At 33.2% G+C, this 143,765-nt stretch overlaps 12 protein-coding genes, 3 long non-coding RNA genes, 1 other non-coding gene and 2 pseudogenes across 30 annotated transcripts in view; 12 read left to right on the top strand and 6 right to left on the bottom strand.

Annotated features, from left to right (window-relative positions):
* Positions 1–18: 18 nt before the first annotated feature.
* On the top strand, positions 19–1,303 carry LOC146932888 (uncharacterized). The gene is made up of 3 exons (XR_015007280.1): positions 19–332; positions 851–961; positions 1,104–1,303. It is a non-coding gene; the product is annotated as an uncharacterized LOC146932888 (long non-coding RNA).
* A 1,263-nt stretch (positions 1,304–2,566) lies between these two features.
* LOC146932887 (UDP-N-acetylglucosamine diphosphorylase 1-like) lies at positions 2,567–10,920 on the top strand. The gene is made up of 15 exons (XM_085704575.1): positions 2,567–2,784; positions 2,870–2,924; positions 3,021–3,172; positions 5,062–5,101; positions 5,741–5,833; positions 5,910–6,022; positions 6,119–6,193; positions 6,937–6,976; positions 7,067–7,149; positions 7,258–7,335; positions 8,587–8,730; positions 9,614–9,681; positions 10,062–10,176; positions 10,285–10,441; positions 10,536–10,920. Exons 1-15 carry the CDS (start codon positions 2,617–2,619, stop codon positions 10,631–10,633), a joined length of 1,479 nt encoding a protein of 492 aa, XP_085560701.1. The 5' UTR covers positions 2,567–2,616; the 3' UTR covers positions 10,634–10,920.
* A 2,659-nt stretch (positions 10,921–13,579) lies between these two features.
* On the top strand, positions 13,580–16,855 carry LOC146932886 (ATP-dependent zinc metalloprotease FTSH 2, chloroplastic). Its single transcript, XM_085704595.1, has 5 exons — positions 13,580–13,648; positions 13,938–15,125; positions 15,202–15,515; positions 15,686–15,926; positions 16,340–16,855. Exons 2-5 carry the CDS (start codon positions 13,938–13,940, stop codon positions 16,679–16,681), a joined length of 2,085 nt encoding a protein of 694 aa, XP_085560721.1. The 5' UTR covers positions 13,580–13,648; the 3' UTR covers positions 16,682–16,855.
* Positions 16,856–23,216: 6,361 nt separating this feature from the next.
* Positions 23,217–25,815, bottom strand: LOC146932885 (uncharacterized). The gene is made up of 3 exons (XR_015007279.1): positions 25,540–25,815; positions 25,094–25,168; positions 23,217–23,591 (listed from the first exon to the last, which is right to left on the bottom strand). It is a non-coding gene; the product is annotated as an uncharacterized LOC146932885 (long non-coding RNA).
* A 4,657-nt stretch (positions 25,816–30,472) lies between these two features.
* On the top strand, positions 30,473–36,015 carry LOC146932884 (potassium transporter 10-like). Its single transcript, XM_085704590.1, has 10 exons — positions 30,473–30,603; positions 30,726–30,775; positions 31,280–31,455; positions 31,718–31,943; positions 32,660–32,905; positions 33,022–33,072; positions 33,200–33,460; positions 33,871–34,038; positions 34,416–34,670; positions 34,761–36,015. Exons 3-10 carry the CDS (start codon positions 31,330–31,332, stop codon positions 35,792–35,794), a joined length of 2,367 nt encoding a protein of 788 aa, XP_085560716.1. The 5' UTR covers positions 30,473–30,603; positions 30,726–30,775; positions 31,280–31,329; the 3' UTR covers positions 35,795–36,015.
* A 3,894-nt stretch (positions 36,016–39,909) lies between these two features.
* Positions 39,910–42,168, top strand: LOC146932883 (pentatricopeptide repeat-containing protein At2g41080 pseudogene; annotated as a pseudogene).
* Positions 42,169–49,276: 7,108 nt separating this feature from the next.
* On the top strand, positions 49,277–51,069 carry LOC146932882 (uncharacterized). 3 transcript variants are annotated; one of them, XM_085704591.1, is made up of 4 exons: positions 49,277–49,424; positions 49,858–49,995; positions 50,087–50,179; positions 50,277–51,069. In XM_085704591.1, exons 2-4 carry the CDS (start codon positions 49,897–49,899, stop codon positions 50,448–50,450), a joined length of 366 nt encoding a protein of 121 aa, XP_085560717.1. In that variant the 5' UTR covers positions 49,277–49,424; positions 49,858–49,896; the 3' UTR covers positions 50,451–51,069. The 3 variants fall into 3 exon arrangements, with proteins under 3 accessions (XP_085560717.1, XP_085560718.1, XP_085560719.1); XM_085704592.1 differs by having other exon boundaries at positions 49,283–49,424; positions 49,834–49,995; positions 50,277–50,635; XM_085704593.1 differs by having other exon boundaries at positions 49,305–49,428; positions 50,277–50,635.
* A 6,935-nt stretch (positions 51,070–58,004) lies between these two features.
* Positions 58,005–59,227, top strand: LOC146932881 (uncharacterized). The gene is made up of 4 exons (XM_085704594.1): positions 58,005–58,140; positions 58,447–58,581; positions 58,673–58,768; positions 58,869–59,227. Exons 2-4 carry the CDS (start codon positions 58,486–58,488, stop codon positions 59,040–59,042), a joined length of 366 nt encoding a protein of 121 aa, XP_085560720.1. The 5' UTR covers positions 58,005–58,140; positions 58,447–58,485; the 3' UTR covers positions 59,043–59,227.
* Positions 59,228–61,151: 1,924 nt separating this feature from the next.
* LOC146932880 (potassium transporter 11 pseudogene) lies at positions 61,152–62,427 on the top strand (annotated as a pseudogene). The gene has a single exon (XR_015008023.1). The product of XR_015008023.1 is annotated as a potassium transporter 11 pseudogene (transcript).
* Positions 62,428–64,880: 2,453 nt separating this feature from the next.
* LOC146932879 (PKS-NRPS hybrid synthetase cheA-like) lies at positions 64,881–68,221 on the bottom strand. The gene has a single exon (XM_085707790.1). It carries the CDS (start codon positions 67,848–67,850, stop codon positions 64,881–64,883), a length of 2,970 nt encoding a protein of 989 aa, XP_085563916.1. The 5' UTR covers positions 67,851–68,221.
* Positions 68,222–70,520: 2,299 nt separating this feature from the next.
* On the top strand, positions 70,521–75,243 carry LOC146932878 (pentatricopeptide repeat-containing protein At2g41080-like). 4 transcript variants are annotated; one of them, XM_085704588.1, is made up of 5 exons: positions 70,521–72,862; positions 72,973–73,210; positions 73,348–73,570; positions 74,039–74,101; positions 74,942–75,243. In XM_085704588.1, exon 1 carries the CDS (start codon positions 70,532–70,534, stop codon positions 72,581–72,583), a length of 2,052 nt encoding a protein of 683 aa, XP_085560714.1. In that variant the 5' UTR covers positions 70,521–70,531; the 3' UTR covers positions 72,584–72,862; positions 72,973–73,210; positions 73,348–73,570; positions 74,039–74,101; positions 74,942–75,243. The 4 variants fall into 4 exon arrangements, with proteins under 4 accessions (XP_085560714.1, XP_085560712.1, XP_085560711.1 ...); XM_085704586.1 differs by having other exon boundaries at positions 70,521–73,210; XM_085704585.1 differs by having other exon boundaries at positions 70,521–73,210; positions 74,938–75,243.
* Positions 75,244–86,967: 11,724 nt separating this feature from the next.
* LOC146932877 (uncharacterized) lies at positions 86,968–88,189 on the bottom strand. The gene is made up of 2 exons (XR_015008406.1): positions 87,424–88,189; positions 86,968–87,280 (listed from the first exon to the last, which is right to left on the bottom strand). It is a non-coding gene; the product is annotated as an uncharacterized LOC146932877 (long non-coding RNA).
* A 4,735-nt stretch (positions 88,190–92,924) lies between these two features.
* On the top strand, positions 92,925–93,568 carry LOC146932876 (uncharacterized). Its single transcript, XM_085708380.1, has one exon. The coding sequence runs from the start codon at positions 92,981–92,983 to the stop codon at positions 93,332–93,334; it is 354 nt and encodes a 117-aa protein (XP_085564506.1). The 5' UTR covers positions 92,925–92,980; the 3' UTR covers positions 93,335–93,568.
* A 4,429-nt stretch (positions 93,569–97,997) lies between these two features.
* On the bottom strand, positions 97,998–114,704 carry CHR4 (chromatin remodeling 4). Of its 6 annotated transcripts, none has more exons than XM_085704580.1 (11): positions 114,524–114,704; positions 112,424–112,734; positions 109,974–110,075; positions 109,098–109,862; positions 108,013–108,120; positions 105,168–107,915; positions 103,878–104,035; positions 102,741–102,855; positions 101,937–102,013; positions 100,475–101,132; positions 97,998–100,379 (listed from the first exon to the last, which is right to left on the bottom strand). In XM_085704580.1, exons 2-11 carry the CDS (start codon positions 112,658–112,660, stop codon positions 98,355–98,357), a joined length of 6,993 nt encoding a protein of 2,330 aa, XP_085560706.1. In that variant the 5' UTR covers positions 112,661–112,734; positions 114,524–114,704; the 3' UTR covers positions 97,998–98,354. The 6 variants fall into 6 exon arrangements, with proteins under 6 accessions (XP_085560706.1, XP_085560709.1, XP_085560707.1 ...); XM_085704583.1 differs by having other exon boundaries at positions 108,013–108,117; XM_085704581.1 differs by having other exon boundaries at positions 112,424–112,689.
* A 3,896-nt stretch (positions 114,705–118,600) lies between these two features.
* LOC146932874 (aspartate carbamoyltransferase 3, chloroplastic) lies at positions 118,601–122,394 on the bottom strand. Of its 4 annotated transcripts, none has more exons than XM_085704573.1 (7): positions 122,197–122,394; positions 121,081–121,272; positions 120,485–121,012; positions 120,255–120,394; positions 119,516–119,689; positions 119,054–119,290; positions 118,601–118,952 (listed from the first exon to the last, which is right to left on the bottom strand). In XM_085704573.1, the coding sequence occupies exons 3-7, from the start codon at positions 120,993–120,995 to the stop codon at positions 118,845–118,847; spliced, it is 1,170 nt and encodes a 389-aa protein (XP_085560699.1). In that variant the 5' UTR covers positions 120,996–121,012; positions 121,081–121,272; positions 122,197–122,394; the 3' UTR covers positions 118,601–118,844. The 4 variants fall into 4 exon arrangements, with proteins under 4 accessions (XP_085560699.1, XP_085560700.1, XP_085560698.1 ...); XM_085704574.1 differs by having other exon boundaries at positions 121,081–121,126; XM_085704572.1 differs by having other exon boundaries at positions 120,485–121,272.
* Positions 122,395–122,489: 95 nt separating this feature from the next.
* Positions 122,490–122,562, top strand: TRNAE-CUC (transfer RNA glutamic acid (anticodon CUC)). Its single transcript has one exon. It is a non-coding gene; the product is annotated as a tRNA-Glu (tRNA).
* Positions 122,563–127,439: 4,877 nt separating this feature from the next.
* Positions 127,440–128,681, bottom strand: LOC146932872 (polyadenylate-binding protein 1-B-binding protein). The gene has a single exon (XM_085704570.1). It carries the CDS (start codon positions 128,536–128,538, stop codon positions 127,576–127,578), a length of 963 nt encoding a protein of 320 aa, XP_085560696.1. The 5' UTR covers positions 128,539–128,681; the 3' UTR covers positions 127,440–127,575.
* A 13,258-nt stretch (positions 128,682–141,939) lies between these two features.
* Positions 141,940–143,765, top strand: part of MSI1 (Transducin/WD40 repeat-like superfamily protein) — a 4,023-nt gene continuing 2,197 nt past the window's right edge. The window contains exons 1-2 of the mRNA XM_085704569.1: positions 141,940–142,642; positions 142,725–142,877. Of these exons, the coding sequence (XP_085560695.1) occupies positions 141,971–142,642; positions 142,725–142,877 (825 nt within the window). The 5' untranslated portion in view covers positions 141,940–141,970. The remainder of the gene's footprint in view (positions 142,643–142,724; positions 142,878–143,765) is intronic.

Genomic DNA, 143,765 nt, shown 5'->3' with positions numbered 1-143,765 from the left:
TTCGTATATGTATACGAGTCTGTTTGGTAGAGCGTTTTTCACTCCCCAAACCACGTTTCCGCATCCAAACGCGGTTTCCATCTTTTCTGTCATGTTTGGGAAAGATTAAAACTGGATCTGAAAAGTACGTTTTCTTTTCCAAACGCGGGTTGAACTGAAGCTGCAATTCCAAGCTTCTGCGTTTTTAGAATCAATTCTGCAGAAGCCCCAAATTCTTTTTCAGTTTTGCCCCTGTTTTTCTGATGCGTTTTCCTGTTTGGTTCTTGCTACAGTACCGTTTCCTGAGGTCAGGGATGGAAGGTTGGACTTCTCATCAATAGTATATATATAAAGTAAGGTTTTTTTATGCCACGTGTCACTTCTACATTTATTTGCAATATTTTTATTAGGGTTAATACATGTTTACCCCATGTAATATTAGCAATTTTTGGTTTACCCCTGTAAAAATAAATTGTTTAGATTCCAACCCTGTAATTTGAAGATTTTTGGTTTTAAACCTTCATGAATTTTGACAGTACAAAAACGATGATATGGCAAGGGGGTAAACCGAAATTATATCAAATTACAAGGGGCGAAAGTACCATAAATTTTGTAATTTGATGTCATGAAGGTCCAAAATCAAAAAATCTTCAAATTACAAGGTTGAAATCTAAATAATTTTTTTTACAGGGGGTAAACCGGAAATCGCTAATATCACAGGGGGTAAACATATATTAACCCTTTAAATTATTTTATATGATCATTAATCTTTACGATTTTTATTTGTTATGTTTTATTATTGTTTTTAGAACATTTGTATGAATAGTTATTCACAATTTTTGTTGACTTTTGTTGTTTCTAATATTCTAAGGGAGCAAAATTCAATGCATTGTGTGGAGTGACAAAATGTCAAAATATCAATTTATGATGGTTGAGGAAATGTGTTATGAGATAACAAATATCTCAGTTTATAAGAATAACCGTAAGTTTAATCCAACTTGCCATGACTATAGACTATTTTTTTATGGAGTCAATTTTTTTTTTTATATCTATTGCCTGTTTATTTGTTATAGTTTTTTTTTATTGCATTGGATATCAACTTCACCTTTCATATTTTTTTAAAGATATTATTGGAGTATTAGCTGCAAAGGGAGAACTTACAAAATACAAAAGTGGTGTCCAACCAACCAATTATACACAGAGGAGGGGAGAAACTCACGTGCACACTATCGAAAGAATATGCAAATCAACTTATTAACTTTATGTCTGAAAATTCAAATGTACACATTATGTTGATATGCAATTGACTAAGTTTAAATTGTATAGAGATATTTTTCTTAAGAAATTCTTACGTGTTTCAAATTAAAGTTTACTTTGTATATTAAAAATTGTTTGCAAATGTTTATTTTATTTTTTTATATTTTGGACTTTTAGAAAAAAAATGGGAGTATCAAACACACCCTATAATAATTCAAAACTAATAATTAACGATGTTGTTCCTGAAGTTCAATAACTCCAAATCAGGTATTCTCAAATTACTAATCAAACAAAAATCTTTAATTAGGAGATCCATTTATATATTATTTCATGTAACACAACAATTGCATAATTTTATTAATTTAATAACGAATATGGATTTATGGGAGTCCGAAAACTTAAAAAAAATTAATTTTATTCTATATGAGTTAATATTTTTACTAAATCCCGTTAATTTTATCTGTATGTGCATCTATACATTTACAAGTATTTATAATATGGTTTATTTTATTATATTCGTGTGTATTTATTAAGATATTCGTCACATACCAATCCGTGTAAATTTTATTTGGAGATATCATACATAGAATTTTTCAATCTTCTTGAATATATCTAACCCGGGCAACGCCGGGTAAATACACTAGTTGCTTCAGAAAATAAAGAATCCAAATAAGGCCCATTCTATATTATTATTTTTTTATAAACCCATTTGAATATCTTACACACGTTTGTTTTTTTTTGACACCCTTTATTTTTATATTATATTAAAAATAATACAATTTATAAAACAAATTAAAAAAACTCTTATAAACTAATATCTTTTTAAAATGAATTTATGAATCAATAAAAATGAATTTATGATCTTAGATAAGTTAAAATAATTATCTAAAATGAAAATGATATTTACTTTTAAATACAATTAAAAGGGTAAGTTGGTCATTACCCATTTAAAATCAATTTTGATTCAAACTACCCAAACAACATCAATTCGTAAGAATCACTTTTAAGTGAGTGTATCCAAACATAATCAATTCACATCAAACTCACTTTTAATCAAAATCAATTCTATCAAAATCAATTCACACCGCCCGCCGTCATACCAAACACACACGTATTCGGACAGAGTGATTGATTTTATTTTCTATTTTATGACAGCATTGCCAACAAGAGTGAGAAAGAAAGAGGAGTAGGAGGGGGTATTTTGGTCATTAGAGAAGTTGAGGAAGGAAGGAGGGTGGTTAGTGATTTGATTCTTGTCTTCTTCGCCACTGTTCCCCCTGTCACCATAATCAACCAATTTAACACCAACAACACTCTATCTAACAAACTCATTCACTTCACTTTCTTTGAGATCTCAAATCACAATTCTATTTCACAGAGATGAGAGAACCCTCTTCGGCGATTATCGAAACCAACGGCGGCGGCGTTTCTTCACCGCCACCTCAAGCACTCCTCGAGAGACTCAAAGACTACGGTCAGGAAGACGTTTTTTCTCTATGGGATGAACTCTCCCATGAGGAACGCGATTTTCTCGTCAAGGACATCGAAGTAAGTTCATTCTCACCATTAGATTTGCAATTCTATTTCTTCTCAATCATTGAAAATTCAATTTCGTTTTCTCATGTTTTTGCAGAGTTTAGATCTTTCCAGAATTGACCGGATTATTCGATGTTCATTGCGATCTCAAGGTTTTCATTCTTAGATATATAATTGAATTGAATTGTAGCATGTTCGTGATTTTTATTTTGTTTGTGCTGCCCCATTGATGATTTGTTTTTCCCCAGGGCTACCGGCAGCTGCCATTGAACCGGTGCCGGAGAGCAATGTTTCAAAGGTGGAAGAGCGAAGTCAAGAGGAACGAGAAAGATGGTGGAAAATGGGATTGAAGGCTATTTCAGACGGCAAAGTCGCTGTTTTGCTTTTATCCGGTGGTCAGGTACTCTATCTTTTCAAACTGTTTCCGATGAACAAGATTAACTCATTAACAAGTTTTTTTTAATAAAATAAAAATAAAAATATGATATACTAGTAATAGTAATGATGTGTAATTTTAATAATATTATTATTCGTTGGCACTAGCATATTTTAGAATCTTACTATTCATGCAATGATGCTTTTTGGTTTAATATTTTATGTGAACTGAACTTTATTAGTACACTAACAGGGGCATTATTATGTATAAAAAAAGAAGAAGATAAGCAGTATGAAAATGATTGCTCTTTCTTTTTCCTCTTTTAGATAGGCATTATTTTGTTATAATTCTACACTTTTTGTTTCATTTTGGGATTTTTTTTACTCCATAGAGACAAGTTAGAATTCGGGAGTCTTCAATTTTTGTTGTCCCTAAAAAGCAACATCATTGGCTGTAAAGATGTGAGAGTGTAAAAGCAGATGCTTTTTTAAAGTTTGACATAATCTGCTTTCATGTGTTGCTGTATGTGTGTGTATGCTACTACGCGTGTGTTTGCCACAGCGGTGGGAGTGGAAAAAAACGCCGTTTGGACAAAAGCTACAAAAGGTAGCTTCTGTATTTTCACGTTCAAAACGCCTCGGGCCGCGATAAATGCCATTCCACCGCTATTCCAAACAGGGCTTACGTATGATGTAAAGCATTGGCTCTTGGTTTATTGTAATCATTAAGTAAGATAAAGTTGCTTTATGCTATGGTGTTATCGACTATTGTCTCTTATCTCCTTGGTTTTTAACCAAACAACAAAAATTTCCTCTCAAACAAAACCAAACAACAAAAATTGTATAATGTCATCTTTGTTGATATTGTTATTATTTTATTTAATAATATATCATATTCCTTCAATATATATAATATATATTCCATTCATAAACATTCCACATCATGACTAGTAGTATCTAATGCAATCTCCCTCCTGAAGTTGCTAATACACATTTAAATGATTGTGAGAACCTTGTAAAAGAGAGATTAACTATCTCAAATAAAACATTACAAGATAATGTCTTTAGTTTTTAGGGTTAATTATGTTTATGGTCCCTACAAAATTGCGACCTTGTAAGTTTAGTTCTTACTTAATTTTAATAGCATTTTTAGTCCCTACAAAAAATTTCTGCACTCAATATTTGTCCTTACTCAATCTAAATTTGTTTAATTTATGCTTAAACTCTTAAGTTTTTCAACAATTTTTTATAGGCGTGTTAAGAACGTTATTAAAAGGTCCTCCGAAAAAAATATCGCAAAAATTTGATTTCTACGTCCATATTTTTGTTACTTATATCTTAAACTTTTGTCGTTTTAAAAAATTCATATTTAATTTATTTCATGTTAAAAAATTATAGATTTTAGTAAATGAACCTTTCATAGTGTTCTAAACTTGTATAAAAAGAATCGTTAAAAAATTTAAGAGTTTAAGGATAATTAAACAAAATTTATTTTAGCAGGGACTAAAATTATAAGTAAATATTTTTTTGTAGGGATTAAAAAAGCTATTAAAATTAAGTAAGGACTAAACTTAGAAGGTCGCAATTTTATAGGGATCAAAAACATATTTAACCCTAGTTTTTACTGTAAAAAATTAAGCCCCTGGCTGCCTCCCCATATCATGAACTATAATTAGAAACAGTAATATTATCACGATTATACAATTTTGTTGCAATCAAATTATGACTAATTTTGCAGAGGGGTATGTGTTTGCTATAAGCTAATAAGATATTTTTGTGATTGTATTCTTAGTCCATCTTCAGTTTTGGGAATTATGGATTTGCTTGAATGACATGGTTTTCTTAGTCCATCTTCAGTTTTGGAAATTATGGATTTGCTTGAATGACATGGTTTTCTAAAAACTATAAATGCAGGGGACTAGGCTTGGAAGTTCAGATCCAAAAGGATGTTTCAGTGAGTATTTTCACTTGATATTGAAAGCTCAAGTATTTTCACTGCTAGGAAGTGCATTAAATTCTGTATAATGTTAAAATAATTATTGTCTGTTTAAGCTCTCAACAAAGTATGATAAATAATCAATATTCACTACTCAGTGTATTAGTCATTTCATTTGATAGACATCCGATGCTTGTTTCTGGGCCATAGATAAAATTCTTTTCTACTTCTAAAAAAATGCGAAGTGCGATTTGTTAGAAAGAAAGCAAAATATACTCATCATAGAAAGCATAAAGGTAGTTGTTGAATGTTCGGCATGGATGGGTTACAAGCAAGTTAATATTTGCACGTAGAAATAGAAGGCATTTGAAAATTTCTTATACTAGGACTCTGACAGTTTTACTGATTCTAAACATGAATACTAAGTGCTTTCCTCTAATATGCTTGAAATTTGTTTTCCTTATGTCTTGCCCAAGTTTATGCTAAATTTGACTTTTAAATTGTATCAAAGTAGCTGAAGGTTAGTTTGCATTCCTTTGACATTTTCATAAGCCTTCCTTTATCGTGAATGTATGTGATATTTCTGTCATTATATAGTGCTTTGAGAGTAAATCATGAAATATATCTTTATTTATGTGTTTCCATATTTTATTCTAGATATTGGACTACCATCTGGAAAATCACTTTTTCAACTTCAAGCAGAGAGGATTTTGTGTGTGCAGAGATTAGCTGCTCATGCTACAAATGAGAGTAAGTTTCATTTGTCTTGGTCCAGGTCATTCATGCTTTATTTTATGCGTTATCATCATCTGTTTGTCTATTGCAGGTTCTGCTTCTTCGGTGCAAATACACTGGTATATAATGACTAGTCCATTCACTGATGAGGCAACGCGCAAATTCTTTGAAAGTCATAAATATTTTGGTCTTGACGCAGAACAAGTAAGATGTCTTTAAATATTCTTCTTGTATTAGTAGTACTTGTTTTACAATAGTTTGCTAATTTGCTTACATTAGGCTCACTTTTTTAATATATAGGTTACCTTTTTCCGGCAAGGGACCATCCCGTGTGTTTCCAAGGATGGGAGAATTATTTTGGAGACTCCGTATAGGGTAAGGTCTCATTATTTTACTGAGCTTAAGCCAAATATGTTTTCTTATCATTATTTGCTTTCTTAAATTAATGTAAACTAGTAAGTAATTAAACGTTCTAATCAAATAAAGGGTTTTGAGAACAAATAGCACGGGATGGAGAACTTCTGAAGTCCTAATTATTGGTAGCTATAGATATGAACTCTCTATAAGGTAAACATATTTCAGCAGTCGAGAGCTGAATAATAACAACATACTACTGACATAAAATCAAATGGTGATTTATTTAATAGAACTTGTTTAACATACTTTTGTCATGCTACCAACTCGGCAGGGAGCTTATTCTAATATGATTAAAAAAAGGTTTAGAAATTTGCTTTTGTCAGGAACCAACATTCGTGCGTCTATAACTTGAAATGATTAGGGTCGTGCTAGGCTTCTGATAGTGCAATGTTGTTTATTTTTAATAAAAAAGCAGCATGTATCACTGATTCAGACATAATAATAGGAAATTAAATCGCAAATAAAAAACTTTGTTTTCTTTCTCCGCCTCACCCATTTTTTCCAATTATTTTGAGTCATGTAAAACATATATAATCTAATTTGGAATGAGTACCTGAGGATGAGATTCTTTATTCGCAACTTATAGCTTTGCCTGTCTTATTTTATGTCTGTCTTGTTACATTTGAACCGTCCAATTGTATATTTTATGACCCTATTTGATTTCTGTCTGGTTGATTACTATTTTAAACTTTTGAAACCAGGTAGCAAAAGCTCCTGACGGTAATGGTGGAGTGTATTCAGGTATCTTTATGAGCCCTTTATTACAATATATATGATATTGGTTGGGGAAGTTTGGATCTATTTGAACTCTATTTTTTTGTGCGTGTTCAGCTCTGAAGTCTACCAAATTATTAGAGGATATGGCCTCAAAAGGAATCAAGTATATTGATTGCTATGGAGTAGACAATGCACTGGTGATTTTTCTTTTTTTTCTTTCCTCTTTTGATTGTTGAATCAATCTGTTTTATTGGTCATCTCCTACTTCTTATTTAAAGAAGTATTGACTTGGACTTGTCAACCAGGTTAGAGTTGCTGATCCATCTTTTATAGGTTACTTCATTGATAAAGGTGTCGCTGCTGCAGCAAAAGTCGTCCGCAAGGTAACCGATTGTTTAACACTCTCATGCTAAGAACAAATCAAATATGCGTTTAGGAACACAATATGCATGCCTTATTCTTTTCCTCACTATCATCTTTGTAGGGTATATTTGAATTTGAGAGGTCTAGTTATCCATGACCCGTATTTTCCTGATCAGTGCAAGGAAAGAAAATCGTTCGAATACCCTTTGTTTGTTAGTTTAAGTTATGAACTTATGGTTGTGTGCAATTGGATTCTGCAAATAGGCTGGGAGAGTTGGATAATCATTCTGCATGAATTGTTTTTTCTGGAATGCATCCTTTTGGTTTTCTTCGCTGAATGATTGGATCACCATTGCTACATTCACAGTCTCCTTTTCATATACAGATATAGTGCTATGCGTCCTTCTATAAATCTGCAGAAAGAAGATTAGACTGTACGAACATATTAGAATATCGCCAGTAGGAAGTTTGGTTGGTGAGCTGAGAGATGTTGAAGACGTTTCTAACTAGGTTGTCCTGGTCTAAAATTTGGAAACTAACATAACTATTAATTTACCAACATTTGGCTATTATATAGAAAAATAACACATTAGAATGTTCTTGATATTCCCTTCCAAACAATTCAATGTTTATTACATATTTCAGTTCAGATTATCTTGCACTCCTTTTACTCCACTTTTTTTTTTATTTTTTATCTTTTCTTCCCTACCCCTCTCACATCCCTCATCGGGGTGTGAGAAACTTTATCCTAAATATTTCCGTAGATTATAATTTTGATCCCAACTTATGATCCTACCACTGCAATTATTGCAAGCATAACTCGGGAAAATGAACTAGAACTCAGGAATCCAATTATTCAGGCAGTTGGGCAACAACTCTGTAATAAAATAGAACTCATGGATTCAATTATTTAGGAAATTGGGCAATAAATCAGAAAAGTAAACTGGATCTCAGGGATCCATTTATTCGATAAAACTAAAACATAAGGGCAGCATCCATTAATTAGTTCAAGTTTAATTTTTTTTATTCCTTGCAAATATGACTCATTTTGGTGTTGGACACTGCAAAAAAAAAAAAAAACTCGTGATCCCTAAAAAAATGAAAACTTTTTTTGGTCATCGTCATCTTTTTTTATTTTGTTGACAATTGTTATTTGGTTTTAGTCTCTATAATATTTGGCGCATGTTTCGTAGTGTTCACATTAATCAATAATTTAATAGATTTTGTGCCTCTCGTAGTTTATACTTATTAATTTAGTCTTGATATGACAGGCATACCCGCAAGAAAAGGTTGGAGTGTTTGTACAGAGAGGTAAAGGTGGTCCTCTTACCGTGGTTGAATACAGCGAGTTGGACCCATCACTAGCTTCTGCAGTTAATCAAACTACTGGCCGTCTTCGTTTTTGTTGGAGCAATGTTAGTCTTTTCTTCTTTACAATCATCTAATGTCTTCTGCTTTCCAAACTTTTTTTGTACGAGATTTAAGGATCATTTCCCTTGAATTTCGACATGGTCTTATAAAATGGAAAGGTAGGGGTTGAAGAGTTAGCACTCTACACTTCCTAGTTAAATGGAAACCTAGTATCAACTTTTGATTGTGACATTGTGAGATCCAAACAGGAGCTTTGATTCTATTCATATATTACCAGTTAGCAAATTAGAAACTATGGGAACCTTGTGATCATCTAATTTGCTTATTATTATCTTACATAATGCCTTCAGGTTCTATACATAAAGTATCTGAAACAAACACTACTTTTAGGCCTTCTTTTCCTATCCATCGATGTGGTTGCTGATGCCACCTTAATAACTTATAGGCCATAACTCAATTTGCTTTGTCAACCAAAACATAAATAGAAAGAGATCAGGTTACATGTCTTGATGGTGTCAATCAACCTATTTAACCAACCCCATTAATGGGACAATGATCGGTTCTTATTGGTGTTTTTTTTTTTTAAGGGTTTTGTTAACCAGTGCCCTCGGGGCACTCTTTAAGCATTTTAAAATAAGAAATTATTCTTTAAAAAAGTCAAATATATCGATTTCCAATGCATTGAGTACACACATCTTCATAAATAGTTACCACTTATGGTCCTTAACTAGTGCCCCGGGGGCACTAGTTAACGTTTCCCTTTTTTTAATACTATTGTTAATGATCGGTAATCATGTATAAGAATGGGTATTAATGTATAAACCACAATATCTTTTTTACGCTCTGCATTTGAAAAATTGATCTATCACTTCTGCTGTATGCATTGTAAGTTATCTTCCAGATGTCTTATTAAAATTTTGATTTCAGGTCTGCTTACACATGTTTACTTTGGATTTTCTAAACCAAGTAGCAAATGGCCTTGAAAAGGACAGCATGTAAGAGACCTATCTTCCTTCTCAATTCTCAGTGTTATCCGAATTCCACATGTTAAGAAATTAATTTATTGCTAGATATGCAACCTTGTAGTCTTAGTGTCTTATAGCCAAATTCAAGTTGAAAAATAAAAAATAAAAATAAAAAAAGTTGTGTTTACCCTCCGGTGGTACCTAGGGGAATGGGACCCTAGGAAATCGGGGTTTGGTCGGGTGGTAAGTAAAGTCGAGCCAAGAATTGTTCCACCCAGACTCTCCCTAAAAAGTAATTTTATATTGCTATAGAATCAATTTGCTGCAGGAATTTTTTTTAGTTACATCACTAGTTAATCAGATGCCATAGTCTTAATGTCTTATGATCCATGCATCAATTCTATATGCAGTTACCACCTTGCAGAGAAGAAAATCCCTTCCATACATGGATATACAATGGGATTAAAACTTGAACAGTTTATATTTGATGCATTTCCTTATGCTCCTACAACTGCACTTTTTGAGGTGACTACAATTCCGATTACATTACATGAAACTATGTAATTTTTTTCCTGACATGATGCTTGGTTAAGGATGCTACTCTTATTGCCTCTTTCATGCGTCCATGTTCAGGTATTACGCGAGGAGGAATTCGCGCCTGTAAAAAATGCAAATGGATCCAATTATGACACTCCAGATAGTGCTAAAATGCTTGTTTTTCGACTTCATACTCGATGGGTAGTTGCTGCAGGTGGCTTCTTAACACATTCAGTTCCCTTATATGCAACAGGTAAGTTCTCCCTTATACATATTTCATTAGAAAAATTATTATCTTATCTAACTCTTCCTTTCCGTTCATGATACGTGGGTTGCCTCTTGTTCAGGTGTTGAAGTGTCACCACTCTGTTCATATGCGGGTGAAAACCTGGAACCTATATGTCGAGGAAGAACATTTCATGCACCTTGTGAGATTACTTTCTAGTTCTATCCTGTTTGTGCGGCTTGTTGCGATTGCAGTGAGGGAGTTCTCAGTCCCATACATTTCTGAAGATATATTACATATGCCTCTCATCATTCACATGTATCAATGTATCTGATTATCTGTATCTTTTCCAATCTGTTTTTGATTGGCTTTTTTGTTTTTGGTTTTTAACTTTTAATTTTTTATCACTGATCAATGTAATCTGTTTTATCAATGTACATGTATCATATTTGTATTGACCATTTACTTGCCCGTGTAGAATCAAATATGCAGTCCACTTTTCCTGATATTTCCAGAACATACTGCACTGTCAATAGTATTATACTCGCTCCCTGAGGAAATTGGAAAAAAAATGATTCGGTTTGAGGCATATGATTTTTAAAGAGGATGATTTATTTTGGAGAAGTTAAATTTTAAGTGAAAGTGACTCACACACAAATGAGTTTAATAGATATACTGGGAAAGTGTAAATGTAAATCACTTGAATGTTTTGGCTATTCGCAAGTGTATTTTGATTTTTAGGTCTTCTTCCATTTTAAATCCTTTCGAATGTATTCACTTTCATTTTTACCTTTTCAATATTTTTCTTTTAAAAACTGCTGGTTACAACCCCTCATAACTTCCAACTTATGTTTGGGCATCGTGTGCAAAGTGAGACCACGTATATGAAATTTATATGTTCAACACATATGTAAACCTAGTTCAAGGACATCTACTTAAAACACATTTTACATGTTATCTCTAAATTATGAGTTTCTATATCTTGCAAGCAAACCCACTTCAAATACGTCTATGTAATCTCATTTAATGTTCGTGTAAACTCAATTTAAGTATGTTCATATGGATTCAGTAAGTATTTCAAGCATGTTACTCAAATAGTCCGTGTAATTTGGAGGAGGTCTTTAAAATAGCTCATATAATAAAAGTTGCATAGATTTCATCCTTGTAATTTTAGATTTCATATTTTACCATCATCGTGTTAAAAAAATATATGGACGAAGTCTGAAAATAGCACCTGTAAAAGGTTAAATGTTTGAAAATAACCCTTATAAACTCATCTCACATATCGTGTGCATATTATGTGTTTCTAGATCTTATGTAAATTTAGTTCAAGTACGTTTATATTAACTTAATTCATGTGCAGCCTATAAATATTGAGTTTTTAAATCTTACTCAAACTCATTTCAAGTTAGTTTTAACTAAACTTAATTCAAGTGCATATGTGCAAACTCGGTTTAAGTACATTTGCATAAACTTGGTTCAATTTCAACCCAATTTAAGTATATTTTACGGTATGTTTTACACAATCTAAGTTCAAGTACGTTTACCAAACTCATTTTAAGTACATTTACAAACTTTATTTGAATATGTTTATGCAAACTTAGTGGAATACTTTTATATAAGATTTGAAAGTTTGAAATGAAGCCAAGAATAATTTAGTCAATTTAAACCTTTAAAATCTTACAAGGGGTGTAACTTAGAATTGTAGGTGAACCTTAAAATAAAATAAAATTTTCAATGCACCAGAAACGTCTTTTTCTCTCATTTCAAGGATTGTTTCATCCAATTTCGATTTGTAATCCAATTTAAGCACCTCATTTCGATTTTGTATTGCAATTTCTGCATGTTTTTAAGTAACCCTTCGAATTAATCGGTCCTTTGGCCGAATATCGATTTTAGTTTTTTTTTAAAAAGCGTGTTATTGTATCATGCGTATATTTAATTTAATGGTGAATTTATTAATTCAATGAAATGCATGATGTAAAATTTATCTCACAATATAATTACTCTATTTATAGAGCTCTTCTATGCTAAATATATCAAAGTCAATCTTTTCGGAATGACTATAGGTTACCCATAAGGAATGAAGTTTGACAAATAATCACGTAAAAAAATAAAATGCAATGGTTTTTTTTAAAGGAAATGCGATGTTTTTATTTTACTGAAAATGAAATGTTTAAAGTCTAATCTAATTCTTGGAGTGGAGCGGCACATAATCAAACTCAATGAACCACGGAAATAAAGCTACGCGTCATTATGATATGACACTCAAATTTGAATCAAGACAAGATCTTCACTTGTGTTTGAAATTTTTCGATGCTTATATGGTCAACCTTTTCCAAATTCCATTTTAATTTGAACGTGTTGGATATTTCTTGAGCACTAAGGTACCTTTCTTCGGTGTGTACACTTCCATTTTTTCTTCTTATTTTGGTTTCAAGTTTTCAGTTCGTTTAATTATGTTTTATTTGATATAAATACAACGTTATAGAATTTGTGCACTAATTCAATTAAAAAATTACTGAATACCAGCAAAAAGCCTATGAAGTATATGCAACTAAAAAATATTAGTGTTTTTTTTTTTTTTTAAGAAGTAAAAATGGTATATATTAACAAAACCACATGAGTATGGTAACGTGATCTTAAAAACTTAAACAAAACGATTAACTAGTTTTGTAAAATATTATGTTGAAATCATATTTATTTTTTTTTGTAAAATATTTCCGTAATTTTGACAAAAAACTCATATATTTAAGGATGGAGATAGTATCATATTGATTTTTGTGGCACAACTTGAAATGATGTCTTAATACTTAGTTTGGTTTATGTTTTTTATATTCTCAATTTCATTGAAAATAATATAAATTTGATCTTTTTTCATGTTGATGGAGTTTCCACGAGAATTAACTGACGTGATTACACATAATTATATGCATTTGTAAAACAATTTTAGATTAACCGTGTATAAAAATCAAACAAATAATACTAATAATTTGGGGTAAAACATGCGGGGATAATACAAGCAAAACCGAAAGAAAAAAAATAGTATAAAGACACGAATCTAGGACCGAAGTGAAACGAATCAAACGTTAATAGAAAGCCACGTAGGTCTTCCTCTAGCCACACCCAATCCTTCATAAATCCACTTGTTGCTAACTCATCATCACTTTCCTCTGCACTGCACTCAGAGGTTCAAACCTTCCATACATTCTTCTCTCACATTTTACTTTTAAGGTTTGTTCTTATTTCTCTTAACTTTGTTCTTCATGTTACTTTAACTTACTTTAATTTTATCAATTCCTTCATTATTTTTAGTAATTTCATTCTTTTTAGTTGTATATTATGGACCCTTTAATCTAAAAACCTCTTTTTTGTAGATTTATATTATATTATTTCTTTCTCTGTTCATTTGTGTGATAAGAAATTAATTAATTTACAACCACAATTGGATTTATTTATTTCCCTGTTAAACATATAATTAGTTTTAGTTAATTAAGATTAAGACTTCATAATTTGGTTTCAGATGGCAGCATCATCAGCATGTCTTGTTGGTAATGCTTTATCCACAAACAGTAATAGGACTACTCTTAGTAAGGATTTGAATGGAAGATATCTCTTTTCATCATGGAGATTTTCATCATTCAATAATAAGGCATCAAAATCATTTTCCATAAAAGCATCCTTGGAACAAAATCAGCAGGAAGGAAGAAGGGGGATTCTGAAATTGTTGCTTGGAAATGTCGGTGTTGGTTTGCCGGCATTATTGGGAAATGGAAAAGCTTATGCTGCTGATGAACAAGGGTCGTCCTCCAGAATGTCGTATTCGAGGTTTCTTGAGTATTTGGATAAGGATAGAGTTACCAAAGTTGATCTATATGAGAATGGAACCATAGCTATTGTTGAGGCTGTGTCTCCTGAATTGGGAAATAGGTTGCAGCGTGTTCGAGTTCAACTTCCTGGACTTAGCCAAGAGCTTCTTCAGAAATTCAGGGAAAAGAACATTGACTTTGCAGCTCATAATGCTCAAGAAGATTCGGGTTCTCTTTTGTTTAATCTCATTGGGAATCTTGCTTTCCCTGCTGCTGTCATTGGTGTATTGTTCCTTCTCTCGAGGCGGTCCGGTGGAATGGGAGGTCCCGGTGGACCTGGATTTCCTATGCAATTCGGTCAATCTAAAGCCAAGTTTCAAATGGAACCAAACACTGGAGTGACTTTTGATGATGTTGCTGGGGTGGATGAAGCCAAGCAGGATTTTATGGAGGTGGTTGAATTTCTCAAGAAGCCTGAGAGGTTCACTTCTGTTGGTGCTCGCATTCCAAAAGGAGTTCTTCTTGTTGGTCCTCCAGGAACCGGAAAGACTTTGTTGGCCAAGGCTATTGCTGGTGAAGCGGGTGTTCCGTTTTTCTCTATATCAGGTTCTGAGTTTGTTGAGATGTTTGTTGGTATTGGTGCTTCTCGTGTCCGTGATTTGTTCAAGAAGGCTAAAGAGAATGCTCCTTGCATTGTCTTTGTTGATGAAATTGACGCTGTTGGAAGACAAAGAGGGACAGGAATTGGTGGAGGGAATGACGAAAGAGAACAGACCCTCAACCAACTTTTGACAGAAATGGACGGATTTGAGGGTAATACCGGTGTCATTGTTGTTGCTGCAACTAACAGGGCCGACATTCTTGACTCTGCGTTATTGAGACCAGGCCGATTCGATAGACAGGTATGAATATGATTATATTACGGAATGCCTTATATGTTTATGAATGATTAAATTATTGATCAGAATGTTTTTGCAGGTATCGGTTGATGTTCCAGATGTAAGGGGAAGGACCGAAATCCTAAAGGTTCATGCTAACAATAAAAAATTTGATAATGATGTTTCTCTTGAAGTGATTGCAATGAGAACACCTGGTTTCAGCGGAGCTGATCTTGCAAATCTATTGAATGAAGCTGCTATATTAGCTGGTCGGCGAGGAAGGACAGGGATTTCACCTAAAGAGATTGACGATTCTATTGATAGGATTGTTGCTGGAATGGAAGGAACATTAATGACCGATGGGAAGAGCAAAAGTTTAGTGGCATATCATGAAGTTGGTCATGCCATTTGTGGGTAAGAAATTAGCTATCATTTCGTCTTTCACAAGTAGATATTGTGTAACATTGCAATGAAAGCAAGGTTTTGTGGTCTAAATGATATTGTGTTACATAACATTAGAAGCTATTCCACTCTAAAAATTCCCACAAAGTTGGTTTGTAACATCTATTTGTACTTGGTTGCAGAACTTTGACTCCTGGTCATGATGCGGTACAAAAGGTGACATTAGTTCCTCGAGGTCAAGCTCGGGGTCTTACATGGTTCATTCCTTCCGATGACCCAACTCTGATCTCAAAACAACAACTCTTTGCAAGAATTGTTGGAGGATTAGGTGGTAGGGCAGCAGAAGAAATTATTTTTGGTGAGCCTGAGGTTACAACTGGTGCAGGTGGTGATTTGCAGCAAATCACCGGTATAGCAAGACAGGTAATTGTTCATTAGAATTCTGTGCCGCATCATATCTCCTATTTTTTCTTCCTTTTATTTTGTAGCATGAAAAATTCTAACAGATTTATAATCTCATTAGTCTAAGTTGTGTTGTTAGATACAACTACAATTAATTGGTGAGACTTGCAATAAGATCCAATCATATGATTTCTTCAATGCCTTTAACTATTTTTTTTAGGAAAATGTTAACTACTGCCCCCGGGGCACTGGTTAAGGAAACCAAATATAGTATAAGGAACTTGGAACTTGTGTAGTCAAAGTTAAAAAAGTATCCTATTCCTTACAAAGATGATGCAGATTTAGAAGGATCCTATTCCTTACAATAATATCTTTTGATTTTCCTTTCTTATCTTCTTCTGATGTCTAGATAAATGTTAATGATACTCTTGCAGATGGTAGTCACATTTGGAATGTCTGATATTGGTCCTTGGTCACTTATGGACTCGTCAGCACAAAGTGGCGATGTTATCATGAGAATGATGGCAAGGAACTCAATGTCAGAAAAGCTTGCAGAAGACATTGATACCGCTGTCAAGAGATTGTCAGATGAAGCATATGAAATTGCATTGACACAGATAAGGAACAACCGTGAGGCAATTGATAAGATTGTGGAAGTCCTTCTGGAGAAGGAGACATTGAGTGGAGATGAATTCCGCGCTCTACTGTCAGAGTTTACTGAAATTCCAGTTGAAAATCGGGTTCCTCCTTCAACTCCAGTAGCAGTCCCTGTTTGAATGGCCTGTATGTAGTTATTTTATAATGTATGTATCATCTCAGAATACCAAGTTACCCTCTTCATTATGCTTCAAATTTGTGAATGACAAGCTTCTAGCTTACATTTTAATTGTTATAGTGTTGATAGTGACAACATACAATATATACAAATAGTACATATTTGATTGCAGAAATCCAGAGTTTGTTTCAATACATCTATTATCTATTATAATGTACAATTTGTTGTGAGTAACAACTAACAAGCCATTAATCGTAACTGGTCAATAGGAATAGGAATAGGCGAGATGACTGTCAGAAGCTTATGGCCTAGCCTACTTCAGGCTCAAGTTAAGCCAAGACTTTTTAGAAGTCTCTTTAACCAAGATGGCTATGTTTTATGTCATTTGGAAGGTCTTTAAGCCTACTAGACCGATCTATTTAATTAATAAAAACAACTTTTTTTGCCATTGTTATTATAGTAAAGCCTATACATTGTCATTAAAATCATGTTCACTGTCATTTTTTAATAATTTGATCATGTTAGTCTACATAAATACTGAAATTTGTAAGCTTATTACGATATAAATTTATGACCGTTTTTTATTCCTTATTACAAAATAGATTATCATGTTGGTCAAAAAATTTAGGGTTAAATATGTTTTTGATCCCTATAAATATACCAACTTTTCGTTTTAGTCCCTCTAAAATTTTCCTTCAACTTTTAGTCCCTATAAAATTTTCCATTTTCACTTTTGGTCCCTCTTTTAAAGTAAACTCATATGTAGAATACATATTTTTGAATAAAATTTTGCAGAAAAATTCATAATATTATAAGAATCTCTCCCAAAAAAAATTAGAATTTTTTAACAAAACATGAATTTAATATGAATTTTTATATGTCTGATGGTTAAAAATTCATAATTAATTTATGTTTTGTTAAAAAAATTTAATTTTTTGGGGGAATTTTTTTTTACAATATTCTACACATTTCTACACAATTTCATTAAAAAATACAAAAATTAACTTAAAAATAGGGACCAAAAGTAGTGATTGAAAATTTTATAGGGACTAAAAGTTGAAGGAAAATTTTAGAGGGACTAAAACGAAAAGTTGGTATATTTATAGGGACCAAAAACATATTTAACCCAAAAATTTAAGAGGTAGGTTATACCTTCAAAAAAGTTTATATCATTTGTACAAATTATACCGATTTTATATATATAAAAAAGGAATGTGCTTAGAATTTATGCTACTCAATTTGATAAGAAAATTGCTTTTCTGACATTCATAACTTCAAAATGACACATGTAAATTACCTAAAAGCCCCCAGCGGTAGTTAACTACCGTTAGGCTAACCGGCAGCAGTTAACTGCCGCTGGATCCAGCGGTAGTTAATTACCGCTGAAAAATTTCTTTTCTGTTTACAACCCACTTGCTTTTCTCTCTGATCCCTACCTTTATTCATTATCTTTCATCATAACATGTATTCTTTTAGTGTAAAATTCAAAGACTTCATTACTTTTCACATTGACACCATTTTCCATTTACTATCCAAGAAAAGGTGAAGAAAAGAAGACATGAAATATTTATATTCAGTCTTTTAATTTGATGAATCTTTACAGGAACAAAAAGAGATATTGAATACAAAATCATTCCACGCAGTGTTGATGCAGATGATTTTGACGTTGAAGTCAACAGTGATGATGAAAGGTTGATAATTTGGCATAAACTTCATGTGAACAATATCAATTGTTTATATGATGTGTGAATCCAAGTCTCAAACAGAAGAAGAGGTTGTTGGATGAATGAGAAAGAATATAGAGAGCACATTAATTCTTATTAATTAATTAAAAAATGCTAGTTGGTCTGTGAAACAAGTGGGTTGTATACAGAAAAGCAATTTTTCAGCGGTAGTTAACTGCCATTGGGTCCAGCGGCAGTTAACTGCTGCCAGTTAGCCCAATGGTAGTTAACTGCCACTGAGGGCTTTTAGGTAATTTACATGTGTCATTGTGAAGTTATGAATGTCAGAAAAGCAATTTTCATTTGATAATACAAGATAGGCCCATATCAAACCCAAAAAAATGGGAAATTTCACTTCTCAAATTTCTCCTAAACAGATCCGTTCGGCTTTCTGGCTATAGTTAAGTGTCGTTCGGTACTTTATAGAGTGGTTCAATCACTTTTAAATCGGTTTAACCGGTCTTAAAAGTGTTGAACGACACTTAACTGTCTCTGGATAGATATGTAGGTTAGATTTTATGCCATTTCTTTTATTGACCATGTCTATTTAAGCAAAGTCGTGCTCGAGACCTATTTTCACTCATACCGCTAATTATTTACTCCCTCCGTCTTATTAAAACCGTCTCATTTATGATATTTATCTATCTTAAATTAATTATCAAATTTTATAATACTAATGAAACATTATTTTTTCTTATTAATATACTATAGAACAAAAAAAATAATAAAGAATATCCCAGCTTGAACTTTATTACATTAACCCAGATTCTTCCGTGGAACATACTTTTGTGGGTTACTTTTGTTGTATTGCACCGAACTAGTGCGATTCACTGGATGCTAGGGTGAGGGTTCAATTAAATCCCTCACTGGTGGACCACGAAACAAACACCATTAGATCAAATAAATGGTTTAGATTTGCTAAAATTAAAAGTGAAAACATCTACAACTACTCTCATTCAATCTTATTCTCAAATGGTTTCAATTTATGTTCTTATTTTTCGTAAGATTCACAATCAAGAAACCCTCTTTCGTTCCCCCAATCATCATCATTGACTCAATTTAGGAACCTTAAAATATAAATTTATCTTCTTCAAATATCAATTTCATTTTTATACAACCAAACAACAACTTTAATGAAATCAAAAGCATCTTCAACCAAATTTATCTTCTCTGCACACGTGACTCCTCTAAGATTAAAAAACATAGTTAAAGACATTAAAATTAGGGATTTCAGAACCGTGTATATTATATATTCTTATAAATGCAAGATTGCTATTATAATTATTTTGACATTGATACTAAACAAGAAGCATATCTCATAATGTTATCATCTGCTATGACTTTGGAGAGGCATGGTGCAGAAACGAGGGTGTGATTGCGATTACAGATGAATTTTGGATTTGATGAAAGGTGAGATAAATTTGAGTCCCAAAATTTATGAAAGAGGGGAAAGAGTAGGAATCGCTCAACAGACTTGATTGAATGTAAATAGTTGTAAATGTTCTGATTTTTAATTTTAATAAATTTGAACCATCTATTTAATCTAATGATGTTTTTCTCATGGTCCATCGGTGAGAGGCTTGATTGAACCCTCACCTTAGAATCCACCTAATAAAAAACGAGTCTTAGAAATATAAGTCAAATAGTTGTTCTAATTATAAATTCACAAATAAAAGTTACTCCCTCCGGTCACATTTATAAGCAAAAAACAACTTTTTAGGTTCATTGAATGATTAATGTATTTGACCGATATATAGACCGGATACATTAGACATTCAATGAACCTAAAAAGTTGTTTTTTGCTTATAAATGTGACCGGAGGGAGTATTCGTTAAAGAATGAAGAAAAGGGATATTTCAAATTCAATGTGAGAATGATCAAATGTGATTGGAGTTATGTCAATGCTAGATTACTGCATTCAAAAATAAAATAAAAATGATGATAGATGACATAGTACACTACACTACTCCAAAAGAAATGTAGGTGACTCGTGGGATTGAAATAAAACAAGGACACTTGTTAAGAAACTAAAAAATGGAAACAAGTGATAATTCAAAGTAAAAAAATCAACTTTTAAGATTTAGAGATGTTAAATGCATAATTTTTAAAATAAAGTTTTTTTTTAACTTTTTATCAAATACCAAGAGAACTTTTAACATTTTCCATAAAACAATAGGGGTGGATATTGTTAGAGGCTGATATTTTAAGAACTTAATTTATTAATAACTTAAGTACAACTTATGCCTTTTCCTCTTTAAAATGATATACATAAAAATTGAGGTAGATGAAAAATAATTAAAAACCAACAAATTGTATACCAACTCTATTTATACGTTGTTGGTTCTCAATTTTATTGTTTAAGAATCAACAACTCTAGGCAGTGGGATCCAGACATCCATGATGGATATACTGTTCGAGGTGCTTATCACATTCTGACAAATTCAGTTTTGTCCACTTTGGACGAAACCAGTAATCTCATTTGGCATAAGCAGGTACCCTTAAAGGTTTCCATTGTTGCCTGGCGTTTGCTAAAGGACAGGCTCCCGACCAGAACCAACCTCGCTAGGCGCGACATAGTGCAAGCGGAGGGGGTTGTTTGTGTTGCAGGGTGCGGAATTGAGGAATCAGCAGCTCATGTGTTCATTCATTGTAACGTGCTCGGTTCATTGTGGCAGCATATTAGGGCATGGATTGGAGTGGAGGGAGTCGATCCAGCTAGCATCACAGACCATTTTATTCAATTTATTCACTATACAGGTCCCTCTAAAGCACGCCGTTCGTTTCTTCAATTGTTGTGGCTACTTGGTATTTGGATCATATGGAGTGAACGTAATAATAGAGTATTTAATAATGTCGAAACTCCTGTAGTCCAGCTTTTAGATAAAGTAAAATTCCACTCATTATGGTGGATGAAGGCTAATAATGCCAAGTTTGTTTATGGTTTGCAGAGATGGTGGTCGGACCCTTTAATCTGTTTGGGTATTGACTGACATGTAGTTCATGTATATACTTTGTATGACACTTTGTTGTTTGGGATGCTCTTTTCGGTACACCTTGTACTGAGAAGTTCGCATTGCCGGTGTTAATATATTCCATTTTTATGTCTTCAAAAAAAAAAACAACTCTATGTTCGGTCATTGGACACGTCAGTATGCAATTTAAAATTTGATTCTTTTTCAGTTGTTACGACAACATTTTTGATTGAGTTAACGTCTTGGTTAATGTAACGTAAGATAAAAGTGAATACCAAATTGAAAAATGGAGAATTTAGTTGAATTTTCATTTGAATTAAGGATCAATATGGGAACAAATTATACGTTGAGGGACCAAAACAGTAGTTTGTCCTTAAAACTCACTAATAAATGGAGTCTAATTTTCCTGCAATATGCTTATGGTTGCTCTTTTATAGGTAAGCTGACGTTGCACATGATTTGTTTACATATTCGAACATTGACATTAGTACGTATGTAATTTTTTTCAACAGGAACATAAATATAGATTCCGAATATACTTCCCTTGTCATTAATTAAAATGTTTAGCACGTGTATACTCTCACTCTGAATCATTCTTTTCTTTTCTTTTTTTTTTACTCTTTTTTGGAGCAGTAAACTGGAGTGGTAAATTAATTAATATTTTCTTCTGGAAATTTCTTGGGGAAATTAGATTGAAAGCACGCGGTTTTGCTTAAAAGACTATACTAAAATAAGTAAGTTTTTTTGAAGGATATACTAAAAAAAGTTAAAATATATCTTTTTAGGGAAAATAGGTTAAAATATTTTGTTCACGACGTTTATATTGAGTATAAAACATAGGCTCTGTTTTCCTTAAAAAAACATAAGTTTGGTTTGATAAAAATAGCATATAGTTGTTAACTTATGGCTGAAGACTGATAGCCGCTAAATTAATTAAAATGATTGTTAAAATTAACGGTTCGATTAATTGATAAATGTAAAATTGTATAAAAAAAGCTTTCTTGATTTATATAAAATTCATATTAATTAATATTAAGATATTTGGTGATATAATTTCTTTTAACTTTTTTTTATAATTTATTTTAACTTGATATATACTTATATGGTATTAAATTAATATTTTTCCCTTAAATTTTATTTTAAATTTATTTCCTTTCAGTTTTTATACTTTATAAAGAATTAAAGTATAAAAAGTAATCAATTCATAAGATTACAAACCTTAAATCTACTCACGGTAAATACACAATCCTTAGATTTCCTTTCATTGTTATTTTATTTTAGTATTCATAATATTTGTTAATGTTAGAATTGATCTCTGTAACATTTTTTTGACTTGGAAAAGAGAATTTTTCATGAAATCAAGTGACACCAATGTCTATTTTATAACCATCTTCTGTAAATTGAGACTAAGAGACTACTCTTACCAATAAACGAAACATTATAAGTGTGTAGTACTTTTTTCTTAAAAAAAAATGATATACTTTTAAAATTTTGAAATAACTTTTTATATAGTAACTAAATTCACGAATTTAGTATATTTACTTGAACAAGAAAACATTTCACCCAAATAAAGTAGAGGCCCACCACTCGTACCAATCACATGGCCAACACATTAATAAAAAGGGTCGTATGTACAAAAATTAGTGAGGTAGAATAAGCTATTTCAGTTTTTATCTTAAATAAGATTAACCTTGCTTGTTGAAAAACCTAGCAGAACTTGGAAAATGACAAAAAAGATGCAAAATTCAAAGTGAACTAGACTTTTGACCCGTGCTAGCGCACGGGTCTATTAAAAAAGATAAAACAACATAATAGTGATAAAATATTGAAATGTAAATCATCATAATATACCCTTTCAATGATAACTAAAATTGAAATAGTATATTTGTACATAATTCACTCAATCAAACTCAAACACCATTACAAATCTCCCTATCTACCAACAAACCAACACCACTACCAATTTGATCTCAAATCATCCTATACATGACCCACAGATGAGAGACCAAAATCAAAGAAACTTAGAAGTCAATTCCATGAAGGTAGCAATCTTATGAATCTCTTCATGAAGTCATCAAAATAAAATTCCAAAGATATATTCATAGTCTCACTTCAATTTATCCTTGTATCACAACTTTATGATTTTTCATGACGTCTGACACTTCCATAGATACTTTAGTGGCTACTGTCAAATGCTTCACTACTCTTGTCCTTCCTACAAACATGTCATAAAATTAGTGTTGGATATATTATTCATAATCTGTCTTGAAATTGTTCTGAGTGTTTGAATTGTGTAGGATATTGTACATTCCAAAAGCTAGACTATATTCTAAAACTTTAGAACACCAACAATGCTTGAATGCACCCATTTCTGTTTTAATGTGAGAGGTATGAGATGGTAAATATACAACAGTGAATAACAACAACATAGTATGAGGAGAGAAAAATTATCAAGTATCCTCATGTCATATTTCTACTTTGAGATCATATATATACCTTCAATTTGTGTTGGCAACAAATATTTTTTTTGAGTATCATAAATACCAAAATAAAACCAAAGAATCAATGGAATAAAATCTTATATTATACATAGAGCCAAAATATATATAACTGCAATTCATCAGTTATCTTAAGTTTCATAGAGAGAAGAATTTCATACCAAAAAAAAAATTTAATTATTATTCTTGTCAAATAAAAGCATGCTAGATCTATGTAGAGTATTATCTAGTATCACTAACTCCTCTGCTATCATCTCTCATCAACATAACTTTTCTTTTATATCACTGATTTCATCTACAAAAATTTGAAAGAAACAAATTCTACAATGGTACTGATATACAATGAAACCAAAAGAAACATCTAAGCAAGCATATCAAACTCATTACATGGCAACACGTAACAATAAATAAATGTTGAAAAAGTATTTACTCTTTTTGAAACGGTACAACCAAATATAACTTGCATAAAATCACTGCTTTAAATTATAGACAAACAAAACAAATCGTCTAGATGCGGTCATTATACACCATACTTAAGGGTGGCAAAACGGGCTCGGCCCGTCGGGCCAGCCCGTTTAACCCGCCATTTTAGGCGGGCTGGGGTGAAATTTTGAGCCCATCTCTCTAGTTGGCCCGCCCTTGTTAAGCCCGCTGAAAAAGCGGGTCATAGCGGGGTGGGGCGGGCTGGCCCGCGGGCTTATTAAACTTTCTTTTTTATTTTAGTGACCAAATTTTTAATTTACACATCCCATAAACAATTGGGCCAAATGATGCCAATTCAACCTCAAATTGTCTAACTCTCTCTGATAGTGATAAGTGATAATTGATTCACCACTAGTCCACTACCTCTAGAAAAAAACTGATTCACCACTGCATTATATTGAGACTTATTTCATGTTGCTGGATTTATTTTGTAATTTGTTTTATGTTGGATGTATGCTTGATTTATTTTAAGATTTGTTTAATGTTAGAGTCTTTATATTGAATTTATTGTTTTTATAATAGCAACGTATTTGTTAATAACAATCGACAAAAAAATATTTAAAAATTAAAACGGGCCAGCCCGCCAACCCGCTAGTCCGCCTTTAGGCGGGGCGGGGTATGAGTTTGAGCCCACCCCCTCAAGTTGGCTCGCCTCGCCCCACCCCGTTTTTGACGGGCTAATAGCGGGCTTGCCTAAACGGGGCGGGCTGGCCCGTATTGCCATCCGTATACTTACTGTTTTAGGTTTACTTTCCCTTGGTTTCGATAGAAGAAACTATGGTGCAATAGGATTGTCAAAAGCCTTGAACATCTGCATGAAAGACAAAGAAACTTGAGTTATTATAAAATTTTAATTGTAGGATATGGAGTAATTAAACAAAAAATGATGAAGAAACAAATCTTAAAAAAAATAAACTACCACTAAATTAGAAAAGAAATGGAGCTGCCTTTCAATAGTTTCCTAATTTTTCAAAAGGATTTGAAAATAATGCAACACCTCATATCCTATTCAATAAAAATGATGAATAAAATTTCATATTCTCTTTAACACATCATACAAATATTAAGTCAACTTTTATGTAAAACACAACTAACACTAACAGAAACATAATTTAAAAGGCTAGACCGAGAATGGCTACCAAAAAGAAAGCTTCAAACATGTTTGGTAATTTAGCTACTAACCTCAAAACTCATGCTGATCAAACTGAAAGAAAGTTCTTCTATCATAACATTTAGCTATTCAAATTGAAGCTTGTATAGGTTACCCTTCCAATTCTATATTCATGTGATTGTGGGATGAATTATATACACAAAAGAAGGATTTGTAACATTTGAAAATCAAAATAGAAAAGGATTACAAAGAGGAGGAGAAAAATTTTAGTTCTGGTTGTTATTGAGCTGCTCAAGTCTAATAGCAGTGCCAGACTAATTTTTGAGCAACGTGAAAACATATTGATAGGCATTTAATAACTATGAGTGAGAGAGAGCAGACAAACAGACATGAAGCCGCCCTTGTGGATTGTACAATCAATTGAAAAAGTCAAAAAGGGTTTGAATTGTGTCACCTATTAATTATTAACTCACTTAATGTCATTTTTACCCTCATTGTAATTGCAAAGCGCGCTAGGGCTTCCATAATTTGCTTATCAGACTGCACAACATTTTAATTAAGTAGTAAGATGCGTTTTAGTCGCTGTATAAAATGACATGTGCCTTTTTATATACTTTAGTCACTAACCTTGACTCATACATAATATAGTCTCCTTACTAATTGAGTTAAACTTACAAAGATTACTCTGTAATTGATAATTTTTTCTCGGTCACTAAAATAAATACGTACAGTTCTCTTTAATAAGTACATTATTATGATATATTCTATTAACATGACAAAAATGAAATATATTTACCAAACAAAGAATTATACCGAGCACACTTCTTCAAAAAAAAAAAAATTATACTGAGCACAAGAAATGCAATGATAGAAATCAATGGTACAAACAATTAATTGCAAGAACAAAACAAACAAATGAGTTATGGACATAGTTTATAACTAAGTGAAAAAACGGAAACACATAATAGGATTAAGCCACCAAAGACGAAGATAAAAAACTAAGTTTAAAATTTTCGCCTTCAACCATCAAAATGATAAACTTTTGACTTTATCAAACAAGTGAAATATTAAATCCTTCTTTCACTGAAAAAATGTGATTGTTCTTTTTCTTCAAAATAACCCAACACACAAACTAACTAAATAAATTGTAAAGAATATCGAATAGTTTTGAAAAAACCTCCCGAATAACCAAATTGCACAAGGTGATCAGGCAAGTGTAACAAATTCAATGAGTGTACTCCGAACCATTCCATAAATAGGCCCCAAATAGTCTCAAAAAAGTCGTAGCCCAAAAACAGATGATCAACATTTTCTACCGTCCAACATCCGATGACACATATACTAACATTTTTTTTTTGGACAAGCACACAAATTAGCATTATTTTGACTAATTCCTCGCTTAGTTGGATTATCCATTGTAGAGATCCAATTACGTAATAATCGTCAAACAAATAGATAATTTGTTTTTGCTAGGAAATAGAGAAACTTTTAACGAAATTGATTTGTTCCAAATAATATCGGTAGCATCCTCTCGAGCAACCGACTCCATCGAAGTCAACATATAATAAACACCACTGACGGTATAATCTCTATCTGGCTCAAGATGCCATCTCCACCTACCTTTCATTCGAACCTTCAAAACAATGCCATTTAACAGCTCACAACTCCCCCCCCCCCCCCAACATGCTTCTCCTCCCAAGCTAACAATCCTCACTACCATTTCCAAGCCTCTCCCTTACCACATTTGAGCAACTGACAACAAACGATTTTCGGCTAGATCAAAACTACGTCTAAACCTATTACACATAGGTACCCCTCCAACCACGCATCAAGCACAAAAAAATGTTGCCACCACCCTATGCAAATTGTCATCAAACCAATTACCCACTATCAATCCCACACCTCTACGAATAACCACCGTGTGCTTCGACCATATTGATCATAACCTTTTACCTCCCTAATACGACCACCTTCAATCTTATACATAGCCATTAAAAGCTTATACCACAAACTCTTTTGTTCCACAAACATCCTCCAACATCGCTTTTCTAACAACGTCTGAATGAATTTTCAAATTCCACTAATTCTTAGCACTCCATTCTCGTTATCCAAACTAATCGTGTTCCAATCAACCCAATAAATTTTCCTAACATTCTCATAGCTCCTCCAAAAAAAAGCATCAAGACATAAAAATTTCACATTAACCTCTTATTTATACAATTTTTTTTTTTATCTATATACTACCTCCGATCTTATCTATAAGAGACATTTGTGTCAACAAATGTTAATGTATTTGGTCCAAATCCTTAACTAGAGACATCACCTTTTGTTGACCTAAATGTTTCTTATACTCCTTCCGTCCCGTAATAGATGACCTATTTGAAAATTTACAATTTTGACCTAACTTACTTTGATCATATTTTTCTACTAATATACAAAGATAAATAATATCATATAAGATGTCGTTAGATTCGTCTCGATGAGTATTTTCAAAATATCAAATTTTCATAATTTTTTCTAGAGTAAATAGGCAATTACCCCCCCTGAAATTGTAAGTTTCGTCAATTACCCCCCTCAAATTAACAAAACTTCAATTACCCCCTTGAAATTGCACAACGTTAATCAATTTACCCCCTCCGTCAAATTTTTCTGTTAGTGAACACGACGTTTTGCAAATACCCCCCCTGAAGTTTTGCACTTATGTGCAAAATGTCCCCCGAACTTGATTTTTTTTTTTTTTTGTGTAATGAGAACTATTGCTGTTCTTTTTTATTTATTTATTTGAGGGGAAATAGGATAGAAAGGTAAAATAGTGATTTCCTTGATGATTGATTTATTAAATTTAATATGGAGAAGATACCATCTTGAAAATAGGAACTAATTTGAGGTTTAATCTTTTCTTTTTCACATGAATCCTGCTCTTTACCCAACACATTTTGCTCGCGTCCAACTGAAATACCGAAAATACTCATGCGTGAGTTATCTCACGAATGTGTTAAACTTAACGTGACTCAACACAAACAGAGAGATTAACACATGCGTGAGTTAACTCACGCTAGTTTTCAAATTCAAAAAGGGAGCAAACTTACGTTATTTTTATTTACATGGTGAGAGGTTGTGCTTGCTATATATGTGGGACTACTAGCTTATTGTAAGGAAGAAGAGAATCCAATGTTAAGAGACCAAACACACCAGTGAAAATGGGCAATCCCTCCAATCATACTCATAATCTCATTCACCTTATCATATTTATAATCATCTAAAAAATTCATTTAATTAATTAGTACTCATTCATAAACCATTAGCTACTGCTACACCAACATAGAACATATCCTCAACCTCTAATAACTCATCACCATGTCGCATTTGCTTTGCTTGAATCATTACTGAAATTTGTTCAATGTTAGAAAGAGGAAATCAATGCATTTGTATAATTTTTACCTTTGTGGTGTTATTTTGTTTGTCTTAAATAAATATCCACAGATAATTAAGAATTCAACAAGTAGGTAGATAAAATTTTGACAAGCAATAGTTCTCATTACACAAAAAAATATAAATTTTTAAGTTCAGGGGGCATTTTGCACATAAGTGCGAAACTTCAGGGGGGGTATTTGCAAAACGTCATGTTCACTAACAGAAAAATTTGACGGAGGGGGTAAATTGATTAACGTTGTGCAATTTCAGGGGGTAATTGACGAAACTTATAATTTCAGGGGGGTAATTGCCTATTTACTCATTTTTTCTAACATACTCCCTCCGTCCCTTAATGTAACCTCTCTTTGCTTTTTTCACATTTCTTAAGAAAAGTTGATAGTGTAATTATTATGTCTGTTTTGTGTGTTAATATTACCATATTATCCTTTGTTTGTATATGTATTAAATTTGACTTTTTAAATTTCAAAACAAGTTAGTAGTATTAATTAGGGGTATGTTTAGGAAAAAAAATAATAAATGCATCTTGTAATTTGAAAGGGGTTTAAATTTAGGGACAAAAATAAAGTCAAATGGGTGGTTAGATATAGGGACAGAGGGAGTATTATTCAAGATATTTAAGCTTAAAACTATGCAATGACATGCGTAATAGGGGTAAGGATCCTCTCTATTTGTAATTTGTTCCATTTGTTGCAATTTGGAGAGAGATAGACCAAAAAAAAATTAATGATGGTAGGATCCACTTAGTGATAGGACCCACCACTTATTTTTTTGTGTCTATCTCTTTTTTGTGAGTGGAAACAGAAATAACAAAGCTGTTTTACAAGTTACAACAACACATGAGTGCACTAAATTCCATGATAAGAGACCAATTTTAATTTAATAAAAAAATTAATTTGAATCAAACTCTAAAAACACAACAATGTTATTTTATCTTTAATGCAGTTCTTTTTTTTATTTAAGTAACTTAGTGTCCAGAGAAATTTACCTTATAAATAATGAGATGTTTGGTGTTCGAACTCTGACTCTTACATATAATATACATATGCATTTTTTCAAGGTGAATAAATGAGGTGCTCGGAGTTCGAACCTCAGCCCCTAGATATAATAATGCAATTGAGTTATGCTCACGGGCTCACTAATGCATTTCTATCTAATTAAAAGATGGGGAATTAGTCACTTTAGTCCCTGAATGCAGAGAAATTGCAAAACAGTCCCTGAAGTAGACTCTATTGGTCAATTTCAGGGACTAAAGTGATTAACGAAGTCTACATTCAGGGATTAAATTGACTAACGGATCCTGCATTCAGGGGCTAAATTGACTAAAAGAGTATACATTCAGGGACTATTTTACAATTTATCTGCATTCAGGGATTAAAGTGACGACTCCTTTCTTATTCAAGCACTAAAGTGAAGATTAATCTTGGCGGTTATATACGGTTGACAGTAAAAAAAAACATATCTGTGGACCCCACCTGAAGACTCTCTTTCATCAGCAACAAGTCTACTTTGCTTACATAAACAAATTCTCTCTCTAGATTATAACTCTCTCTCTCTCTCTCCCTCTCTCTCAAGTATTTGTATTTGTCTGGAGTAGCTTGCAATGCGCCACAACAACAAGACTCTGCTCTGTTATCGTACAAAAGCCTAACAAGCTGAGCAAAACGACACACTCCACAATCCTCCTTCACATGAACAATCTTGCATGTCTTCTTCTCTTCAATATTCATTTCAATTCACATTTCAATATTCACCATATCACTTCTTCTTTCTGATTCTCTTAAGTTTTTAAAAAGAAGAAGAAAAAAACTCTTTTTTTTTGTAGAACCCAGTTTTGTACTCTCCATCACAAGTAGCAGATTGTACTTCATACAGGTTAGCCTTGCTTCAGAATCAGATAACACTTGCAAAAAAAAAAAAAAAAGTCTTTTTTTATTTTCACAATCAAGTGGGGTCTGATTCAATGTATCAAATTCTCTTTTTTAAGTTTCAAAATTCAGTTTTATTTTTTTATTTTTTTTATTATATGTATATTATTTGTTCTGTTCATACCAGTCCTCAATCTTAATTTATGTTTATTTATTTAAGTTCACTTTTTATTCCAATTTTGTTGATTTTTTTTAATACTCTAAGGCTGACCAGTATAAATGTGTTTTAATTTTATATTATTTTTTTGAGTCAATGTTTTAATTTTGTATTGTTTTTTGAAAAAATGGAAATTCACTGTTTTATTTATTTAATTAATTTTTCACTTTCCATAGATCAATGGAATTTTCAATTATACCTTTTTTTTTTTGTCAAAGTTTAGAAAATATATATTTATTTAAAAAAATTCACTTTGCATATATGTATTTTTCTGAAATATTGTTATTTCTTAAGGGATAGTAGTAGAATTGAGGGAAAAGGAATAGAAAATTGCATAGCTGAAAATGGCTTCAAGAGTGGACACTGATGAAGAGGGTGATAACAAAGGTAGTATGTGGGATTTGGATCAGAAGCTTGACCAGCCTATGGAGGAAGAGGCAGGAAGACTCAGGAATATGTACAGAGAAAAAGTATGATATACTATTGCCTATGAATTTAACATTGTCTCTCTTTCCTCATATTGATTTTCTTTTTGGTAGATAAAATGGTATATTCATTATTAGTGATTAATTTTCTCAATTTATAATGAAACCAATGTTTGTGATTGTGTTTTTTAAATTCGATTAAGAAGTCGAGAATTTTCCGTGTTTTACTGATGCACTAATAAGCTAATATGTAAGCTCTTGGAATTTGGTGTATAATTCTTTGTTGACGAAGTTTTTAATTGTTCAGAAATTTTCTGCATTGTTGATTCTGCGGCTTGCATATCAGAGTCTTGGCGTGGTTTATGGAGATTTAGGCACTTCACCTTTGTATGTTTTCTACAACATATTTCCGAACGGTGTGAAAGATGAAGAGGAAGTACTTGGAGCTCTTTCTTTGATTATCTACTCTCTTACCTTGGTGCCTCTTCTCAAATATGTTTTTATTGTGTTAAGAGCAAATGACAATGGACAAGGTATCAATTGTTTTCTAAACTTTTGGTCCTTGAGATTGTACAAAGGGAATACTTAGTAGTGTATTGCAAATTTACAAAATGAAACGAGAATCCACTCCTTTTGTTTCCATTTGTAATGATGATTCCCACAGTGTATATTTAGTGTAGTTAATATTTGCATCTTTTATGGTAATGTTTGCCAGATACAAATTTAAAAAGGGAACTGTATGTTAAATTCGAAGTAATCAATAGCATGCTATAGCGGCATTGGCTGCTATTGGAAATCTGTAGCAGAGTGGTTTGCTGCATTAGCTGGTGTGTCTGCTTTAGTGCCAAAATTGCAACTGCTAAATGCTTCAGAAAAAAGGATGGTTATATTAGGGATATTTTAAGTATTTCCCTGTTCTAATATAGGGTTATAAACATTGTACTTTAATTTTTAGTTTTATTATGCCTTTAGAGGCAATTTCTTTTTTCTTTTTACTTTTTTGGTTCTATGTTTTGCTCAAGACCTAGGCCATGACTATGTAACTGATAATGCTAAAACGATGCATAGTTTTGTATAGAGTGGATGATATCTGAGTTTGCACCGTAGTTTCATTGTTATCAATATCGAGATTCCTTCCATAACTGTAATTAAAATACTCTAGCTTCGCATATAGATCATTAGACAAGTATGATAGTTTAAGACTTCTAAGCTGCAACAAAGTTTTAGAAAACTGACATTTGTAGAGCAGGTGGAACATTTGCGCTTTATTCTTTGCTTTGCCGACACGCAAAGATAAAAACCATTCCCAATCAGCATCGCACCGATGAAGAACTAACAACATATAGTCGTTCTACCTTCCATGAAAGGTCATTTGCTGCAAAAACTAAAAGATGGTTGGAGGAACGTGAATCATGGAAGAGTGCCATTCTTATTCTTGTCCTTGCTGGCACCTGCATGGTAATCGGAGACGGGATTCTTACCCCGGCTATATCAGGTACATATGCCTTCTCTCTGAAGCTAATTAGTTTTCTCTTTTCATCTTTTCTTGAGTATAATTCTCAATACATCTCCATCTATTTGAAGAGATTCTTATCCATATCTTCCATGTAGTTTTATCGGCTGTTGGTGGGATTAAGGTAAATCAGCCCCATATGAGTAATGGTATGTTCCTACTTCTGTAGCAAGACAATTTCTTTCTATTTTTGTACCACTATGCATGGAAGCATTTAGTGTTTTTAACGAATTTAAGTTGGGTGATCTTGAAAAGCTTCTTTATCTTTGGATACAGGTGTGGTAGTTCTGATTGCTGTTGTAATATTAGTTGGATTTTTCAGCCTGCAACATTATGGCACAGACAAAGTTAGTTGGCTCTTTGCTCCAATTGTCCTCCTTTGGTTTCTCCTAATAGGAGGTATTGGTATATTTAACATCTGTAAGTATGGAAGCGGAGTTCTAAAAGCCTTTTCTCCTGTTTACATATATCACTATTTTAGAAGAGGTGGAAAACAAGGATGGACTTCCCTTGGTGGTATCATGCTCAGTATAACAGGTAAAATTCAATTTTTGTTGCTTTTGATTTCCTTCCTTTTTTTTTTGATCTCCTTCCTTAATGTAATTAGTGTTGGGCATAGCTCACAGTTTATGGATAGGGTAGGTCATTGAGCCCTGTGGTACGGTTCAGGGGTAATCTTGTAAACCAGACCGTAGTACTTAAATACATTGTACTCTGTAGACCCTAAGCTTTCAGCGATAATGGAAAGGTACTGCACTCGGAGACGTAGGCATAATTGGCCGAACTCCGTGGTTAAATATTGTGTGCTCTCCGCTTGTGTTTTTCGTATCTTTTTACTTTTGAACCGAGTTATTGTTCTAACAATTGGTATCGATTAAAATCATTAACAGATGAAGTGAATACTTATTGCTTTTTGTACTTTAACAACTTTTGGATGAATTTATTAGGGACGGAGGCTCTTTTCGCCGACCTATCTCATTTTCCGGTCTCAGCTGTACAGCTTGCATTTACTCTGGTTGTGTTTCCTTGCCTTCTTTTAGCCTATTCTGGACAAGCTGCATACCTTATGAATAACTTGACTCATTCAAAAGATGCTTTTTATCTTTCTATTCCAGGTTAGCTGAACTTTTTACTCTATATTGAAATCTTCATGTCTGGACTATCTACACTGACACTTTAGATTGAAGGTGAATCTAGTGTCCAACACCGGCACACACAGACACATGTGGATGTTGCTACATTTAATCATTCCTTTTTCTCAGATTCTTACCTGCGGTGTTAACATGTTAGTCTTGTGCCTGGTGTCTCGTGTCCGTGTTAGTGCGTCATAGTTTCTGGTATACCCATAGAGTTTGAAAATACTGTAGTAATCACCAAGCATATCAACACATCAGAATAGAAAACTGAGGGATGCTTCTCTATTTTTTCTCTTATATTTTTCGAATGGTGTGTCCATTAGACACTTAGATGTTGATTATCTTTAGTTTTGCAGAAAGAATATACTGGCCGGTATTTGTTGTTGCAACAGCGGCAGCCATAGTTGCAAGCCAGGCGACAATAACTGCAACATTTTCGATTATTAAGCAAGCCCTTGCTCATGGTTGTTTCCCTAGAGTTAAAGTTGTATATACATCAAAGAAGTTCGCCGGCCAGATATATAGTCCAGATATCAATTGGGTCCTTATGATTCTTTGCATTGCCGTCACGGCAGGGTTCGAAAATCAAAACCAGATTGGAAATGCTTATGGTAAGTTCTTTTCGTTTGTTGTGAATGTTCCAATGAATATTTTCTCTCAATTAAACATCTGCATGATGTGAATTTACAATTTGTTAACAGGTACTGCAGTGGTGATTGTCTTTCTCGTTACTACATTCCTTATGATTTTAATCATGATATTGGTGTGGCGCTGCCACTGGATTCTTGTACTCGCCTTCACTTGCTTATCATTGATTGTGGAATTGTCATACTTCTTCTCTGTAATCTTCAAAGTTAATCAAGGTGGATGGGTTCCTCTTGTAATTGCCGGAGTGTTTTTTATCATTATGTTTGTCTGGCATTACGGTACAGTGAAACGCTACGAATTTGAAATGCATAGTAAAGTCTCGATGGCATGGATTCTCGGGCTTGGCCCAAGTTTAGGACTTGTTCGTGTACCTGGAATCGGACTAGTCTACACAGAACTTGCAAGTGGAGTACCACCGATCTTTTCTCATTTCATCACCAACCTACCAGCCATCCATTCTGTTGTTGTTTTTGTATGCGTCAAATACCTTCCTGTTTACACCGTCCCGGAAGAAGAGAGATACCTTGTAAAGAGGATTGGACCTAAGAATTACCACATCTTTCGATGTGTGGCACGGTATGGCTACAAAGACCTGCACAAGAAAGACGAAGAGTTTGAGAAAAAACTCTTTGATAACCTTTCACTGTTTGTTAAGCTTGAATCTATGATGGAAGGTTGTTCAGACTCAGATGAATACAGTTTATATGGAGGACAGCAGGATGGCGTGTTGAATAACAACGGAAGCACGACTTCTTCGAATGTGGAGTTAACAATTAACTCGATAGATTCAATAGTACAAGTTCGATCACCGCCGCCAAATGTGAATATCACTGTTAGGTCCTGCGGTCAAGTAAGTGGCCAAACCGAGGGGGATGAACTTGAATTTTTGAATAACTGCAGGGACGCTGGGGTGGTTCACATATTAGGAAACACAGTTGTGATGGCAAGGAGGGATTCAAATATTTTCAAGAAAGTAGCTGTTGATTATATATATGCATTTCTTAGGAAAATATGCAGGGAAAATAGTGTGATCTTCAATGTTCCTCATGAGAGTCTCTTAAATGTTGGTCAGATATTCTATGTATAGCCTCCCATGCCCTTCATCACAAGTCATTTTATGATTGCCATCCTATGCAAAGTTGAGGTAAGTGTTGCATATGAACAACATCACCTTGCTTGCGGTAATCAGTGCTAGAATCAACTTTTTTGGTAATTATTTGTTAAAAATTAGAAGTACAATCAGAAACCGTTGATCGCCTTTTTGTTTGAGTTTATTTTCGACTAAAACGACATAACTGTGGTTCTCTATATATTCTTTTTAATAGAACAATTTTTCAAGCCTCTTAAAATCTTAAACTAACTGGCGGCACTTAATTTTCACAAATAATTTTATGTTATGCCAATACATCTAAATTTATCAATCAACTTCAAAACAAAAAAGAAAACGTTCTCAATTGATCTCTTATTCAACTAATTGTGATGCTTCACGTGGATTTAGTAAATGCGTTCCAAATCATCATAGGTTGGGAAAGGATAACAAACTTCAAACTTTGGGAATGTTTTTACATTTTAGTAGAATTTGCAAACGTGTTTTGTGAGTAAAATAGAATGTGGGATGAAGCTTGTGGAAATATGATTGTACAATTTGAGTAAGATCCAACATTAATATGTAGTTGAGTTAGGTATAATTAACTTTATTATTGTCTGTACTATCGGAAGTGAATGAAGATAGTTGCTTGACGTGATAGAGATCATGGTGTGTTTTCTTTCCTTGTTTGAACCATCGGTTACTCCGAAAAGAACAATTCAGCCTATATTAATATGGGTGAGTTGTGGGCATCAAAAGAATTATGCGTAACAAATAAGATGAAACTAGATATTGACACAAAACAAGAATGGATCTATGATATGTAAAACTATTTCAATTTATCATGGAAGAAGGATATGGTTTGAAATCACATGTCTCTTTATGAAAGAATAGGTTAAATCAGTGTAACCCTACAAGGTGTTAAAATACAAAATAAAATAAATGCAGTAGCTAGAAAACAAGAGAAGGAAAAGTCACAATAGTACTCCATTGATTTATGGAGTGAAAATGACAAGAGTAATGATATTTTGACATCCATTTGATGACAACTTTGCTGACAACCTTGTTTTTCTCACTTCTTATTGGTCAAAAACAATGGAGAAAGAAAAAGGAAGAGAGAGGATAACAATATCATGTGAGTATGAGAGAGAAAGTTGTCCAAAAGTTGTCAAAAAGTGATTGTCAAAATATCATTTCTCAAATGACAATATAATGAGCCTCTATATAAATCAATTGTTGTGTGTCTAGCTAATAAACACCGTGTTGTAGAAAATTAAATTAAATTTATGGGCATAACAAACATGATAAGTCATTATCAAAAAATTCTTCACACATGTGACCTCTTGGCTCATATCAGCTGGAGGTGTCTACTTTAGACCATATAAAACCTTTCTCAATCATGTTTCCGTGAATATAACTCAGTTGACAGGGACAATGTATTGTTATATGTAAATCCCGGGTTCGAACCCTGGAGATCCCATTATTCACCTTAAAAGGTGAATTTTAGCCACTAAGAAATGACCAATCAAGGAATACAAATTTTACATCAAGCTAATAAATTGAGCAACCCTTGCGACTAGCCATCGCAATATAGGCCTTACTGTCTCAATTCTTGCAACTGAAGCAAACACTTCATAAAAAAAATCTAGACTATACCTTTGTAGGAAGCCTTTGGCCGCAAGTCTGGCCTTATACTATGCAATCTTACCATTACCATTAGGCTTGATTTTAATTTTCTATAGGCAGTGACTTTTCTTTTTCCTTAAAAAAAGTCTTATTTCTTTCAATTGACTCGAGCTCCTCATCCATGGTCATTTTTCAATATGGATCATTTAGAGTATTGTCACACCGCAAGAATGTTATGAATTACAGGCATACATTTTCGGCGACCTTTATTGCGATGGCTTTGACCCACACAAATGACATGAGTTAAAATTTGAACTTTCCTTGACCAAAAATAAATAAATCTGAATTTTAAGTCATTACTTAATGTTCCGCCAGACAGACTAACTATTCTAGTAATTTTATTACAATGGAAAAATAAACATAATAAATAAATGTCTTATCATTATTAATAAATAATTTGTTAAGAACAAAGTTCTAATAAAATTATTGGCCTCTAGTGTTGCACCAAAAAGAGATTGGATGAAAATCAAATAACTTCTTCGGCTACCAACTTTAGGAATCAAAGATATAAAAGTGTAATTAGAACCTCTCACCAATTTACTATTAAAATGACATTCGGATAGAAATCGCATAAAATCATCTTTGATAACCACCCAAAATTCCATAATGAAGTCAAGGTTGACACCACATGAATCAGGACTCTTGAAAGTTAAAACTACCCCAATCTCAAACTACCCCATTCACTTAATAGTCATAAAAGGTAACGTTTAGCCTGGGAAAGGCATGTTTTTTCCCATGATGGGAAAATCCACTTTTTAAGGACACGTGGCAGTTGTCACAGGTTAACTCCAAACAAAATAAAAAACTGATTTTCATATTTTATTATTGTTTGTGCCTTTGCTAGTTTACCCCCTTTTATCAACAACGTTTGAAGCTGGGTGAAAGGAAGAAGAACAACAACAAAGCTTCTTCTTTCTACCTTGCTGGCTTGTTTACTTTCAATTGCTTCAACTATCATTCAACCTAAAATTCCCAAAAAAAAAAAAAAAAGTTGAACTTAGGTGAAGCTCATCTTAGCAAATATCATCAAAGGTAGCCTTCACATTAAATCCTCCCATACTTGTTAAATTAAAGTTCTGCTAATTTTCAATGACAGTCAAATTTGTCATTGGTAGTTCGTAAATTTTGTCAAAGACTGTTGTTTATTAAAGCTGTAGAAAGTTTTGTATGAAACAACAGAAATAGTGGTATCTGAATTTCATAGTTTTTTGTTTTAAAAATAAAAATGAGCATAATTTTTAATTGGACAAAATAAGTTTTTAATTGTTTTGTTATCAAGCTGTATTTTTGTGTTCCTTGCTGTTAATGTTAATCTAGTCTAGCGTGATGTATGTATTAATCGAAACAAAATGGATAATATATTGCTCGAATTATTTTAATGTTATTTGATAATATATATTGCTAGAATTTTTTTCACATAATTGCAGTAATAAAAAATTATCCAACACCACAACATATAATAATTATTATGATTATTTGTTTAAAAATATTTACTAAGTTTAATATTTACGTACATAATTATATATTTACGTACATAATTGCTGTATATAATTACCAATTGCTTTAATATTGTGTGTATAATTATATATAAACAATCTAATTTAGGCCACCCATAATTAATGTCAACAATTTTTTTTGAAAGAAAAAAAATTCTAATAACCCTGGGGTTAATTTAGTCCGAAAATTTTAATTGACATGCAATAAGACCAAACCAAATTTGTTAAGGCCCATTAATTCATACAAATGCTAAATTATTATTTAATTAATTGGTGGGGCCAGAATTTTTCTTACACAAGGACCAACAAAAAGTTGCAACAATTACCACTTCTTCAATCTCAGCCATCCAATTAAAATACAATTAAATCTATGGCTCTAAAGCACACTTTCCCATCATGGGAAAAAAGAGTCATTTCCCATACTAAAGGTCACCGTCATAAAAAATTAACTAATCGTCTAGTTTTCTTTTCTATTCACTTTATTTTCTAAGGATTAGGGCACCGACACTTATTTTCTATATATCATCATTTTATTTTATTTTTTCTCATACCAAACAATTAACTAATCCCTCTCTAACAAAAAAAATAAATACATAATCGTCTAATTTTCTTTTCTATTCACTTTATTTTCTTTCTCTTTATCTTTTTTCATCAATTAAACAAATGTTAAAAAAGTAAAAACTACTCTTTAGATATTAAATATGGTTAAATATGTTTTTGATCCTTATAAATATGTCAACTTTCAATTTAAGCCCCTCTAAACTTTTCTTCAACTTTTACCCCCTCAAAAGTTTACCCCAAAAGTTGGTATATTTATAAGGAACAAAAACATATTTAATCCTATTAAATATTATCTTTATTGTTCTCAAAGCTAAGCTTAGGTTTTACAAATTTTATCGAGGACTAAAATGAGATTTCACTCTCGAGTAAGTTATTATTGGATATGCGGTGAGTATGATAAACATGAACAAACCATGTCACACTTTTCATTCATGGCCAGGTTTCTCTTACCTCGTACCTCATTCTACAGTGTTCCTGTTCCCTCCATTTTTGAAAACTCAAAATCTTCATTCTCCTCAATTTCCTTCAAAACCCATTCACAAAATGACAACTTTTCAGATACCAAGCAACAAATCACCACATTGTGTTCCAAAGGGCACATCAAAAAAGCCTTTGAAAGTTTCCTCTATGATATATGGACAGAACCTCGTTTGTTCTCAATTCTTTCTCATACAATCATGTATTCCCACAAACTCTGTTTCTTTAGGAAAACAACTTCATTCTTTGATTTTCACTTCTGGGTGTTCCTCAGATAAGTTCCTTTCAAATCATCTTCTTAACTTTTACTCAAAATTTGGTGAACTTAATAATGCTGTTAAACTGTTCGATAGAATGCCTAGGAGGAATTATATGTTGTGTAATATCATGATCAAGGCTTATCTTGAAATGGGTAATATTGAGAATGCTAAGAATCTGTTTGATGAAATGACTGAGAGAAATGTTGCGACGTGGAATGCGATGGTTACTGGGTTGGTTAAGTTTGGATTGAACGAGGAGGCGTTGTTGTTGTTTTCGAGGATGAATGTGTTGGGGTTTGTACCGGATGAGTATTCGTTTGGTAGTGTGCTTAGGGGATGTGCGCATTTGAGAGCTTTGTTTGTAGGGGAACATGTTCATGCTTATGTTACGAAATGTGGGTTTGAGTTTAATTCGGTTGTTGGATGCTCGTTGGCGCATATGTATATGAAAGCTGGAAGCTTGTGTGATGGGGAGAGGATTATCAAATGGATGCCGAATTGTAATTTGGTTGCTTGGAATACACTCATGGCTGGAAAAGCTCAAAATAGGTGCTTTGAGGGGGTTCTGGATCATTACTGTATGATGAAACTGGCAGGATATAGACCAGATAGGATTACTTTTGTGAGTGTGATCAGTTCATGTTCGGAGTTAGCCACCCTTTGTCAAGGAAAGCAGATTCACGCTGAAGTAATCAAAGCAGGAGCTAGTTCTGTAGTTTCTGTTATTAGTTCATTGGTTAGTATGTACTCTAAATGTGGAAGTTTGCAAGATTCCATTAAAGCTTTTTTGGAATGCGAAGAACGAGATGTTGTATTATGGAGTTCAATGATCTCTGCTTATGGGTTTCACGGTCAATGTGAAAAAGCCATCAAGCTATTCAATGATATGGAGAAGGAGAATTTGGATGGAAATGAAGTTACTTTCTTGAGTTTGCTATATGCTTGTAGTCATTGTGGACTGAAGGATAAAGGGCTTGATTTCTTTGACATGATGGTAGAGAAGTATGGACTCAAGGCGAGACTAGAACACTATACTTGTGTAGTTGACCTACTAGGCAGGTCTGGTTGTTTAGAGGAGGCAGAGGCTATGATACGATTCATGCCTGTAAGCGCGGACGCTGTTATATGGAAAACATTGTTATCTGCATGTAAAATCCACAAGAATGAAGAAATGGCAAGAAGGGTTGCTGAAGAAGTTCTTAGGATTGATCCTCAAGACCCAGCTTCATACGTTCTAATTGCTGGTATTCATGCTTCAGCCAAAAGGTGGCAGAATGTTTCTGAGGTGAGGAGAGCCATGAAAGACAAGATGGTAAAGAAAGAGCCAGGCGTAAGTTGGGTAGAAGTGAAGAATCAGGTTCACCAGTTCCGTATGGGTGATGAAAGCCACCCAAAGTTTGTGGAGATTAATCAGTACCTTGAAGAATTAACTTCAGAAATGAAGACGCGGGGCTATGTGCCTGATATTAGCTCTGTCTTACATGACATGGACAACGAGGAAAAAGAATACAACTTGACACACCATAGCGAGAAATTAGCTATTGCTTTTGCTTTGATGACCATCCCAAAGGGAGAGCCAATAAGAGTGATGAAAAACTTGCGGGTTTGCGGTGACTGTCATGTTGCAATAAAGTACATATCAGAGATTAAAAACTTAGAAATAATTGTGCGAGATTCAAGTAGGTTTCACCATTTCAAAAATGGGGTATGTTCTTGTGGAGATTATTGGTAATATTTATTCATCAACTTCCATTGTGGAACTTGTTCTTGATCCTGCAGTGCTTGCAAGTAAGAGATATCATGATTAAGTTCTTGCTATGGCTCTTCAGTCAATTTCTCATTTTTCACGACCCTTTTACAATAACCGCTTAGGCTTTCATATCAAAATTGCCTTCTCATTTATTGTTCCTTCTCGGTCCAGCAAAAATTTAGAATTAACACTCATAATTGATGCTCTGCCTAATACCTCTGATGGTCCCAAGACGACTTGATAATGCTCACTAATAGATACCTCCATTGTGTGTTCTTATATAATAGCTGAGTGGTTTTGTACCCCCAAAATTAGGCAGTTACTACTTACCCTGAAGTGGGCATGACCACCCAGACATATACAAGATGTGGATCCCGGTGGGTAATGACAGAAAAATACAATGTATAGTCAGTATACCTTCCATGAAATGTCATTTGTTGCAAAAACTAAAAAATTGATGATGGAACATGAATTGTAGAAATGACATACGATTCTTATTCTTGTCCTTGCTGGCACCTGCATTGTTATTGGAGATGGAATTTTTACCCCAGCTATATCAGCCTGATATTATCAGGTATGTCATCTCTCTGAAGCCAATTTATTGTTCCCATTTTAATATATTCATGAATGCCGACTTGCTCGCTGTTTACCATAGTAAGTTTATCTCTCAACGTATATGCTTCTGAATGTTATTATGTGCGCACATTTGTGCAGATTTACCAAACTGTGATAGCAAATGGAAAAATATTTATGGGATGATTAAACAAGCACAATGTTGTGCAATATAACTTGTTGTTAGGATTTTGAATGACATTATGTATTACTTGATACTAAAAGACTCAGCAACAATATGAGGGAGCAACTGGAAAAAATTGATATCAGTATCGTACTTGGAAAACTTGTCTTCCTTCTTACTTGGTTGATTTGGACATATGAATAACTTGAGTCATTCAATAGATGCTTTTTATTGTTCTGTTCCAAGTTAGTTAAACATTTTACTCTAGATTGAATTGAAATCTTTATTTCTGATATACCTGTAGAATTCGAAAATATTATTGTAATCAGCAAGTATATTGCTGCATTCAGAATAGAAAACCTAATGATTGCTTCTCTATTTTTTCCCTAGATCTATTAAAACATTTTTGTGCTTTTTTTTCCTTCAAGGATCAACAACTTACATCTTAATTGCTCGAGTTAAACGGCTGCTGTATATTGCTCCTGATGCAAATGTCTGCGTCCAGTCTTTGAATAATGTCCTTTGGACTCGTTTGCCTTTCTGCTTAATTTTATGTAGCATTTTCAGAATGATGCAAATTTGTTTCTGAATGTCTCTTGGATCTTGATTATCTCTAGTTTTGCAGATAGACTATACTGGCCAGTATTTACTGTTGCAGCAACGGCAGCCATAGTTGCAATTTGCAAACCAGGCCACAATAACTGCAACTTAATCAATTATTAAGCAAGCCCCTGCTCATGGATGTTTGACCAGAGTTAAAGTTATATATACATCAAAGAAATTCATTGGCCAGATGTATATTCTATAGATATAAATTGAGTCCTTATTATTCTTTGCATTGCCATTACTTGTGGATTTGAAAATGTGTACAGTAAGTCCTTCCCTTGTTGAAATTTCCTGATTAATATTATAACGCTATTAAACATACCCATGTTGTAAGTTTTCAATTTCAGGCTTGATAATAACTTTGAAGCACAAACACCTCTTCAAAGTGCTGTGTCGGCATGTCAGACATGTTACATGCACCCACCACCTTTCAGACCTCTTAACGACATCCAAGTTTTGTTTACTTGTACACTTGTTAGACACACATCAAGATACTAAGTCAACACATACTCTTGATCAGACACTCCTAACCATGGATTAGATCTTTTACCTTTTTGAGACTAAATAGTAAAATGGCAAAATGACGCCTCTTATTGAGAAAGCAATTAGGAGAGACATTGCAGATTTGCAGCATTTCTTTAATCATATTCTCAGTTGTCTAATCAATATTTTTAAGAGGGTAAACCAACCAGTCTTGAAGAAATATTCACATATATACTGCAGTGCCTTGCTAACCTAATTGATAATGTGAGTCATGATTATCACTAGAGGAGTTCATTTTGAAAATACTTTAGATTGGAGGACTCGAAATAGGCTCAATGCCTTCAAGGGTTTTCTAGTTTACTTTCTCAGCAAAATCTAGTGATTTGAAAATTCAATGGAAGTTGGCAAGTTGCAATTAACACTCAACACTTCAGTTGTACCATCAATAATGATCTGCCCTCGTTAGTGTATTGTTTCATGTCATGTGTGTGTGCCATGGTGATAATCTAAGGACTCATGTGTAAAACAAAATGTGCACATTATGTTTGTCGAATTTAATGATCAAGCTTTTACTTCTCCGTAAGATTCAGTGTGCACAAGGCGCATGGAGCAAAGGCAAAATATTATTAATTTTTTTTTCATTCTTCATGTGTTTTTCATCTTGATATGAGTTTGGGACTTGGGAAAGAAATCTCTTAAGTTGTTTTGTCTTCAAATCTTCGATGTACTTGATCCTCTAGCTTTCTTAATTTCCACGAGATGTCTTGATTTGTCGAATTACATGATTTATACCAAAAAAGAGCAAAAACATCTATGGGGTTGTCTGGTTAGGGAAGAAAGCGAATCACAACGGTGCAAATCAAAACAATACAAAACCTTTTCCAAATTATGGGTAACTCACTTTAAAATCTCTAGAAAGTTCTCCAATGACAAGACAATGACTCGATAACATAGCAAAAATATCATACGATGAGAAGTCATTACAACCCTAAACTTAAATTGTCGTTTGTCCTCAAGTAACGAAATAGCCAAATGTGTTAGAATTTACAAAATTGAAATCACATAATTGATAAGAGGGTTATTATATCTTCTTACAACATTAAGTATGCCGGTTTTATCAAATATAATGTTATCGAATCCACAGGGAGTTGTATACAGTTTTGACCATTGAAAATCACAATACTCTAAATTCAAGTTTGTAAAATGATTGTTTAAGTAACAATTTGTAAAAGTGATGAAAAATATATGATACAAAAACGATGCTGAGATTAGATGTTAACTATTCAGTCAATGTATTCTATGATCTATTCTATTATATACTTTATAAATTCCAACCATGTTTTGACTTGGCCCTCAACGTGCGTTTCCATGTATGACAATGACAAGAGGTCCATTGTATGTGATTGTAAACCTAACCATATGTTTAGAAACTATCAACAACTCCATCGACTTCACCTCTTTGGCATCCTCATCCTTAGCATCCTTATCTTTGGAATCTATTTTTGTTGACATCCTTAGATTTGACATTGTAATCTCTCTTGAATTTCATATTGTTAGAAATATGAAACTAACACACTAAAGTAATAAATTTAGGAAAAACAACAGCAAGACTCAACTATATTTAGTTTTGACTCAACGAAATTATCATTCAGATGTTCAACCATAACAATTAATAAATAAATAAAAAAACATAGAAATAAAACATTATAAAATAATAACATTAACTAATGCAACACAAATAAAGAAATTAAAAAAATATAGATCGCGATCAGGGCCGGCCCATAGCCCGTCGAGGCTGGGCTATGACACCGGGCCTCAATTTTTTTGGGGCCCAAAACATTTATTTTTAATATGTAAGGCACTTAACTAATATTTATATTGAGTTAATGCGCAAATATTGCAAACAGATCACAGTGCTTCAGTGGCGTGCCTGCCTTTGATTAAGTATTTGGACGTGGGTTCAACTCCCACTAGAGTACTTTTTATTCTAGAGTACTTTTTAATCAACCCACTAGAGTACTTTTTATTCTAGAGTACTTTTTAATCAATAATTTTAATTTTAGTGCCTTATTTAGTCTTTTGGGGCCCAAAATTTAATATTTTTTTTCCATCCTTAAAAACTAAAACAGGGCCAACAAATTTGTTAAGACGGCCCTGATCGCGATAAAGAAGTGTAAAACAATTGATGTTGCCTCAAATACATGTTACATATTAGTTGGTAAGTCCCGATCTTTAGCAAACGAGGCATAACTCCCGAACATGAACGATCTCGTAAGTCACTTTTGGAAAGAATTTTGCTCTCCACCCAGCACGTTTTGCTCGCACCCTGCAAGCCTACCAAAAATACCCTTGCGCAAGTGTTAATTTTTGCGCAAGTTAACTAACACTACGTGAGTTAACATGCGCAACGTTAGTTAACTCACGCTGCGTGCTTTCTTAAACAAGGCAGAGCACCTCATTTCCTCATTTCTCATCTAAAATCTCAAAAAATCTCAAAAATCTCTCTCAAATCACCCAACTCCAAAATTCCTTCAAGTTCAAATCAAACAACACTCCAATAACAAGTAAGTTCTCATGATCAAACACCATTAACCTTTTATGTTTGCATGTTAGATTTTTTCTCTTAAATTAGAAATTTTTTAGATTTAGAGTTTGTTTAAATTTTGGTGTTTTTGGAAGGAAATCATACAATGTTAGAATGTAAATGACTTGTGTTGCTTAAAATGTTTAGATGTTTGCATGTTTATGTTGATTTTTTTAGAAATTTTTTTAGAATTAGGGTTTGTTTAAATTTTGATTTTTTTTGCAAGATATGATACAATGTTACATGCAAATGAGTAATATTGCTTAATTATTTAGATGTTTGTATGTTTATGTTGTAGTTATTATTTTTAGGGTTTATGTATAATATGCACACCAAGTGTTTGATTAAATGTTTGAACGAGTTTTTCATTGATTATTTTTAATTTCTATGTGTGTAGATTTGAAACAATGGCCGGGTGGATCGACGTTCATGCAACATTCAACGACGGAGAACCTCAGAGGTTGAAGGTTCGGTGCCTTGATGTATCGTTAAGAGATCTCAAGGATCAACTGAATGAATTCAACCAAGGAGTCAACCCAAGAGACACGAGGAGGGTGCAAAATATTCTGTATAAACGTCCAAAGCTCGACGAGGGGAGCGTATTCACTTGGGTGGAGTTAAAGAACGACGAAAACGTGACGAGCATGTTTTGGGAGCACACCAAGTTCCAGTGGATCGATATGCGGGTGACGTTGCTGAGATCAACTGAAGATATCATCAACAACTTGATTCCGCCAGAAGATCGTCATTAGTTAGGGTAAGGTGCATTCAAACTACAACATTTGTCTCACCTCTGAAATGGGGTAATTCGAACTTGCCAAACGGCGAGGACTCAAGCATTTAGCTCAGCCGTCATGTTTTTCCTTTGCAAAGATTAAATTTTTGTTTGGCTGGTTTAGATGAAGGTATTAAGTGTCAAGGAATGAACCTCATTTCGGTGGCACTAGAATACATTCATCTAAATCAAGCCTAACAAAAATTTATTCTTTTCAAAGGAAAGCATGAATGCTGAGCGAAATGCTTGAGTCATGTTGTTTGGCAAGTTTGAATTTACCCCATTTCAGAGGTAAGAGAATTGTTGTAGTTGGAATGCACATTCCAACTACAACAATTGTCTTCCTCTGGATGGGGTAATTCAAACTAGTTAAATGGCAGGACACCGGCATTCGACCGTGAGTGTTTTTATTCCATTCTAAATGTTAATTTCTTGTCTGGACCTCATTCCGTTGGCTCTTAGATACTATCATTTAAAACCAAGACCAACAAGAATTTAACATTTGGAATGGAATAAAAACACTTCTGGACGAATGTCGGAGTCCTGCTTTTTAGCTAGTTTGAATTGACCCCATTCAGAGGTAAGATAATTGTTGTAGTTGGAAGTTACATTTCCGAATGTAATGTAATGATAGTTGACGTACATGTCTTTTATGTAATGTAATGTAATGATACCACAATGTAATGTAACGTAGATGAAATTATATCTAAATAAAATTGTCTAAGAATTAATGTTGTGTACTTATCGAATTTATTTATTCAATACGCCATTTTTATTTGAATTAATGTTGTGTACTTATTATAATTTACTTATTCGATACGCAATATTTATTCCAATTCACGCTATCGCAATATTAATTTGAATTCACGCTATCGCAATATTTATTTGAATTCACGTTGTCGCAATATTTATTTGAATTCATGCTCTCCCAATATTTATTTGAATTCACGCTCTCGCAATATTTATTCGAATTCACGCTCTCTCAAATATTTATTCGAATTTTATTCAAATTTATTTTATTGACTTTATTCTTCTAATTTTTTTTTTTACTTTATTATAAAAATTATATTGCGTTAATTAAGTCACGCTGCGTGACTTAACTAACGCACCTTATAAGCTGTGCGTGACTTAAGTCACGCACGTTGTAATCTCTGCGCAAGTTAACTTGCGTAAGTTGGCCGGTTCTAAAAACTGAAGCACAAACGTTTCTTGGACGGTAGTCAATGGTCTTGACTGTTTTTTACACATTTTCCACTTGTTTTGACCATGTTTTTTGACTCATTAATTGCTATATACCTAATACCCCCTATAAAAACCCTCACATACTTCATCTTTTCCTCACATTTTCTCATCCCACTCCCCCCCCCCCCCCCCCCGCCTTTCTCTTCTTCTTGTTCTTCTTCTTTATTTCTTATTAGTTTCTAGGGTGGTTATACCGCTTTAGGTATATACCAGTGGCTTATTGGGGAAGTAGTGGTCGGTCCGGTCGGGGAAAGGGCATCTTGATGTCGTTTTCCCCAGGACTGATCACTACTTGATGTCGTTTTCCCCAGGACTGATCACTATTTCCCCCATGAGCTATTTGGTGTTTACCGAAGAGGGTATCAAATAAGTTTTGACCTCAAGAGGGCATTAAAAAAAAAAGTAAAAAATCAGTCTTATTTGCGCGACTTAACTCGCGTAGTGCGTGACTTAAGTCACACATAAAAACAACGTGCGTTAGTTAAGTAACGCTACGTGACTTAACTTGCGCAAGGTCATTTTTGGTAGGCTTGCAGGGTGCGAGCAAAACGTGCAGGGTGGAGAGCAAAAATCTTTTGGAAAAGAGAGGGTCGAGTTTGGGCTTCAAAATATCATTCAGCCCAGTAACCAACTCTTTCCGTTACTATATACTCCCTCCGATCACATTTATAAGCAAAAATCACTTTTTTAGATTCATTGAATATTTAATGTATTTGGTCTTTATATAGACTAGATACGTTAATCATTCAATGAACCTAAAAAATTGTTTTTTCCTTATAAATGTGACCGGAGGGAGTATATATCTCTATCTATTATTTTTTTCATTATTATTATCTCTCTTTCTTTCTCGTTTTTCATTATCGCGCTCGCAGTTTCTCCAACCGTTTTTTCATTCCCGCGCTCGCGTTGCAGTTTCACCGATTTTCATTCTCGCGTTGCAGTTTCTTCAATTTTCATTCTTTCGCTGCAGTTAGGTATGTATGTTGATTCATCTTCCTCTTTCTCTTTCATTTCTAGTTGTTAATTTTCAATCTGTTTTTGTGATTGATTACTGGAAAAATTCATTCGAATCTTGTTGGATTTGGGGGTTAGTTTTTTAATTTTCTTATTCAATGTTTCTTGTCTAGGGTTATTTGAATCTGTTCTGTTATTGATTGCTCTAAAAATTAATTCGATTTCTCGGATTTGGGGGCTAGGGTTTAAACCGTATGAATTGGGGATTTTTTTTTTTGGTTTGTTCTGTGATGGAATAATTAAACTTATTTTCTTTCCTTTTTATGTTTTAATTTGCCAATTCAATGCTTTTTGTCTTATATACTTATGATTTCATTTCTCATATTGATACAATAATTTAGCATTAAGGATGTAATAACATAATATCAGCTTTATTCTCGCATATCTGTGCAGACAAGTCTCTCTCCCCAATCACATCTCACACAAGCAAAAATGGTTTATTATAGTGGAAAGCAAAATCCAACGTACGCCGGCTACCCAATCGGAAGGGGAGTAAATCCATTGTCCGGAACTCTTTTGGCAAATTCAAAGGCAAGTTTTTCTCGGGCCTGTACCCATGCTTGCTTCTGATTCTCTGTGCATATACTAGCTAGCTCTTTAATATCACTCTTTATACCAACAGGATTACGAATTGTCACAATACAAGCTTATGATTTCCTCACTGGAAAAAGAGTTGAAGGAGCCCAACATTCCTCAGGATTTAATTGAAATCAAGGCAATTTTTTAGCAATGCTTTTGATTCAAGTTTCACAATTTTAGTTTCTTTGTTCATATTTGAATTCTTTAATATTAATTAATCTATAAACCAGCAGACGATTATTTTGGAGGATTGTCGTGTTCTCCTTGCTGAATATCGACAGAGTAAAGCTGCTGCAAAGCAGGCAGCCAAGGCAACTAAAGTTCGGAAGACAAGTAAAATTCAAAAGAAGACAGCTAAGACAAGTAAAATTCATAAGCAGAAGGGGAAGAAAGTGTTGGAGACTTGACATCCAAAATGTGATCACTCAATTGATGTCCCGCTCCTTGAAACTTAAACGATTTTCAATTTGACAGCCTTAGGATTTTGTGGATTACCACAAAAATCACTGATTTGCCTTTCATAGGTATTGGAAACTTGAAATATCTACAAATTTTAATTTTGTGGAATTGTCATAATTTGGTCTTTTTTCCACGTACTTGACTTCTTTGAAGAGATTGACTATTGACGCTTGCAAAGGGGTGATTAGTTTTGAGGATGAAGGAGAAGAGAATGAAAACTCTTCCTTGAAAACGATTTTCAATTTGATAAATTAACCAATTTGGCATTATTACCTGGTTGGCTTAGAAGATGTGGTAAAACTTTGACATACATGGGCCTTTCAAAGGGTTCGACCTTAATGGCATTGCCAGAATGGTTGGTAAATCTAACATCACTTGAGACACTTATAATTGCTGATTGTCGAAACTTGACATTACCCCAGTATAAGGATTGTCTTCAAAACCTTTCAGAATTTAAAGATATATGGATGTCCTTAGCTAGTGTAGTAGAGATGCAAACAAATACAGGCTGTGTAAATCCATTATTTTTCTTTGCCTTCTATTTTGCATGTTCTTAGTGCTTATTTATGCTACTTGTTTATCTGCATCCTGTTTTTAATGATAATTCAATCCATTTTATTCCGTAGACACAATCCAATTTGGATTTTAGACTTCCATGTTAAGTCAGCTCTGTCTATGTGTTCTTAGGACTGAGTTATTGCACGTAAATATTCAAACAGTTTTGTAGTATTTGTGTAAAACTTAGATTTTTAGCTATAATAGTTCAAAATGTAACATGCTCAAAACTGTTTCAAGAGGAACTTTGATCCATGCCTGAGGCGCGCTATTGGAAATAGCAACATTGACTAAAGCATCTGAAACTATGTTGATCTAAGAGTGTACCCTCAGTCCCGTCCATCGAACCAAAAGGCATTCATAGTTACATAATGATATCTCTTAATAAAGTTCACTGGAAGAAGAGTCTATATTGCCTATTCAAAGGGAGTGGTACACTATCATGACTTTCCAAACAAACTTCTCAGTAACTCAATTTCCAAACAAATAAAAACCCTTCTCTAACAGATAGAAACCCTGCTCCTAAAGAGTCAAGTCCTGCGACTTCTGTTATTAACATGTCTGTTTTCCCAGCCATAAACACACTTGCATGATCCCTGACAAACACCAAGTCAAAACTCCAGCACCATTAAATTTTAACCATTTCCCTGCTGCAGTTCTTGTGTATCACACGGCCTTATTATAACATCGTCATGAGAACCAACGTTGCTTGAAACTCACATAGGACATCGGAATAAAGAATGAGTTTGTCCAGATTGCAGCCTCTAGTGAAAGGGATAATCAATATATAAATGCAAAGCCTTTCCGTATAATGATAATCGCCCGAATTGGCACAATGATAATCGCCCGAATTGGCACAATGATATACCGCCCCATTTGGCACCTATGACACAACTATATGCCATGCTATGCATGATGAATAATCTTTTAAAATTATTATCACTTTCACAACTTCAATCAAAATTCAACTTTCTTTCAAATCCTTCATCAAATCATCTTTTCTTTAACACGTGGAACTCAAACATAATGTCATGCTATGCCACAAAAGATATACTATTCCACCACACATGAAATGCAATTAAAACATATATTCCATTCTTTTATTTATATTAAAGTTTTCTTCTCTTATTAGGATAAGGGTTCTACGTTCAACTTAGCTTATGAGATTATGAATATATAATTGTACGGAATACCGCCCTTGCCTTTGGTGTTTTTCCTTCGAGATAAGAGTTCCCTAAGATTGATTCCAAATCAAATGCACGAGCAAGTTTTTAGGTTCTACACACTAATAGAAGTAAAAGTGAAGAGATTGATAGTCGTACTTTGGTACACGGCACAATGCTAAGGAAAAATGACTTAACATTAGAGTATGAACAAAAGAATGGAAGAGAGGAAAAACATGACTTTACCTTATGATATTGCACAAAGGTAAAACGGTTGCCGGAACATGGAGGTGTTGGATGATGATGGTTTAGGCATGTAATGCTTTGATAGGATCAGGTCTCTTCATGTTTCCCTTTAGTTAGCTGATGCTTCGAAATTCGGTGAATTATTAGAACTTTTGAGAATCATGCTACAATGGAGGCGTGGCTGAACTTTGGAATAGTCAAGGGTGAATTTATAATTTGATGAGGCTACAAAAGATATAGAAAACGGTTGGCTAGAGAGAATTAAAATGGAGTTAAGAGGAGATGAATGTGGTGATTATGTAGGACAAAACGTATGATACAAAATAAATTGGCTAACCCCCCTTTTAGGTCAAACGAGTTCCTGGAATGATGGCATAGAAGATTTCTACTGACAACGTAATAAAGAGGAGTAATTAGAGTTAATCTTTAAAGTCAATTCTGTCAACTAGAGATATTTAGTAATTGACATGTATTTCGATATACAAGTGGGAGGGAGGTAAATACTTATTGATGTGCAAGGGGATAAATGGAGGGAGACCATGCTATTACAAGCTTACTCATTTGTTGTTGAAAACGTTGAAAAACAAGATGAAACAGAAGAGTCGGAGAGCATTACAAGATCAAAGAAATTAGGGAAATGTTAACTTGTGCCCTCAAGGCACAAGTTAATGATTCAAAATAGAAACTAAAAATAGATGAGGTATAATTATTTAATTATGGTTTTGACTAAAAACACATGGTTTATTTATGTGGCATTCAACGTGGTCACTATCCATGTGACATGGGTGTAAATTGCATGATTATAGGAATGAGGATGTTATGTAGTTCCTAATAATAAGGAAGTCACTAAGACATGACTAAAAGCAAATAGACTATGAGAAAAGATCAGCATTTGACCAAGTAAATATAGATGAAGGGACAGTTATGCAAGGGTAGAGAAAATTAAGTTGGATTTTGGGTGATAAGATGGTACTGCAAGGGGTGAAACCGTAACATAGCGATGGAAGGTGCAAGACTTCACCACTCATCGATTGTAGTAATCCCTTAATTGTAAAGCTTATTACGTAATGCTATTGTTAACCCTAAAATTTCCCTCTAATGACTGCATTAACTGCTTTTTGACAACCCTAATTTTTTCCCTCCCAATTCAATTTCCATTTGCAAATTCGAAATTCAAAATCCACTAAGAAATATAATAACTGCTTTGTTATTTTCAAAGTAATGTTTGTTTACCGTGCATGACTGTCCTTTAGGTTTATTTCAGTTTTCAATTTTGGAAGCTAGAGATTCTAATGCAGTTAATTGCGACCTTTGGTTTTCTACATGGAAAACATGCAAATATCCACACTTATTCTCACGCTAAACTATACTCCTTTCCTTTATATATACATATGCATGGAATACGTTACCCCTTCATCCAATTTTGTTTTCGTGTTTTTTCCTCTGCAAGTATCAAGTATCTATTGCTGGATGTAACATCGAAACTTTGTTGTCATACGTTTGCTTGACAGGTAAAGTGTTTTCATGTGCTACTTTTTATAACAAAACTTGCGACATCCACTGTTTTCATCTTAATCTTAACTGTTTTTGCTGCGTTTAATTGTTAGGTCCTTTGTGTAAGAGTTTTTTAATGTTATTATCCATGGCAAATGTTTGTTATGAGTGTGGACAATCAAGTACTAGGACAATTTCCAGCAATGTTATTTAACATTGGTATTATGAGTTGTTTGTATGTCTAAGAGCAATAACACTCTTTCGCTAAAATGAAGTCGTAATTAACAAAGACAGTAATTATTTCTTATTTTTTCGTTTTTGTTTTAAGATCCTGGTGTACCATCTTATTATTAGGTTAATCTCAAGCAAGAAAAAGCAAAAAGAGTATTCATGCATATTTAATCTCACATACATATTTAATCTCAAGCAATAAAAAATAAAATAAGTGAAGCTTCTTATATACAAAGACAGAATTAATCTAAATCAAGGAAAAAAAGAAGTATGAATTGTGGCGTTCTTTAAATCAGAATTTTTAAAAAGAGTTTTTGAATGAGTTAAGCAATAATGAAGGTTTTTTTGTAATTTCTTTTATGGAGTTTGGTTTAAAGTATTATTATTATTATTATTATTATTATTATTATTATTATTATTATTATTATTATTATTATTATTATTATTATTATTATTATTATTATTATTATTATTATTATTATTATTATTATTATTATTATTATTATTATTATTATTATTATTATATACAGTTGTATTAAATCAGAATGCCTCTAAATAACCTAATTCTTTTTTTTGAATGAAAAATAAGGTTTATGTTTAATTTAGTTGCTCTTCTTATGTTATTTAAAGAATACTATTGCGAAGGTTGTGTCTAAACAAATTCTCACGCTTTGTTTTTGTAGTGACCTGCGTTAATTTTTTTTATCACATGTTGCGGAGGGATCGGCATCCATCAGTTTCCCACTTGCTTGCTTTGTAAATAGGTTATTTAGGAAAGTTTTGAAGATACTGATCACTAATGTAGATGGTGAAAATACTGATTTTACATCTAACGTCTCTTATGAGGAAATATTAAACAATCTTATGTACATGATTATTTGACAACAATGACTATTTGATACATTTAGTATTTTATACAATATATAAACATGTCGACAACTAATAATATAGTCAATATGATACTTATATATGAAAATCGAAATAAACCCATGCATCGCACGGGTTAGGGTATAAATAAAATAGATTGAAAACGAGAGAGTAATATTGTTGATCAAAATATCATAGGTTACGTTCGATAAAATAAACCGACTTTAGATTAAAGTATTTTAATTTAAAGAAGGGTGCTATGATTTTCTTAAATTCTTTATACATGAAATAAATTTTTGAATAAATAATAAAACTATAAAATACTAAAAATAATGTATATAAAATATTGGGGTGTTACACTCCTCAAGGTGACCATATGAAACTTGGTAAATGCAACAATTTTTTATGCTTAATCATTAATCATTAAGAGGCTACACAGAAGCTAATGATTCTGATTCTGAAGATAAATTAAATTAACATCTAAAGCCCGAACAAAAGACCAGCTGAGCATTTGACAAGTTATTTGTCAAAAAGTCAATTGACTATGTTTTTTCTTCTGAAGCAAATCAGTGCCAAACCAACAAAATATAAGGTTTTGTTTGAGAGTATGGAGAAATCTTTCACATTTTTTAAAATATTATTTTTTTAGAGAATGATTATTGCACCATGAAGATGTACAAGCTAGTTAGTTGCTTCTATAGAGATAACTTGTGTAACAAGTTATCCAATTAGTTAGTACTCCCTCCGTTTCAAAATACATGTCCATTTTGAAGAAATTTTTTGTTTCAAAATACATGTCCATTTGATAGTTTAAGGATACATTTTGTCTATTTTACCCTTGTTTACCAATTAATTGGATTCTAGATTTTCTCCACAATAATTATGTTCCACTAATAAATATTGACCTAATTTTAAGTGGATTTACTCATGCACTCTCCCAAAAAATTAATCCATCGTGTGAACCAAGAAATTATTTTCCCATGACTACTGGACTCTCTAATTTGCTTATAAAAATGGCCAATTTATAATTAAAACTATAAAAAACGACAGAAAACGACATCACTGCGGAGAAAGCTATGTACCAGTTACGTATACTAACAAAAAAGAGTTTAAGCAAATGAGAGTACATACCAGTTAAATCATGTAGTTTTTGATTTAAATCAAATAGTGGCTCTTCATTTAAATCAAACAATGGTTCATCATTTAAATCAAATGGAAAAGCATTGAGATCCATAGCAAAATTTTGTTCTTCGTTAATAATATAAATTTGATAAATGAGTACCTAACTCTTATATATACTGAAATTATAAGTGTTTTTAAAAAAATGATGGGAAATACAAATTTTAATTTAACTTTGGTGGTAAACATTTTAGGATTAGAGTATAAATAATGGAGGGAAGTTTTTCAATTGAGTTTAAAAAAAAAATTGATAACCGAAGCATGCCATTTAGATAAGAGAAGTTGAAAAAAATTAGTATTGGCATGCCATTTTCCACACGACACCGCAGCAATAATCACGTCATTTACTAGTACTCCAAAATGGTATTGGTATTGCCATTTGATTAACTTTAATTATTTTGGTATTGGGAGTAATTATGAGATGGTGTAAATAAATGTAAAATGGAGGAAATCAAAGACAAGGGTATAATAGGAACTTTTGTGTCAAACTAGCTTCTTCTTGGTTACTGCAATTTCTTCAAAATGGACATGTATTTTGAAACGGAGGGAGTAATAACTAACCGATTAGTTAGCATAGAATACAACATTTGTACCATAACTATCCTGCACCTCTATGAACTCTATATAAGGTGTATTGTACTCTTTTACTAAGTAATGATAGTTCATTTCATTAATTTCTTAATTTCATATTATGGTATCAGATTTCTCTCTTTTTAGTGAGAGAAGTTTGTTACTATCCACATTGGGATTTGTTCCTCTCCGCTGCGTTCTTCCCCGTTTCTCAATTTTCTCTCGTTTTCTTGGTAATTCAATCGTGCTTCTTCACGATTCCCCCTTTATCTTGGTTCGATTTTGACAGATCCTTTGCATTCTGTTTCAATTTTCTTCGTTTCTTGCTTGACAAGATTTCTTGTTTCTTCACTTTCATCGTTTTTCGTTGTTTGATTTACAAGAATTCACATATTCATCTTCAAGTTCTCTGTTGTCGTTGTGCATGAACGTCAAACATATCGGTCATTGTTTCAAATCTACACAATAAGAAATTAAAAACATTTAATGAAAAACTCATTCAAACATTTCATCAAACACTTGGAGTGCAAAATATACATAAACCATAAAACTCATAACTACAACATAAACATGCAAACATCTAAACAATTAAGCAATAAAGTCATTTACATGTAACATTGTATTATTTCTTGCAAAAAAAATCGAAATTTAAACAAACTCTAAATCTAAAAAAATTCTCTAAAACTCAAAACTACAACATAAACATGCAAACATCTAAACATTTAAGCAACACAAGTCATTTTCATGTAAACATTGTATGATTTCTTGCCAAAAAAACCAAAATTTAAACAAACCCTAAATCTAAAAAAAATTCTAATTTAAGAGAAAAAATCTAACATATAAACATAAAAGGTTAATGGAGTTTGATTATGAAAACTTACTTGTTAATGAAATGTGGTTTGATTTGAACTTGAAAGAATTTTGGATTTGGGTAATTTGAGAGAAATTTGAGATTTTAGATGAGAAATGGGGAAATGAGGTTCTGTCTGTCTTTAAAATAGCACGCAGCGCGAGTTAAGTCACGATGCGCTACTTAACTCACGTTGCGTGCCTTAAGTTGCGCAGATTTTAACATTTGCGTTAGTTAAGTAACGCATGGATATTTTCGGTATTTCAGTTGGGCGCGAGCAAAATGTGTTTGAAGAAGAGCAGAATTCTTATATATATGGAAATCCTTCTATTATTTTCATTATTATCTCTCTTTCTTTCTCGTTTTTCATTATCGCGCTCGCAGTTTCTCCAAGCGTTTTTCATTCCCGCGCTCGCGTTTCAGTTTTTCCAATTTTCAGTCTCGCGTTGCAGTTTCTCCGATTTTCATTCTTGTGCTGCATATGTATTTTGATTCATCTTCTTTCTCTTTCTTTTTCAATTCTAGTTGTTACTTCTATTTTTATTTTTGTTTTTTCAATCTGTTTTGTGATTGATTACTCTAAAAATTCATTCGATCTTCTCGGATTTGGCGGCTAGGGTTCTGTGATGGAATAATTAAACTTATTTTCTCTCCTTTTTATGTTTTAATTTGCCAATTCAATGCTTTCTGTCTTATATACTTATGATTTCATTTCTCATATTGATACAATAATTTAGCATTAAGGATGTAATAACAGAATATCAACTTTGTTCTCGCATATCTGTGCAGACAAGTCTCTCTCCCCAATCACATCTCACAAAAGCAAAAATGGTTTACCATAGTGGAAATCAAAAATATTTCACCGGTTACCCAATGGGAAGGGCTGGAAATCCATTGTCCGGAACTCTTTTGGCAAATTCAAAGGCAAGTTTTTCTCGGGCCTGTACCCATGCTTGCTTCTGATTCTCTGTGCATATACTAGCTAGCTCTTTAATATCACTCTTTATACCAACAGGATTACGAATTGTCACAATACAAGCTTATGATTTCCTCACTGGAAAAAGAGTTGAAGGAGCCCAACAACATTCCTCAGAATTTAATTGAAATCAAGGCAAGTTTTTAGCAATGCTTTTGATTCAAGTTTCACAATAATTTTAGTTTCTTTGTTCATATTTGAATTCTTTAATATTAATTAATCTATAAACCAGCAGACGATTATTTTGGAGGATTGTCGTGTTCTCCTTGCTGAATATCGACAGAGTAAAGCTGCTGCAAAGCAGGCAGCCAAGGCAACTAAAGTTCGGAAGACAAGTAAAATTCAAAAGAAGACAGCTAAGACAAGTAAAATTCATAAGCAGAAGGGGAAGAAAGTGTTGGAGACTTGACATCCAAAATGTGATCACTCAATTGATGTCCCGCTCCTTGAAACTTAAACGATTTTCAATTTGACAGCCTTAGGATTTTGTGGATTACCACAAAAATCACTGATTTGCCTTTCATAGGTATTGGAAACTTGAAATATCTACAAATTTTAATTTTGTGGAATTGTCATAATTTGGTCTTTTTTCCACGTACTTGACTTCTTTGAAGAGATTGACTATTGACGCTTGCAAAGGGGTGATTAGTTTTGAGGATGAAGGAGAAGAGAATGAAAACTCTTCCTTGAAAACGATTTTCAATTTGATAAATTAACCAATTTGGCATTATTACCTGGTTGGCTTAGAAGATGTGGTAAAACTTTGACATACATGGGCCTTTCAAAGGGTTCGACCTTAATGGCATTGCCAGAATGGTTGGTAAATCTAACATCACTTGAGACACTTATAATTGCTGATTGTCGAAACTTGACATTACCCCAGTATAAGGATTGTCTTCAAAACCTTTCAGAATTTAAAGATATATGGATGTCCTTAGCTAGTTTAGTAGAGATGCAAACAAAATACAGGCTGTGTAAATCCATTATTTTTCTTTGCCCTCTATTTTGCATGTTCTTAGTGCTTATTTATGCTGCTTGTTTATCTGCATCCTGTTTTTAATGTTAATTCAATCCATTTTATTCCGTAGACACAATCCAATTTGGATTTTAGACTTCCATGTTAAGTCAGATTTGTCTGCTTAAAAATTCAAACAGTTTTGTAGTATTTGTGTAAAACTTAGATTTTTAACTATAATAGTTCAAAATGTAACATGCTCAAAACTGTTTCAAGAGGAACTTTGATCCATGCCTGAGGCGCGCTATTGGAAATAGCAACATTGACTAAAGCATCTGAAACTATGTTGATCTAAGAGTGTACCCTCAGTCCCGTTCATCGAACCAAAAGGCATTCATAGTTACATAATGATATCTCTTAATAAAGTTCACTGGAAGAAAAGTCTATATTGCCTATTCAATGGGGGTGGTACCTATCATGACTTTCCAAACAAACTTCTCAGTAACTCAATTTCCAAACAAATAAAAACCTTTCTCTAGCAGATAGAAACTCTTCTCCTAAAGAGTCAAGTCCTGCGACTTCTGCTGTTAACATGTCTGTTTTCCCAGCCATAAACACACTCGCATGATCCCTGACAAGCACCAAGCCAAAACTGCAGCACCATTAAATTTTAACCATTTCCTTGCTGCAGTCTTCTTGTCTATCACACGACCTTATTATAATATCGTCATGAGAACCAACATTTGCTTGAAACTCACTTAGGACATCAGGAATAAATAACGATCTTGTCCAGATTGCATGATCTGCCCCCAAGCTAAGCCTGGTTTCGATCCCGTCAGCCTCTAGTGAAAGGGATAATCAATATATAAACGCAAAGCCTTTCCGTATAATGATGGGACATGGAGCAACCTTGAATTAACTAGTTTGCCTTTGTGTTGGCGTGCCTGTTATAGCGAATTATCTCTGCATGTGAGCCTGCTAAAAAATGAAAATGAAAATTGTTTCAATATTGGCTTTAACAGTTAAGATTTGTTATAAAACATACACATTGGGACCCTCGATTTAGATGCCTCTCTTGTAAAAATTTGACATGACCATATCATGAGTGTGTGTCTAGGATTGAGTCCCAATTATTAAATGCCCATGCTAGGCACAAATCATATGAAATTTCCCCCTAATTTATCTCCTGCATGAACTACATGTTTGTTTTTGCTTGTTTCTAACCTTTTTGTTTTGTTTTGTTGGTTTCGTCATGCAAGCTTGCCAGCGTTTAGGATCACTGACAATAGTGCAAACACGGTCACCAAAAACCATGGAGGCAGTAGGAGACTTTAAAGTTTGCATTAATAAGTTTTCTATCCCATCGTTTATCATCTGCTAGGGGTTGGATGCAATACCTTCCGTAGCTTTCCCTGTAGTTGTGCCTTGACCAACTCCATGTCCAATGGAAGCAAGCCGGACAACCAACTAACTATAACAGCGAAAATCTACAGATTCATAAGTTTCTCCTATTCCAAATAAAATAAAGAAAATAATGATAATTTAAACATCTGCATGATGTGAATTTACAATTCGTTAACAGGTACTGCAGTGGTGATTGTCTTTCTCGTTACTACATTCCTTATGATTTTAATCATGATATTGGTGTGGCGCTGCCACTGGATTCTTGTACTCGCCTTCACTTGCTTATCATTGATTGTGGAATTGTCATACTTCTTCTCTGTAATCTTCAAAGTTAATCAAGGTGGATGGGTTCCTCTTGTAATTGCCGGAGTGTTTTTTATCATTATGTTTGTCTGGCATTACGGTACAGTGAAACGCTACGAATTTGAAATGCATAGCAAAGTCTCGATGGCATGGATTCTCGGGCTTGGCCCAAGTTTAGGACTTGTTCGTGTACCTGGAATCGGACTAGTCTACACAGAACTTGCAAGTGGAGTACCACCGATCTTTTCTCATTTCATCACCAACCTACCAGCCATCCATTCTGTTGTTGTTTTTGTATGCGTCAAATACCTTCCTGTTTACACCGTCCCGGAAGAAGAGAGATACCTTGTAAAGAGGATTGGACCTAAGAATTACCACATCTTTCGATGTGTGGCACGGTATGGCTACAAAGACCTGCACAAGAAAGACGAAGAGTTTGAGAAAAAACTCTTTGATAACCTTTCACTGTTTGTTAAGCTTGAATCTATGATGGAAGGTTGTTCAGACTCAGATGAATACAGTTTATATGGAGGACAGCAGGATGGCGTGTTGAATAACAACGGAAGCACGACTTCTTCGAATGTGGAGTTAACAATTAACTCGATAGATTCAATAGTACAAGTTCGATCACCGCCGCCAAATGTGAATATCACTGTTAGGTCCTGCGGTCAAGTAAGTGGCCAAACCGAGGGGGATGAACTTGAATTTTTGAATAACTGCAGGGACGCTGGGGTGGTTCACATATTAGGAAACACAGTTGTGATGGCAAGGAGGGATTCAAATATTTTCAAGAAAGTAGCTGTTGATTATATATATGCATTTCTTAGGAAAATATGCAGGGAAAATAGTGTGATCTTCAATGTTCCTCATGAGAGTCTCTTAAATGTTGGTCAGATATTCTATGTATAGCCTCCCATGCCCTTCATCACAAGTCATTTTATGATTGCCATCCTATGCAAAGTTGAGGTAAGTGTTGCATATGAACAACATCACCTTGCTTGCGGTAATCAGTGCTAGAATCAACTTTTTTGGTAATTATTTGTTAAAAATTAGAAGTACAATCAGAAACCGTTGATCGCCTTTTTGTTTGAGTTTATTTTCGACTAAAACGACATAACTGTGGTTCTCTATATATTCTTTTTAATAGAACAATTTTTCAAGCCTCTTAAAATCTTAAACTAACTGGCGGCACTTAATTTTCACAAATAATTTTATGTTATGCCAATACATCTAAATTTATCAATCAACTTCAAAACAAAAAAGAAAACGTTCTCAATCCATAGTTCTCTTATTCAACTAATTGTGATGCTTCACGTGGATTTAGTAAATGCGTTCCAAATCATCATAGGTTGGGAAAGGATAACAAACTTCAAACTTTGGGAATGTTTTTACATTTTAGTAGAATTTGCAAACGTGTTTTGTGAGTAAAATAGAATGTGGGATGAAGCTTGTGGAAATATGATTGTACAATTTGAGTAAGATCCAACATTAATATGTAGTTGAGTTAGGTATAATTAACTTTATTATTGTCTGTACTATCAGAAGTGAATGAAGATAGTTGCTTGACGTGATAGAGATCATGGTGTGTTTTCTTTCCTTGTTTGAACCATCGGTTACTCCGAAAAGAACAATTCAGCCTATATTAATATGGGTGAGTTGTCAAACATGATAAGTCATTATCAAAAAATTCCTCACACATGTGACCTCTTGGCTCATATCAGCTGGAGGTGTCCTGTCTGTTATTTCATATCTCGGCGGTTGTTTAACATACATTTCAATTTCATCATCTAATGGCCAATTGAGGAATGCAAATTTTACATCAAGTCATACATTGAGGCCTTAATGTCTCAATTCTTGCAATTGAAGCAAACACTTCATATTGTGCCTATGTAGGATAGGAAGCCTTTGGTCGCAAGTCTGACCTTATACTGTGCAATCTTACCATTACCATTAGGCTTCATTTTAATTTTCTATAGACAGTGGCTTTTTTTTTTTCCTTAAAAAGAGTCTTGTTTCTTTCAATTGAATTGAGCTCCTCATCCATAGTCATTTTTTAATTTGGATCATTTAGAGTATCATCACACGGAAAAATGTTATGAATTACCGGCATACATTTTGGGCGACCTTTATTACGATGGCTTTGGGCTAATACGAATGATATGAGTTAAAATTTGAACTTTCTTTGACCAAAAAAAAATCTGAATTTTCAACATTTTTGGCTGACTCTAATCTATATGCTTTAATGCTATCACAATTCACAATAAAACTTGACTACGAATACTTTAATAATAATGTCATTATATTTAACGGAGTCTCACGATTAAGCAATTATTTAATGTCTCATTAAACAGACTAACTATTCAAGTTTTTTTATGACTTGGAAAAATAAATATAATAAATAAATGTCTTATCATTATTAATAAATAATCTGTTAAGTACCAAGTTCTATTAAATTATTGGCATCTAGTGTTACACCAACAAAGAGATTGGATGGAAATCAAATAACGTATTGGGCTATCAACTATATGAATCAAAGATATAAAATTGTAACCAGAACCTCTCACCAACTTAATATTAAAATGAAATTCGAATAGAAATCGCATAAAATCATCTTTGATAACCACCAAAAATTTCATAATGAAGACAAAGTTGACACTATCTGGATCAGGACTCTAGAAACTACCACAGTCTCAAATTGTCCCCTTCACTTCATCCTTTGAAAAAGGGTTCTCTAACTAAGCTGCATTCAATGCACTGATCGTCTTGAAAAGGAAATTTTCCACTCCATCTCTCAGATGAAACTGATATGAAATGACGGTCAAAATGATTAAAAATAACTTCCCGCATATTATTAACACATTCTACCCTTTCACCATTGGCACCATACTAATAATGGTGTTACTTCGTTTTTTGCTAGACATCAAACGATGGAAGAATTTTAATTAGCATCACCCTCTTTGAGCCGCAACAAGAAAGAATTATGATATGTGACTCATGCTACTCCTGAAGGCTACCTTTAATCATTGAAAGTTGCTTTTCTGACAGAGAATACTTCATATTGACACATGGAAATGACCAAAATACCTCCAGCGGTTGTTAACTGTCGCTGGGAAACACGCCGGCTGTTAACTGCCGCTGGTACCCAGCGGTTGTTAACTACCGCTCACACCAGTTACAGAACCAGTGCAGTCTGTAACTGGTTTTGCCCAGGAAATGTGTCATGTTTGACCTGTAATTTCAAACGGCAATTCCGGAGGAAATCAAACCAAAACAACAACATCCAGCCATCACAAACATCAACATTTCATAGTTTATCAATTATTCGGTTACATTACATCAAACCGATAATGCGTTAACGTTTAACAATTGTTTGAAATTCATCAAATTTTCCACATTATGCAAAACATTACACGTAATGTACATTAATTACTAATAAATGTGAAACTCAAATATATTGATATACTTATAAATAGTTAAAGGTTAGTTACATTATATCACCAAAAAAATTGGTCATTACATTATATATCCAAAAAAATACGTCGGCGCGTATCAAACAAAAAACGGATTAACACCGACCAAAAAGTGTCACATTTCATCTAATAAAAGCAAATCATCTAAATGTTCCAGAACATCTTCAAATTCGGTGTTTGCTTTAACCGGAGTGTCATCAAACATAATTGGATTGTCTTCATTTGTTGGCTCCTTTGGTGGAACCGGTCTCTCTTTGAGCTCAATGTCCATGAGTGTTTGGAAACGATCATGTTGATCCAAAAATTCATCCTCCCATGTTGCCGTCTCTTCGCTCCTGTGATTTCTCCACTCCGTGCATGTTGGAGGTAGTGGGCAACCATCTTTTAATGAAAGAAGGATAAAATGATATGGGATTAGACCAAGGCAAATCATGTTGCTTTTCGGGTTAACCGGAGGCCGTCCTCTAAGTGGGAAAAAAGTCTCGGAGATGTAGTCTTTCCATGTAGTCATCTCTAACACCGGCCTATTGTAACATGATGCAACGATGTGTCCCATATCCGGCAATGTCAACCATTTGTCGGGAGGTGCAAAGCTACTAGGATTTTTGGGAGGATACAATCCATCCAAGATGTAGTTGTAATGGTTCTCGCTCGCATACACCTCAATGTATTTGCTCCTATGCTCTTTCAAATCTTGAATAAGTGCTCTCCGCACCATAACATGACTTTCTTGCGTCAAACCCAAGGCTTCCGCTATAGCCCTAAACCCACAATGACCGTCACCAATAACATCCACAACTCTCTCAATGTATGGTATCATGAATTTTGGCATGTAATACATAGGATTGGATGGATCATAACTTGTTGAAACCAACCTAGGCTTAGGAACCGGAACCGGAGAAATGCCAATGCGAGCACCTTTCCTTTTAGTTTGTGAAGATTTTTTCCGTGGTGAAGATTGGCTTTCCGGATGTTGAGAATCAATAGTCTCCCACGTAGATGGGATCCTACCACGCATGGTTTTGATTTTTTTGGGAGCTCCTTTGGTTGCCACCTTTCTTGGAGGTGGTGACAACATTGTGGTCTCTGGAAACGCTAACAACCGCAAAGCCTCTTTGATTTCTAGTTTCATTTGGAACGGAACTCTTTGGAGACGTTCTTGGATACCATGCCACTCCTCCGCGACCGAAAACAAATCTTCATTACTATGTTCTTCACCCATGTACAACTTATGCCAATGCGGGTGTATCTCATCCAATCGAATGGGCATGTTTTGACGAATTTTCATAGCAATGAAGCATGCACAAGGTAGGCCATCCGACGTCCTTTGAACACAACCACAAGTTTTCTTCTCAATGCACAAGGTTCTCCTAGCACGCTCTTCCTCCACAAAAATAAAATTCATGGCTTGTCTAGACACGTGACCACCCAACCCGGAGTACAAAGTGACATCTTTGTATCGATGTTCCAAGACCGTAATGCTCCTACCAAACGATGATTGTATCTCCCCAAATTGGTTTGCCAACATCTCATCAATTTTATGCCAACAAGTACCCAAATCACCCTTGGAGGTGGACAAATATTCCTTCACCACACCATGAGCTCCTTCAACTCTATTCGTGGTCCTACACCCAAGATGTAACACAAGGTCCGTCCATGCCCTCACTAGCTTGTCCTTGAAAGACTTCAATATGGTTTCTTGAACATAGTCAAGAAAGTTTGGATGATCCTTACAAGCATCTTGGAATTCCACTAGATTACCCGCATATAACTCTTGAGTAGGAGATTCAACCAATTTTTCCCATGCATCAAATATGGTATCAACCAACTTACTATGCTTCTCCTCGTCGACAATCTTCTTTTGGCCATCCACCACAACAGCGTTTTGTTTAACTTTGCAATCGGTGATGATTCTTGATCTAACATTTTTGCCAACATGGAAATGACAAAGTATTGCACTACTACCGGGGAGAACATTGTTTACGGCATTCATCATACCCGTGTCCCTGTCGGTCACGACCACCTTAGGCATATCGCTATTTGGTCCAAGAAGTTTAAGCAACATTTGCAAAGCCCAAGTAAAGTTATCCTCCTTCTCCCTAGTCATAAATGCAAAACCAACCGAATATGTCAAATAGGTTGAGGTGACTCCAACTATTTCAAACAATGGCATCCTATACAAGTTGGTTTTGTACGTGGAATCCATTATCAAAACAGTAGGAAAAGTGTTAAACAACTTTACCGAAGTTGGATGAGTCCAAAATATGTCTTGAACGGTTTGACTCTCCTTATTTTCTCTTACGTAATAAACATATCCATTCTCTTCCAACTTTGTGATTAGATATTGCATCTCCGTCAAGTCACCCCTTTTTGCCTTTTTGAATTTATGACGTTCATTGTAGACTTGCTTGATATTTGTCATGGACTCTTTCCTTTTATTCCTCAAGTTTGTCAAAATATTTTTTGGTTTCACCGAAGAATCGGTCAAGTCATGTACAAGCTTCTTGTCGTCCTCCGTTAATCTTCCGGCAAGAAGGTGCCCTGCTACATACGGAACCATCTCATGGTTGTGAACGCCATTAAGAATGGCCAATTTCCAAGCATTGTCTTCCCTAACGACATATCCACGCACCTTGAACAAACACCCACACTTTCTTGATCCAATTGTTTCATTCTTCACTTTTGTCTTCGGTACTTTGTGCTCGCCGCTCCGTTCACAAACCAACTCCAACATAGCATTTCTTCCTTCACAAGATCTCCTAATGATAACCGTAAATCCAGCCCTATTTGCTTGTCGACGGACCCAACCGAGCAATTCGTTTTTATCTTTCCATGTGTCTTGGGTTGAAAAGAAATGAGCCGTGTCCACATCGGAATTGACGCTTGAAGCCTCAACTTTAACGGAGACTTCGACCTTAGCGGCAGCTTCAACCTTAATGGAATCGACATTATCTATAAATAAACAACAAAAAAGTTGCTTATTTGACAAGGAATAAACAACATACAATTGCTTTTTCTCAACATTATCTATAAATAAACAACATACAATTACTAAACTAATTACTAAACATCTATCTAATATCATATATTAACATAAACAAACAAAAAAAACAAAAGAAAAAAAAATGGGAAAAACACTGTTTTCACAGTAGCTATTGCAGGAAATTTTTTGAAAAAATTTCTAAGTCTCCAGCGGCAGTTAACAGCCGCTCACTCCCAGCGGTAGTTAACTGCCGCTACAACGCGTTCCCATGCAAAAAAAAAACCCAGAAAAATGCATCAAATGTAATGGATTTTAACGTTGTAATACCTGTTCTTTGATGCATTTTGTGTGCAGAAACGTCTTAGCATTCGATCAGCAATGATTTGGAGGCATGATTTTAACACAACATTTTTGAAATGGATTTTTTTGAGGTTGGTAATGGGTGACAAAGAAGCTCATAAGTGAATAGGAGGTAGGGGTTTGCTGGTTTTGGGGGGAAACACTGGAGCGGTAGTTAACAACCGCTGGGTGCCAGCGGCAGTTAACAACCGGCGTGTTTCCCAGTGGCAGTTAACTACCGCCAGGGGCAATATAGTCATTTCCATGTGTCAATTGGAAGTATTCCTTGTCAAAAAAGCAACCTTCTTAATCATTTTGAGTTTCTCCTTCAAGACATGCTCACCCCATCCCTGAACCAAAAAGGGCTTCCATTTCTCTTCAACGAAATCCTTGTATCGTGAAAACTTGGGCTAACATTTCAACATACAAAAAGTTTTAGGACACTAACACTTATTTTCTATGTATCATCACTTTCTTTTATTTTTTCTCATACAAAACAATTAACTAATCCCCCTAAAAAAACAATTAAATAATCGTCTAATTTTCTCTTATATTCACTTTATTTTTTTCTCTCTTTCTTTCCTTCATCAATCAAACAAATGTTAAAGATAGAAAAAACTACACCCTCCGGTCACTATTATAAGCAAAAATCCATTATTTAGGTTCATTCAATAAATAATGCATGTAGTCATTATAAAGACCACATACATCATTTATTGAATGAACCTAAAAAGTTGATTTTTGCTTATAATAGTGACCGGAAGGTGTACTCCTTAGAGCAAAATCATCGATTGACTATTAACATGTTTTCACTTTTTCCCAAAGACCTCGTGTCAGCGTGGCAAAGATATTTGGCTTTTTGACAATGGTATATTGTTGCAATCGTTGCACTGCAAAACTACCGTGGCTTTGTGCTTTGCTGAATATATAAACTAATATAAAATTAATTATCATCTCAAAAGGTGTTATATATTAATATAAAATATAATTGTGGTGTGTATTGTGGGGTTTAGTGGAATCCATTTTAGAGTTTTTGAAGAATGATATGAATATTTGAAAAAGAGTAATATTAGCAACACTTTTTTTTGAACACTCTCTCTCTTTAATATTTACTCTCTTATTGATTTAAATCATTGTGGGTCTACACTTTAAAAATTAAACCCACACAAAGTAGTGAGACATACATTAATTTCATCCAATAAAAGAGTAAGTGACAGAGAAAGTAGCGTTGCTAGCATTCTTCATTAAAAATGTAAAGAGAAATGCTAAGCACAGTTGCTTCAACACTCTCCTTTAGACACCTTCGCTGCTATTGGTCCATGTGGTTGTTATTTAAAATCTTGTGAAAGGCAACCGAGTAAGCCGATTAACATGGTTTAATTTATTTTAATTTTAACAAGTCTTTTTGTATTAAAAAAAAAATAAAGTCTTGCTGCAAGGCTGTATGTATTCATCCATCCTCCAGCTGCGTCAATCAAATCCTTGGAAGTGAATAACTAGTGGTGTATCACCACGAGATGAAAGCAAGCAGTTTTTTAAAACAGTTAAGGTGAGAGAGTTGTAGAACGGGCTCTGGATTGTAGAGAGAAAGAGAGAACCCAGATTGAACATGGGCTCTGGCTGGAGTCGCAGAACATCGTAGAATTGTTTTGGGAAAATATTGAAGAACATAACCATTCACTTCACAACCATGTCACTTCTCGTGCCAATAACTACGAACAATCACAAAAGAAAAACTCAAGTATTCCCTTTTTTGTGTTACCCAGCATAGAAAAAACACGCCCAGGATCCTATGAACAGTCACAAAACAACATTCATATAAGTATGTAATGACAATCGGCTTCTCCTACTGCTATTATCTCATTCTTCAATCTGTAGCAAAAATGAGAGCTTGCAATTGGGGAATTTCATATGATATAATTCAATGGGTTTGACACATAAAGGAGATTCATTATTTGAAACAAAGGAAGAAATCACTTAAGATGAAACAACGTTGGAGTTTTTTTAGATGCAATAATGGAGTTTTTTTAGAAACATGTGTGACTTTGCAGATCTGGTACTGTGTTTGAGAAAGACAAAGAAGAGTCCATTCGGTTGCAAACAATAGCTTTTTCTTTTTAATTATTTTTTCAAAGAACTGGAGTTTCTTCTAAACCGGTGGAGCCAGTAAACCGGTTAACAGCTTTAAACGTGGCCCAATGGTAGGGAGAGTAGTCTAAAGCGACTGTTTAAGCGATGGTTAATAGCATTCCTCAAATGTAAAATAATATAAAGAATTAAGTAAGACTCATTTATACCAGTGACATAAATGTGGATGCTATTATTATCTTTATTTTTCTCAAAGGTAAACTTAGATTTACAAATTTTATCAAGGAGTAAAATGAGATTTCACTCTCGAGTAAATTATTATGTGACGCAGTGAGTATAATAAACATGAACAAAACATGTCACACTTCTCATTCATGGCCAGGTTTCTCTTACCTCGTACCTCATTCTATAGTGTTCCTGTTCCCACCATTTTTGAAAACTCAAAATCTTCATTCTCCTCAATTTCCTTCAAAACCCATTCAAAAAATGACAACTTTTCAGATACCAAGCAACAAATTACCACATTGTGTTCCAAAGGGCACATCAAAAAAGCCTTTGAAAGTTTCCTCTATGATATATGGACAGAACCTCGTTTGTTTTCAATTCTCATACAATCATGTATTCCCACAAACTCTGTTTCTTTAGGAAAACAACTTCATTCTTTGATTTTCACTTCTGGGTGTTCCTCGGATAAGTTCATTTCAAATCATCTTCTTAACTTTTACTCAAAATCTGGTGAACTTAATAATGCTGTTAAACTGTTCGATAGAATGCCGAGGAGGAATTATATGTCGTGTAATATCATGATCAAGGCTTATATTGAAATGGGTAATATTGACAATGCTAAGAATCTGTTTGATGAAATGACTGAGAGAAATGTTGCGACGTGGAATGCAATGGTTACTGGGTTGGTTAAGTTTGGATTGAACGAGGAGGCGTTGTTGTTGTTTTCGAGGATGAGTGTGTTGGGGTTTGTGCCGGATGAGTATTCGTTTGGTAGTGTGCTTAGGGGATGTGCGCATTTGAGAGCTTTGTTTGTAGGGGAACAGGTTCATGCTTATGTTGCGAAATGTGGGTTTGAGTTTAATTCGGTTGTTGGATGCTCGTTGGCGCATATGTATATGAAAGCTGGAAGCTTGTGTGATGGGGAGAGGATTATCAAATGGATGCCTAATTGTAATTTGGTTGCTTGGAATACACTCATGGCTGGAAAAGCTCAAAATAGGTGCTTTGAGGGGGTTCTGGATCATTACTGTATGATGAAAATGGCAGGATATAGACCGGATAGGATTACTTTTGTGAGTGTGATCAGTTCATGTTCGGAGTTAGCCACCCTTTGTCAAGGAAAGCAGATTCACGCTGAAGTAATCAAAGCAGGAGCTAGTTCTGTAGTTTCTGTAATTAGTTCATTGGTTAGTATGTACTCTAAATGTGGAAGTTTGCAAGATTCCATTAAAGCTTTTTTGGAATGCGAAGAACGAGATGTTGTATTATGGAGTTCAATGATTGCTGCTTATGGGTTTCACGGTCAATGTGAAAAAGCCATCAAGCTATTCAATGATATGGAGAAGGAGAATTTGGCGGGAAATGAAGTTACTTTCTTGAGTTTGCTATATGCTTGTAGTCATTGTGGACTGAAGGATAAAGGGCTTGATTTCTTTGACATGATGGTAGAGAAGTATGGACTCAAGGCGAGACTAGAACACTATACTTGTGTAGTTGACCTACTAGGCAGGTCTGGTTGTTTAGAGGAGGCAGAGGCTATGATACGATCCATGCCTGTAAGCGCGGATGCTGTTATATGGAAAACATTGTTATCTGCATGTAAAATCCACAAGAATGAAGAAATGGCAAGAAGGGTTGCTGAAGAAGTTCTTAGGATTGATCCTCAAGACCCAGCTTCATACGTTCTAATCGCTGGTATTCATGCTTCAGCCAAAAGGTGGCAGAATGTTTCTGAGGTGAGGAGAGCCATGAAAGACAAGATGGTGAAGAAAGAGCCAGGGGTAAGTTGGGTAGAAGTGAAGAATCAGGTTCACCAGTTCCATATGGGTGATGAAAGCCACCCAAAGTTTGTGGAGATTAATCAGTACCTTGAAGAGTTAACTTCAGAAATGAAGACGCGGGGCTATGTGCCTGATATTAGCTCTGTGTTACATGACATGGACAACGAGGAAAAAGAATACAACTTGACACATCACAGTGAGAAATTAGCTATTGCTTTTGCTTTGATGACCATCCCTAAGGGAGAGCCAATAAGAGTGATGAAAAACATGCGGGTTTGCGGTGACTGTCATGTTGCAATAAAGTACATATCAGAGATTAAAAACTTAGAAATTATTGTGCGAGATTCAAGCAGGTTTCACCATTTCAAAACTGGGGTATGTTCTTGTGGAGATTATTGGTAATAATTCATTATTTTCCACTGTGGAACTTGTTCATGATCTTGCAGTGCTGGCAAGTAAGAGATGTTATGATTAAGTTCTTGCTATGGCTCTTCAATCAATTAATTTCCTTCTCATTTTTCACGACATTTTTACAATAACAGTTAGGCTTTCATATTAAAATTCCCTTCCTATTTATTTTCCTGCTCAGTCCAGCAAAAATTTAGAATGAACCCTCGTAATTGATGCTCTGCCTAATACCTCTAATGGTTCCGAGGTGGCTTGATCACGTTCACGAGCAAGGTAGTGTAGGGAGACCTGTAATGACTTTGACGATCAAGTCAGTTATAAATATCATCACTGCATGTTTTTATATAATGGCTGAGTGAGTGGTTTTGTGCCCCCATATATAGGTAGTTACTACGAAGTAGGCATGACCACCCAGATACATTCAAGATGTGGATCCCACTGGGTCACGACAGAAAAATACAATGTATAGTCTGTCTACCTTCAATGAAATGCCATTTGTTGCAAAAACTAAAAAATTTATGATGTAACATGAATTATAGAGATGCCATACCATTCTTATTCTTGTCCTTGTTGGCACCTGCTTCGTTATTGGAGTTGGAATTTTTACCCCAGCTGTATCAGGTATGCCTTCTCTCTGAAGCTAGTTTATTGTTCCCATTTTAATATTTTTATGAATGACTTGCTAGCTGTTCACCAAAGTAAGTTTATCTATCTAAGTATATGCTTCTGAAAGTTATTATATGTGCACATTTGTGTAGATTTACCAAACTGTGATAGCAAGTGGAAAAATCATTTGTGGGAACTAGCATGATGTTGTGTATACACTGGTTGGAAGGATTTTGAATGACATTATATATAACATGATCTCAGTATCCTACTTAGAAAACTTGTCCTCCTTCTTACTTGGTTCATTTGGACAAGTTGCTTACCATGTGAATAACTCAGGTCATTCAATTGATGCTTTTAATCGTTCTGTTCCAGGTTAGTTAAACATCTATCATATTTAGTAAATTAGGCCCTCAAATTACTATGTTGACACCTCATCATCTTGCAATTTGATTTTGTCCACATCAATTAAAATCTGATGTGTCATAGCTGAAATCTCTACACTCTCTATTCCTTATTAACCTCCAGTATAGTACACAATGTGTAGGATAGATTGATACAAGTGTTTCATCGGTTACACTAACAATTTATTGTGAAAGAAAAATGTATGTCCCCTTTTATTTGCTGTTTTTATGTCTGTTTTCTACCATTTCCTCTGGTTTGTTGAATTGCCATTTTATCTTTTATTTAGTAAAGAACCCTTAAACCTCGCCTATTTTTTTACCACGGGGGCAACATGGATCAGGAGGTTAGTTTGCTAGATGAAAAAGTCATCCAAGGGATTGAAAACAAAACTTTTTGAGTGGGTCTGAAAGCTGAATTTTTATTTTTTTTTAATTTCAGGTAAAATCTTTTCTCAGGAACACCATTATTGTTAATTTCTACAGTGAGTTGTGGCTGAAATAGGTAAATGTTTGTATTTTAGAGGAAATAATCAAAAGTATATTTCTCAATCCTGGTGATCTATTTGTTCTTCATGCAACGCTAAAAGATTATTGTATGTAACCTTTGCCTTTTGATCTTACATGGTTCTAAAAGTAAATTTCTTAATTTTGTCTATCATGGCTACAAATTTATTTGGTTGCTTTGATTTTAGACATATCCAGAGTTTGGTTGAATTTTAACGAGCTAAGTTTAGAAGGAGACATGTCTTAATCTGATCAGGAGTCACACCTTTCCTAACAAATGGTGTATATATCTTTCCAATTGATCTACAAAAAAAAAAAATATATATATATATATAAGAAAAAGTTGAGTCAACAAAAGTTGATTTACAAAAATAGTTGTCATTATTATGCTTAGAGAACTTGCAAAGTAACTTCCAAATTTAATTTAATACAAAAAAGCATTGCTACCCCCGCGCAACGCGCGGGTCTCAATCTAGTTTTACTCTATATTGAAATCTGAAATCTTATTTCTGATATACTTGTAATCAGCAAGTATATTGCTGTATTCAGAATAGAAACATTAATGATTGCTTCACTCTCTTTTCCCTACATCTGATAAAAAATTTCTTGTGCCTTTTTTCCTTCATGGATCAACAACTTAAATCTTAATTGCTATGGCATGCGCTTGAGTTAAATGACCACTGTAGATTGTTCCGGATGCAAATATCTGTGTCCTATCTGAATAATTTCCTTTGAACTTGTTTTCCTTTCTGCTTAATTTTATTTAGCATCTTCAGAATGATGCAAATTTGTTTCTGAATGTCTCTTGGATCTTGATTATCTCTAGTTTTGCAGATAGAATGAATATACTGGCCAGTATTTGTTGTTGCAGCAACGGAAGCCATAGTTGCAACTTGCAAGCCAGGCCACAATAACTGCAAATTAATCAATTATTAAGCAAAAGCCCTTGCTCATGGATGTTTGACCAGAGTTGAAGTTATATATACATCAAAGAAATTCATTGGCCAGATGTATATTCTATAGATATAAATTGAGTCCTTATTATTCTTTGCATTGCCATTACTTGTGGATTTGAAAATGTGTACAGTAAGTTCTTCCCTTGTTGAATGTTCCTGATTAATATTATAACGCTATTAAACATGCCCATGTTGTAAGTTTTCAATTTCAGGCTTGATAATAACTACGAAACACAAACACCTCTTCTTCAAAGTGCCTACATATCTTTTGTATTTTTCATATAATAATATATATAAAAGATGAATACACAAGTATTGCAATCATGCTATGTTTATTCCAACCAAGAAAACTTTATTTTTTCTTTCAGTAAAAAAATATATTAGAAAGTTGAAACGAAAATAAATAAATAAAAAGTATTAGAAAGTAATATTAGTAGTAAACTTTTTCTTTGACTTTTATAATTTGAAATCTTTAAGGTAAAAACAAATCTCTCTTCTGAAAACTTTGGAGTGCTTAGAGTTTCTATAGCTTATACCCAAGACATAGGCTCTTCAAACACCAATGTGCTTGTCCGAAATCGAATGCCACATATTATTACTATATTTGCAGTACTACTACATTTGCATATATTATGTCCAAACTAGTTGCAGTTTAGGACATTTTGTTATGATCGTAGGCTTGTTTAATCATACGCTTTTCTTTTACGCTGGCATTGTTGATTTGCAGCATTTCTTTAATCATGTTCTCAGTTGTGTAATTAATTATTATTCATAACAGGTACTGCAGTTGTGATTCTCATATGGTCCTTATAACATTTTTAAGAGGGTAAACCGGTCTTGGAGAAATATTAAACTACTAGTATCACATATATACTGCATTACCTTGTTAACCTAATTGATAATGTGTGTCATTATTATCACTAGAGAAGTTCATTTTGAAAATACGTTGGATTGGAGGACTCGAAATAGCCTCAATGCCTCTAAAGGGTTTACTAGTTTACTTTCTCAGCAAAATCTAGTGATTTGAAAATTCAATGGAAGTTGGCAAGTTGCCGTTAACACCTAACATTTCAGTTGTACCATAAAAAATCATCAGCCCTCGTTTTTTTTTTTTTTTAAGGAAGCAAATCAATGCATTTCATTAGCTAATCATCGGCCCTTGTTAGTGTATTGTTTCATGTCATGTGTGTGCCATGGTGATAATCTTAGGACTCATTTGTAGAAGAAAACGTGAACATTATGTTTGATGAATTTAACGTTCAAGCTTTGTCTTCAAATCTTCATTGTGGTTGATCCTCTAGCTTCCGTAATTTCTACGAGATGTCTTGGTTTATCGAATTACATGATTTATACTAAATAAGAGTAAAAACATCTATGAAGTTGTCTAGTTATGGAAGAAAACGAATTGCAACGGTGCTAATCAGAATAGTACAAAACCTTTTTCTAAATTGAGAGTAATTCACTCTAAAATCTTTCAATGACATAGCTAAAAATATCATACGATGTGGCAGCATCACAATCCCACACTTAAATTGTTGTTTGTCCTCAAGTAACTAAATAGGTAGATGTTAGAATTTACAAAATTAAAATCACATAACTGATAGAGGATTATTCTATCTTCTTACAACAATAAATATGTCGGTTTTATCAAATATAATTGTATCTAAGGCACAAGAAGTTGTATATAGTTTTGACCATTGAAAGTCACAAAACTCTATATCCAAGTTTGTAAAAAGTTTGTTTAAGTAACAATTTGAATAAGTGATGAAAATATATGATACAAAAATTGTGTTGGGATTAGATGTCGTTAACTATTCATTTAATGTATTTTATTAATCTATTATATACTATAAATTCTTGCCATGTTTCGACCAGGCCCTTAACGTGTGTTTACTTCTTATGAATAATATACAATATCTACTGAAAATAATTCAATCGTATAAAAGAACCTTATGCAACCATTAAAAAAATTCACTTAAAACTTATCATATCTCTTGTAATATTTGGTGTCTAGAACCACTACACATGTACGAAAATCAATTTCCGTATAGTTTTTTCTGAATGTGTCAAATAATATAATATTAGAAAAATGGGAAGTTTCATCGTCAATTTTTCATTGCATGTGTGGATAAGGTGAATGCATAAAAATAACATATTTCACCATTATTTAACTACATACATGTTCCTCATACAATTATGAATTAATTTCTCACATTTGATATAATAATTAATCATTCAAAATGTAATAACATAAACATATCTTCAAGCACGTTGTTTTTGTATATTGTTGACACATATTTTAGTTTACTTGATTGCATTGACATCAATAACCAAATTGTTGTAACTCATGTTCTGTTATATGCATACATATTCCTCATATTATCAACATCAAATTAACTTTGTCTTTCTACCTACTTTTAACAATTGTGTGTGCGTGTTTGTGTGTGTTAACTCATGCTTCTCATGTTGTTGTACATATACATATGTACATACATGTTCCTCATATCATCATCATCATACACTAGAAGATATACTTCATTGTTATTTAACTACGTATACTTTACTGATATTTAACTCACATTTCCTTATTCATTTTTTATTTGTTGAACTCACGTTTTTCATTATTACAAACAAAGATGAACCGAAGAGAAAATATTAACCTAGCAAGTATGTCTCAAAGGCAACAAAGAATGATAATAGTTTGCAATTTGTTTAGATCTGAAATTGAAACAACAATTAATAACGCGTTTAAAATCCAAGTTGAAATAAAAACAAAAGTGTTCCTTTTTATACTATTTGTTTTTACAGTGATTATGAACATCAAACAATACTAACATAGATCTTTCTTCTTAATTTGGTTGTTAGTAAATCTTATTAAAACATTGCAAGTTATGAAAAAGGTGTTCCTTTTTATATTATTTGTTTTTACAATGATTATTAACACAAAACAATACAAAACGAGATATTTCTTCTTACGTTGGTTGTTTATAAAAGGTATTAAAACATTGCAAATTATGAACATTAAACATATTTCTGCTTAGTTTGATTGTTAGTAAAATTTGTTTGGGATAACAAGAAACTTAAATCAGTTTAATCTATGAGATCGTTTCGTTTAAATAATTTGAGGAATTAAACACTTTGAAACAAGTTGTTGTTCACATGCTTTAATGTTATAACTTATTAAGAGTTTTAGATCATAGAAGATAAAAGGGTTTCAAAACTGAGGTTGATGCCCAATAAAAAAGCAACAAAATAATAAGGTACTCCCTCCGTCTCGGAATATCTGACCCATTTACTAAAAAAAAGTGTCCCAAAATAACTGACCCATTTCAATTTTCAATACAACTTTCATCATTCCCAATACAATATAACTCTAATTAACACTACTTTCATCATTCCCAATACAATATATTCCACTTTTCCCTTTATTTATACATTTTTCTTAATCTGTGTGAAAAACTAAATTGGGTCAATTAAATTGGGACGGAGGGAGTATAAACGTACCGCTTTAAAAAATAAAGATTCTACATTTTTGAAAAAATGTTGTAAATTTCATTAAGTTGTTAAATTGTTTCTTAGCTTTGATGTGAGATTTGAAATTATTAAATTTTGATTCCTTGATTTTTCTTTGACAGTTTTTGAACCATCTTATACTTCTTGATTTTTTTACCGATCATGATAAGAAGGTAATTAAGATGTTCTTATCCCATTTTGTAATAGTTATGTTTTTTTATGCTTATTAAGCTTTGATAAAATTTAAGTATTTAGTTATTAGTTTTCCAATTTCAAAATTAACTTGTTTTGTGAGCATTTATTATATTAGATTCACAATTAAAATATTCGCTCTTCCAAATCACGACTGTGTCATTTAATGTTGTTCCTCTTATTTGATAAATATTGGATAATTTAAGTTCTGCTAAGATTGGATACAATATAAAGAGCAAACACGACTATACACTCTCTTTTGTGAGTTTATTTCTCACTTTTCTTGTGTGCGTAAATGTTTTGTAAAGTATATTTTACGTAAGTTGTTTAACTTTTGAAAATATTTTTATTAGAAATTTGATAAGAATTATTATATTAAATCTGAAAAGGTTGAGGAGCATTATAATATCTTGAAGGAAAAAATGACTATTGAGTTCTCAAGCTTAAAACGAACCCGGTAAGCCCATGAAAACTAGTATTTTTTTTTTAAGTATTTACAAAACTAAACAATGACAAATTTTTATGTCCGATCTCTCTAACACGATTGTATGTTAACAGTATCTTTATATCAGAAGTTGCATGAAGTGGTAAGTGATACCTACTTGGGTCTAATTGGGTTATTAAACTATATTTTTCTTTAATTATTTATGATATCAGAAGTAAGTTGCATGAAGTGGTAAGTGATACCTACTTGGGTTATTGAACCATATTTCTCTTTAATTATCTATGATATCTTATGTATCAAAAAAATGCAGTTTCTTTTTTTTTGGCTTGCGCAGTTGATGTATTTAAGAGGTATATCAATACGCATTTGTATCATATTTTTCTCTATTCGTTAAACTTTCATTGAAAACCTTCTTCTCTAAATTGTGGTTTGCTGATATAATAATCCAACTATGGCGAAATCCTGGACGTTATTATTACATTGTAAATAAATTTTTATTTATATCAACATTATAAATTGAATAGAGGATTTTGAGCTAAAATTTTCTTTAATTGAGAAGTGGTATTCAACAATCTATATCAAATAATACGTTAAGTAGTAACAACAGTTTTTATTCACAATTCACAAACAAATTCATCATTCGCAATTTTTTTTACAAGATGGTGATTAGTGGATAGACAAGCATTGTATGCTAATTATTAATAGTTTTGTCATATAAACGCTCTAGTGACAATATAGAACAATAAAATTTAAACAAATTGTTATTATGTATAAAATGTTGTGAATTTGAGCCTAGCGTACCTTTGTAGCAAACGTAATTTTAACAAACAACTATTTAAATGAGATATAAATTGTATTTAATTATTATTCTACTCTAGACTTTTTCAAATAATATATGGTAGTATTTCAAATAGTTCTAAGCATATTCATGATCTAAAAAATCAGAGAATATACTTACATAATAGACTTGTAAAAGACGCGTGCTTTCGTACATGTCACGTGACATTGCGATAGTTATATAAAAAATAATTAGATTGTTAATATTGTCTAATGTTTACAAATATTAAATGAAAATTATGAGTATTGCTGTAATGTTTCTGTTGAATCTTTTCTTGTATATATACAAAAAATAGTTGAATCGCGACTGCTGTATTTGCTTATATATTCGAAAACAAAATTTTATGTACATCTATACTATATATAAAGAAAACTATCTCTTTTAGTTTTTTTGGGTTGGATTTTTCTTTCCAAAATTGCCCTCAATTTTGAATACAAATAATACATGTAACAAATAAATAAGAATAAATTTAAATATTAAAAAAATGTATCAAACACATAAAAATATATGTCTGTATTTTTTTTCTTTATCATTTAAAAAGTGTAAGAAATTAGATGAGTATATTTATGCTTACTTTTTCATTATCCCAATTATACCCATAAACAAATTTTTCTATAATAAAGATTGTTGTTGGTGTCATTAAAAAATTAGATTATATTTTTTTTGTTATATTGTTGGTGTCATTGAAATAAATAATCATGTTTAGTTTGGTTTGTTATAACTTGAAGGCAACAAACATTTATATTTGTAGTTTTAATCCAAATCAAAATTTCATAAAAAGAACATTGTTAATTAAAACTTGATTATGTATATTTACAATTAAAACGCCAGGTAAATACGTTAATTAAAACATAATTGCTCAAGCAAACAATCTTGTTTGATAATTAAACTTATTTTACAAGTTAACTTAAACTTGTCAAGTTTAAGTTAAATTGTAAAATAAGTTTAAGTAAACTTTTAAAAAAAGTTTACACAAGCTTCTATATAAATAACTAGTTGATTGTTGCTTCCTTAAAAATAAAAAAAAATCAAGTTCATTGTTGTTATTGACTAAGCATGACATCAGGAAATTCCAACATGATCCCCCAGTCAACGAGGACGAGCCAGCAGCACAACAAGTTGTTGTGATTCCACCTGCTCCACCTACTCAAGAGAATGTCAATCGCAATGTCTACGACTTCAATATTTTGAAGGTCCTGTTAGCTTTTCTCACCATTATGATTTTGAAGCTAATCTATGAGCTCGTGGTTCCCAAGAATGGTGCCTCATCTCCTTTCTAACCACTAGAAGGCGGATTATCAAATGCAACACTTCAAGCCATTTTTACTTCATTGTATTTTTTTTTTTAATTTCATGTATCTCATTATGTCATCATTAATGAAAGAAGAAGTTGCATTATGCTTGATTTTGTTTTGTTATTATATTTTTAAATATAAGGTAAAAAAAACCTCCAATTAACCGGAACATTAAGCAATTGCTCACGTTTTTCACCAAATAAAAAAAATCACAAAATAAAACCAATATTATTATCATTAACACACTTCATTCTTCATCCATTCCGTATCCAAATTCAATGATGTACCTCCAATGATTGAAAAGAAGCAAACAATTAGTGAGCCTAATTGATATAGCTTTGTCTGGCAGTAGAGTAGCCAACTTTTTGTTGCTTCTTCTAACTAATGGATATTTCATATGTCACATTATAATGTAATTTAAGAATAAATACACTTAATATTTCTAAGAAGAACCAATGAGTTTACTAATTTTTTATTAAAATAAGTTTCATTTACTAAATTACATTTTCTAGTAGAAAAAGGTGATTGACACTTTATTGATGTTCTAGTGTATAAGAAAGTTGATATAATAAAATTTTGAAAACTCATGACTCTTTTCAAAATCAAAATTAGTGTAGTGTTTCTATTAAATACACTTTTGATTTTATATGTAAAACATTGTTTAATGTTTGCATCACTCCTGTTGCAGATTTTAAATACTTATATCAGAATTTTGATACACATATATAAGAAAGTCAATATGATAAAATATTGGAAACTCATAACTATTTTCAAAATATAAACATTGATGTAGTGTTTCTATTAAATAATTTTTTATTTTATATACAAAACACCATTTAATGTTTGCACCACATTAGTTGCATATTTTATGTACTTAAATTTGCATAAACATATTTTTATATATGTATATGAGAAAGTCGATATGATGAAATTTTAGAAACTCATGACTATTTTCAAAATATCAACATTAATGTAGTGTGTCTATTAAATAAATTTTATTTTATATTTAAAACACCGTTAAATATTTGAACTGCATTCGTTGAGGATTTTATGTTTATATATGCATAATAAATTTTTTATGTACTATTATGTGATAGTCGATATGATAAAATTTAGAAAACTTGTGACTACTTTCAAAACATCAACATTAATATAGGGTTTATATTAAATAAATTTTATTTTATATGCAAAACATCGTTCAATATTTACACGGCTCCCGTTGCAGATTTTAAATGCTTATATTTACATAGACAAATTTTATATACATCTACGAGAAAGTCGATATGGAAAAAATATTGAAAATTCATGACTATTTTTAAAATATAAATATCAATGTAGTGTTTCTATTAAACAAATTTTTATTTTATATACGAAATATCATTCAATGTTTGCATGGCACCCATTACAGATTTTATGTGTTTATATCTCAAATATCCCACTGCTTGATAAAAGCAAGACACCAATATTTCACCTTGACGACTATATTGATAATCATACTTGATTTCATATTAATGCTTTGTTTGCATAACGAAAGAAAAGTAAGAGGGCACATAGTTAAAGGAAAGAAAGTGAATGCAAAGTGAGATGAATTTTTTAGTTGTTTGGTTGAAGTAAAAGTGAAAGGAAAGAAAAGTAAAAAGTAAAGGAATGAAATGTATTTGCTTAGTAAATTACTCATACCCTTACATGAAAATTATTTATGAATTTGAATACAAAAATATATATTCTTATATAACATATGTTACACAAATTTTTATTTGATTATAATCACATTTAATTTTATTTATATGATATATCATGTGATTGACAGTTGATGGCAATATATTATACACATATAGTATAATTAGCCAACAAGTTAAGGTATTCCTCGTATTATTAGCATCAAATTAGCTTTGTTTTATATCTGCTTTTAACATTTGCGTGTATATGTGTGTTAACTCATGTCTCATGTCACTGTACATACATACATTCATACATGCATAAGTGGAAGTTTCTTTATGGAGAATAGCACTACAATTTTTAGACAGAGCAATGTTCTCATCATCTCTTAGCTTCCTTCTTCTGGTAAACAAATATTTCATGAACTTAGCATACACGACATATGCTCCAAAACCTCATCACATGGAATGTTGACTTGAAGTTGAGTAAAAAGCTCCATAAATTTCTTGAATTGTCCCTCATGATTCTTATTTTTCTTTGATAAACGAGGGTTTGACTGCTTCACATAACTTCGTACCTCCTGCTCTTTATCTCCATCTTTAAGGAGTTGACCTTTGGACTTCCTTAAGATAGAGTCAACATCAATCAGTTTTTCATTTTTTCTCCCTCAATAAATTTGTTCTTCCTTTCATTTTCAACTACTTCGCTTTCCACCGGTGTCAACGCCTTTTTGTTCCATAACTCAATTGCTTTGCAACTTTCATTATTTGGATTGTTTGTGGTACCCCCAACAAATCCTCCACTTGACTGGGAAACAATTTGTTTAGCTAGTTGCCCAATTTGTGTCTCCATATTCTTCATAAATGTTTCATTATGTCTTTGAACAACTTCATGATTTGCTTTGATTTCTTCGAAGTTATTCTAGGTGACCTTGACAAAATTAGTCAAGGCTTCTTCAAGTGTTGAAGGTTTCTTTTGTTGTTGAGGTTGATGAGGGGAATAAGAGGGTTCAAGGTGTTGTTGTTTGAGTATTTGAGGATATAATGTTGTGTCCACGCATAATTCACTTCTTCATTTGCTCCCTTGGGTACACACTCACCATTTGCATGTTATTATGAGAGAAGAAATGAGAGAATAATAGAGAAAATGATATTGTTGTTATTGATCAAATGAGAGTGATTACAACTTATATAGGCATTGTGTAGGTGCACAATTATTACAATGGTAATCACATAGGATATAGAAACTAGATTAACTAACTAATAACAACAAAGGAAGCTATCTAGTTAGGTAACTTGCTGCGCAAGTTATCATCATTCTCTTCTTTATCTTCATGATGTAATATCCCCCCACAAGTTGGAGGATGGTAAATGTCAACCATGCCCAACTTGGATAAAAGAGTCTGAAATGGTTGGGGAAGCAAGGCTTTAGTGAAGAAATCAGCAGTTTGGTCTTGAGAAGTGACTGGGAGAAGTTTCATCATGCCTGCCTGAAGCTTGTCTCTAACCAAGTGACAATCAATTTCAAGATGTTTGGTGCGTTCATGAAAAACTGGGTTTGCAGCAATATGAAGAGCACTTTGATTGTCACAATATAAGACAGGCAACTTAATGGTGGTGATCTGCAAATCCTGAAGCAAATAAAGTAACCACTGAAGCTCACAGGTTGCAGCTGCAAGTGCCCTATATTCTGCCTCTGAGGAAGACCTAGAGACAGTGAGCTACTTCTTAGTACGCCATGAAATCAGTGACTTGCCTAAGAAGAAGCATTGGCCAGATATTGATCTTCTTGTATCCAAGCACCCTGCCCAGTCAGCATCAGAAAACCCTAGAAGATGGAGTTCTGAATCTCTAGGGAAAAACAAGCCTTTGCCTGGAGAACTCTTAAGATATTTCAACACTCTTAAAGCAGCAGTGTAATGTACTTGTGTAGGTTTAGTAAGGAACTGACTTAGTTGTTGAGTGATGAAAGTAATATCAGGTCTTGTGGTATTGAGGTACAAGAGTCTACCAATCAACCTTCTATAGGATGAAATGTCTTCATAAAGAGGACTGGAATCATTATGAAGCTTGACTGATGGATCAGAAGGTGTTGAGACAGGTTTTGAATATGTGAGACCTGAATTATGCAAAAGATCTAAACAATATTTCCTTTGGCAAAGAGAAATACCCTGCTGTGAATGAGCCACTTCTAAACCAAGGAAATATTTTAATTGACCTAGATCTTTGATTCTGAATGAAGCATGCAAGATGGACTTTATGTTTGTAAACTCAGACATGGAGTTGCCAGCAAGAATAATATCATCCACATATACCAAAAGAAGAGTGAAAGTATCAGAAGTGGATTTGGTAAAAAGGGAGTGATCTGAATGGGCATGTTTATATCCTTGAGCTAGTAATAAAGCAGTGAGCCTTTCATACCATTTTCTGCTAGCTTGCTTTAAACCATAAAGAGATTTGACCAATTTGCAAACTTGATTAGGTTTAGAAGCTTTGACTCCTGGAGGTAACTGCATGTAAACATCTTCTTGTAATTCACCATGAAGGAAGGCATTGTTTACATCAAGTTGATGAATAAACCAATGATGGATAGAGGCCAAAGCAATCACCAATCTGACTGTGGTGAGTTTTGCAACAGGAGAGTATGTGTCAAAATAGTCCAAACCTTCAACTTGAGTGTATCCTTTAGCAACCAATCTTGCTTTAAATCTCTCAATAGAGCCATCTGCATGATGTTTAATCTTATACACCCATCTGCATCCAATTGGTTTGATGTTGGCAGGTAAATCAACAAGTTTCCAAGTACCAGTTTGTTCAAGAGCGGCAAGCTCAGTCTCCATGGCCTTGTTCCAACAATCAAATTTACTTGCCTCAGCATAGGATTTTGGCTCAGTATGTGTTTGAAGGGACAAAACAAAATGAAGATGTGAATCAGACAATTTATTGTAAGAAAGAGAATCTGTAATGGGATAAGAAATACTATCAGAAGTTGTTGAAGATGATTGATTGGAAATCTGGCAAACAAAATCCTTGAGATGTGGTGGTGGATTTCTGCTTCTGGAGGATCTAGGAAGAGCAGGAGGAGGAGTAGGAGATTGAGCAGAAGGAGTAATGTTGGAAGGAGGATCCAAAGAAGGAGGGTCAATGAAAAGAGAAGGTGATGCAGGAGCATCAGGAGGAGTATCAATGGAAGAAGAAGATTGAGAAGGAAAGTACTCCCATTGGGGAGCATGGGAAGAGACATAAGGAAGAATGTGGTCATGAAAAGTAACATGTCTTGAAATGAAAATCTCTCTAGACTGTAAATCAAAAAGAACAAAACCTTTGTATCCTGACTTATAACCCAAGAAAACACATTTTCTTGCCCTAAGGTCAAGTTTGGTTCTATGAGATTGAAGAGTAGAGGCATAACAAAGTGAACCAAAAACTTTGAAAACATTGATATCAGGAACTGAATCATATAGAAGTTGCTAAGGAGAAAGGTTATGTAATAAAGGAGTAGGAACTCTATTGATTAGGAAGGTAGCATGATGTACAGCATAGCACCAGAAGCTCTTAGGAAGTTTAGATTGGAACAAAAGAGCTCTAGCAACATTCAAGATGTGCTGATGTTTTCTCTCAACTCTCCCATTTTGTTGGGGAGTTTCAACACAAGATTTTTGATGCAAAATACCTTTAGAGGCATAAAAATCAGGAATAAGAAATTCATGACCATTATCTGATCTAACAGTTTTAGGAACAATGTGATATTGATTTTCAATCATAGTGATAAAATGTTTGACATGATCAGAAACTTCAGATTTATTTTTAAGCAAAATGGTCCAAACAAATCTGCTAAAATCATCTACAATGGTGAGGAAATATTTGTGATTGTGAACAGAAGGAATGGCAAGAGGACCCCAGATATCAAAATGCAATAATTCAAATTTAGAATGAGCATGAGAAGAACTAGAAATAAAAGGTAACCTTTTGTGTTTGGCAAAGTGACAAACATCACATATAGCTTTATTATCATATGAAATTGATGGATACAATGTTTGCATGGAAACCAATCTCTGATGAGAGAGGTGACCCAATCTAAAATGCCAAATGGCTGAAACAGGAATTACATTGAAAGTTTTATCAGAAGGAAACAAAGAACTAGTTGAATTACAAAGAGTAGGAGAAACTTTATTGGAATGAAACAAGTGAGGGTGACTTGAAGCAGAAGCATTCACCACCAATCTGTATAAGCCATTCAGTTTTTCACCCAAACCAATCATCTTCCTTGTATTCAAATCCTGAATGACACAGCTATTAGAGGAAAATTGCACATAACATGATAATGATTCACATAGTTTGAAAACAGAAATGATATTCAATTTGAATGCAGGAGAATATAAAACATGGTTAAGATACAAGTTTGGTGAAAATTGAATGTTACCAGCAAAATGAGCTAACACAGAAGTGCCATTTGGAAGGTTAACATTAAAGCTTGTGCTTGGTGAACCTATTGAACTTGCGCTTGCTGAGCTTGAACTTGTCCCATACTCATGGCTTGTACTTGATTGGTATGTGCTCTCATTTGTTTACTCATTAAGGTTTGATTGACTAGCATATCACTATTCTCATTCACCTCAAACACTCCTTTGTTTTCCTCGCTCAGTCTCAACAGGGTACTCATTCTGAGCCATGTTCACAATCAGGGTCTAAACTTCAAGGTCAATTTTCACTCTCATACTACCCCAACTAAGGCATCTCTTTAATAACAGCTTGAACCTCTCCCAAGCATCATAAAGAGATTCAGCTCTCCCTGCCTAAAGTTGGTGATTTCCTGTCTTTTCTCGCAATATTTTGACATAGGAAAGATCTCTGGAGAAACTTAAGTTCTAGCTCTTCCCAGGTTTGGATGGTTCCACTCAGTAAGGTAACCATTAATCTTTGGCTCTCCCTGTCAAGGTAAATGCAAACAAACCTAAGTTTTTCTGGTCATCAGTCACATTGGTGTGTTTCATATAACCTACTTGGATGTTTATGAGGGCATACTGATTCTCTTTCAACCTTTTGTGGACATAAGTTTTTATGTCAAAGGCTACATGGTTGGCAGGTTGGAAGATATGTTTTGATTCTCTTTCCTACATGGGAATTTACTTGATGCCTCCCTCGCAAGACCATGTGTTGATTAATATTACAACGCTATTAAACATACCCATATTGTAAGTTTTTAATTTCAGGCTTGATAATAACTATGAAGCGCACAAACATATCTTCAAAGTGTTGTGTCAACAAGTCAAACACGTTACATGCACCCCACCACCTTTCACACCTCTTAACGATATCCAGTTTTTTTACTTGAACACGTATTAGACACAAGTATTGCAATCATGCCATGTTTATTCTAGCTAAGAAAACTTTATTTTTCTTTCAGTAAAAAATATTAGAAAGTTGAAACCAACATAAAATAAATAAAAGGTATAGAAAGTAATATTAGTTTTTTTGAGAAGAGAAAGTAATATTAGTGTGAACCTTTTCCTTGACTTTATAATTTGAAATCTTTAAAGTAAAACAAACCTCTCTTCTGAAAACCTTTGAGTGCTCGAAGTTTCTTCAGCTTATACCTAAGCACCAATGTGCTTGTTCGAATGCCGCATATATTATTACTATATTTGGTACATACTTTATTTATATATATATTATGTCAAAACCAGTGGCATTTTAGTGAGTTTTGTAAGGATCGTGGGATTGTTCAATGCTACAACTTTGTTTTACGGTGGCATTACAACATTTCTTTAATCATGTTCTCAATTGTCTAATTAATTACTTAGTCATAACAGTAGTTGTGATTGTCATGATGGTCCTTGTAATATACTTTTAAGAGGTTAAACCAACTTTGGAGAAATATTAAACCACTATCACATATATATACTGCAACAGTACCTTGTTAACCTAATTAATAATGTGCATCATAATTATCAGTACCGGAGGAAGTTGGCAAGTTGTAGTTAACACTTAACACTTCAATGGTACCATCAATATTCATCGGTCCTCATTAGTGTACTATTTTATGTCATTTGTGTGCCATGGTGATGGCATCATACTTTATACTACACTAGTATGTCCTTGTTATATAAAAAAAAATACACAAAGTCCATGTGACTAGCTAGTGTGCGGTATCTGACCTCAAGTAAGTACCACAAGGGCATGGAAATCTAAAAGGTACTGTTGTCCACTTCAATTTGTAGTGTGTCCTTCACTTCTAACTACTCTCTCACTCAAATTTCCTTTTCCTTTTCCTCCAGTTCAATCCATCTACAACATCTGATTCATAAGGGTTCTTTTTATCTAAACATAAACTCGACTTTTGCATTACTTTTTATTAAAAAATAAATTAAATATATATTTAAGAGGCATTATACTTATCTCCAATGGGAGTTGTTTTAATCTGCTTCTGACGTGCCAGTTCAACAAGCAATTTTTCATAAAATTTATAATATGATTATAGCAGAGTTTTTGGTAGAAAAAAATATAAATTATTGTTGAAATGTAATTATATGTTTTTATTGGTAAAGTCCATTTAATATTTTTTTTAGAGGAGTTGCATTGAAGTGCATGGAGCTCATTGTATATGTATTAATACTAAACAAAGAAGTTAAATAATATATCTATACATGAGATCAATTTAAAAAACTTAATTTAAGAATTCACAATTATTATGAGGTAAGCTTTAAAGTATTTAGGATAGGATATTTTGGAGAATTTGAAGGGAATAGCTTTGGAAGACTTAATTTAAAAGTACAACATGATAAACACACTTAATTAACTTTTAAAAAAAAAAAAAACTAGTTTATAGTGTTTCTAATTTAAAAAAAAAAAAAACTAAATCATTCTCTAAAACCCTTCATTCAAACACATGACGCCATGCATCATTCAATTCCAATTCCATTATCGTAATTTAAACGACAACTATTAATGAGAAATACTTATAGGAAAATGCTAGATTTCCCGAAAACAATTCTCACAAGATTATCACGATAGTGCAAAATAATCATGTGGGCATCACCTCAGTTTTTCAATAACCCATATATTCCTATAAAGAAAACAAATCCAACGGTGGCCATATCTTCGGGATAAATTTTATCGTTGTAAATAGCATCACTGATGCTTATATAATTATAGCATCAGATCAAAATCATTCAAGCACTCACTCATAATGTACACGTCATGAAATTATTTCAAAAATACATATTAGTTAATTCTTTTCTTTTTTTGTACGTTTTCTATTTATGTATATAGGATTTTAGTTAGATTCGTGACAAACTAATTTACCTCCCCCAACACAACCACTCTTTCAACGATCATTAATTAACAACGTTCAACTTTTTGGCTGCACATGCGTGAATATGATAAACTGATCATAGAAGAGGTAGGTTTGTCAAAGCTTGGCTCAACTATATATAGATTAATACTAATAAAATATAAAATAAATGTTAGCAAAACTGAATCTATGGACCCAAAAGCTACTGGATCAGTGGGTATACATTACTAGAGATTAAAAAAGAAGAGTTGAATTAGCTGATAGTTAAGGTAGTGATGGGACCCATAGTAATCGTTTTTGCATGAACAAGCATTGCAGTCGTATTTTTTCTTTTTGAATAAAGGCATGTAGTCGTATTATTTCTGTGTACATTGACCAATGACCAGAGACTTATTAGTGCAGTGCCATATGCTTTTGTCATGCCATGTGCCACTCACTATATTCTCTATAGTCTGTCTTTTTATCCACTATATATTGAGAAAAGTTATTACAAACATACATACATATATAATGAAGTTGTTGGGATTTGAATTCAGTCGTACCATTTGATTTAACAATTTTGATATTTTGTCAATTGAGATAAGAATTATAGATTATTTTTTTGATTGCATTGCAATACTAGTTTGTTTTTCTTTCTCATATGATAATAATATAAGTGTTATATATTATATTCTTGTTCAAAAAATGACTCAACATCGGTTGAAATTGACTACTATAGTGGAAAAAACTAATCTCCCATGGGAACAAATTAATGTTTGAGTTTCAATTATAAGGGATAACTATATTTAATGTTTGATGTTGTCTTAATAATATCTTTTTCGAAAAAAAAGAACTTATGAATGACTCAGAAATCAAAGGAAACAAAACGACTTAAATTAAGTTGCAAATTTACAAAACGTTTGAAATTTGATAAACAAATAAAAAAAATGTTGTCGTTGATCATGTTACCAATGTGCAAACTTGTGCTATGATTTCGACTGAATCTGACATTATTCTCCTTGTTGCTAACTTTGCAAGGGTTTTGTTGATGCAAATGACAATGAGTTTAGCTCTCATGAATCATTTATAGATGCAACTCAACAAGATAACTCAGTTGAGGCATTTGATCAAGGTGCATGCATGCAACACTGAGGCAAAATCCATAAGTGAGTGGAGATGCATCTGGCTCGCCATTTCAATCGGTGGTTTCTAAGAATAAGAAGAAAAAGAACATGGTAAGCACATCACCAAATCAAATGTTGCATGGTTTGAAGTTCCTTTAAAGGTTGGTAATATCACACTTACGTGGTAACCTATGTGGTCGTACTTGCCTCTATTCTATCTATGAAACCCCATGTTAGAGGTTTTACGTTTATCTTATTTCTTGAGGGTTTAGCTTTATTGTTTGATTTGTTTTCTATTTCTTTATATATTAAAAAATGTATATCTATGAATTTTTTAAAAAATTACTTATAAGATAAGATGGTTATTAAGAATTATAAGTTCAGTGGATCGAAAAAAGAATTATAAGTTCAAGGAAAAATTGAAGGAGAGTTAAGAAATAAAATGACAAGAAGGTATATATAGAAAAGTTAATTAGGCTTTCTTCTATTATAACTTTTCAACAAAGATTACTTTATTCAACTTTTTATTTAAAGTTGTTAATTTTTAAAAATCACATCCGTTGAATAGATATCAATTTAGACAATGAAAACAATGATGTTTTTTTCTCATGATCATATGGATAAATTAAAATAAAATGATATATGTTCTTCGTTCAAACAAATAAATTTTAAGTCCTCGTGAGCTTAACTCAGTTGGTTGGACAATGCATAAAAATATGCAAGGTTTGGGTTCAAACCCCGGCCACTACAAAAAAAAAACAGATAAATTTTGAAGAGACTTTTTCAAAAGCTCTTCATCCATTACTTTAGGTAAGAATCTATTCTCAACCCCACAAATCTAATGTATAAACAAGTTATTAAAAAAAAATTCTTCAAAAAAGAAAGAAGTTATAAAAAAATTCTTAGAAATATAAGATCAAATTCTTCCTTTTGAAAAGGAAAAACGGACATAAACCAATAAAGGAAATAAAAGGACCAACAACGGACATGACATAACTTCCTCTGTGTTCTGCCGTCACTCGAGGCCATCATTAATATCTTCATCAAATCAAATGTTACCATTTTTACTATTACAAAATCAAATATCACTTGATTTCATCTATACATATTTAAATCTAAGCTACTTATAGTGCTCACGTGGCTGATGTAGATTTCAGTCAAGCCAACTTATATAAATATGGGCCCTATAAATATATTCTCAATATTAAGTATTGTTATCCTAGTAACTTTTATTTGAGATCTATCAAGAGATTTGCATTAATATATATGTATTCATTTTTTGTACTTTATATATCATATGTACACATTTCTTACATTTTTTTATATAAGGGTCCTCCTAACCGGTTCCTCCGGGGTACTGGTTAACATATCATAAAAGGGAATTATTACCATAAAAGGTAACTGTTTTTGACTTTATTATAAATTAATTACACAATTTCAATACATTAATTACTATATAATTTCTTTTTTCACATCCTTAACCAGTGTCTCGGGGGCACCGGTCCTTTATATAAATACTAAGTAACCCTCGCATACTCCTTCAAAAAAAAAAGTAACCCTCACATACTCACTTACAATAAAAGATGTGGCCTATGAGTTCTGAAAAGAACACTTCCAACATTTCAACAACCATGAAGATGAAAGAAGAATCTACCACAGTTGAAACCAAATCTGTGGCAGCTACAAGTTCAACATGTTGTTGTTTGGTGACAAAGTTGATGAGAAAACTCAAGAGATCACGTAGCCGAATCAGACAAGGTTCGTTTCAATGTCACTATGACCCATTGAGTTATTCTTTGAATTTTGACACAAGTGATTGTGGAAGCTTGTTGGATGAGGATTACTACTATAAGTTCTGTGCATTTTCTTCAAGGTTTGTGGCAAATCCAACAATTTCATGTCCTGTTCTTCAAGTATCTGCTGGAAAATCTCATTAGTAATTAACTATTACTAATTAGAATAATTAACTAGAGCTAGATAGCTAGGATCTTCTTTTTTACTCTTTTTCTCTTAAAAGTTTAGTGAGTTGAGGTTCAGAAGTCAAGTCAGGGTAAACCTCAAGACTTTGAGAAGTATAATCCTTTTCTAGATTATTAACTAAGATCTTGCATTGATGTGTATCATTCACTAGATGAATTCAAGTAAACCAGTTGTGGTTAATTTTACCAAAATATTGCAACTTTCTTTCTAAATATAACGTTTATTAATTAGTCTTACTTTTAAATTCACCCGTAATTTGTGGAAAGAAACCTCATTTCTAAGTGTTTCCTTTCATCAAACTTTGAATTCACAATGACTTCTTTTACTCCGTTTCCATTAATGGTCTGTCATTAAAAAACATTATCATTATCATGTTAAGTACTTTCTAATTAGTTAACGAATTTGTTAACAGATGTCTTTGTACCTTTTTTTATTTTTGAGAGAGCAAATGTCTTGTATTTGTTAAAGATTTAAAAAAAGAAAACAATTGATAAACCTTATGTAAAAAGTTACTCTTCCAAATAAAATTTCTACTTTAAACTCCTTATCAATTAACCCTTAGTTTCATTAATAAAAAAAAGCATTTTTCTTAGTTAATTACTCCCTCCGTTCCGGATTAACTGAGTCATTTACTAAAAAAAAGTGTCCCAAAATAACTGAGTCATTTCAATTTTCAATACTACTTTCATCATTCCCAATTCAATATATTCCACTTTTTTCCCTTTATAACTCTAATTAATACTACTTTCATCATTCTCAATTCAATATATTTCACTTTCCCCTTTATTTATATATTTTTCTTAACAAATGTGAAATGAGCCAAGGGCTCAATTAATTAATTCGGGACGGAGGGAGTAATAATTATTAATCTTTTTTCCTTTTTGGAGCAATGTCTACCTATGGTCAAAGAGAAAGTAGAGCATGACATGGATCTTGATGCTTGCTTACGTATTTTTAGGGTTTGTTAACAAGAGCAGCAAGCAAAAAAATAAAAAATTTACATTAAAAATATTAATTTTTTTTAAAGTATTACAAATATTTTTAAACATTTAAAAAATTAAATTTAGTCATTCTCACCATTTTACAAGAGAATATTTCTATCTTAAATTTTCTAAAAGTATTTTAAAGGCACTCTTTTACGTTCTTCTATTTTTTATTTGTTTAAAGCCAATCACTTCCATTACTAATTATAAATATCCTTCAAGAAAATAATTATTTTCAAATATAAATCTTATATCAAATAATTCTTTGTCTTGAAATATGAAAGAAATGTAAAACATCAATATTGCATATTTTACAAATTTTTCTACGAGTGGTATGTACAAAATATATGTTTTGTTTACCCAACTAACTTTTCTCAATATATGTGATAGGGAATGCTTATAAAACAAATGAATGAAAATATGTTTATAAGTGATGTTATTTGAACAATAAAATACTCCCTCCGTTTCAAAATGAGTGTCGTTTTAGCCAAAAAAATTTGTTTCAAAATGAATGTCGCTTTCAGTTTCAAATGCAATAATAGCTTTTTCTTTTCAATTGTACCCTTCAATTAATATTATGTTACACTACTTTCAAAGTATTATTTTTTCTTTAATAAAAAACAAATCAATAGTTGATTAGGATAATTTGGTAAAATTGCTATGACATTTGACTACTTTATTCCATTCCTTAATATGTGTGTAATTGGCTAAAACGACACTCATTTTGAAACGGAGGGAGTACAAAATAGTATATTGTATGATGTTGATTAGGATCCTCTTAAGTGGGAAACAAGGAAATAATGTGAGAAGAAGAAAAACATGTCGTTTATGGGTTGAGATTTGAAAATTGAAACAACCATAAGATGAATATTTTTTTGAGAGGATCAATTTACCCTTATTCAACATAAATTTTAATGTCAAATTTCATTTTTCTAGTTATATATATATAATTAGATTATTTTTAAGTACCCCGTATCATATTGATTATTTATAAGATCGAATGAAAATGAGATTTACAGTGCAAGTTGGCAGAGTTTAATTATATGGAAAAGAACCGTGGTGGGAGTGATCACGTTGCAACGTAGACATGTAACATGTTCTTCTAGGTTGAGTCATGTGTGGACTCTATGAATGGTAATTAGTACTATATTTTTATTTTAGAATTTAGAACCAGAGGTGTGGGAGAGTGTGATAGCTACTAGTTAGATAGAGATGTTATTTCTTGAAACTTGGGCAGCCATGTGCAGGGTCAGCTACTTTCTCCAAGCGTAGCGTATATACTAGTATCACACAAAAGTCTGCAAATAATGGTCAACAAAATTAGCACAACCAACACACACATGACATGGTTTAGGTTTATACTCCCTCCGTCCCAATTTATCTGACCCATTGACTCATTTCACACATATTAAGAAAAATGTATAAATAAAGGGGAAAGTGGAATATATTGTATTGGAAATGATAAAAGTAGTATTATTTAGTGTTATATTGTATTGGGAATGATGAAAGTTGTATTGAAAATTGAAATGACTCAATTATTTTGGGACACTTTTTTTTAGAAAATGGGTCAGATATTCCGGGACGGAGGGAGTAACTTGCAAGACTCTTTTTTTAGAGGATGTGCTTGCAATGCAAGTTGCAAGACTCTTGTTATGTATTTATTTATTTATTCATTTATTCGATACATTCTATATAATTACTCCCTCCGGTCTCAAATATAAGAAAAGATTCCTTTTTTAGATTCATTGAATAATTAATGTATCTGCTTTACAATGTAGTCTAGATACATTAACTACTCAATGAACCTAAAAAGGGAATATTTTCTTATATTTGAGACCGGAGGGAGTAATAGTCAACTAACATGCCAAGAGTCCAAGACACATGGTTTAAGCGATACTCGAGAACAAAAACCATAAGATTCCAAACTAATATCCCTCTAAAAACAAATGTGCTGCTGTTATATAGGTAGTAGTAAAGTTGACCCACTGAATTAGGCTTTGAAGTTTAATATGTCCACACTTGCAGAGTGTATATATAAAAGAAATCGTTGGACTCAGTTTCTGAGTCTTGCTGCGTGTAGTTGATGAGTATGCCAGCCTATTGAACTCTTTTTGAGTTTTCCAGTATTTTCTTGTATATTATTATAAAAATAAAATTATGTTTGCAGTGCTTTAAGTTTGACATTTTACTGATTACTGGTAGTGATCATTTAAAAAAAAAAAAATCTTCCTGCTATTTATAGCGTAATGTTACTTATCTAGACAGATTTCCTCAGGAAAGATTCACGGCCATGTTTTTACTCATTATTTTTTCCTAAATTATAGCACCACCTTCCTTATTTCATGGTCAGGCAGAAAGGTGATTGGATAAGTGCTATTCGCTATACCATGGGAACAATTTTTATCTAGATAAATAGCGGTGCTCTTATTTATATTACATTTTATTTGGACCGTTATCCTATACCACTTTCAACAAATTGTCGATGTAGTAAGAAGCACCGTGCCATTAGAGTCTTTGCCGCAATAGTATGACTCGCCTCCATATAACAATAATTTCAACAACATCCATCAAGTTGTATAAACGGTCTACACTTCTTGAAGCTCTTTACGATCACTAAGACACATGTACAACATCTAAAAACTTGGTAATAAGAGTTAATCGACGTCATATTTTTTTTTTTTTGAATAAAGTTAATCGACGTCATTAACCTCCTTCAGTTTGAACAATCAATTTCCCATCATCGTTGGGATTAGAACTCAACACTTCATGTTATAAATTGGTCAAATTTAGAAACCTGCATGCACAATTCAACATAACCTAAACGCTCATGTTAACAAGTGCCGGACACTTGTTAATAAGCTAAAAAAAGAAACAAATGATAACTGATAAGTTCTAGATAGAAAATGTCGATTTTTAAAGTTTTAAGGAGTTGAATGTATCATTTTTAAGATAAAATTCTTATCATAGAAACATTTCCTTAACATAAAACTAACTAAACTAAATCTAACATAAATAATAATATTAAAAGAACATATCTTTATTACACAAATTAGCAAGACCATTTCCTCTCTGCTAAACGATGTCATAGGAATAAGTTATCACGTGATAAAATCAAATCTAACACTATTTGTTTTTGGGTAAAAAAATCCAACACTAATTGAAGATAATATATTTCTAAAGTTAAATTTCACCTTATTGAAGTGAACCATATTCACGCATTATATAACTGAGTAATTTAAGATTTATAAACTATCTTGGAGAACCGGTTAACAAGAAATAAAAAAGTTCATCTGAGTTCAACACTTGGGCAAACAATTATTAATATTAATGTATAATAATATAGATACAATAAACTCATTAAATCAAGAGAAATTGCCCATATTCTAAATCAAGTTAGTAAACCTAAATTATACCTAAATAGATTATATACAAATAGTAGCCCAGGTACAGGTAATCGCTAACCATAAGTACGACTAGTCTAAACATTTTGCAGTGTCTGGGAAAAAAAAAATTAGGAAAATTTCAGACCCTTTAATTCTATCAGATGAATAACAAATTATCAGTTTTCACATAATACATAATGTTTTTAAAATTCTAAATAACATTTGTAGAATAAAGCTCTTCCAAGAAGATTGCATGACCTCCAAAAGCATATTGTTGAATGTGTTTGCAGTATTAATGTTTCCATCATACTTAATAATTCATATTAATACAAGGAGTATGGATTGCCATGAAGAATTATTATCCCATTCCAATTGCAAAAAAATGCTATGGAATAATAGACAAAAAGGGCAATAAAGTACAAACAATACCCAGCAAGCAACACTATATATTTCATTTCACTTGGAGAGAAAAACTTTACATATTCTCAACAATACTATATTTGCTAGTTCACTCACTGTCATACCTACAAAAAATTTAGCACATTGGTGAAAAGGCTTCAGCAGCAAGAAAGAATATGGTTTCAATATTTTAACAAAAGACACTACAACAGTCATGTTTCCTGATCCCTCACATCATGATCTGAGACAGTTCCCTCAGATGATGCCTCCTCTCCATGGGGCTGTTCAACCCGAGAGGGATCTGACTGAGTCTTGCTGGAATCTCCACTGTCAGGGACTTGTTCTACTTTATGCTCTTCAGGTGAAGACCAATTTTCTGGTGAAATCTGCCTAGGCTTCTTATTTCTGAAGGCACCTTCCGAGTCTTTGAATTTGGCTCTGCCAACTGGCCTTGTTGGCAATGGAAGCTTGCTCTCAAGAAAGCTTGAAGAGTTTGGAGTTGATGGAATATGAGGGCCAGGAGCAACACATGATGCAACCAACTGAAGCACTTCAGGAGAAGGAGATAATCCCAAGCATGTCTTTTTCGATGAGTGTGATGGGTTTGCCACTTTTAAATTAAGAGGGGGCAAGTTGAGGTCAGATTCAATCTGCTGAAATCCTGGCGGAGGAAGTAGAGGAAATGGTGGTGGGAAAGGAACTGAGCTTGAAGCACCATTATCACCATGGTGGGCGTGGCTGCTGTGAAAGTCTGGAGAAAAATCTGGAAGAAAGAGCTTGGGCTTGTGTGATCTTCTCTTCCTTTTCTTCTTGAGACAACTCCTGGGGTCCTTCGGTAGGGAGGGGGGTGGTCCGGGGATCACAAATGGAGGAATTGTAGGCTTATCATCTCCATAGAGCATTCGAACTGAATGAGCAATGGCCGATACTGTGGGAGGAAGTTCAGGATCAGGATCAGGATGTTTGGCAGGGGAACACACAGCTTGTCGTAACCAGTGGGGAAGCTTGTCTTTTGAAGAACTACTTCCAGCTATTTCCTCCCCTTTTGAGTTCATGTGACCTGGTTTAATGGGGTTGGATAGCAATCCTGAGCTAGTAGATTCCCCTTTTCCTACATTGATGCTACTATCATGCATGTCATTAAGTGATTCATCTAGATGTACAGGTAACTTTCCGCGCTTGGTGTTTCTGCGCTCATCCTCCTGTTGCTGTATATTAATGTTACCTGAGCAATTCAAACCTAAAGAACTCAAGCTGCTTGTTCCAAAAGAATTGAGCAGAAACGGTCTTTCTGTCGGTACATTGGAAGAAGTTCCTGGTCTATCAGATGTTTCAGCAGAAGCATCATCAAGAACTTTCGCTCTGTTTATATCATGGTTCCAAGATGGAAGAGGTGCAAAGTGATCATTTTGCAGACTAGGTCGATCCATTGTTCTAAAGTGTGGAAGACCAGATGCAGGACCACCTAATCCTAATTTCATGTCGGTCAGATGGTTTTGAAATTTCGGCGGTAAAAGAAATTTGCTACCTTGCAAGGCTCTTTCCATCATTGCATCAGAGATTGGAAAATTTGAAGATTTGGTAGACTTGGTTGTCTTGGAAGATGATCTTTGCACAGGAAAAGCTGGCCCCTGAAAGACCTTGACTTGTTCCTCCTCCCACCTCACTGATAAATCTTCGCATGTTTTATACTTCGAAAACTTTAACTTGGTATCTCTGAGCATGGCATCCCAGTTACCCCTTCCATGCCTACGAACACCAATCCAGAGCGAATCCAGTTCATCTTCAGACCAACCATCTGATTTTGACTTCTTTTTCAATAAACTACTTGGTCCAGATCCAGTTCTCATCATTATGTTTTCAAGAACTTTCCGGTGGTTTTCTGGGAATGATGAGAATGTGGTTGGCCTTTGTCCTAAACCCAAGATGGGGGGCACATCCCTGTCATGCTGATTATATCTAAATAAATCTTCTGGAGGTATTTTGAAATTAGGTAATGTTGGCAATGTTGGGAGGTCTTGCATAGATCCATTCAGCGCTTCAAGTCTGCCTCCTAAAGACAAATTAGGTAAGAGATCTGGATGTGAATTTGGAATGTTCTTGGTCGTGAGTGGAAACCTCGCCAGCAACCTTTCATCGAAAGGCAGGTTTGGTAGGGCCATTTTTTCCTTGAAAGCAGAGAATCTAGCACCTGGACTCTCAAATGCATCAGATTCCTTTCCTTGCACAGGTGGAAACTGCAACAACAACAAAAATGCATCAATCATAGTGACACATGCATAAAGTCAACCACAATTGACAACAAATCCACAATCATATTAAGAGAGCATACCGGAAGAAATGGGAGAAAGTTATCAGGGATGCTATTTTTGAAACTTTGTTGTAAATTTTCTGTTGATGCATCCGACGGTTTGGTATTAGCTGCCTTTTCCTTATTTCTTGCTTCAGCATCCATGGATGTCTCAGTGCAAGGGGCAAGGTTGAATGGAAACTCTTGTCTGGCTCCAGGCCTATTTTGTCTCCAATTTAACTTTGAAGTGCTACCCTCTGATGACTCTATTTGATTAGCATTAGGAGCACAGAGTCCCAGAACGGGCAACAAATGGTTGCTTGGCATAGAGTTTGTCGTGTTAATCTTCCCTTTATTGTGGTAATTTGGAGGCAAAAGTTCAGGCAAAGATCGGCCTGGATTATTGACAGAAACATCAAAGTGATGGCCCATTTTATATTTTGAAAGCTTTTCGATTCTTGATAAGGAGTCAGCGTTGCTATTTTGAGCTTCTGAAAGTTGAGTATCTTTGTTGTCCTCTATGCTGATAGAAGTTCCTTCTTGAACTGAATGTATCAGCCCAGCTCCTAGATCTCCGTCCTTGGCAATGACTTGAGGATGCATGAGTGACTCAGTACCTGGAAGTCCTTCAGTAGGATGTGATTCTTTAACTGCATTCCTCTGAGCAAGTCGTTCCTTCTGCCGAGCACGGAGTTTACCACTGTTTGACAAGTGCAAATATTTCAGCAATAAAGGACCTATTTTATCATCAATCTAAAAACTGTTGGATATAACAATGCCAATCAAACTACCAAAAGACAAAAATTTGGTCCGTGTTTGAAAACCACCAATTAGAGAGAAATAATTTAAACATGATGTTTGAATGCTCAAACTACCACCACCTTTGTCTAACACCAAAATAAACTATAATTATCAATTAGCATGCAGGATTTGCTTAGAGCTCCAGGTAAATCATTTCCAGAAGTGAAAATTACAGCATAAAAGATTTATATTTGCACATGCTTTTTTTGCTATAAAAGAAATCAATAAATAGAGAAAGGAGATAATCCTTTATGACAATGTACCAGAATACTCTTAATAAAACAAACCCCTCAATAAAAAAAAATGCATTCCAAAAGAATTGGTATTGCATATTTTGGTTGAGAAAGGGAAAGATTGGGAGACAAAAAAACCTGATTCTAAATTATGATACTGAGTGCTATACTCAGACTATTTAGTGCATTGAATTGGTCACAGTTGTAACTGACATGAACTATCTCCTAAAAGGTGTTAACTAACTCTTAACCGCTATAACCAAATCTATGTGCACGCATAATACAGCGAGATAACTAAATAATACCTAATACATTGTCAAAAGAAACCCGATGAAAGAAGCCTAAGCAGAATACCAGAATGAAGCCATAAAAAAAAAAAAAAAAACAGCGGTACAGATGACATATTCATCCTTAATAATCATGTCTAATAAATTTAATGTAATTCAGAAAGCTTGAAAAATAAAACATACAATTTTGCCTTCAGAGCCCGTCCTGCTGGTGTATATTCACGCTCAGGTTCTGGTGCTTTTTCCTCATCACCGCCACTCTGGTTGAATAAGCACATCATAGAAAACATTAATAAAACATAATTTCTTACCAGGAAGAATAAAAAATGTTAAGAAACTAAAAAACCAAAGCTAAAGTGGTAAAGCAGATGACCAATTTAAAATTTTAACAGTCAGTAATTAAGCAAGTGATCCATAAAATGTGAATAGGGGCCTATTTACAGCCTTCAACACAAACTAATAGCTAAAACTAATATAATACTAAGCTGGAAATAAATGGAGACCGGAAGGTCCTTGTTCAAATAAAAAACCCAACAGGTGTACAATATAAAATCTTCATGTCAAATGCAAATCATAAATATGCATGTTATTATTTAGAGAGTCATAAGATCACACTAAAGAAACCAATTCAGACCTAGCTAAAATCTTGAAGGTGTCAGATATTGTAGAAAGTTGTGATCCTTATCACAGAGCTATTTAAATGAGAAGGCATAAATATAGCAAGATTCTGCTGGTTAGCAACTAGTATCTGATGAAACAAGTTGTGATCGAAAAAAAGCATTTGATCAATGCGAAAGAAGGAAGCCCTAAGCCTAACTTAACCTATCTTACATTTGATTAACATGTATTACTGAGAAAAGCATACGGGCAGATGTTTTGAGATTTTATCAGAAACAAACAGTTCTCATCAGTCACCACCTCCTAGTTAGAATTAATAAAGCTTAACAAGAAATGGATTCTACTACTAGCAGAAACAAAGCAAATTACCTCAGTCACTGCTTCGACTGGGTGTGGAGCATATGCTTCTCTATAAGAAACAGCTTTCCTCTGCCGCTTCCCTCGACCAAGAGCTGCTTCCTCCTCGCTCTGATATTTCTCCCACCTACAAACCAGATTAAACGCACAAGAAAATTCAAGCCAAGACATTAGTCACACCACTTGATGACTAACTATGCTATCAAAATGCATGCATCACAATATGAATTAATTTTTTGCATACAAAAATAATAATTTGTCATTTATAAACTAATCATAGCTCCTTTCACCATCATGTGATCAAAGAGTTCATTGCATGCTACTTCAGTTCTGGTAAGTAATTATGTGTAAAAAACAAGTATTAGTCAGCCTGCATTTTGATTTCATGTGATGGGCATGTATAAATACAACTGATTCCTAGGCCTTCTGTCTTTATTTGCCCACTAAAGCTTGTATAAAAGAAAACAGTTTGACTATGAAATGAAGAAAATTAAACACACAACACCAGGATCAGGAATAATCCGTAAGGGATGTAAGTAAAACTAGGGAAGAAAGCAAGGAAAAGAACAATAAATCACCTCAAAAGATGCAATCATTTTCTCAGAATATCTAATATACAAACCTCTATAAAGAAAATGTAAAATTTGAATATCTGTGCCTAATCAGACCAGAAAAGGTTGTATTTATAATGTATTTACAAAATTAACGTGATTTCTTTGTTAAAAAAAAGTGATTTCTAATTCTAATCCTATTTAGCAACTAATTTGGGATTCTACAGCAAATGCATATTTCACACACAAATCATGTGACTAATTCTAACCGAAACCATGAACAAAAAACCAAAGATAAACAGAACCCAAGCCTTATGCTACCATGTGTGGTTGACTTAATAGAAGCCAACAGAGACAAGTAAAGCCAATCTTAATCGGTATCATAAACCTCTGTTTTCATTTGAGGTCATTTCTGACAATGAGGTAGTACTGCCCTCATCTACAAGCAAGAGTGCTCTCGGCAACAAAAGCATCTCTCAATATATATTTTTATGTTCATAATGGACCTTAAAATGACATTTCTCATTGTTATTAAATAGGTATTTTATTAAACAGTATAATCATTTATACTGGAAATTGTCAAATAGTAGCTCCTTACCTCAAACGCAATAGTCGGTCCCATTCATTTTCTTCGCCACCAATCACTGCATTATCCTCTTTCTTCTCAGAGTTTTGTGTACACGTGTCATCAGCTCCATGAGGAGGGGATTCACCCTCTACATGTTCTTCAGTCGGTTCGTCATTCCACTCAAGGGCCTACATAAGAAAAATTCAACCACGATAAGGGGCAAAGTATTTAATATATCCACCTGTATCTACGAACATGGGGATACAGTCAAATTAAGAGTAAATAAAGAAAAGTTGCAACGATAAATTCAGATTATGCAAGATCGGGCATTCAAGAAATCCAAGTCAGGGAACTGTATGTTCCTAGGTGATAATCTACCAACATGGAGAAGTAAAAAGCATGGTCGTTGCTAGGTCAAGCGCAAGGAAGCGCTCTGATATGTATCCCAGCACTTGGGGAACCATCCCTAAAAACCCAGCTATCAACGGGAAAGAACCAAGCCACTTAAATACTCCACTGAGCATCTCGTACTACTTCAAGTGGGACTTGGGCACCACTTAATAGCCAAGCAAGTCCCTATCATAGAACTCCCCTTGAGAGTCTACTCCCAGAGGCTGCAGAGGTATTTCTTCACAAGCAGCCGACAACCATAATATTCAGTCCCTATCACATTCCAAGCTACGGAACAAGGAGTTTGTCAACAAGTCCACGATTAACATTGAACACAATCTAGTTCAACATGATAGGACAAAGCATATAGATATAAACCAGCATTTTATCAAAGACAAGTTGGATAATGGTCTTATAGTTAAGTGTATGCCACTTCAGGATGAAAGTGACAGGTGTATTAACTGAGGGACTTTGTATTAAACAGTTTCTAAATCTTCCTGGTTAGTCCAGAAAATGTTGGGGACTATTTTTCATATTATATGGATTTATTTCCTCTTCTTAGTACAACTATTTTTGAATTGTAAGAAGATTTTCCATTATATCCTTTTGTTATATGGATTTATTTCCTTTTCTTGTAGGAAGATACGAATGACAAGTATATTGATTTACCAACTTGAACGGAAGTTCAAATTGTAGGAAGATTTTCCATTATTTCCTTTTATTGTATGGATTTATTTCCTCTTCTTTGTACAACTATTTTTCATTAAATGTAAGTGGTACAGTAGTCCGTAAAATGTAAGTCATGTTTTTGTACAAAATTTAGTTTCAAGTCAATTTTATCTCTCTTCATGTGTAAGATTCTAGGTTCTGCACAAAATTCAAAGAACCAAATAAATACTGTATCTAATAGATATTAATCAATTATTTCACCTTCATTGATCCCAGCATATCATTCTCTGAATCCCCTTCAGCAATATCAGTTGAAGCATCTTGAAGGTTTGAACGATCAAGCAATTTTAAAATGGCATTTTCATCCCACAAAATCTTGCTGCTGCTATCTGTACACTTATCCTCGTATACGTCACCAAGACCACCAGTCCTCTTCCGATGCTTGTGTTCTACTTCTGCTACTGCCTCATCTTTGTTACTATTATTATTCTCACTTGTATCTTTCCCGTTCAGACCACAAGAGTCATTGAAGAGTTCTTCAGTTCCCCACTTTAAAATATCTTCTACTTCTTTTTGAGATCCAGATTTACCTTTAAAAAGCTGATCAAGCATCAATTTCTTCTTAGCAAGCTGCAAGATGCGCTCTTCAACACTGGCACGAACCACAAGCCGGTATACTAAAAGTCTATTTGATTGTCCAATTCTGTGTGCTCGATTCATTGCTTGGATATCTGCATGAGGGTTGAAATCAGAATCATAGATGATGACAGTGTCAGCAGTGGCCAAATTTATCCCAAGTCCACAAGACCGAGTGGATAATAAGAAAACAAATCGACTTTTGTCTTGGTTGAAGCGTGCAATTGCTGTCTGACGATCTGTTACAGACACAGAGCCATCTACTCTCTCATATGTTTTAGGCCCAAATTCTATGTTCAAATAGTCCTCCAGGATGTCAAGAAGCTTTGTCATTTGTGAGAAAATAAGAACTCTATGACCTTCCTTATACAGAATCTTTAGCATAGAATGCAGAAGAGTCAACTTAGCCGAAGCCTTTATTCTCATTTCATGAAGAAACTCAACAGATCCAGAATCAGGCTCAGTTCCTGGTATGAGATATGGATGATTGCAGACCTTCCTCAGTTGCATCACAATGTTCAGCATAGATTGCTGAGCAATACCTTTCCCAATATTCCGCAATATTTGATAATTCTTTGTAAGCATTGCACGATAATATTCAGCTTGGATGGATGACAACTCAACAGGAACCATTCTTTCTGTCTTGGGAGGAATATTTTGCATGGCATCCTTTTTAAGTCTACGAAGCATATGAGGAGAAACTAGTTTTTTCAATTCATCAACTTTCTCTGCAGACGTAAGATCATTAAATCTCTCTTCAAATGCAGATAGGGAAGGAAATGATGCTGGCTGCAAGAAATTAAGCAGGTTGTACATCTCACCAAGGTTGTTTTGGAGAGGGGTGCCTGTCAACAGAACACGATGCTGAAAAGAGATTGAATTTAGCAAGCTGAACAGCTTACTTTCTGAATTCTTCAGTCGATGGCCCTCGTCAACGATAAGAACTTCCCAAGGAACTCCCCGAAAATGAGAATAATCAGCAAGAACCATTTCATATGAAGTCAAAAGCACATTAAATTTATAGGCTTCTGTTTTCTTATTCAATCCACTTGGATCACTTGCATGCCATTCATACTGCCTAATTATGGCTCTTGCTTTTGCACAGCCATGATATTGAACAACATTCACATCTGGAGCCCATAGCGCAAATTCAGCAAGCCAATTTCCCATTGTAACAAGAGGTACCAGGACCAAACAAGGACGTGAAACTTTGAATTCAAAATACAGTGATGAAATAAAAGCACAAGCAGATATTGTTTTCCCAAGCCCCATCTCATCAGCAAGTATCACATTCCTTGACTTATACCAGCATTTACGTAACCAGTTCAAAGCCTCAAGCTGATGGGGAAACAAAGAACCACCTCTTAGCTCTTTAGGTTGCTCTAAAAGATTAACTATATCATTTTGACGGTCACTGCTTTTTTTAGTTGAATTTTCCTTTGATGCTTCCCTTTCCAATGCAAGAGTTTCAAACATGTTAAAACGTGTAATCAAATGAGAAGAATTTTGAAGCACAGGTTCATCTAAACTTTCCCATGTGCACTCATTGTAAGGTTTTCCAGTCCACTTAACAAATACTTCAGATGCTCCTTGTTTGGAAGTGCGAATAGCAAGCAACCGCTCAGGATTCTTCCATTGTTCCTCACAGATATTTATTGTTGCTGTTCCATATTTTGCCTTGTAGTTTTCTAGTTTTCTCTTTGCAATAACTTTTAAATGGGATTCAGATATCCAACTATTATGAATATGAGACTTTCCAACCCACTTAACTAAAAATTCATAGGAAGCTTCCTCTCCAATAGCATCCTGAACTTTATTATCACAACTGCTACCTATTCCCTTCTCCAAAACCACTTCCTTTTGTTTAGTTTCAAGAGAGTCGTGCATTTCACAATTATTTGGAAGTTTGCTGTTGCCGTCACCTCTTAAAACAACATTAAGATTCTCCTCTGTCTCCAACTTGTCATTTTCCTTTTCCAATTGTTCATCAGATACAGCATAATCATCCTGATCTGTACCATCCCTCGCACAGGAGCCTAAATCATCAGTGGCTTTACTCAATGAATTTAAGAGATTTCCATTCTTACTTTCTTTTGTTATTGATCTCCTATATACATGAATTTTTTCCACTCTATCAGTGTTGTTCAACTCTCCTTCATCAGAGCTTTTGGCATTTTGAGGATCATCAGCAAGATTTTCAGCTATTTCACCATCCAAATCATTATCACAAGCAGAATTATCTTCTACTAGCCTTGTCTGGTTTTCTGAAATTACAAGATCGCCAGAAGGTGAGTCATCCCCAACTTTCAAGGATAATTGTCGTATTGAGTTTGTGTCCTCGCCTTGTATTCGACACCCTAAGACTTGATCAACCTATGAGATGGATATACAAGTACAAAAGAAGACATGATAATCACATACAAGATAACAGGGAAGGCATTTTCTTTAACAGCTCTGTTTAGATGGTTACCTGAAGAGATTCAATAATAGCACTGTCTTCATGCATTAAAGTGTCGTCCAAGTGGCTTCCTGCTTTATCAAGCACATTTGAGGCATCTTTCATAACCTGAGAGAACTTCTGCACCCAAGCAAAAGCAAATAATGCTTACAGGCTTACAGCTAAACACATATGCAATATCATAATAACAATGATAATAAATGTACCCTACATATCCGCTAGTATATCAATATATATCATGGATAAAATAGAAGGACTAATATATTCAGAAAGTGAGCCTAATATACTTTATCACATTATAACTGCTTTGAAACCTATAAACCACAGCTACTGATATTCCTATATCTAACTCAATGCTGCAAACCTAATACCTCAAGAAACATTTCTACCTTCTTTTTATCTTCTCCTACAGTCTGTAACATATCAAAAAAAGATCTCACGAAAAAAATGTTTAATTTTGGTCTTATAAAAAATGGTGGATGTATTTATACAGATCATCTCATACAATAGTTATCTCCTGTATTCTAGTCATTGCTCAAACGCTAGCGTGCTGTCAATCTGCACTCATTCTTTATTTTTGCATTCAAACTTTACTTTTTCCTAGCTGAAAGCTTACAGCGGCCTAGAATATGGGAAATGCATAGAAATTCACAGATGAAAATAAATTTGAGCATTGAAAGGAGGTTATTCGGCTTATGCCATTTAAAAAAATACAGTTCCAAAATTATTCGTATTAATGATCTTTCCTGCTGCCCATTTGCGTCACCAGAATTCAAGGCCACAATCATTAACTCTTTCATAATTTAGACATCACAGATGCATTCTTAGCAAACTTCCAATAAGTATATAAAGTGCCACTAGTAGTCAAATTAGTATTTGCAATTTAATGATAAACATTTTAGATCTGTAAATAAAAATAGTAATAATATTATGCCGATATTTAGTCGTTAAAATTATTAATAAAATGATCTTTGCAGTTTAACAAGAAATTAGAGTGTGCAATAAGTACTTATCCAGAAGTAAATCAATTGAATAAAATGTTTTAAAAGTTCTTAGAAGTAAACATCTTATATGAAATTGGAGAGCAGAACAAGTACCTTATCTTTCTGCTGGGCATCAGATTTTTTTTTTCCAACATCCCCTTTTGATGCAGATATGGAAATTTTATGTGTTTTGGACTTCTGCTTCGTCTGTACTTTATTATTTCCAGACTTTGACTTTATAGGAGTAATGACAACCTTTTTCCCCTTTTCAGTCCTGCGCTTCTTTTGATTAGCATTATCACCAATAACTTTATGCTTCCTTTTCCCCATTTCCTCTCCACCAACAGTAATAGCAAGAACAAGTGTTTTTCTAGAATGAATTTTATCACAAGATAAATCAGGCTTCTCCTCCGGCAGGTCATCATTTGCGTCTAAATTAGTAATTTTAGAGGGAGATAAAACTTCCTTATCAGGTGAAACTGACATCCTGTCCATAGGTGAGACTGTTGGGGACAAGTTCAAGTTCTTTTCATCGGCATCTGCACATGAAGTTCCTTCCATGCAACTCTCAAGGGATGGATCCATTGGCTTGTCGCTACAAGTAGCATCCACTGGGGAAAGCACTGGTTTCATTCCAAAGAATTTGCCTCCCATAGTTGAAATAGATTTTGCTTTGGTTGACCTTTTTTTTGAAATATGTTTATTTCCGAAAATCCCAGAAACCTTTTCCAGGTTGACAGGGTTAACTCCAGCTTTTGATTTTACAGGTACGGTCTTCGTCCTCGCTCGTCTTGAAATTGAATCTAGATTATTTAAGGGCTTTAGTTGATCATTTTCTTCAAAGCAGCTTGGACATTGCCACTTCCCCATAGGGATGCGCTTCAGGAGATAAAATCACAAATTAACAAAACCAAAAATACACAACCTGAGAATCATGGTTTTTTAATTAACATTAAACAGCTCAACACAAAACAACTCAAACAAACATACCTTAAGAGGAGGGTCAAGACACTGTAAATGATAAGTGCGAGGACAGCTATCACAGCACAATAAGTTGCCACCAAGATCACAGATCACGCATTCATAGAAATACTGGATCAAAAGTTTTATTATATCACAGTTAGAGTATTCAAACTAAAAGTATATAAAAAAAACAAATAACTTAATTTGAAGCACCCCAGTAAGATTTTCCTATAAATAATATTATTAGTTGAAAAAGATGGAATTATGAATACATAGGATAAGATATGCAGCTAGAAAATAAAATATATGACAAACAAAATAAAGAGGAAATTATTCAAATGACAATACATCCAAATCTACTCCCGTGTATGTCCCAGAAGAATTTTGTTAGAAAAGATATGTTCCCAACATATCCTCTTAAAGGTAACAATAATGATTAAACAAGTAAACTAATATCAGGAAAACAAGCCCGCTAATATCGGACATAGAACCCTAAAAATATCTCATTAGCCAGGCACCATAAAAGCCAAGGCAATTCTTTTCGAAATAAAGAGACAGCAGTATGTACTTCAAATATTTTTACATTTCTCTCCTACCATTAACACCAAATAAATGCATACACGATACATTGCCATATGAATCATACTGCAGAGCTGCCAAGTTACAACCATGCAAAAAGTGGTGCCCATTTGTATCAGAACATTTAAGAATACGACGCAATCCTATAGAATTAAAAAGTATCAATCAAGCAGCTGATTGGGACTATTCAATAAATAATTGATATCAATAACCATAATTATAGGTAATCGTATATTTACACGTGTTGAGTTAGTAAATCTAACACTCCTCAAGCTAGATCGCATATATTGCCGAGAGTCTCACCTTACAAGACAGATAGGAGTGTTGAGTTAAACCAAACCCAAATTCAAAAATAATATCAAAGCTTATCCAAGATCTGTTAGGCCGCCCGCTATCGGGCCAGTTGGATCATGCTTCAGATATACAATTTAGGACGTGATAGGAGTGTGTTAAGAGTCCCACATTGGATGACATATGGCCCAAAAATATATGTATAAGTGGGAGGCACCCTCGCCTTATAAGTCGGTTTTGTGTGGTTGAATTAGGCTCAGCCAAATTGTAAGATATATCATATGCACTAAGTTTGCTATGAGTAAAATCAACCTGAGGCCCTCTAAGGGACTTGGTAATAAATCTTCTATATGATTTCAGGTGGCAGCTTTCTAGATTCTATCAAGGCCATTATTCTTTTGAGGTAGCTTTAGTGGTGGCTGGCAGGTAGCACCGTCATTAAAGCCTCTTGTCATTGTTGGCTGGGGAATAAATGGGCTTCTTACGGTGCTTAAGCTTAACGATCTACATTAGAGTGTTGCTGTCATTGTTCAGCAAAGGAATCACACTATCTGCACTTGAACGCCATTGCCTCCAACTCAAAGTATCATTTGTCAATGAGTAGAAGAACAATGGGAAGGTTGAATTGTAGTAAATCTGAGTTGAGGACTAGCAGAGACAGTGCTTTATGGTGTGAGCAAGTCTATTGAGAAACTGGCCGGAGAAAGTAACTCACACTCTCATGCATCGATCAGTCATTTATAGCCAGATTTCAGCAACTGGCATGTGAAGAAAAATCGGAGGTCCATTAGCAGCAATGTTAAGTGCTGACTAATTTGAGGCAGTCAAACACAGTTGGGCAATTCTGAGCAAGCAAGAACTCATGGTGTGTAGGCTCAAATAATTTCGTGAGGCAAAATAAAGTAGCTAAATACCAAGAGAGAAAAACAGGCTTAATCACTTAACAACTGATGAAACAAAAACTCCAAACAGAAGCAGATATAACTTCCCGGCCAACTGGAAAAGAATCATCATGAGATAGACACTGTGGAATAGAAGTTCTAGATTATGTGGGAGCCCAGCCAATTGAATACAACGCGAGTATGTCAAGAGGAAGGTGCTGATACTGCTTCAGACCGTATAAATATGAGGGAGAGTATGCTGAATTATGTATATCTAGGATGAACACTGATCTCTTATTCGTAGTATAATTCTCACCAGTAAATGTGCTAATCATTAGCTAATGTGCAACCTGATCATTGACTTATATACAACAACCGTTATTATGTTAATCGACCATGTATTTACACTAGCTAAATCTAACACATCTTATTTCTAATTAACACGACGATAACTTTGACATTTCATACCCCCCTTAGAAATAAAAAAGTCCCTCAACAGTGAAGATGACATGACAGAAGTGATAACAAATCTAGCAACAATTGTCTAGACTTCCAAAGACACAAATCTATCAACAGTGAAGTAATCCAAATATATGGAAATGTAAAAAAAAAAAAAAAAAAAAAAATATTACTTGCAGTACTTTTCCTATTTGGCCCTTCTTTATAAATGTTCGACTGAAGGTAAACTATCCATAAGCAAATGATTGGACACAGTAAGTAACTTACCCCGTCATGTCCCTTCTTCTTAGATGAAAATTGAGCAGTGCCTTCTTCAGTCTTTAACATACGTTTAGCAGAAGCACTCCTAGAAGATTCAGATGTTGCTGGATTATCTTCTTTACCGTTGGATTGCTCTTTACCAGAGGACTGATCCGGTCCTATGGGAAGTTTTCTCCGCTTGCGCTTTAAAACCCAGTTCTTGTCAAGCATTGTAGGAGCAGATGATTTGCTTTCCTTCTTCATTCACATGTGCCCTGCATAAGAAATCAGCACTTTGTCCATCAATGTGTCATCAGTAAGTCTAGGACAAGCCAACACTGCAAACAGAAATAAATATAAAATAGCATTTAATAATAATTAAATATTAACCCTAGTAATCAATAATATTTCTCATAATTAAAGTAAGTAAAGTTCAACTATCACCAGAAAAAGAATTACTGAGTGTGGCTAACTAGAAAAAGTGTATGTCTTGTTTTAGATTCACCGATGCTTTTTTTTTTTTTTTGAATGGCAGGATTCACCAATGCTACTAGAAGTTCTATGCACTTTGGGTTCATTTAAGTTGGGACTTATTTCAACTTTAATGAACTGGGAAATTCCTACCAACTTAGGTAAGATCGAAACCCCAAGGGTGAAGCGAATAACAAAGTAGCTGAATGAAAAGTAATTTATAGCTTGCTACTTGTTAAGAAAATGAAAGAGTCCATGGAGTGTAGAATATATTAGCGTCAAATTGTTGTCAATCATGGACCGCAAAATTAGCAGTTTGTTCAAAGTATGCTACATTGCGGTGCTATAGCACTATTTACAATATTTTGTACTGAATAGTGTATCGCAAAACAGTAGCGATTTCTTCAAATTTTGTTATTCTATCGCACCGCTTCCGCGGCTATTTGACAGCATTGTATGTCATACAAAAAAGTGTGTGAGTTTGGTAGGAAAACAAGCTAATATCAATTAGCAAGGTTTAAGAATAAATGTGGTGATCAAAGTTAAGCAGAAGCTTTGAATGTGTACAATAGTGATGACAAAATTAAAGCAAATGAGTTGTTTTGTTTCAAAATGTTAGGACAAAAAATAACCTCCACGCTATCCCTCCCCCAAAAAGGAAAGCCAAAAGTTTATTGTCGAACACTAAAAAATAGTGGCATTTGATCACAAGACATGTCTTCAAGGAGATATTAACATGACTAATAGCATTACCAATCCCATTTCAACTATCTCATTGCCAATGTTAGTCCCCGAGTTCAACTATAATCGCACACTAAACAACAAGAAAACATTGAAACAAATATTGCCTACACCTTCAACCAACCATTCTACCCCTCCCCCCAAATCAATCATATAAAACATTCACAATCAATGTGTTATAAACGGCAGACGGAAGACCATGGCAGAAAGCCACAAATCAATAAAACGGCAAACATATAAGGTCAGCATATCCAAGTATGGCGCCGCCATCCTTCAGAAATTACCCATATCGGTTTTCTGAAAAATCACTACCGATAACCACCATGGCACCACCATGGCCGATATTTGACAACACTGTTGACATTAGTAAACTACTTTGAGATACTATAAGATTCGCATTATCCATAAAAATTCCCGAATCAAAAGCAAGATCAGATTATTCGTATCAAAATAGACAAACTAGAAAGGAAGACATCCAAGTAAAAACTATTAAATGTACTAAATCTAATTTAATCTCATATCTAATGAAACGTATGCAATAAACAGCAAGTCACTGAATCTTCAAAAGCAAACCACAAAAACTTCATCAAAAACTCATCAATTCACTCCAAAACGTTAAAGCACTATCATGCACATTGAATTCAACTTAAAGCAAAACCTACAAACCCATTTAAAGCACTATTCAACTCAAGAAACCAGCTCAAAATCAAAGTAACATTCTAGCTTAATAAAATCACAAATTCTTCAGCAAAAACAGCAATTAAACACACAGTGGCTTAAGAAAGAAGATACTTGAACAAAATCCAAACAAAACCCAGCTGAAATCAAAGAAACACATAAAACCCCAGAAAAAGCAAAATTTGCAGCAAAAACAAAGAAAAAAGCAAGCAAAACAAGAGAAATTAAGAAGCATACCAATATTGAAGATGGATCAAAGATGAATTGCATGAGATTGAAAAGGGGGCAAGGATAGTGTTTAGGGCATGAAGATGGATACAGCACCGAGAGAGGAGAGAGAGAATGAGAGATTCGAGGAGAGAGAAAACGTGAAAGGGGCAGACAAATGTATAAATAGAGAGAGAAAGTAAAATGAGATAGATATGTTTGTTGATGTTTGTGTTTAGAGAGAGAGAGAGAGAGAGAGAGAAATGTATAGTTTTTAGAAAGAGAAAGACACACAAATACGGATTCGCCGGGCTCATAGGACGGTCTGACATGGCAGTTGAGAGAGAACCACTCTTCCATTCTAACCATGCCACGTGGCATCCATCACAAGCTTTCTTGTACTTTCTTCTCCTTCTTTTTTCAGAATCTATGCGCAACAGTAGTGATTAATCGTTCGAAGCAATCAAGATTCATCGATCGCGTTTGAGATAACTAAGATTCATTTAAGAAGTTGTTTCACATTTCTTTCCTTTTCCTTAATTCTCAATTTTCACTCACATATTAATGAGTTTTGGTTTGTAGAGAGAGAAAGAAAGTTTCTCTCTCCAATTCATCATATGAACATTCTCGTGATCAGTTATCAACGCTTGTGTTACATGTTTTAACTTTTAATGGAGTGCTTCATTTTTTTCGGTTAATTATTACCTATAATAATGTGGCTTTTTGCTTTTTTATTTATTTATTTATTTCTATGCTTGTTTATTTAGGTTGAAAGTGTCGTAGGATATAGGATGTAGGAATAGGATTACGATTACGACTCTGTCCTTTATTTATAATTTCCTGTAAGTGAAAGTGAATGTGTACTATTGTCCTTCAAGGGTAACTCAACTCATGCCATGCGTGCTCATCTCTTTTGAAAATTGGTTTATTTACTACAATTAGGACATTTTACCATTACTACTTGTTGCTAATAGTAAACAGTCATCTTTATTATCAAAAATAGGGTTTTACTTTTACGTATTGTCGTACATTATGGAATTAGGAAAATAATGTGTTCAAGTCAAAATCCATGTTAGATTCTATTTATTAAGCCAATAGTTGCCTTTATTTATATGCTTGCTACATAGGTAAATATGCTATATATATCTTGTCTCTTATTTATTTTTTGATGGAATTTATATCTACTCATGTGAAAACAAAAAATGTCAAATTAGATCCTCGATATCTTTGTCGCTTGATGAGGAGGTAACTGGGGTTTAACGAAGCAATCTTTTGACATTTTATGTCGAAGCTAGATAGAGTTTTGATCATGTTACTATTTTTATCAAAAAGAAAAAAGTCATGTACTACTATTTTTTATATGGAATGTAATAATGTTCTCTCTCAATTTGATCATCTATTTTTAGATACTTAAATTGGTCACATGTGTACACATCTTTCATTTATTATAACTTTTTAATAATGATATATGGTAAGCACTCAATCCTTCCAAGTCAGCAATAACTCTCACACAAATTTTTTAAATAAAACAAATTAATCATCTATATGTAACTCCACATCATTACATTTCAATATTTAAATATTAAAAAAATACGGTACCATCCATAGAGATAGTACTTCACAAAACACATCTCCCTAATAGGTACTTTTTTTTCTTTATAGTAAAAGTACCTCTTAGGTACAAAGTCTTCAAGAGTGAAGCTTTCCCATTGTTGATGATCTTGTATATGAGTTTGGATTCTCCATTTGAAAAGGGGTATTTAAGTGGATTCTAACTCATATAATTAGATTATTTGTGATTTTAATTTCTCAAGTTCTTTTAATCAATCAAGCCCCTTAACTTGAGTTCTCCATTTATCAAGTATCCCATATAGTTCTTTTAGGATAATAGATGCGAGACATGTGGCAAAAACACTTCCATATAGTTCATTAAAAAAAAATATTGGTTTAATATGGCTCATTTAAGAAACAAATATATATGGCTCGTTTAAAAAAGAGCAAATAGTCAAAGCTAGTATTGAATGGTATCATTTCAATTTTTCTAACATAATAAAATCGTTATTATTTTTTATTGATATTTTTATAATACTATTAGTATTGATATTCTTGTTTTGGCTGATACTATCGATATGCTAAATCCTCTTAAATGATCAATTTAATAATTATCACATGTGTTCGTTGAAAAATGATAATATTGGAAAGCGAAGCTTTAAAACTTTACCATAAACAAAGATTGAGTTGAGCGGGTTATATTAGACATCCACAATTTAGTGAATCAATTTCTAAATCCGAGTTATAAGACTTGTCAAAAATAAAAAAAACCGAGTTATAAGAGGTATCAAATGTAGCGTTTGATAAAGTTCAAATAAAATTATTTTCAATTGATAAAACCTACTGAAACCCTAAAAAAATACTTATAAAATGGGTTGGTTTGGAAGTTTGAGACCTAGGAGTGTGTTCAGGTCTTAGGTTTAAATATTTAAAGTGTTAACAATTCATGTGTTTGACGAATCCATTCAGAACATTGCGCTTTGATCGAGCTTCTTGCCAATGAACGGTATGATTGGTCCTTTAAATTTGTTGATCCTTGAGTTGAATACCGAGTTAAAAAAAATGGTTCAATACCTTGTTATCAAGATTTTCCTTCATAACGTATTGAGAATAAATATTAAACTGGACTTTTAATAGGATTTCATTCTAATATACATGGTTGGTAATTTTAGTCTCGTTAATTTTGATGCTAAATCACATATTTGAAGCGAACAATTTCTACTAATGAAAAAGGGAACAATTTATCGTTTACTCCCTTTTTTGATAGAAATGGAATTTAGTTAATGATAAACAAGAGGATTACTAATGGTCTTGCCATCAATAAACAACAAAGAGTCTAACAGAGGATTAGAATTCTTAAATAAACGTAGCCATATGACCTAAATAAGTAGTAGCCATATGTCCTAAATAAAAATAAGCAATAAAGACAAACATTTATCAGAGTACCGGTTGATAAGCTGAACCATAAGTTTTAAATTTGAGTCTAAGACGTTGCAAAGTATTATGACAATCACGTATGAACAAAAGTATGCACCATTCTATAGAGAGGAACAAAGAAAAGAAAAAAAAAGGAAAAGACGGAACAAGAGGAAGAAGAGAAAAAAACTAACAGAGGAAAAGAATAATATGTTCCAAAAGAATAATTTTTGTTCCTCTCAATATTTTTGCATCCGTAAACAACAGTTTTAGAACATATTATAGGAAAAAAAGCTCTCATGTTTTATAGCATCATGCATGTATATAATGTAGGGTTAAACAAGTTTTTAATCCATGTAAATATACGACCTTTTGTTTTTTAGTCTCACTAAAAACTTTCTAAAAAAAATGGTCGTTAAATGTTTACTTTCAGCAAATTTGATCCTTACTGTTAAAATACGTTAGACCTAAAATGCACAAAGGGACTAAAAGCGAAAGATTGTATATTTATATGGATAAAAATGTTTTAGCAGAATTTTTTTCCTATAAATATTAGACCTAAAATGCACAAGGGGACTAAAAACGAAAGATTACATATTTATATGGATGAAAATATGTTTTAGCTGAATTTTTTTCCTATGAATATTTTATATTTCAACTTTAGTTCTGGTCACGTGTGCAACATTAAAAAAAAATGCTGGTAAGATGTGGTAGCCTGGTAAGTGGTAGGTGTGTTGCTGAGCTCACAACAACAGTGAAAAGAGTGATGTGGTGGCAACGGGTTTGGTGGGGAAGAAGGGTGTGTTAGGTATTGACTAATTAATTTAGCTTTCAATTTTTTTAATATAATTAAATAATCGGAAAAAAAAACCCTAATGCCAAGTTGGATGCCGGCACATTGATGAAGCTGGTGTGGCTGGACACATGCCATTTTCATTGTCCGAGTCACCAAAAATTTAACAGCTGTGACTAAACTTGCAAATGTGAATACTTGAGGGAGAAGGACTAACTATTTATTAAAATTAAAGTAGGAACTAAATTGGAGAGACCAAATTTCAAATTTATTAAAATTCAAATCCTGAACCTCATGCTTAAAACTGCTTCAGTACCTCTTAATCAATTCACATGGAGAGTAATTAGTAAGTTGAAAACAATCTTACTATTGATATCAAGAAAGTAAGTAGCATGTTGTCTAGATCATACAATGTAAATCTTTTTACAAACTGCAGGTACTCCTCTTTCTCATTGTAAAACCTATTATAAGATTAGAAAGTATAATGAAAAACAAAAAAGACAAGTATTAAAGGATGTGACAACCAAAAGCAAAAGGAGGTACAATTGATGTTTCAGCATCTTGCATGCATTTTGAAGATGAATTGCAGGTTTACCACCCAACAAGCAAGAGTTTCAAAATAGCCATCCGAATATATAAACCATATTTGGCTTGCCTAAAGTAAGCAGCCCTTGCATCAGCGTCAACATCCACAGTGATCTGCATCAAAATAATACCAAAGTTGTAAATCACGTAAACTCGGTACTTTATGCTCCTAGCAAGACCTGCACAAGTCACAACATTTGATATAGAATGCTTACTTCGTCGAGTCTTGGAAGAGGGTGCATAACCACGACATGTCTTTGCATCGCCTTGAGAATATTCTGATTCACAATATACTTGCCTCTAGCTTTTTCATAAAGGTCGAGTCTTTCTCCAAATCGTTCTTTTTGAATACGAGTTTGATAAACCACGTCACACTTCGAGGCCACTTTCACTAAATCAGAACTTTCTTCCCAATCCACTCCTTCTGATGTCAAATAGTCTTTTATATCGTCCTATAAATGTAAATATCATTAGTGACATACCAATGTTGTGCGTTAGCGATACAAATGGGAAGGTTCAAAAAGACAAAATATCTATATTTGCAGCTGTCAAGATACAGTGGGATTGCCACTTAATCTCAAATTAATTTTCTAACAACCAATTATTTTCTCACACCAAGCCTACTCATAAATCTCAAACATACACTAAGAGTAAAAATAAGAATGTTCAACCATTACCTTCATTTTTACCACATCTGGAGAGACAAAATAAATTTTCACATCCTTGTGCTTTGCAAGCAAGTAGGCCAGTGATCGAACCGTCCGTCCGTTGGCTAGGTCTCCAACAAGCCCAACTTTAATACCATCAAGCTTTCCAATCTCTCTTTCAATTGTATAGACATCCAAAAGTGCCTGAGTAGTGTTCAAAAATACAAGTTCAAGCTAACATTTTGGATATTAAACAAAAATGTTGTTATACTAATGAAAAAATTCCCTTTATCCCATAATTATTTACGACTAACATAAACATTTGACCAAGCGCAAAGGATGAATGAGGGTATTGGTATTATTAATAGCTTATTAAAGTGGATGGTAGCAAAAGACCAAGCAAGCATAGCAGAAACAAAAAATTATGTTCTGTCTTTTAATATTTGCATTTCATGGACCTCTATTTTGATCTCCATCATGTTTGATGTTTTTGAAATTTTCATCAAATTTTGGGTGGTCTTTATACTTTTCAAAATCCAGAATGTATATACTTGTGTTAAAAAAACAAAATGCATCTGTGATACAACTAGAAGTTTTGAAAAATGGACTAGCTATGAGATGTATAGCCTAAATCAGTTTCATCTTGCAGAATAACCTACATTTTATCCAATCTATTTGACATAATATAATGATGATTTCTCCAAGATATTATAATCGAAAACACGGGAACTTTGGTTGCAGTAGAATCCAACATGGAATGCATGCCTACCTGTGTCGGATGTTGTCCAGTACCATCTCCCGCATTGACTATTGGAACGCCAGCAATTGCTGCAGCTCTTCTGGCAGCACCGCTTTCAAAGTGTCGAAGCACAATTAAGTCAGAGTAACCCTCAACTGTTCTTATTGTATCTGCAAGCAAACCACAATGAAATTCTTTAAAGAAAGAAATCAACATCAAACTTGAAATTAAGGGAAATCGAGCAAATTCAGTCAAAAAACCTTCAAGCGTCTCTCCTTTAGCCGCGGACGAAAATTCTCTAGCATTTTCCGTTGTTAAAACCTCTCCACCCAGTCTTCTCATAGCAGACTCAAACGAAAGTCTAGTTCTAGTAGAGGGCTCATAAAATAAGGTAGACATAAGATAACCCTCTAAAATCTGGCTTTCAGGAGAATTTCTCTCGATATTCTCCATATCTCGCGCAACTTTAAAAATGGCGTTGAGAATATCTGTATCAAACTGTTGAGCTTCAATAACATCATCAAGTTGAAATTTCTGCCCCTCTGAAAAGCAATGGATTCTATCTCTTTGCCGGAATTTTTTCACTTTGTCCCATTTTGACAAATTGCTTGCACATAAAAATCTAGAAATAGGATAGCATGTTGATTTTATAGGTTCCATATAGGAGATTTTGCTATGATAGCATACAAAATCTATAGAGCATTTTGATATCTTCGGAGAAAACAACTCCATGTGCATTGAGCAGGAGAAGAGTGAAGGTGAAGCAGCCATTGAAGAAGAAACCAACCCTGTTAAGAGTCCCACATCGGTTAGGAGATGGCCTGACAATGTGTTTAAAAGTGGGGGCAATCCTCACCTCACAAGCCGGTTTTGTGGGGTTGTGTTAGGCCCAACCACAATTTCTAAGATGGTATCAGAGCCTACTCCAAGATCCGTTGGGCCACCTGCTATCAGGTTTCCACAATGTGTTTAAAAGTGGGGGCAATCCTCACCTCACAAGCCGGTTTTGTGGGGTTGTGTTAGGCCCAACCACAATTTCTAAGAAACCCTAATAAAGAAAATATATTATTAGTTGGCTAAAAATATATTGTTTCCAAACAGTCCATTGATCCTTTAATAAAGATATTCAATAAAACCTTTCATTAAGCAATATCTCCAACATAAAAGACAAGCGGAGAAGTAAATAAAACCTTTCATTAAGCAATATCTCCAAGATAAGCGAAAAGACAAGCGGAGAAATCTAAACTTCAGTTTCAAAATCTCCAACAATTTAAACTACTGATCAAAATGGTTAGTATAACCATGACAAAAAAGGGAAAGGAAAATTTCAAATTGGTGTCAAAGTAAAACTGGAAAGCATTCAAGTAAAGGTCTTATGTAAAATAGATATGTAAAGCATTAGAACAATAAATAAAAAAAAACTACATGAAAGAAATGTAAACGAGCAACTCTCTAATCCACAAATGAGTTTGAGAAAGCCCTCCAAACAATTTATGACCTAGACACCAATAAAGCAAGAAACAAAAGATCCCACAAATTGTCTCTGCATCAGAGAATTCTATCCTTGAAACTTCTGGCAACCAAAAAAACACACATTACCATTTCGCCATTCTAAAACCACAACAATACTCAAACCATGATTCAAGATTTTTCGTGCAACCGTCGCCAATTTTGTCTGATCCTGATACGAACTATACATAAACAGATTCTAACTAAATCACGCAGTTACTCCATATTTGGTCACAATCATGACAAAAATACTTATATGGTCAAAATCATTTGGATACAATATATGTGCGCACACACACCAAAATACATTTAATTATTTTAAAAATACACATTATTTAATTATTTTCTTTCTACATTTTTCTCTAAATCTGTGTGTGTGACCAAATATTTATTTCTATTGTGGCCACCCATGACAAAATAGTATTAGTAACAAGCTTGCATGAAAAAGATAGATTTGGTGTACCTGTGTTTCAGTGGCAGTGCAGTCAGGTTTGAACTGCAAAACTGGTGAAATTGAGAATAGATGATGTTCTCAGTGAATCTCGCAATTTTGATCAAAGTTAGCTTAATTATTACTATCAAAAAGGAAAGGGGATGTTATGTTAACATCAAATCAAATTATAAGTATAAGAAGGAACCTTAGTCTTGAAAAATTAAAAGTAGAGGAAAGAAAGGGGATGTAATTGCTTTTACAAATGAAAGAAAATGGTGATATTTCATGTTTAATTAGGCATTTAGTTGCTAAGTAAACATCAATCCGTTGTAGTCTAGTTGGTCAGGATACTCGGCTCTCACCCAAGAGACTCGGGTTCAAGTCCCGGCAACGGAATTCTTTTTTCATTTTGTCGATTTTTCTTTTCACGTCCTCATATTTGTATTTTCTGGTTAGGAATGATAGGTTAACAAAAATCAAATTTGCAGAGTTGTTTTGAAAAAATTCTCGGTCCCAATTATAGCGTTTTTCCTCCATTATTACTAGATTTTTGACTCGTTATTGTAAAGGGATTGACATACGAATAATAAAATGCAATAGATAATGGTGAAAAAATAACACGTGATAATCCATATTAGACAAAATAAAACACTTCATACAATGTATGACATCTGCAAAATATTATAAAAGAAAATTCGGTAATCCTATCAATAATTCAGGTATATATAACCAAGTTTACATGAAAATTAGGGTAGCCGAAAAAAAGTATAAAATAGAAGGCATCAAACGTGATCATTGATATGCTCATAGTTTCTAGAACAAACGTGCAGCATCAAATAGGTGTAGAAAATATTTTCTTCAAAAAAAAAGGCAAGAGGATAGGAATGAACAAATAATTGTAGAAACTATTTTCTTCAAAAAAAAAAGGCAAGAGGATAGAAATGAAATTGGTGGGATGCATTTTTTAGATGGAATTTGTTAGGTTAAATAATTGCAAACCTAATAAAGCAAATGAGCGGAAAAAAAAAATTAGGTTAAGTTGCTGCAGACGTAACAAACTTAATAAATAAGGATGTCAAAAAAAAAGGCATGAAATTAAAAAAAAATCCAAAAAAAAAGTGTAAAATTCTTGACAAAAAAAAAGAGAGTATAAAATAGAAGGATCATACATGATCATCGATATGGTAGAAAATATTTTCTTCAAAAAAAAAAGGCAAGCGGATAGGAATGAAATTGGTGTGCAGTGCATTTTTTTAGATGGAATTTGTTAAGTTAAATAATTGCAAACCTAATAAAGCAAATTAGCGGGAAAAAATTAGGTTAAGTTGCTGCAGACGTAACAAAATTAATAAATAAGGATATAAGAAAGTCACAGATTTGTTTTTTGTTGACAACAAAAAGTAAAAAGTTTAAAAATATACACCCTCTGGTCACTAATATAAGCAAAAATTCACTTTCTAGGTTCATTCAATAAATGATGTATGTGGCCTATAATAAAGACTACATACATCATTAATTTAATGAACCTAGAAATTGGATTTTTGCTTATATTAGTGACCGGAGGGTGTATTAAACTAGAACCATGACCCGTGCTGACGCACGGGTCTTATTTTCATGTAGAAACTCAAATGTTACCTAAGCCAATATTATACTATAGCAGAATAAAACAATAAGTCGTACAATATAGAGAGTACAAAATTTATGATACATTCCAAGCCATGAATCATAGAAATAGAAGAACACAACCTAGGGAAAATTGTCAGGCATAAATAATTAACAACGAAGAAGTTTAATTTCGGTCAATCCTTCCAAGTACACAATTTAGGATACATTGCGAAAAACTTCGTGATAAACTACATTAGAAGTTACATCAGTGTCTTCACCATCAACATCAGATATTAATATCTTCAAACCTTCTCTTGAAGTAACCCTTGACAAAGCCACGTACAATGACCATGAGAGAAGATAGGTGATGGCAAATATACGCCAACATGTTTTAAAGATTGACCTTGGCTTTTGTTTATAGTCATTGCAAAAGAAACGGTAAGTGGAAATTGCTTTCGTTGAAACTTGAAAGGAATTCTAGTATCAGACGGTATCAAAGATATTCTTGTAATAAAAACTTTATCACCTATGTTAGAGCCGCATATGACTTGTCCTTCAAGCGTGTGGTTTTAATGCTAATCAATATACAATTAATTGTGTCTTATTTTATTTCCATTATACAATCTTCATTATGCAAACAGTGTGGTTTTCTTTTAATATGCAAAAAGGTGCTGTTTTTTTAATATGCAATCGTGTGGCCTATTTTGTTTTTAAAAGAAATTTTCAACCGTGTGGTTTTAATGCTAATCAATATACAATTGATTGTGTTTTATTTTATTTCCATTATACAATCTCCATTATGCAAACCGTGTGGTTTTCTTTTAATATGCAAAAGGTTCTGTTTTTTAATATGCAACCGTGTGGCCTCTTTTGTTTTTAAAAGAAATTTTCAACAGTGTGGTTTTAATGCTAATCAATATACAATTGATTGTGTCTTATTTTATTTCCATTAGACAATTTTGTACGTAATTCACGGGGCTAATTTGGGATGACAATTAATACAACAATCGTGTGTTATTCTATTTCAAAAATTAAAATAATATGCAATCGTGTTATAAATGGCAGTTACTACAACCTGTAATGAAATGACTTTATGGCGTGTATTAAAGGCGAGGAGGTCAAGCGTCGACATAAATACTTTAGAATGAGCGGGAAAATGCTAGCTTTAGGGTTAGGGTTAGCTTGACCTGACAAACTTTAGTAAGTAAGATTGTAAACAAAAAGGTATACTGGGTATTACCGACCGCTCAAAATTCTTTTATACTTGTAAAATATTTTTTTTGGTGATCTGTAAAATAGGTGGATTCTAGGGTGAGACTTAATAGAACCCTCACCCTAGAATCCACCAAGTAAAATAATATATTCACCATTTGAAATAACATTTCAAAAAAAATCATTAAATGGATGGTGTAATTTTTTTTTTTAAGAAAGGAACGGATAGAGCATTTATCATTGAAAGAACCGGGTAGTAAAAATGTACAAATACATCCTCAAAGAGTCAATCCCCATGATCTTAGCTCAATTGGTAGGGATATTGCATATTAAATGCAGGAGTTCTAACAACTAGATTACTTGAACAAAAAAAATCCTCAATGAGGCACTTGATGATATACTTGAACCGGGTAGTAAAAATGTACAAATACATCCTCAAAGAGTCAATCCCCATGAGTTTAGCTCAGTTGGTGGAGATATTGCATATTACATGTAGGAGTTCTAACAACTAGATTACTTGACCAAAAATACATCCTCAATGAGGCACTTGATGATATGCTGTTATGCACAGAAGTGCAAAATTATACCCGCAACACCCATTTTTTTCTGCATGTCATTTCTCGCCGCAATGCTCTTTAAAACAAAATTTCAAATACAAATACATATAAATATCTGTTGATACAATTTGAATGCAATGAAAAATTATTATTATTATTATTATTATTATTATTATTATTATTATTATTATTATTATTATTATTATTATTATTATATTCATAATCTTCTGATCAAAAAAAAATTATTATATTCACAATCTTGTTTATTTGTGGTACCTTCACTCATCCATAATGGTAAGCAACAATTAAAAAACTTAGGACAGAATCACAACAGTCACAACAGTAATGCAGCATAGCATTAGCCTAGCATAGAAGGTATAAAGCTGCCAGATTGCCAATAGTCGGTTTGCAAAAAAGATTGAAGCATCTCAAATGGGGTCAAGCATAGAAGTAACTACCCTACATTTTATACCATTCCCAAACATCCAAGAAACTTTCTACGTAGAGTTCTGGACTAAAAGGGGACCAACAGGAAGCACTCAAGTGAATAAGATGAGTGTACCGAAACAAGTTACATATAAAATATATATACACATGTAGCTACTAAGTGTGTGTTTGATTTTGCGATGATAAAATTGATCTTGCGATGAATTGATTTCATCATCGAGTTTATGTCTAGACATATAAAACTGATCCGAGTGGAGAACCAACCAACCCATGATAATCATCACATTGCAACTGATTCAGCGGAGTTTAGACAGCTAAAAACAATTTTTGCTTTAGTATTAGCCCCAAAGCAAACTGGTTCAAATTCTATGCACTTTGCAGTGCTTTCAGTTACACTTGGATGACTATAAGCAACAATAATTATAATTAGATATAAACTTAGTACACCTTAGGGAACCTGTCTAATCCCAAAAACAGTTACCAAGGGAGAACATCAATGGTAACTCAAATGCAGCTAAGGCATAATGGTTTTGGTTTTGACTAGTTACCATTTGAGGTTTTGAACTCATTTATGATCATTTATGAAAATGGTGGATTAAGGTGGGAGAATCAAACACTCAACTGAAACTTGTTGTATAAATACCCTTTCCACAAAATGGTTGTAATAGAGCTTCTATCTACTATAATTTAAATGAAGATAATAAAGAAAGCATAGTTCGACCATGATTATGAATATTATATAACTCTTCTCACTAGCAATCATAAACAGCCTGAATGAGACAGTTACTGAATTTTCCAGTTATTTTGTCCATTTCAGTTTTGCATGATCGAAGTAAATGAGGATTAAAGACATGGTGTTATGTTACAGATAAAAAGGATTAAGAGAACCGGACTCCAAAAAAGATCTATACCACCACAATGTGTTACAAATGAATATTGATGATATCAAAAGTAATAAGAGATGAAAAACCAAGAATAAGCTGTTTCATCTAAATCTCACCCCTCTGTTTGATAGAGCTTCCCTTTCACAAAAGTCTTGAGAGCCTTTGCTTTAAAGACTAAACTCTGATTACACTCAACTTTGTGGGCCTCTTCTTCCTTGAGAGGGTAACCATCAAAGTGATTAACTTGCAGAGCATCACATGAAAGCAAAAATTTGACAAAAAGGTATAGTTGTAATTGTGACTAATCCTCGTAAACCCAATTAGCTTGCACAAGCAATGTTGAACCTCGGTTATCAATAAGGGAAACAAAAAAGCTACCAAAGTCATATAATTGTGTGTCAATTTAGGGAACCATCTATTCTATTCAATGAATGGATAACATATGGACACAGCCATGATATCAGAATGCATTTATGAGGAAAGAAAATAATGAGCTACAACTGCTAAACAGCATTGGTCGATACACCGCATTAATGTGGAAAAAACTGAAACACTACACATGCAAGTATTGAAAATTCAACCAACATACAATCTATCATTAGTCTTTCATTCCCGACCGTTTTACACAATTTCATTACATCATCATAAGTAAGAAAATAAACTTACAAATCAAACCCACTTGGGTTAATTGTCTCATCCCACAATCATATATCCAAATTTTCCATTTGAATGCTGCTCTTAAGAGGCACATATTCTCCAAGGTAGCCACCAAGATGATCATGTAAAGCACTCTTATCAATCTCTTGATGATGATAACTCTTGCAAACATAGTAAAACACACTCTGCACCAACAACCCAACCAAATTCACAATGACAAGAACACCAACCAAGAACCCACCAATGACAATCCTAGAAAACACGCCATAACCATCACCACCATGTACCACAACCACGCTAAACATCCCACTAATAACCGCGCAAATAAGCAAATACCCGCAAACCAAAAGTGCAGCATATCTAACCCTACCCTTCAACAACTCATAACTCTTCTTCATAGCAGCAAAACCATAAAGAGGTTCAAGCACAGACACAACACTAGCCAAATGCCACAAAGCAGTTATATAAACATGAACAACAAGAAACAACACAAAAATCAAAACAACAGAGAAAAACAACAAAACCGAGTTGTCAGTATCAACTGCTACAACCATCAGAACCAAACAAAGAACAAAGACGAAATTGTAACAAATCATAAGTAGAGTGACCCATAAGAAAGTAATAAACAAACGCTTAAAAACTTTAGGAATTGCTGAAATGGTGTTTGAAAAAGACACCGGCTTTGAGGTGTAGAGAGAAGCGACGGTGAAAACGACAGCGGCGGTGGAGAGGAGAGAGAAAGCGAAGAGGAAAATGAGGTAGAAAAATTGAATGATGAGGAGAAGAGTCCAATCATGAGAGGATTGTGCAGGATCAGTGAAAGGAGATTGAAGCTGAGAAATTAAGGGGTGTGTGAAAAGGGAATGAGCTAAGATTGCAAAAGAAAGGGGGAAAATTAGGGTTAGGGTAATTAAGTAGAAGGTTTTAGGGGAAATTTTTGGGATTGAAATTGATTCTTTTAAGATGTTAGGGATGTTGAGGAATTGAAGTTCTTCAGGAGCTAGATCCATTGTTCCTGATTCGAAGATAATGGAATTGAATTGAATTGAAGTTAGGGATTTGGAATTTTTATTTATTATTGTTTGTTGAGATGAGATTTGGAAGGAGAAAGATGTGGAAGAAGAAAGATGGATTTGGAGTACTTTACTTTCCTTTTTTGTTTTGGGTGAAGACACGTTTATTTAAGACATCCATATTGGAGATGTTCAAAGTTGACTATTCTCTAACCCAATGTTCATATTATATTCATTATTTTTTTACAGGAGGTTATGTAAACAAATTAAAATTAACGAGCAAATGACCAAATTGAACAATCTCAAAACAAAGCAATACAAAAAAAGATGTTGCTATTTTCGTATGGACAGATGTAAGTAAATTAGTAGTTATGTTATTTGGGATTAAAAATGTTTTTGTCCCTATAAATATATCAACTTTTTGTTTAATTCTTTTAAAAATTTCCTTCAATTTTTAGTCCATATGAAATTTTCAATCACTATATTATATTTGGTCTCTATTTTTTATTTTATTTTTTAATGGAATTGTGCAAAAATGTGTAGAATATTGCAAAATAAAAAATAGAACTTTTTAACAAAACACAAATTAAATATGAATTTTTAACCGTAAAACATATAAAAATTCATATTAAATTAATGTTTTTGTTGAAAAATTCTATTTTTTTTTTAAAGATTCTTATAATATTATGTATTTTTCTGCAAAATTTTATTCAAAAATATGAATTCTACATATAAGTTTACTTTAAAAGAGGAACCAAAAGTGAAGATGGAAAATGTTTGAGGGACTAAAAGTTGAAGAAAAATTTTAGAGGGACTAAAACAAAATTTTGGTATATTTATAGGGACCAAAATCATATTTAACCATGTTATTTATCTAGAATAATGAGGGTTGTTTTTAAAACTCTGTTTACATCCTTTAATTCATCAACTTAACTATTTGAAAATTATAAAAATTGTAAATGTTAATTTTGTTAGTTTTTACTCCCTCCGTTTCAAAATACATGTCACAATTATACACTGTGCACTATTCACATAATTTACTTTGACCATATTTTTAACTAATATATAAATATAAACGTTAGCATGTAAGATGTTGTTTGATTTGTCTCGATGAATATTTTGAGTATCAAATTTTTATAATTTTTTATTACACATGCTTAAAAATATTAATGGCTAAAGTTGTTTATTGACATGTGTGCAATGGTTGACTGCGACATGTATTTTGAAATGGATAGAGGATTTTAGGTAACCATGTTCCTCAAAGTGTAACACATAAATAATTTTAAATTGTTTTGTCAAAAAAATAAAATTAGAAGGTATGTGAATGAGTTTAAATTAAATCATCATTTATTTAAGGGTTAATGCATGTTCACACCTTTAATATGAGTGATTTTTGGTTTATCCTCTGTAAAAAAAATAAAAAATAGATTTCAATCCTGTAATATCAAAATTCTTTAGTTATGGAATTTGATGTCGTATGATTGGATAAAAACGTTTATCTGGCACACCAACTATGTAATCAATTATGTTTTTAGTTTTTTTCTTCTTCCATGTCGATTAATTCAAGAACATGTCATTATTTATTAAAGAAATAATAATTCTTTTGGAAAAGATATTCATGAACATGTCATATGACTGCATCGATCTCCCTCTTCTCCTTTATCTTTTTTTCTTCCATCTTGTTCCTTCCTTCCTTTTAAAATTGCTCTCTCCCTAACTCTAACTCCTGCTCTCTCCCACTTACCTCACCTTTACAATCCTTTAAATCATGTCGAGGATACCCAAATATCCAGCAACAAAACACTGACGATTGCAAATATTAAGATTGAGGCTACCGACTCATGCTTGCATTTAGAGTTTCATAACTACTATACTAAACACCAGTGATTTCATCATCCAAAGAGAGATATCCATTTTTAAGATTGTGTTGTCTGCATAAATAAATGTATTTTTTATTTGTAGTTTTATTTCAACTAGTTATGGATTTTTTGTTGGTCGATTTATATTTCTAATCTAAGTGAATCAATGGTTGGAACTTTTAAATAAATGTGATGATGTAGGTGTTAGAGAAACATGTTTTACATGGAACGATAGAATTGGATCAGATAAATGTGATATTGATTTGTATTTTTCATTTGCTTAGGATTTAGTATATTGTCATAATGACTTAAAACTGTTTGCCTGACCATCGGGTGTGTATACTACCACTGAAATAGTTTCACTTAAGGAGAGGAAAAGGTACAGTCAATTTCTTGCATTTAAAAAATTATGGAATATGGACTTTTAAGAATACGTGCTAAAACAATAAGAATGGTGTTGCATAAACCTACTAGTATTAAGGTTTGGTAGACTTTTTTCGGATTTAGAGAAAATCGCCTAATTCATGTAATATTTTATATGAATGCAACTTATTTTCTTACATTGAATTGGAGGCGGGGATGAATAATTTCAATATGTGATAGTTCAATTATGTTATGTTCATGTTTAGCAAATTAGCATAAACATATGAAATATCATAAATAGTTTCTTTCTTGTATCATGCTTCAAAGGGACTATTTTATGTATGTTACCGTTTTTTGCTCTTTTTTTTACTCATATCATACTTGAAGAGATCCGTGATGTTTGAATATGCAAGTCTATGAATTTGATCATAGATAACATTAAGTTTGAAGAAAAAAAAATGATTGTATATCAAATCTCAATGTTTAGTCAAAATATGTTTTAATTTTTTATGAAAAAAAATTTAGACCGAATGGATGGTGTTCGAATTCAAGATATGGAAGACAACGTGACTCATTGAGTATTTTGGAATTAAGATCTTTTTTTTATCACTAGATTAATCCAGTGGAATTCAAATAAACATTCATATAAAAATATGAATATATATCAAACTATGTATTTAAACAATAATGATCAACGATAAAAAAAAAATTCATCAAATTTACATGTGCATCGTGCAGGTAGACGTCTAGTACGTGTATATCATCTTCATTTTAATATCATATAATTGTTACATCGTAAAAACTATTATATTCCGAGGGTATTTGAATATTCTTATTACTGTTTACGTGTCTTATTAATTTAACTAATATACATGTATTAATCAGTTAATTAATAATTTGGATTCAATAGTTTTAGTATGTTGTTTTTTTATAAAAAACAAAAAAAATGGTTTCATTATAGTCATCCAAGATTAAACTAAAAAATTAATCTCTTTACTGCTAACATTATTATAAATTAGTATTGCAGCTTGTTGATGTTACAAACTTACAATACACAGTGAAACTTGACCTTTGTTGTTGCAAAAAAAAAAAAAAAAACATCACCAATGATGATTATGCTCAATATACATAAGTGAACAAAGAGGTAAAAAAAACATTTGATCAAATCTAAACTTGATAAAAAACTTAATACTAGTATGCAGAATCGAAGAATGTCAGACAAATGTTAAGCATACACATGTTAACCATTTTCACTCGATGATGATAATAATGATAAGAGAAATTACACAAAATTGAGTAGAATAAACTCGATAAAAAAGAAAAGATTAAAAACTAGAATTTAAATAAAAAGGGTAGTGTTAACTTGTGCCCTTAGGGCACATGTTAAGAAATCCAAAAAAAGAAATATTCCCTTAAATTTTGTGCATTCAATTCATTAAAACATTAAAGATTAAGTTTAATGCACGCATTCCAATACATTATTTCTACATTTGGCTTCTAAACTTGTGCCTTAAGGGCACAAGTTAACATTTCCCAAATAAAAATCATCTTTTACATTTTTTTCATACGTCAGTGACCACAACAATCAACCACCTTGATTCTCATTTACAAGTGTTAATCTAAAAAATAAATAACAATATAGTAAATATGTGTTAATCAAACAAACTAATAAACAAGAACTTAACAATATGTTCCCTAAAAAAAAAAGAACTTAATACTCCGTTATTCACTCGAAACACACACATACAAGGCCTACAATAGTTGTTTGTGTCATTTGCTTGTAAAAACATATATTGTATAAAATTTGTACGCGAGATCTAACTCTCTATTCGATGACTTACTTACAATAATATCAGCTGAACAAAGAATTTAACACTATGTTATTCACACAAAACATACACATACAAGGCATACAATAGTTTTTTTTTTGAGCAAGGCATACAATAGTTGCATGTAATATTTTCTTGTAAAAACATATATTGTACAAACTCGTACGTGAGATCTAACTCTCCATTTGAAAACATACTTACTTACGATAATATCAGTTGAACAAAGAACTCAACACTCGGTTATTCACTCAAAAGAGACACATACAAGACATACAATAGTTGCATTTAACATTTGCGTGTAAAAACATATATTGTACAGAAGTTGTATACAAGATCTAGCTCTCCATTTGATGACTTACTTGCAATAATATCAGTCGATCACCAGTTCTATGAAAGCATAAAAATGCAATTTTTAAAATAAAAGGCTCGCCTTTGATCTCTACGGTGAAAAAATCCTTGAATATTAGTTTGAACCATAGAGAGACAAATATTTGCCAAAAACAAATGTGCACAATAAATCAGATTTATTGATTTATGAGAAACTAATGTTATGACACAATTTGGTGATGCAAGTTCTATCACACTTCCCTTAAAAGCAACAATCCATTACGAATGTCACTTTGATTCCTGGTCATATATTCTTAACCACTTTTTTCAACTTCTTAACTACATACAAAATTAATGTTGTTTAAAAGTGCATACATGAGTTCTGATTTTTTACCTTCCATTTACCATTCACTCAAACTAAATATTATTTTAATGATTAATTAAAAAATTAATCAACTACTATTAAAAGTTGTAAAATGTATTGTGGGATTTTAAATTTTAACGTTTTATGTCGAATTAATCATTTTAGTTTTTTAGTTTAAAATTAGTCTTTTATATTAGTAAAAATAAACAAGTAAGTCCAATAATTTTTTTTAATAAATTGATCTCTTTTTAATCAAACTTTGCTAGAAATTGCTTCAAAGACCATTAAACATTGAGCTGAAAAGTTAAAAAATGGTTAATAACACCAAACAATATTATCAACGTACGTTTTACATTATAAATCAAGTAATTAATCAATTTTATTTCAAATCAAGAGTGAATAATACACCTATGAACTCTAGTTTCGATATATGTGAATTCGGACCTACAAACTCAGCAATAAACATCCACATAAACACCTTTCAATTGAACTTGAAAAAATTGAACTTGAAAAAAAGAGGGTAACGATGCATATATTTTACGATTTAAAATTTATAGTGACTAAAAATATATTTAACCTTTAAATATATAACAATCTAAATACATATGACATATATGCTTGAGTTTAAAGGGAAATGTTGATTATTCTCTATTTATTATGGATGGTTTAGTTTCCTTATCATCTTTATGCTCCAACAAAGTTATTCTTTATTTTATAATATTTATGTGGGCAGTCTTTGATGGTGGAGGAGGACAATTCGGTTTGGGGACTACTCGATGGAATGATGAAAGAGAAGAGGAAAGTGATGATGAAGGAGAAGAGGAAAGTTTGCAGATCAAATCAGCTTAACAATGGTTAGCAAGTGCGACATAACATTATGATTTCTTTAAGACTAACATTATTTAATAACCAATATGAATATAGCTTACCAATTAAGATATCAGTAGGTGTGAAGAATTCCTCGTCTCCTTTAACGTAATGACCACTCGTATTAAGCACTGTGGAATCACCTTTTTGCATTTGACTTGTTAACTTTGATAACTTGGTCAATATTCCAGCAGTCTCAAGATAAAACCCGGGTGAGTTCCAATAAGTTACATCGTCCATCGTGATATAGATATTTTCATCAAGAAATCCATAGGTCATCAAAATATCTCTAATAAGGGCACAATCGGTATGAGTATACCACATCGAGGGCTGATGATATCGGAACGTTGTCAAATATAGCCTTGTTCAAACATGTTTGATTATTGATAAGAGTATAAAAATACATGAACAATTCTCATTGTATTGAAAACTTAGAAAATGATTATATGTATATGCTATATATAATCTAATCAGTAAGACAATCTTATCATAATTTAAAAAAAAAAAACTAGAATATCATGTTGTAACAATTTCAATATCTTAACAAAAATCCCTCATAACATCACTCTAACTAATGGATGACATTGTGCTTATGTCTTTGCAAATGTTAACATGGTTGAAGATATGCATTTCTTTTCAAGACCAACTACATTAAAGTCAACTTACCAAGTTATAGGTATTCATCTATTATAAACATTTGTCATTACTCACGGACCTCCATAGTCACACGGTGGTCCTGAGTTTCAATATTATGGTATTATTATGAACGTCAACGTGTTCGAGTTTTAATTGGTATGTGGCTAATCCAGAGTTCGGCCATAAAATATGTATAATTTGACTAAGAATTATTTAACTCGAAAATCAAATTTGAATTTTCTTCAACGATTTATCCTACTATACAGCTCATTAACCACTCGAGTTTAATCAATTGATTGTTGTTTTCAACATTTTCAATACCATAAGAATTGTTCAAATTCAACAATATGTTTCCTTGGAAGTTCGACGTATGTACAATCTGACTAAAAATTATTTTGCTCGACCATAAGGTATGTACATATATTTCCTTAACTATTTGAGTCTAATCAATTAATTGGTTGTCGTTTTCAACATTTTCAATATAGTGTGTTCCCTTAATAAAGATAGATTTTTGCTTTATTTTTCTTTAAGGGTAAAGGGAGATTGTTATTCTCACCATATTGAACCTTCCGGAAGAAGTGTTTGTTCTGGTGACTTATACTCGCTTACTATCTTTCCAGAACCTACAGAACAACATAATCTTTAGAAATTTTCAATATAGTGTGTTCCCTTAATAAAGATAGATTTTTGCTTTATTTTTCTTTAAGGGTAAAGGGAGATTGTTATTCTCACCATATTGAACCTTCCGGAAGAAGTGTTTGTTCTGGTGACTTATACTCGCTTACTATCTTTCCAGAACCTACAGAACAATATAATCTTTAGAAAAATAATGTTTAGCAATGACGATTTGTCTTGTGTATAATTTTTTATTTTTTTAAAAAATTTGTATCAACGACAGGTTGTCTCATGTATAATATCATATTAAAAAAAGAGATGTCTCATGTACAATAACTATTACAATATTTGTATCAATAATGATTTTTCATGATAATTATTATTTTAAACTTTTTATCATTGACAACATATTCAGTGTTTAACAACTACTTTAAACTTTTTTCAGAGAGATCTTGTCCGATTTATAATAATTATGTTATTTTTTTATCAATGACAACATGTCAAGTGTAAATTAAATATTTTTAACTTTCTAGCAATGTTGATTTGTCCCATGAATATTAATTACTATAAAATTTGTTTCAACAACATGTGTCCCGTGTATAACAAACTTTTTAATTTTTTTACATTGATAAGTTGTCATGTGTGTAATAATTAATTAAAGATTTTTATGAACGATGATTTGACTCATGTATAATAATTATTTTAAACTTTTTATATTGTATTGATTTTTGGCAACGACTCATCCGTGTATAATATTTACAATTAATATAATATTTATAACTAATTGATTACATACTAACATTTTTCAATGCCTTGAAGAATAAAAAACACATTCATTGTTTTCATGGAATATTCATTTCTTATATTGTATAGATATGTATGTTTTAAAAGGAAAAAAAATAAAATTTGAGGCTTTCTATATGATGTAACATTGTTTAGTTACATTATCATCCAATAGTAGATATTAATAGGAAAGATGTTGGATGATGAGGGTGAGTCTTTATAAATTCCTTTTTTATGAGGGTATTCCACTTTGTATATGATGTAACATTGTTTAGTTACATTATCATTCAATAGTAGATATTAATAGGAAAGATGTTGGATGATGAGGGTGAGTCTTTATAAATTCCTTTTTTACGAGGGTATTCCACTTTGTAAAGTGCTCATTTACTTTGTCTCTACGAATTCCAACAACAATAATATAGATTCTTTTTTTACCTTTATGTTTTCTCACAAACCACTAGGATCCTAACATAGTTCAGCCAAAATTACTTTGGGATTACAAACTCGAAAAATATTTTGATTAATATTGCTCAGTTAAAAGTAAGTCTCCATACACATTTATTCTTCTTCAAAAAGCCGTACAAGTGAAGATGTGGAGATTATGACATTTCAAATGTCAAAAATTGCCTCCACGATACCTTAAAGACGTGCCTACTTTGCATATATTAAACTGAATCATTTGAAAAAATAAAAAATTATTGAATAACAGTGATGAACTTACCCGACAGTCAAAAACCTAATGGCCCGCGGATCTTGTAACACAAATACGTGAATAAAAATATTAAATGGAAAATGTAAAAATTTCTAACTTGACGGCGCATAAGTTGTGGAAGGATTGACATTATCAACAAATTTCATACACATACAAAACATAACAACTTTGTGGGGAAATAATGTTTTTGGTGGATCAAAACGTACTATAACAAATTATCATGTACATAAACATTACATGCCAAAATTTACAAAATTCAAACCATAGAAAAAGGAATTTTAGAGCATATCTGGAGATATCTTGTAACATTAGAGTAATGTGAAGTTGTATGAGCATATGGGTGATAATGAAATATTTATACATTTATAACTATGAAAGAGAAAATAATAGCTCAGTTGGCAGAGACAATATGCAAGGGTTGGAGTTTGAACTTCAGGTCCCCGACCTTAAAAGAAAAATTAAATTCATCATTTTTGACCATTTCTCAATACAATATTTATATTTTTATCTTTTTAATCAATGTTCTAATGACACTTTTTAACATTTTTCAAAATTAAAAAATAAAAATACTCGTATAGTAAGACCTTCAAAAGAAACAATTGAAACAGAGAGAAAAGAAACGATACTTACCGTTTTGAAAAATGAGAGACAAGAGGAAGAAAGATTGAGAAGCATTGAAGGTTGGCATTAGAGTAGAGATTTTTCTTGTCTACCGTAAGTGTGTTTGTAAGTGTGAGAGAGGAGAGGAAGAAATTATCTAGATATATAACTTATTGCTATAATCCAGGACACTTTGAATTATTTCAAACCAAAATAAATAAAACAGAGTACTAGATTTATATTTAAAAAAAAAGTAATTAAATAAAATTTAATAAAATTTATTTATTTATTTTAAATTCAATCAAAAAACCGTTTTCGCAAAAATCAGGGAAAAGATTGCAGCAGTCCCAAACAAAAGGAAATTTGTTTCACAATTGAGAGAAAAAAATAGGGAAAAAACATATTCCAACAGTCCGTGCTTCGTAGCTTTCTGCAATAAGTATTCGACCTAAACAACATGCTTACATTGCAATTCATGTTTATATTATGGTACATCTCTTGTCACTTCAGTTTCTCCCCCACCACCTTTCAATTCCCACTTAAATCATGTTTGTACTTTTTTAAGATTTGTGCAATTACATTTGTTTCATTTTCACTATATATATATTGGATTTGTGTTCATAATGTCTGAATACTAAGTTCATTTCATTTTCTAATAGTAATCAATTTCTTTTGTTAATAATCATTACAGTAACATGGAAGCAAGCTCATCTTCAAATGCCACCAAACCACTTTTGGCCGAAATCAATTGTCTGAACTCGGCAAACTCGCTCAAATCCGTTTTCCTTTCGTCGCTTCCGGATGATGTACGTTCTTCCTTCGACTCTAATGGTGATTTCAACAACACCGCCACTTTAAGGAAAGGTCGCTATGATTATATAATCGCACATTATTGTCCTATACCTATGGTCTATATGTTTATATTTATTTATCTATGATGAATTTGAATAATTATCTATAATGACTTTGTAAAGTTATATTTAAATGTGTAGGAAAACAAATATATTATAAAAGACAAGTTGACAATTTGAACTCATTTGAGGAAGGAGAGGATACAATGGCGTCTGTTATCACTGATATCACTGATGACGACATAGAGCAACCACCTCCACATGAAAGAGCAATTAAAATCTCTAACTTTACAAAAGTTTTGCTGTTGTTGAAAGTATATAATCATAATCGACAACTTGAAATATTTAGTTGTTTGCATTGTATGTTTGTTTTTTTGTTATTAATATTATTATAATTTACGTGTGATGTAGTCTTTTTTTAGTAAGTTTTTTTGTTGAAAAATAAAATATCTTACATGTATCTCTCCATTGTCGCTGCCGCGTCATTTTTTGGAGATCAAGGCCATTTGATTAACATTTGACTCACTAATTATTTCACGACTGAACATTTAATTTTTTTTAAGAAAAGGTGAAAAAAGGTTCAAACTACCCCATATTTTGAAAGATTTAGGGTTCGGGGGTTAGTTACATAAAGGGAAGGTATCCTACGGGAACCTCTTGGTTTCATTTAATTAATGTGCTATAAACTTGCTTGCTTTAAAAGAAATGGAATTTAAAGTGATGAAAAATAAAGACTAATTTTATTTACATTTTTTATGATTTGGAAGGACGAGTGTTCTTTGCCTACGTGCCCGTGAGGGATCAAAACCTCGTAGTTCGGGGTTGAAAATGACGTTTGATTTGTTTTTGTGTTTTTTATTAGTTTGAAAAAGGTTTTAAAATGAAAAGTCGGGTGGCAAAACAAGCTTGTTTGTATTTTTTATAGTAAACGAAAAGAGACTCAAAATGGAATTAAATTGATTAATGTTTGATTAAGAAAATAAAATAAAAAAGAGGATCACTTGATTTGGGATCAAGGTTTAATTATAAAAATATTTTTTGTGGTTTTTGAACTATTTGCATGTTTTTGTTGTTTTTTGAATAACGATTAAACTAGAATTGAAATTAACGGTGCAAGAAAATAAAACGTAGGTATCTTGTAGTGACGTTGGATCACTGCAAGAACCTTTAACCTAAACTAGGAGCATAAAGACACACACACACGCACACACGCACACACACACACACTTTTTATTTATTATTTACATTGACCTATGATACATTCTATGGTCTGTGTAATAAAGTAAATGACAGAGAAATAAACATGCATGATTTACATTAAGCCTAAATTCACATTCTAAAATCCATGCCATATAATAAACGACGAAAAAATGCAGAATGATAAAACTAAAAAAATGCATGAATGAATTACATTAAAGCCTACTCCCTTATGTTCACATCACTTATAAATCATAATATTTGGTAAGCACCAATTTCCTCCAACCTAACACATCAATCAAAAGAAATTATTAAATATGTACCACAAATAATTCTATATCATTACATTTCAAAAAAAAAAAAATATACATCCTCCAATCACTATTATTAGCAAAAGTATATAAATTCTAGATTCATTCAATTAGTGATGTATATAGTCTTTATTATAGACCACATACATCATTTAATGAATGAATATAAAATGTTGATTTTTGCTTATAATAGTGATCGGAGAGTGTATTTTATTAAGATTTATTAAACGAGACTCGTGAAAAATGAAGAGAGAGAGATAGAGGGTGTTTCCATATCCATCCTTCTCCTCATATATTATACACCCTCCAGTTACTATTATTAGCAAAAATCAACATTTTAGATTCATTCATTAAATGATGCATGTGGTCTATAATAAAGATTGTATACATCATCAATTGAATGGATGTAAAATATAGATTTTTGTTTATAATAGTAACCAAATGGCGTACATCACATGGGGGCTATTTAATGTGTTTGCTAAATAGGCAAAACACATACCATTATGGATGGTATTAGTCGATGGATTTTACAAATAGGAAACCATGTTTCTTAATGTGTAAGTAGGCATGGCAATGGGGCGGGGTGGGGACGGGTTTTACCTTCCCCGTCCCCATACCCGATTCTCGTATATTTACCCGTTACCCTACCCATACCCAACGGGGATGAGAAATTGAATCCCATCCCCGTCCCCGACGGGTTCGGGTATCCCCGCCCCATCTCCGTCCCCGAATTGAATAATTTTTTTTAATAAAAAATAGAAGTTTTTTTGCATCCAAAAAGCAACGTTGTAATACATTATCTAACAATACACTCACTTTAATATTTGTTAGATGAAATGATTTAGTTGATCCTTTAAATATCAATCGTAGTTTTTATTAACATAACAATTATCAAACAAACTAACATGACATATCACATAAAGTAATTTTTTACATTTGGGACGGGTTTGGGTATGGGTTCGGGGTGGGTACCTATATACCCGTTACCCGTCTCATACCCGTAATTTGAAATCGGGGAAAACCCATACCCATACCCAAACCCGGTCAAAACGGAGAAAACCCATCAAATTGGGTTTGGTTTGGGCGGGTAACCGCGGGTATGGGTTTTGTTGCCATGCCTGTGTGTAAGGCATACACATACAACCTCATGTCATTATTATTAGCAAAAATCCACATTTTAAAGTTATTTAATAAATGATGTATGTGGTCTATAATATATATCACATACATCATTTATCGAATCAATCTAAAAGATGGAATTCCGCTTATAATAGTGACCGGATGGTGTACATAAGTTTAAATTGATTTATTAAAAAAAATAAAATTAGAAGGTATAAGCATGACGTTAAATTAAATGTATGGATAACATCTTTGCCTAAGTCTTACTTTGACAGAGACCCAAATAAAATTATTTGAGCACGCATACATAAGTACAAAATATAAAATTTGAAACAATATTTTCCTCCCATGTTACAAAAAAGTTGTCAATAAAGATTGACTCAGTTAGTAAGAAGTTGATTTTTTCGTAAGATCGCGAGTTGAATTTTTAATTATAGAGTGAGAACCAAATCTTTGATAAATGATATATAAATACCCTTATTTTTTTTGACCAAATATAAATGAGGAATGATATTTTGACAACCAATTTTCAACAACTTTTGTGACAACTCTCTTTCATACTCTCATCATATCTTTATTCTCTTTCTTCCTTTTTCTCCTTCTATTGTTATTGTCCAATAAGAAAGGAGGAAAAAGGTTGTCCCTAAAAAGTTGTTGAAAATTGGATGTCAAAATATCATTCATCAATATAAATACCCTTATTAGTGTTCACTAATCCTTGAGACATAGCCTAACTCTAGTGAGTCCTCGAAGACGTGGATTTTTATTCACAAAAAATTTGAGCATCCATTTTTTTTCTTCTTCTAAGCATCATCAATATATAATGATAATTTAATTTTAATTAATAAATTAATGAATATATGGAAAAGGGGAAAAGTGAAGAGGTGAGGAAGTAGTGGGATAGAGAAGGGGGTTAGCGAGTGAGTGAGTGAGTGTTTATATTTCTCCCTCGAAAAAACAACATCACATTTGAGAGAGCTAGGGTTTTGAAAGTGGATGGGGAAAGAAGACGAAGAAATGAGAGGCGAAATAGAAGAACGAATAATCAACGAAGAATACAAAATCTGGAAGAAAAACAGTCCCTTCCTCTACGATCTCGTCATCACTCACGCTCTCGAATGGCCATCTCTCACCGTCGAATGGCTTCCAGATCGCACTGAACCCGCCGGAAAAGACTACTCCGTCCAAAAACTCATCCTCGGGACCCACACTTCCGAAAACGAACCCAATTACCTCATGCTCGCACAGGTTCAACTCCCTCTCGACGACTCCGAAAACGACGCTCGTCATTACGATGACGATCGTCCTGAAGTTGGAGGGTTTGGTTGTGCGAATGGGAAGGTTCAGATAATTCAACAGATTAATCATGATGGTGAGGTTAATAGAGCGAGGTATATGCCTCAGAATAGTTTTGTGATTGCTACTAAGACGGTTAGTGCTGAGGTTTATGTGTTTGATTATAGTAAACATCCTTCTAAGCCTCCAATTGATGGAAGTTGTAACCCTGATTTGAGGTTAAGAGGACATAATACTGAAGGTTATGGTTTGTCTTGGAGTAAGTTTAAACAAGGACATTTGCTTAGTGGTTCTGATGATGCTCAGATTTGTTTGTGGGATATTAATGGTACTCCTAAGAATAAGTCTCTTGATGCTCATCAGATTTTTAAGGTATTCTTATTGCCTTTTCCACTTATTTTTTCGTTGTTTTCGCTGGATTGTTGGTGATTTTGTGTGGTTTTTGTTTGTTTAGGTTCATGAAGGTGTTGTGGAAGATGTGGCTTGGCATTTGAGGCATGAGTATTTGTTTGGTTCTGTTGGGGATGATCAGTATTTGCTTGTATGGGATCTGAGAACACCGTCTGTTACTAAGCCTGTTCAGTCTTGCATTGCTCATTCAAGCGAGGTGTGTTGTTTTATCTATATTTAAATCTAGGAATTTGTTTTGTTTATAAGCTCTTTTTACATTTGGTTTTTTTAAGGAAGTATAATTAGTTTAGGGTTTGGTTTTGTGAGAATATGAGTTTTTGTTGCATATTCTCTGATTTGTGTTAAAATAGATTTAATCTAGACAATTGTTTTTGGCTTGAAAGTAGCAACCTATTTTGTGGAAATTAGTGTGAGGGATTGGTGAATCTGTCAAAATGAGCATGGCCTGGGGATAACGCGCTAGGTGGAAAGATATGGCGAAGTATAACATGCACCATTCAAACTGGGTGGTTGAAATGGAGCCGGGCCTCCGATGCTTTATGCAATGCAAATGTAGGAGGGCCTAGGAGTTTGTTTTGGATAATAAGCTCTTTTACATTTGGGTTTTCAAGCAAGTATAATTAGTTCAGGGTTTGGTTCTGTGGGAATATGCATTTGTTTGATGTGAGTTTTTGTTGCATATTCTCTGATTTGTGTAAAAATAGATTTAATCTAGACAATTGTTTGTGGCTTGAAAGTAACAACTATTTTGTGGAAATTAGTGTGAGGGATTGGTGAATCTGTCAAAATGAGCATGGCATGGGGATACCATGTTAAGTGGACAGATACAGGGAAGTTAAACACGCACCATTCAAGCTGGGTGGTTGAAATGGAATAGGGCCTCAAGTATTTTATGCGATTCGAAAGTACTGCTCAAGTTGATGGGAAAATTTCATTGGACAACTCTAAGAACCAATATGAAAATAAATTAAGCGTGGCGGAGATAGGGATGTTGTGTTGGATGTGTGGTACACTAGACAAGATAGGATTGGAAATGACAACATTTGAGAGAGAGCTGGGGTAGCACCTATAGTAGAAAAGATAG

This window comes from Medicago sativa, chromosome 4, assembly GCF_051527215.1.
Source record: "Medicago sativa cultivar Bolivia chromosome 4, Bolivia_mono, whole genome shotgun sequence".
Taxonomy (NCBI): domain Eukaryota; kingdom Viridiplantae; phylum Streptophyta; class Magnoliopsida; order Fabales; family Fabaceae; genus Medicago; species Medicago sativa.
This window is presented reverse-complemented; position numbering and strand designations above follow the sequence as displayed.

Bases quoted from the DNA above. Each gene is read 5' to 3' on its own strand.
- CHR4 (XM_085704580.1), bottom strand. From the start codon at position 112,660: ATGAAGAAGGAAAGCAAATCATCTGCTCCTACAATGCTTGACAAGAAC. The intron at 108,121-109,097 runs GTACTTGTTCTG...GCTTGGGTGCAG, and splicing joins ATGCCCAGCAGAAAGATAAG to AAGTTCTCTCAGGTTATGAA. The intron at 107,916-108,012 runs GTAACCATCTAA...TCCATCTCATAG, and splicing joins CTATTATTGAATCTCTTCAG to GTTGATCAAGTCTTAGGGTG.
- LOC146932874 (XM_085704572.1), bottom strand. From the start codon at position 120,995: ATGGCTGCTTCACCTTCACTCTTCTCCTGCTCAATGCACATGGAGTTG. The intron at 119,690-120,254 runs GTAGGCATGCAT...AACACTACTCAG, and splicing joins CTGGACAACATCCGACACAG to GCACTTTTGGATGTCTATAC. The intron at 118,953-119,053 runs GTAAGCATTCTA...ATTTTGATGCAG, and splicing joins CTCTTCCAAGACTCGACGAA to ATCACTGTGGATGTTGACGC.
- LOC146932884 (XM_085704590.1), top strand. From the start codon at position 31,330: ATGGCTTCAAGAGTGGACACTGATGAAGAGGGTGATAACAAAGGTAGT. The intron at 31,944-32,659 runs GTATCAATTGTT...TTTGTAGAGCAG, and splicing joins AGCAAATGACAATGGACAAG to GTGGAACATTTGCGCTTTAT. The intron at 34,039-34,415 runs GTTAGCTGAACT...TTAGTTTTGCAG, and splicing joins TTTTTATCTTTCTATTCCAG to AAAGAATATACTGGCCGGTA.
- LOC146932872 (XM_085704570.1), bottom strand. From the start codon at position 128,538: ATGGATCTAGCTCCTGAAGAACTTCAATTCCTCAACATCCCTAACATC.
- LOC146932876 (XM_085708380.1), top strand. From the start codon at position 92,981: ATGTGGCCTATGAGTTCTGAAAAGAACACTTCCAACATTTCAACAACC.
- LOC146932882 (XM_085704591.1), top strand. From the start codon at position 49,897: ATGGTTTATTATAGTGGAAAGCAAAATCCAACGTACGCCGGCTACCCA. The intron at 49,996-50,086 runs GCAAGTTTTTCT...TTATACCAACAG, and splicing joins CTCTTTTGGCAAATTCAAAG to GATTACGAATTGTCACAATA. The intron at 50,180-50,276 runs GCAATTTTTTAG...ATAAACCAGCAG, and splicing joins AGGATTTAATTGAAATCAAG to ACGATTATTTTGGAGGATTG.
- LOC146932886 (XM_085704595.1), top strand. From the start codon at position 13,938: ATGGCAGCATCATCAGCATGTCTTGTTGGTAATGCTTTATCCACAAAC. The intron at 15,126-15,201 runs GTATGAATATGA...ATGTTTTTGCAG, and splicing joins CAGGCCGATTCGATAGACAG to GTATCGGTTGATGTTCCAGA. The intron at 15,516-15,685 runs GTAAGAAATTAG...ACTTGGTTGCAG, and splicing joins GTTGGTCATGCCATTTGTGG to AACTTTGACTCCTGGTCATG.
- LOC146932881 (XM_085704594.1), top strand. From the start codon at position 58,486: ATGGTTTACCATAGTGGAAATCAAAAATATTTCACCGGTTACCCAATG. The intron at 58,582-58,672 runs GCAAGTTTTTCT...TTATACCAACAG, and splicing joins CTCTTTTGGCAAATTCAAAG to GATTACGAATTGTCACAATA. The intron at 58,769-58,868 runs GCAAGTTTTTAG...ATAAACCAGCAG, and splicing joins AGAATTTAATTGAAATCAAG to ACGATTATTTTGGAGGATTG.
- LOC146932878 (XM_085704588.1), top strand. From the start codon at position 70,532: ATGTCACACTTCTCATTCATGGCCAGGTTTCTCTTACCTCGTACCTCA.
- LOC146932887 (XM_085704575.1), top strand. From the start codon at position 2,617: ATGAGAGAACCCTCTTCGGCGATTATCGAAACCAACGGCGGCGGCGTT. The intron at 2,925-3,020 runs GTTTTCATTCTT...GTTTTTCCCCAG, and splicing joins ATGTTCATTGCGATCTCAAG to GGCTACCGGCAGCTGCCATT. The intron at 8,731-9,613 runs GTTAGTCTTTTC...TTTTGATTTCAG, and splicing joins TTCGTTTTTGTTGGAGCAAT to GTCTGCTTACACATGTTTAC.
- LOC146932879 (XM_085707790.1), bottom strand. From the start codon at position 67,850: ATGATATTAGATAGATGTTTAGTAATTAGTTTAGTAATTGTATGTTGT.